This window comes from Peromyscus leucopus, chromosome 1 (assembly GCF_004664715.2).
Source record: "Peromyscus leucopus breed LL Stock chromosome 1, UCI_PerLeu_2.1, whole genome shotgun sequence".
In the NCBI taxonomy this organism is placed as follows: domain Eukaryota; kingdom Metazoa; phylum Chordata; class Mammalia; order Rodentia; family Cricetidae; genus Peromyscus; species Peromyscus leucopus.
The window spans coordinates 192,978,547-193,122,725 of record NC_051063.1 but is presented as its reverse complement, the minus strand read 5'-3'; the positions used below and the strand labels follow the sequence as shown (position 1 = coordinate 193,122,725).

General features: G+C 40.2%; 3 protein-coding genes across 5 annotated transcripts; 2 read left to right on the top strand and 1 right to left on the bottom strand.

Annotated features, from left to right (window-relative positions):
* Positions 1 to 23,369: 23,369 nt before the first annotated feature.
* Positions 23,370 to 32,514, bottom strand: Fpr1 (formyl peptide receptor 1). 3 transcript variants are annotated; one of them, XM_037202257.1, is made up of 3 exons: positions 32,199 to 32,514; positions 31,398 to 31,471; positions 23,370 to 24,639 (listed from the first exon to the last, which is right to left on the bottom strand). In XM_037202257.1, exon 3 carries the CDS (start codon positions 24,626 to 24,628, stop codon positions 23,537 to 23,539), a length of 1,092 nt encoding a protein of 363 aa, XP_037058152.1. In that variant the 5' UTR covers positions 24,629 to 24,639; positions 31,398 to 31,471; positions 32,199 to 32,514; the 3' UTR covers positions 23,370 to 23,536. The 3 variants fall into 3 exon arrangements, with proteins under 3 accessions (XP_037058152.1, XP_028715643.1, XP_028715642.1); XM_028859810.2 differs by having other exon boundaries at positions 31,363 to 31,471; positions 32,199 to 32,511; XM_028859809.2 differs by lacking the exon at positions 32,199 to 32,514 and having other exon boundaries at positions 31,398 to 31,683.
* A 3,003-nt stretch (positions 32,515 to 35,517) lies between these two features.
* Fpr2 (formyl peptide receptor 2) lies at positions 35,518 to 44,503 on the top strand. The gene is made up of 2 exons (XM_028859812.2): positions 35,518 to 35,689; positions 42,911 to 44,503. Exon 2 carries the CDS (start codon positions 42,922 to 42,924, stop codon positions 43,969 to 43,971), a length of 1,050 nt encoding a protein of 349 aa, XP_028715645.1. The 5' UTR covers positions 35,518 to 35,689; positions 42,911 to 42,921; the 3' UTR covers positions 43,972 to 44,503.
* A 35,063-nt stretch (positions 44,504 to 79,566) lies between these two features.
* On the top strand, positions 79,567 to 134,440 carry LOC114685183 (vomeronasal type-2 receptor 116-like). Its single transcript, XM_028859794.1, has 7 exons — positions 79,567 to 79,778; positions 99,775 to 100,069; positions 100,415 to 101,224; positions 102,351 to 102,578; positions 125,881 to 126,004; positions 127,047 to 127,049; positions 133,512 to 134,440. The coding sequence occupies exons 1-7, from the start codon at positions 79,567 to 79,569 to the stop codon at positions 134,438 to 134,440; spliced, it is 2,601 nt and encodes an 866-aa protein (XP_028715627.1).
* Positions 134,441 to 144,179: the final 9,739 nt, after the last annotated feature.

The window sequence follows — 144,179 nt, the reverse complement described above, 5'->3', positions numbered from 1 at the left end:
CTGCATGTCTAGGAATCAAATCCAGGTCCTCTATGAGAGCACCCAGTGTTCTTTTTTTTTTTGGTTTTTCGAGACAGGGTTTCTCTGTGTAGCTTTGTGCCTTTCCTGGAACTCGCTTTGTAGCCCAGGCTGGCCTTGGACTCAGAGATCCACCTGCCTCTGCCTCCCAGAGTGCTGGGATTAAAGGCATGCGCTACCACCGCCTGGCACACCCAGTGTTCTTAACCACTGAGCCGTCTCTCCAGGCCAACAAGACACACGAAAAAATAATAATTTTTTAAATTATAAAAAAAACCATCATTCTGGCTTCCTTCTCCTCCCTCTAAGGTTGCCATAGTCCACCTCAAATTAATGACCTCTTTTTCTTTAATTATCATTGTTAAATATGTGTGTATAACAAATTTATGTTTATAATATATTTTAATAAATATAATGAGCATTATATATCATATAACTATATAATGAGCATAATATCTTATTATATATATATATATATCTCCTGCTGGGTTCAATTGTGTGTTATTCCTAAGCAGCACAATGAAATCTAATGCTCTCCTGTTTGTCTTGCCCCAGATGTGAATCTTCCTTTGGCCCAGGATATCCATGCTGCATATGTGACCAGCCCCTTAGTAACTCAGCCATTTATTTATAGGATTAATTATTGCCATATATTGTACTTGAATTCCAATGTTCTTTTTTTTTTTTCTTCTTTTTTTTTTTTCGAACATTTCTCTTGTACTTTGCGTTTCTAGAACTGCTTGAGACCAGGCTGCCTGACTCACAGATCCCCTCCTCCTCCCGATGCTATAAGCTCCCCACCCCGCTTTTTTTTTTTGGTCCATGTTCTTATTTTACTTAAAACTTCGCTTTTGACCATTTCTCTTTTTGACTAAGATCACACAACAATGGCAACTCGGGTGTATTAAAAAGAAATCATTCAGTGCAAGGTTCTTAGTTTGTGTGTAGAACTGGGTGCTATGTATAGTTTCAGGCATTCAATAAGGGTCTTGAAAAATATGATCCTTGAGGCTGAGCGGTGGTGGCTCATGCCTTTAATCCCAGCACTCGGGAGGCAGAGGCAGGCGGATCTCTGTGAGTTTGAGGCCAGCCTGGACTACAGAGTGAGTTCCAGGAAAGGTGCAAAGCTACACAGAAACCCTGTATCAAAAAAACCAAAAAAAAAAAAAAAAAAAAAAAAAAAAAAAAAAGAAGAAAAGAAAGAAAGAAAAAGAAAAATATGGTCCTTGAATAACTGAGGGGGGATTTTGTTGGTGTTTTGAGGGAGGGTCTCTCGTAAATGAAAAAAAGAAATAAAAAGGAAAGGAACATGACTACCCCTAGGTATGGTGGAGGAGAAAGTTTGTTGTGGATAAAAGGGAGACAGACATAGTCAGAGGCAAGGACATCTGGGAGAGTCCAGAGTGGATATGACCCTGAGCCACATAAGAAGAGAGGGGAGGGGAAGGGAGAAGGGGGAGAGAGAGGAACAAGGTGCAGCAAAAGAGAGGCCCAAAAGAGAGTAGACAAATTGACCAGGTAACCAAAGCAGTTAGATTATATAGAGAAGGGCAGCTGGGGGAAGGGCAGACAGCCTCTGGGCTGCAAAGTTTAGTGGGGGGAGGAGGGGTATGCTAGCCAGGAGGGTCTGGCAACAGGTGGGTGCTGAGGGAAGCTGGGAGAGCCTGGCAGCCAGGTCCGCGTTGACATGTTAAATAGGCACCTCAGCCCATTGGCCTGGGTTTAAACCTAACGTCTCTGAGCCCAGGTTGGGTTCTAACTTTGAGTACAGCTGAGAATGACATTGAGTGACGGATCCTCATGCTTGCACTTCTCAAGTGCTAGGACTGCAGACATACGATACCGTGACTAGCTTGTGCAGTGCAGGGGACGGAATCCAGAGTTTTGTGCGTGCTAAGCAAGCACTCCAACTCAACTACAGCCCCAGGTTACTGTAAGAGATGTTTGAACTTCCGTCCTGGAGAATTAAAGAGGGTACATGACCACTGAAAAGTTAACTTGGAGCAATCTGCCTTTTCTTAACTGCGTCTGTTGAGCTAGGTGGTGGATGGTCACTCTATGAAGTGTTCTGACTTGGAAAGGAAACACTTTGAAGAAATCCAGATACTTGAGACAAAGGAGAGATGGAGGGCGGAATCACTCACAGGACCATGTGTTTGTACACTTGGTAACCAGCTAGTGGCGCTGTTTTAAAGGTTGAGGAGCTGTCATGGAGCGTGATAGTTTGGAGGTGGGGAGGGGATATCTCTGTTCTTCTTGACAACTGCTCAGTCAAGTGACATAGTTAGAGCAAAGGTTTGTTTTGCAAAGCTAAACAAAACAGCAAATAAACAAACTGTAGAGGGAGACTGAGCTGGACTACCTGCAGGCGGAGGAGCAGGCCAGTGGGTTCTGTGTTGCAGATTTTAAAGAAACTGTAAGGAATGTTTATGAGGTGTGTGACATATTCGTGGAATTAAGTAACCCTTTTCTCCTTCTCAAATTATGGTGGACTGGGTTTCCCTTTTAAGGTATTTCATCTCATGATCCTCTAGAACAGTCAAAAAAAAAAAAAAAAGCCAAAGAAACAAACCAGTAAAAACCAGAATTCTAGTGATATATATCACATCAGGTAATTTAAGTGTGTTTTGAGTGTGTAGACCCTTGGGTACTGTACATGTGTTAGAGAATTTCTAGGTGACTTAGTTTCTGATAGAGCAGAACACTCTAGCTGCTTCCAGGATTAACCACAAAGAAGTTCTGACCACAGGGAGACACACCAACCAAGATGCCCCTACACTTTTCCCTCAGTTAACCTCACGTCCTAGTTTGCTTAGAGTGTCAACTTTACACAGCCTACAGGTATTTGAGAGGGGAGCGTCTAGGTTAGATTAGCCTGTGGCCATGTCTGACAGCCTCTTGACGGATGATGTAGGAAGGCCCAGCCACGTCAAGGCACGTGACCTCAGGCTGTAGACTACAGCCAGCTCAGTAGGAGCCTGCAAATGAGGCAGCCAGGCAGCATTCTTTCATGGTTTCTTCTTTGAGTGTTAGAAACCAGGTCTCTCTTTCTGATCCACCCTCTTCTGATCCACCAAAATGCTAACAAACCATCTATTGAGCTCCTGCTGTCATGGGTTGAGTCATTCAACTCGCACACTTTTTTCACCATTATGGACCATAGACCCTGATTCTCTGTTTTCCCTTTCCCCCACAGCATTGATCAGCTTTCTATATAATGTATAGACTCAGTTGCTCGGCATCATCTTTGGTGTCATGAGGGCCTCTCTTGTTAGAATGTAAGCTCTCCATAGACAGTGGTCCTTATCCATTCGACACATATGTCTGCCCTTAGAGCCTAGGCCAGTTCCTGGGATCAGCAGGTGTTGAGTGATTGAGTTTAGTCAGGATGAAAAGTCAGAATGGGGGAGAGGGGAAAGAAAAGAGGAAGGGTAAAGTCTGTGCCTCTCTAAACTTCTAACCCTTAAGTAATCATTCTGTCTCCCTCACTTCCTTCAGTCCTTCCTTCCATCCTTTTTTTCTCTCTTCACTTTCTTTTTTTCTTTCTGCCCATTGCCCTTCCCATCTGACATTGACTCTGTGCAGCCCAGACTGGCCTTGAACTCACCCTGTAGCCCAGTTTACTCTCCAACTTGCCTCTTTGCGTGGCCTAGATTAAGGAAATACAGGGTGTGTGGGTTACCCTAATGCCTGTTCTCTCTGACTTTATTTTCTGTGTGTTTGTCTATTGATCTGCCTCTGTCTTTATCCTCATATATATTCTCTCTCTCTCTCTCTCTCTCTCTCTCTCTCTCTCTCTCTCTCTCTCTCTCTCTCTCTCTCTCTTTTTCCCCATGCCCCAACCCCGACCGCTTCCCTCTGCTCTCTCTCGTCTTTCATTGGCCTGCTGCTGCACCACCTCTCCTGGGCTGTACTCCTGTAGCAGAGTCAATTCCTCACACACTGGGATTTCCCTGGGAGGCCGAAGAGAAGGGAGAGACAGGATGGGGGAGGAGGGATGGCAGCAGAGAGGAAGGAAGAGGGAAAGGGACAGGAGGGGGAAGGGGCCCAGCAGCTGGCAGGCCACACTCCACAGCTCTGCGGCCACCACTCAATTGGGCAGGGTGTGTTACTCCCTTCTGGAGAAGTGGGACCCGAGGCAAGGAGTCCCCCGATGGGCACAGATCCCGGACATGCAAGCAGTCTGACTTCCAGGAATGGGGGGCGGGGAGGGCTTAGATCCTAAAGCTGCCAATGAGGCCTCACTGAGCCGTTCCTCCCCCACACTCAAGATTCCAGGAAACACCTAGACCTTCAAGCAAGATTCCTAGGAAAAAGCCCAATGGGAGGAGTTTGGCTGCATGCCTCTGGAAGGTAGCTGTCCTAGACAGAGGCTCCTGTGCCTAGACATTCATTCTCTAGGGATTTTCAGAGGAAAGAGAAAGAACAAGGGAAAGAAAGAGAACAGGGAATTTCATCAGAGCTCCCTGTTGCTGCTCAGACAAGCAAGAGAGGAGGGATCTTGGTTGCCATAGAAAAGAACAACAGAGGCCCAGGAAAACTAGTAACCCAGCCAGACAGGATGTGGGCTATTTGGGCCAGGTGACCAAGCAGGTGTTCCGAATTAGGTCTCTTTCTATGGTAGGAGACTGCGCCTGTACCTCTGTGTGTGAGGGAAGAAGGGACAAGGCCTGGACCCATGACCTGAGGGAGGAGGCTGGGACTGGACACTTGAGTCTGAGGGAGGAGAGATGGGGCCTGGATCTCTGGGTGTGAGGGAGGAGGACTAGAACTTGGACCTCCATGTCTGTGGGAGGAGGGTTAGGGTCTGGACTTCTGGCCTGAAGGAAGAGGGCCTTGATATTGGAAAGAAAAGAAACCCTGGTTCCTTTTTCTTGAAATTATTTTTACTCTTTGCTTGTAAAATTTTGTATATATACTGGGGATTTGAACATGCATGCCAGGGCGCACAGGTGACGGTCAGAGGATGGTCTACAGTAGTTAATTCTCTCCTTTCACCACATTGGCCCCAGGCATCCTAATAGGGGAGTTACCATTCCCTGGGCCTGTGATTCTAGGCTGTATAAGAAAGCTAGCTGAACATGAACCTCCCTGCTAGCAGCATCCTTTGTGGTTCCTGTCACACTATAGTGGTAAAGTGAGCTTCTTAGTTGTAGGTAATGCTGTGTGGTTAAGGTTGTAGCATGCTTGCCTTCAAGTTCTTACCATGAATTCCCTAAGTGATAGCCTGTGACCTGAATTTGTAAGCCAAACATACCCTTTTCCCCTCAAAATAGTTTTTGTCTGGGTGTCTTTCACAGCAACAGAAATGAAATTAGACTTACTGCCTGTCTGCAGGGCTCCCTCTTCCCAGTGGACTATCACCTTGTTGCTTAGGATTCCCACTGTGGTTTTAGAGAGACACAAACCCTGATTGTATCATAGTTGCTTGCATTTGTTATTTGAAAGGCTCATTCCCCAGAACCTCTCTCTCATCTTCTATAAAATGAGATTATTTCAAGTCATCCCTCACAGCATAACCCTTAAGCAAGCAAGAGACTCCCTACAGCAACAGAGGTTATGAAGTGATGTTATTTGTTTGCGGTCATTGCTTTTGCCTTGCTGTGACCACAATACCAGACAAAACAAACTCAAGGGAGGGAAGATTTACTTTGGCTCACAGTTTTCAAAGGTTTCAGTCTGTCACGGTGGGAAAAGCCGGTCAGAGCAGCTCAGTTCATGGCAGCCAAGTGGTAGAGTCTGACTGTATTATGGCAGACAAGGAAGGCATGGGGGGAGCAGGGTCGGTGAATAACCTGCAAAATCTTGCCCTGGTGACGTAGCTCCACTCGCTAGGCCTATGTAAGCTGTTTTCTGTGGCTGTGATGAAATACTCTGAAAAAGCAATTTAATGAAGGCAAGTTTTTTTTTTTTGTTGTTGTTTGTTTGTTATTATATCTTGGTTTATAGTTGCAAAGTACCATCCATCATGGAGGGAACTCACAGTAGCACAAGCTTGAAGCAGCTGGTCACATTGCAATACAGTAAGGAGGCAGAGGGTGATGAACCCTGTTCAATTGTGTAGCTCACAATAGCAAGATCTTCCCACCTCTATTGACCTAGCCCCTACAGGCATGGCCAGATGCTAACCTAATCTGAATAATCTCTCACAGGAATGTGTGGAGGTTTATCTCTTAAGTAATACATATTCTGTGAAGTTGGCAGTCAACACCATCACAAGCTTGTGGTGGTATCGTGTTCCCCAAAATATTGTGCACCCTAATAAACTTATCTGGGGTCAGAGACAGAACAGCCACTAGATACAAAGGCTAGAAAATGGTGGCACTCACACCTTTAACCCTAGCATTCCAGAGGTAGAAATCTCTCTGGATCTCTGTGAGTTCAAGGCCACATTGGAAACCGCCAGGCATGGTGACACGCACCTTTAATCCCAAGAAGTGAGCCTTTAATCCCAGGGAGTGATGGCAAAAACAGAGAGATATATAAGGCGTGAAGACCAGAAACAAGAAGCTTTTAGCTGGTTAAGCTTCAGGCTTTCGAGCAGCAGTTCAGCTGAGAGCCATTGGGATGTGGACACAGAAGCTTCCAATCTGAGGAAACAAGATCAGCTGAGAACTGGTGAGGTGAGGTAGCTGTGGCTTGTTCTGCTTCTCTGATCTGCCAGCATTCACCCTAATACCTGGCCCTGGATTTGATTTTATTAATAAGAAGTTTTAAGATTCATGCTATATCTGGCTCCCAACATTCGTGTTACAAATTCATGAAAAAGCTGCTTGCCTGTGGCCTTGTGGGCCCCAGCTCAGACCCAAGCTACAGTCAGCCAGTTGTGGTGATACACGCCGGTTGGATTTACTGAAGAAGGCAGAGGCAGGAGGATCCTGAGTTTGAGGCCAACCTAGGAGAAGCTTTGCCTGGGGCCTAGCCACAAACAGTGGTGGGACCATGGAGGCAGTGGCTGCTGCTCTGAGTTGCTGGCTTCTTCTCATCGTGTTGGTGACTGCTACCTGGGACAAAGGGTTTACTGCTGCTTGTTCAGAGAAGAATTACTAGGACCATTGTGTTGCCAGAAAGCGTCGGCAAAGGTCAGTTTGGAAAAGTTTGGCAAGACAAATGGTGGGGAGATATTGCTGGGAAGATTTTCTCTTCTAGGAAAGAACACTCATGTTTTTGAGAGACAGACATTGATCAGACTGTGATTGCTCCAAACCACAGAGGGGGCTGTGATACCTCAGTAAAACCCCCCCACTCTATCCCCTACAGACAAAGAAAAGCTTAAACCAGGATTCCTAAGTGTAGATAAGAACTTAGACCCCTTTTCCCCAGGTGGCTGTATCTGCTACAGGGACTTTGGAAAACACAGTCAGGATATTCGACCAAAAGACTAAAAAGGGAGGCGGGTTAAAATAAATTATATGGTCTATGCCTTTAAGAACTAGCCTCACAAAGAAAGGGGAGTGTTCCTTTCAACCTCCCTGCTGTGAGTGAGAGATTTGGAAGAGCCTCCCTGGAGGCTTGTAAACTTAGAAAACACCTTACTTTTGCATTCTGTACCTAAAGTCTCCAGTGGCAGCTTTGGAGACACCATCTAGGCACAACAAGACCCTCACTCTATTGTCTCAAAAAGGGGGCCTTAGACAAAGATATCTCAATATAGATAGACCCAGGCCAGTTTCAAGTCCCCAGAAATGATGGTGCCAGCCCCAGGAACAAAAGAATAGAGTCAGGATGTCTGATGGTAACCAATTAACCACGAGATGCCCCTATCCAGAGATAACATGACCAGACCCTGGAGAGGAGTTGTAAAACTCCTGACAGGGCAAACAGATAAGCTAGAATAAGATAAAGTCCAGGCCCAGGAAAAACTGGACCAATCAAGGATGGACCCGTACTAACCTAAATTTTATGGGTTTTGCCTATAAAAACTAACTTCCCCAAGAAAGAGTAACTCTTCTCTGCCTCACTTGAGATGGTTTGAGATGAGTTCCCTGTCATGACTTGTAACAGATAAACCTTGCTTTTGCATTCTGGTATGCTTGTCCTTGGTGGTCTCTCTGGGGGTTACGATCTGGGCACAACAGAGGCGCGCGCGCACGCACACACACACACACACACACACACACACACACACACACAAAGTCTTCAGGGAACCATGGCCACGCTTAACAGCGACTTTGAAATCTTCAAAAAGATGGGATCCCACAATGACAATTCCACATGGACTATGGTAAAACCATTAAGCTGATTAACACCACGGAAAGATCGACTTTGGACTACAAACTACTCAGGACAATTTTGAGATGGCTAGCTGAGATGATCCAGCCTGACAGACTACTTGAACAAGGACTTGAAACAAGCCCTGCACTTTCTCATTATGCAACAACTGGACAAATAATATAGGACTTGACAATTAATCAAAAAAAATTTTTTTTCAGGATTCCCTAAAGATGTCTTCACCCCCAGAAAGCAGGAAGTAATTTTAAGAAAACGACACCCACATTGCCAAGAGGTGGGATGGGAGGTTTTTGGTCGTTTAATAAGTTCTGGATATTGTCATTGTTTACAATGGTTGGTTACAAGTTGTTAATTGTTAATGATCAGGAAAAAGCTGAACATGGAGATTAGATTCAGAGGTTTTGTTTAAAAAAAAGAAAAAGAGAAAAGAGAATATAGATATGAAGTAGATCTACTCTGAGAAAAAAGGTTAAAAAAATAGGATAAATGGATAGATCACTGAATCTACACTAAAAAGAAAAAGAGGAAGACATAAAAATGACAAAAGGCAGATTACTGAATCTATTAGGAAAAGAAAAAATACTTTTAAAAGGAACTACTTGTTTTAAATAAGATAAGTAATGAAATTTTTTTGTCTGAGTTTATCAAATGTTACTGGACTGGACATTGTTAATATATATAATGGAGTTTTTTGTCTGAATCTGCCAAATGTTAATGGACTAGACATTGTTAATGTAATTCTTGACTGTATATATTGTATATACTTATTGGATAGTTTTTCTTGTATTAGTTATAAGCTTTTTTTAATTTTAGACAAAATAAGGAGAAATGTAGTGGTATTGTGTTCCCCAAAATATTGTGCACCCTAATAAACTTATCTGGGGTCACTGGATTTTGATTTTATTAATAAGAACTTTTAATATTCATGCTAAACAAGCCCCTATCTCCTAAATGTTGACAGCCTTCCAAATTAGCATCATTATCTAGGAGACAAGTGGAGACATTTCCGATGGGAACTATAGCATTAAGCTAAACCAGCAGCCATTGGGAGGCTGATGAATGTCCTGGGGTGGGAGCAGAGACAGAACTTTTCCTTCCTTTACTAAGTCAGCTCTTATCAGAAGAGTCAGCCCAGTGGAAATTGGCAAGAGCCTGTGTTCTGGGTCACACTGGATTCCAGGACTGGTTGCCTTGGGCCAGCCACCTTCACACCCCAACTCTTGTCTTTGTCCACCTTTGACCACAGGATCCATTCACTATGTTTATGTATGTGAACAGCCTCAGTTCCTGGACTGGTCATTCTCAGTTCTAGAGTGGGGGGTAAGGAGGCCGTTCTTCCCAGGGCTACTAGAGGAGATTGCTCTGTGGGAATCTTGGAATGTTTTAGGGACTAGGCAGAGTCTGCAGCATAGACAATGGATCCTTAAAGGGGTGCGTGGGAAGGGCCAAGCGGAAGATGCTAGGTCAGAGGCCTAGAGGCCTCATTTGTGGCAATGCTTTAGTTACCAGGGGTCCAAAGCCACAACAATGACATTTCCAGTGAGACAGAAAAAGGGAAATAGTGTTGCCACCATTTCTTCTCTATGGTTGAGATTTGAAAAATAACACAGAACCATCACTTTGGATTGCACACAGTGTCAGTGTAACAGAGTAGGTGGGGCTTTTATTCCAGCTTCCCTTGTCTGCCTAAAGACAGACTCTACCAGAAAGGAATACAATTATCCACAAACTCCTCTGTTATTTCATCAACCAAGGAAAATTAAACTATCATCAGAGAAGAGACTGAGGGATGAGCGCCACACCGAAGATTAGGTAAGTGTTCTTCCTCAACACTGTCTACACTTCAGGGATCCTCATGTCCTGTGAAAGTCATTTTCTCTTCCTCTAAATGGCCTACAGCCTTCACTTCCATTTTGCTATAAGGAAGGGCATATACAATTCTAAATCTTATAGGATACTCACTTTTCATTCTCAGGATGCCTCCTTGGGTATGCCTGGACCAAAGGTGCTTGTCTTTTTTTTCTGCTAATTTGTCTACTGTTTGGTTATTTCTAAAATTCAAATGTCAACTTGACCTTCTGACTCTAAACTATATCTGTCCCAGAAGATTCCCAATCAGCTAAAGACTGAAACTGCTCCAAACTCACCAGCCCTGGGTGCTTCTGATGGAATTTCCAAAAAGGTGGGCTACATCCTAGAGGACTCCAAAGCAGCTAGCCCCAGGTGGTCCAGCCATACCGACTGCTCCAATGTGGCCTGGGCTTCCCTGGCCCCAGATGGTTCCACAGAGCCTGGGCAGCAAATGAAACAGCCTGCGTTCCCTCTGTCTTTCTTCCTGGCCTTGTCCAGGATTCTCGCTTTCTTGGGTCCCCAACAAAGATGCTTTGGTGTCAGCAGGAAGTAAATCATGAAAACATCACATCACCCCTGATCTGTTATTATCAACAAGAAGGCTAGGATGCTAGGTCCCAAACCCAGGACAAATGGCCAACTGAGGTGCCTATATAACATATCAAAGTGAACCTGGCCTCTAGGTTCTCCCAGCATCCCTCAGTGCCTACTTGTTACAGTGTATGGTTGGCATACCTGCCCCCTACCCTAGACTTCTCCAGTCCAGAAGCAGGGCTACCCTTCCCTATATAATCCTGCCATTTTGGTTATCTGACCCTTTTTAAAAAGTCTACATTTTACCCTCCTTGGTCTCCTTGCTATCTCCTCTCCTCTTCCTCCTCTTCTCACATGGTATGGCTCAGGGTCATGTTCATTCTGGACTCTCTGAGATGTCCCTGCCTCTGGCTATGATCTCTCTTCTATCTACAATAAACCTCCTCCACCATACCTGGGAGCATTTATGTCTGCTTTTTTATTTCCTTTTTTATTCATCAGATAAGAAAGTTTTTCCCCCTCTCTGTTTCTCTCTTTTTCTCTCTCCCTCCCTCCCTCTCTCCCCTTTCCTTCCTTCCTTCCTTCCTTCCTTCCTTCCTTCCTTCCTTCCTTCCTTCCTTCCTTCCTTCCTTCCTTCTTTCTTCTCTGAGACAGGTATCTTATAGCCTGGTTGGCCTCAGACTCTCAGTATATCCGAAGACTTTTAGTTACTGATCCTCCTGCCTCTACTCCCCAGAGAGTTCTGGGATTACAAATGTGCACTACCTTGCCCAATTCATGAGGTGCTAGGGATCAAACTCAAGGCTTCACCCATGCTAACCAACCCCCTACCAACCGAGGCACAGTCCCAGCAGTTCTTGTTTTCTTATCTAACAGTTTTGCATATCACCCTATGAGATCCAAAGTAGCTATTAAAAAAAAAAAAGTACTTTTTTTTTTTTATGTTTGTGATTGTGTGTGTATGTGCACCTGAGTACAGTGCCTCCAGAAGCCAGAAGGGGTCATTGGATTCCCTGGACCTGGAATTACAGATGGTTGTGAGCCACCATGTGGATGCTGGGAACTGAATACAAGACCTTAGACCAGCCAGTGCTCTTGATTCTGCATCCCTAAATCATCTAAAGCTCTGTTACATTTGTTAAAATTCAGATCAAAGAACTTCTGTTTTATGTTTCTATGAGTGTGGAACCCCAGAACTCTTCATGTGCTATAAAACGTAGAGATCACATGACTAGGGAAAATGGGTCCTGAGGTAAAAATAGCATAATCCAGTCTATTCATTTATAAATGACATTGATCTGGGTCCAATTTCTCATTTAGCATCCTCCAGAAATATCCGAGGGAAGTGATATAATGCCCATTTTACAGAAAAAGAAACCAAGACCCTGTTATATTCAGTGTCATGGAGAAATCCAGAAGTTCTTGGAGGTAGGAGAGGGTGTAAAAGATCTTAGGGGTGCACAGGGAAAGGGGAGGAGAGAAAGGGTAATGGAATAAATGCTATGAGAGCATAAGTGGGGGCTATTTGAGTAGTAAGTATCAAACTAGAACACCATCTCCAATCTGAATATACATATGACATCAGAGAGTATATGACAATCTCTCTGAACCTCAATTTCTCTCCTGTGACTCTTGGAACAAAGATTACATCACAGAATGTACAACGACCTCGGTATGTAGTAAGCCAGTTGATGGCCTCCCAAAGCTAGCTTTAAGTTTCATTGCCCAGAATCTGAGGACACTGGTCCCATTTGCAGACAGAATGAATTTAAGGACTCTGAGATGAGCTCATCCTGTGTGTAGGGTGGGTCCTAAATGCCGACACTTGCCGAGAAAGCGACGGGAAGACAGGCTGAGCTGTGACGCATCTATGAGCTAAGCGTATTCATTTGTTATAGCTTCCATGGTAACGAAGGCTGGTGAGACAACAGAAAGTTGCTACTGAAACTTCCCAGTTGCTTCCCAGTTCTGGAAGTTATAAATTCAAGATTAAGGTGTTAGCCGAACTGGTTCCCCTGACTCTGTGAGAGAGAATCTGTTCCAAGCCCATAACTCAGTTGTTGCATGTTGACAGTCTTTCACAAGGTTCCTTGCTTCTTCAGCACACGCTGTTTTTCCTGTGTGTGTGTGTGTGTGTGTGTGTGTGTGTGTGTGTGTGTGTGTGTGTGTGTGTGTGTGTGTGTGTGTGTCAATGTCCAGATTTCCCTTTACATAAGGATTCCGGCCATACTGGAATACAGCTCTACCCTTCCCTGGTATGACGCAATCTTAACTTAAATAACTATATCTGTAATGGTCCAGTATGCAAACAGGTGACATTCGGAGGCCCTGTGGATTCAGGTTTCCACACGGCGAGGTGGTGGAAATGCCAAGAAGTTGCCTGCAGTGAGGGAAGGGGTGGGATTTCCCTACAGAGATTTCAAAGAAGAGCCAACTCTTGTGAAACCTCCGTTTCAGACTTCTGGTTTCAAAAGTGTGAGACAAGATATTTCTAATGTTTTAAGCCACTTGGTTTGTGGTGACTAAAATACTCTTTTTTTTTTTTTTTTTTTTTTTTGTACACACAAGCATGTGAACCAGTCTCTGACCTTTTCCCTGGAGCGTTCACAGACATCTTCCTCTTCTAAGGTTATCAAGGCCAAAATGGATCACAGGAAGTTTCTTTTCCCCCAAACCCCAAGTCCAAAGATTTCAGAATGATCCTCCGAATTGTAGATTGCCTTAACCAGCATTTCTCAACCTGTGGGTTGCCATTCCTTTGGGTCAATTTGTAATGGTGAAAATACGTCTGGCATATCAGATATTTGCATTATGATTCATAAGAGTAGGCAAATCACAGTTATGAGGTAACAATGAAGTAATTTTATGGTTAGGGGGTCACCATAAAACGAGGAACTGTATTAAAGGGTTGCAGCATTAGGAAGGTTGAAAATCACTGGCCTAAACAGATATGACAAGAAAGGAAGAGAATGAGACAAGCAGGATATGGGAAGTGTTAGGGCAGGGAGGCTGGGTCTCAGAATACAGAAGACAGAGTAGAACAGGTGGTCTCCATCAGGTGGAAGCTTACTTAATGTTGATGGTGGTTGTGATTTATGCTAAGGTCCTGGCTGCCCACTCAGTATTTATGAGCTGTATTTGAAAGATCTCCTGTGATAGTTATGATGGATAGCAGCCAGGCTGAAGAAAATGGAGGTCTGAAGAGAAAAGCAATTGGACTGAAGTCACATGAGTAGTGAGGAAGTGAGGGTTTAAACATGGCTCATATGGATTCCAAAAATGCATGTGCTATCTATATTGTGGCATGCTGGAAAATGATTAACAATTGGCCTCTACAGAGAAAAAAATGTGTGTATGTACAAATATGGATGCGTACAATGAAACTTGCTAATTTTAAAGGTTTACTTTTTTTTAATCAATTGCTGTTATGCATATGTCTGTATGTGCATATGGATGCAGGTATCTGTGGAGGCTAGAAATCTGTGTCAGATTGCCCTGGAGACAGAGTTACAGGTGGCTGTGAGATACCTGATGTAGGTGTAGGTCTTTTACAAGAGTAGGAAGTGTTCTTAACTCTGAGCAATCACTCAGCCCAAACCTACTAATTTTAGGCTATAGCAGTTTGTGAATGTAGACACAACATATGATTCTTATATTGTAAATTCATGCAACTATGACCTCTGGGGGCATTTCTTGAGGTGGGGGAGAGAGAGAGCAAGGAAGGGAAGGAAGGAGCGAGAGACAAGAGAGAAGGAGAGGGGGACAGGGAGAGGAAGAAAGAGGGAGGGAGAGAGGGAAGGAGAGAGTCTCTTAGAAAATTTATCAAATTTCTCTTCTCCCTGTCTCTTTCCCTCCCCTCCCATCCTCACCTCTCTTTTTTCTGTCTTCTTCGCATTTCTTTTTTATTTGAATTAGGGTCTCATGTAGCCCAAGCTGGCCTAGATCTCTCTAGGTAGCTGAAGATGATCTTGAACAGATTTTCCTGCTTTTATCTTCAGAGTGCTGGGATGACAGACATATACCACCATGCCTGCATTATTTGGTACTGGGGATGAAATTTGAGGATTTGTGAATGCTAAGTAAGCACTGTACCAACTTAGTATTATCTGTAGATTCAACACTAATTTTTCTAATGCTGTGGCCAACGATCCTGTCACAGCATCAAACCACAAATATCAACTCACATTGCCCAGGGCTGGAGAGAGGCTCAGCAATTAGGAGCACTCACTGCTCTTTTCGAAGACCTGGGTTCAATTTCCAGCGCCCCCATGGCTGCTTACAACCATTTGTGAGTCCAGTTCCAGGGAATCCAGTGCCACCCTCTGACTTCTATGGACACCGGGCATGCATATGGTGCACAGATGCACACGAAGAAAATACTCAGATACATAAAGTAAAATAAATCTTTGAGGAAGAGAAAGGAAAGTGACTCTCCATTCCTGAACAGCTGTCGCCTGCCAGTAGCCTCTCTGGCGTTGGTATGGCCCAGGAGCCCGTCTCCACTCCATGCTGGAATGTGTTATTGGCTTGTGAGTACACAGGGGCAACAGCCAGGCCATATCCAGAAGCCAGCATTTCACAGCACTCCTCCCATCTTCCAGTTCTAGCATTCTTTCAGCCCCGAATCTTCCACGATGTTCTCTGAGCCTGGGGGGTTTAATACAGCTACCTTGTGTTTATTTCACTTATCTCACTGAGTAATATATAAATAATAGGTGTAACATTTTGTATGCATATTTTACTTCAAAAGTTTTCCTGAGAATGCAAGGAGAAAGTGTGGGAGGCAGAGGAGAGATACATAAAATTGTTGAAACTGTAGCAACCTGCTCTGAACCATTACAGAACCTCACTGGGAGGGACTTCCTGAGTATGTGTAAGAAAGAGAAATTTGGGGTCTTTTCATTCTGATTTGAGGCTATGGTATGGAAGGTAGGAAGTGTTTGGCTGGAATCTCCAGCTCACACCTGCTTGATCTGGCCAGTCCTCCCTCTCCCACCCCCAGCCTCTCAGAAAAGCTGCAGGGAGTCCAGTTCTGAATTCCTAGCAGTGGCAGCTCCTCCCAGAGGCTGCCAGCTTCTCAAGACCACGCCCCTGCATACCATGATGGGGCACAAACCCAGCTTGTGGAGGACAAGCCATCACCCCATGCCTGCAGGGTGTTTAAGCTCCTTCCTTCAGAGCAGTCTCCCCCACCTCATCTCTGGGGGCTGGAGACTCACAAGGGAGTGCTCTGCTCAAATATACCTGGTCTTTTACTTTGAATTTGGCTTCATCTGGCTTCCTGCATTGGCCAAGAAACCTATTATCGGGGTACAGAAACCTCTCAGGAAGACCATCCATCGTCCATGGAAATAATAGGGTGATAGAGTAAATTTGTCAGATGTGACATCTCTACCCTAGGTGCAATCCACATGCCCCAGATACCTGGCACAGAGATGTTCTGTGTCCAGATGTTCCTGTGTCCTCACAGCAGGCATCTTTCCAGCCTCCCCTCTGTACCTCTGGATTTTCAGATGAAGGAGGGGGTCGAAAGGATGGGAAGTGATTTTAGATTTTTTTTTCATTTATTTGTTTATTTGTGTGTTGAGGCATGCTGTATCTCAGAGGACACAGTGCCGCAGAAGATAACTTGAATGAATTTGTTCTCTCTTTCCAGGAATTCTCAGGATGGAACTCAGGTTCCCAGGCTTGGTGACAATGCCTGCTGAAGCACCTTAGACCCCAGAAATGGTTTTTCAGTGCCCGTGATCCCTGTACCAGCTCATCCCATCTCACTTGCTCAGATACAGAATAATTCTAAAAGCCAGCTTTCATTTCCTACATACCAGGAAATACTCTCTTCCTCCTTCTCTGCTTATTTCTGTTTCTCCCTCCCCATCCTCTCTTCATCTTTGTCCTTTCTGTCCCTCCATTCTCTCTATTCCCAGTAAAAATAAGTAAGTAAATAAGAAACATACACACACACACATGTATATGTATATATATGTATACACACACATATATATGTATAAAAATTGAAGTATAGTGTACACAGAGAATGTACTTAGTAGAGAGGATTTCTTGATAAATGTCCTCAGAGTTAGCATGTCCGTGTCAACATGCCCATGTCAACCTGCCATGTAAGCAGCTCTGGGTGAGGGAGAAGAGCACCCCCTTCAGTCCCCATTACAAGTGTAAGCATTGCCTTAGCTATTCTTGATATGAGTTTCCTAGGGCCAGGCCTGCAGATACTTAGACAGCTGAGGCAGAAGGATGGGGAACTCTAGCCAGAGCAGGCTATAGAATGAGTTCAAGGCTATCCCGAACAACTGAGTGAGATCCTACCTGAAAATAAAAAATAAAAATAAAAAAGGGGCTGGAGCCAGGTGTGGTGGCACACACTGTTAATCTTAGCACCGGCTGCCAAACACAGAATGATCTCTGTGATTTCAGGACAGCCTGGTCTACATAGTGATCTCCAGGACAGCAGGAATACATAGACCCTGTCACCAAAGACTGATTAATTAACTAATTAATTAATTACAAAATGGGACTATAATGAGGGCTGCAAAATCTAGTTCAGTAGCAGAAAAATTCCTTATATATGTCCAGTGAGAGGCTGCGGCATGACTTGGTGGTAGAGGCCCTACTTAGAATCTCCCAGTCAGGGGCTAAGGTGGCCTAGTAGGAGAATCCCTGTCTAGAATCCACAGTGAGGGTCTGGGGGGGTGGCTCATGATAGAGAGTAGGGCATTTTGTTCACCATACACAGAGGTCCGCTTTTTATTCTCTGTACTGCTGTACTGACCCCCCACCCACAACACAAACAAAGAACTGAAACAAAAACAAGGAAAAAAAAAACCAAATAATCACAAAAGCTAAAAATAAAATAAAATAAAAAACCCAGAGGCTGCACAGCATGTATTATTTGCCTCCTTTATTGACATTTATTTTTGAGTATGTGTGTGTGTGTGTGTGTGTGTGTGTGTGTGTGTGTGTGTCTATGTGACCATGTGTGTATGGAGGTCAGAGAAGAGCTTTCAAGAGTCAGTTCTGTTATTTCACCAGGTGAGTTCCTGGAATTGAACTCAGGATGGAAGACTTGGCAGCAAGCACCCTTCCCTTCTGAACCATCCTGTAGACCCCTAGCTCCCTTATTTTTCAGCCATATGTAGGTGGAGCTACCTAGGGTGTCTATGTTTGCTCTTGGTGTCTTTCATCACTTTATGTCTGTGAGGTATATCCACAGTAGCTAATGCAGTAGCAATTTACTCCCCTATCCTGTAAAATAACGAATTCTGTCTGTGTATTACGCAAGTCTGTCTGGGAGGGATTGTTAGTACACTCTCTGTCCTAGGAGGTATCTATGGCTGTGATAAACACCACCACCATCGCTTTAAAACTTTTAGTTCACCACAAAGGGAAATAATTCAGGACGGAACTCAAGCCAGGAATCTGGAGGCAGAACCTGAGGCCGAGACCATGGAGGAGTGTTGCATACTAGCCTGCTTGCTTCGCATGGCTTGCTCAGCTTGCCATCACCTCTTCTTCTTTAAAAATTCTCTCATTTTGTTTTATGTATGTGAGTGTTTTGTCTGCATGTATGAACGTGTATCACATGTGTGTGCTTGACACCTGCAGAGGCCAGAAGGAGTCATGGATCTCCTGGAACTGGAGTTATAGATGTTTGTGAATCACCATGTGGGTGCTGGAAACATAACTCAGGACTCTGCAAGAGCTGTCAAGTGCTCTTAACCACTAAGCTCTCTCTCCAGCCTGACAGCTTGCCTGTTACACAATGCAACACTACTGGCCCAGGGATGGCACTGCGCGTGGTGGCCTGGGGCTGGGCCCTTCCACATCAATCACCAATTAAGGAAATACCCTACAGACATGCCTATAGGAGTCTGGTGCTACGGGCCGCAGGAATATATTATAAGAACTCAGCTGGTTAGGGCAAAGCCACTACCTGAAGGGATCAGGGAATTCCTTCAGAGGAAGCCAAATTCCAAGGAGCATTTGGTGTTATTTGGCTTGTCATAAATCAGCTTTCTTCTGTTATGAAAATCATGTGTGCCTTCATAGTTTTCCCAATTGATTTTTCCCTAAGAATTGCTAACAGTGTGGACTGATCACTCTTTGGACATATACATTCAAGGTGTTTGGAGAACAGCCTCAGGAAAGGCTTCCTTCCTCCCAGCCCATCCGTTTCTCCCCTTTCAGCACTGGAATCAGATATCTCCCTTAGCCACTTTCAAGGACTAACAGTAATAACAGTCCACATGCAAGTCTCCTGATTTAAGGTAAATTCCATAAGGAGACACTGCCTAGGTCAGGTGGACCTTAAATAATAGCTTTACACAATTTAGTTCAGACCCTCCTTTCTTACAGTTTACTAACTTTATAGACCCCCTAACTTATTATCTAACCACTTCTCAGAATGAGCTCGCAGATCCCCTTTTTGATATGCTAACCGGTCATCAGCACTCAGTTGACCTCCTCCTTCACCACTCCCATTTTGGATTGTAAAAGAAAGCCTGGTGGTCACTGCCTGAGGAAAATTCTTACCTGCCTTTATGACCCTGTAAGAATTCAAGCCTGGTGACCTTGCTCTGCCAGAAGATTGCTATTGCTTGGGTTTATAACTGGATTTCTGAGAGACTTGGGAGGACTGCAGAGAACTTAGAGGCGAAGAACTGAGAGGGTTAAGGAGGATTTTGACCAGAGAGAACTTGTGGATGAGATGGAAGATGAGGAAGAGCCAGATGGGGAAGTACTAGCAGGGTAAGAACAAGATGAAAAGGACCTAGATGAGGCAGAATTAAGATGAGAGAATTAAGATGGAACTTAGGGTGAACTGTAAGTAAATATAGAGAGAAATCAGGCAAGAAAGGAATGAGGCATGAGAACAGAACTGAAGCTGGGTAGATAGGATTTTATCCTAGAGAAATAAAACCAAGTGGACTAAAGAGCTTGGTGTGCTGAGATTCTGTTTCCCGAAAATCATCCTCGCTGTTTGTAGTTTTCTCTCCCGAGCCCCTGAGAAGTATAATATTAAGGCTGGTCCCTCTAATATTATATAAGAGTTTGGGGCTCCATTCTACCCTCAGCTCTTTTCTGGCCTTCCCAATTCCCTACTCTAGAAATATATATTTCTGACACAGACTATTTCCTCCTGATCTTACTCTGAGGTTCCCCTGGGTTCTGATCATCTGTGGAGTGTGTCTCAATCTTCAGGGATTTCTGAACAGAACTGAGGAAAAGAAGGGGGAAGTAGGCTTGGGGCTACTTGAGTAACAGGAAGTAGATTTCCTTCTGATTTTCAAATGGGAAAGGATGTGGTTTTACTGCGTCAGTACAACTAGTAGTTGAGACAGAACCACTTGGAACTAAGGTACTGCCCATTTCCCTCAGGCCTAAACTCCTCACACTCCCAATTTCACCATAACGCTAGCTCCCTTCTCAACTTATTCTTCACTTTGGTGGTTGTTTTGTTATCCTTTGGGTTGGGAACTGAAGGAAAAACCTATTTATTTATAGCACTTGTGAAAACAGATGTATTATGTCCTAAATAATTCTCCAGTTTTTTTTTTTTTTTTTTTTTTTTTTTTTTTTTTTTTTTTTGTGGATACCGTTTCAGAGTCCTACTGTTTGATTCAATTCTTATACTGTACTCTAGGTTAGTACAGCCCAGAGATGCTAATTACTCTGGATTAACAGCTCAGTAGCCTCTGGCTAGGGATATAGTTCCTTTAGTAGCCTGCTTCCCAGTAAGGGAAGCTCTGGATTCCATCCCCAGTACCATACAAACCAAGTGTGGTGACATGTTTATAATCCTAGCATACAAGCAGGATGACCTATTCATGGGCTGGGCGATAAGGCTCGTTGTGTAAAGTGCTTGCTATGGACGCATGAGGTCCTGACTTCAGATCTCCAGAACCCAATTAAAAGACAAGATAACAGAGCACATCCATGATGTCAGAGCTAGGGATGGCTGAGACAAGCAGAATTCCAGAGTGCACTGACCATCTGGTAAATGGAAAGTCTAGGAAGTCTATTGAGTTGGCAATCTTTGGATTCACTGAGAAACTCATTCTCAAAATAAGGCAGAGACAATAGAGGAAAGCACCCGACATTGACCTCTGGCTTCCTGATGCACATACAGACTCAGACACAGACACAGACATTTACACACACACACACACACACACACACACACACAGAGAGAGAGAGAGAGAGAGAGAGAGAGAGAGAGAGAGAGAGAGAGAAGTTAAAGGTTGTCCTTTACTTGAAATGCATGAGATCCTGTCTCAAACAAGGGGGGGGGGGCTTTCACAGAGTTACTTACACATCTGTCTGACTTGGCTGCAAATCAAGGATTTCCTCAGATGTTTTTTCTTTGAAAATTTTATTTTTCCCATTTTTTATGAGTTCTTTGGATTTCACACAATGTATTTTGATCTTATTAATCTCCTCACACAACCCCTCCCAGATCTACTCCCCTTCCCTTCCCTACTTAGGTTTATATCCTCTTCTTTCTTTCTTTTTTAAAATTTATTTAAGTTTATTTTTTGTGCATTGGTGTGGAGGTATCAGATCCCCAGAAACTGGAGTTACAGACAGTTGTGAGCTGGCATGTGGGTCTGGAAATTGAACCCGAGTCCTCTGGAAGACCAGTCAGTGCTCCTAACCACTGAGCCTTCTCTCCAGCACCCTCTTATTTCTTTTAACAAACCCATCTAATAAAGTTTGTGCCACCCACATACTCTGTGATGGGTGGCCTTCCAGTGGAGCAGGGTTGATTTCCCAGAGAAGATACCCTTAAAAAAAAGACACTTCTTCCACGTTTCCAATAGTTAATAACTCCTCAGCTAGGCATGGTATTTCATGCTCATCTCCTTTCCATTCCAGGATTTGGTTTGGCTTGAGTTTGCACAGGCATTGTTCACATTGTCATAACCCCTATGGATTTGAATATACAACTGTGCTGTTGTGCCCAGAAAACACATTTCCTTGTAGCCAGCTGCTACCTCTGGCTCTTACAATCTTTCTGTGCTATTTCATAATGACCCTGGGAGGGATTGTGTGTGATATACATTTTCCATTTAGGGTTGAGCATTCATTAGTCTCTTGTTTTCTACACTTTAACTGTGTTCATTATTATCTCCAGGAAACTGAACCTTCTCTGATGAGAGGTGAGAGATGTACTAATCTATGTATAGAATGACAGTCATTACTAGTTGGTTAGCACTATGTCCAGTTAGCAGAATAGCAGTAGAAGGTTCTCCACTAGGGACTATAACCTCTCTAGTCATAGGCTCATGGCGCCGATAATGGTGGCAGGTATGGGTTTTGATTTTTGGAATGGGCCTTAAATCCAACAAGAAAGTGGTTGGTTAATCTCATGATGCTTATGCCAATATTGTCCCAATGGATACGTCTTGCCAGGATGGTTGTTATTTTAGCTCTCAATGTGTTCACAAATGGGTAAGACTGGTGATTCCTTTTCTGGTAGCATGCATAGCAACTCCTAGCACTATATAACTATGCTATAGATCTCTACAGATCTGATAAAAAACAGCATGTCCCTGGCCTAAAAGCAAACTTATTAATCACTGAAATAGAATTGAGGATCTAGATATAAGTCCACACTCCCACAATAATAGTTGTAGTAGATAGCATCTTCGTCAAATGGTGCTGGCTAACCTTGACAGTTACTCTGTTCAAAATTCAGCTCCAAATGGATCAAGGACTGCAACATCAGACATGGTGCCCTGAATCTGATATAGGAAAAAGCAAGGAATACGCTTGAACTCATTGGCATAGGGAAAGACCTTAAATAGGACCTTAAAGAACAGGTGTTAAGATAAACAATTAAAAAATGGGACTCATTGACACTAAAAAACTTCCATACAGCAAAGAATACCATCACTCAAGTCCAGAAGCAGTCTACAGAATAGAAAAAAACTTTACCAGCTGGATATCTGACAGAGGGTTAGTATCTAAAATATACAAATAACTAAATAATAATAATAATAATAATAATAATAATAATAATAAAATGCTGCTGCTGCTAGACATCAAGAAAACAAACAACCCAATTAAAAAACAGGCAATAGAGAAGACACAGATTTTTCAAAGGATGAATTACTAATGGTTGCAAAACATTTAAATAAATGTTAAAAATCCTTAGCCAGTAGGAAACTGCATATTAAAACCATTTTGAGATTTCATTTTACTATAATCAAAGTGGTCAAGATTAAAAGAACCCAAATGACTACAAATCCTGGCACGTGCGCAGGTGTGTGTGTTGGGGGTGGGGTGGGGGTGGGTGGGGATGGGAGGGGAGTGGTGGATGGTAGGTGGCATTTATTCACTGCTGCTGGCAGTAAAACCTGGAGTGCCATTCTGTGTTCATTCACTTTGGAGCAGGTAACTCAAATACCAGATACTATACAAACCGGACTAATTTGGCTGTAGCTACACTGAGAGCCGTAAGTGAAAACACTGTCTTATAAAGGCAAACTATATGGCAAATATTTCAACACAAGGGATCAGGCAATTGCATAACTCAAGGGACAGGAGTCTTTCCCCTTCCTTCCTCCCTCATTTGCTAAAGGAAACATACACATATTGCCCACAGAAAGACACTTATGACAATTGTGAGTTTTCAGTCTGTGAGGAGATTAGAAGTGGACAGTATTAGTAACAGCACTACCTGTGATTTGTAACTATCTCAGACTAACAAGAAAATGTATGGTCTTTTTGTCTTTTCTCTTTATTGACCAGCTCAGATTGAGGTACAAAAGTCCAAAAGTCATCTCAAGTTTTTCAATTGAGTGCGTAGCTCGAAGGTCAGCAGGGAATGTCTATAGCACAGTGGAACTCAAAGCAGATGAAGCTTGAAGTTGGAGCCCTTTCTTCACATTGCCTGTACATTGTCTTCAGAAGGTAAAGAGGAATTGTTGCCCAAATTGGTGCCTGTGTCACTGGTCTGGGCTGAGTCCTCGGTCAGGGCCCTCTCTAGACTGGCAGGCAGGGAGTGGATTAGTCTCTCTCTGAAGTCCTGGCCCATGAAGACGTAGAGCATTGGATTGAGGCAGCTGTTGAAGAAAGCCAAGGAACTTGTGACATTCACTGCAATTTGGAGGTTTGGAGTCATACCACTCAAGCGTTCACGGATTCTGATTGTGGATATAAGGGCCACTACCTGAAATGGGCACCAGCAGAGGAAAAAGGCAGCCACGACAAAAGAGAGGACCCGCAGGGGACGGCTAGATTTGATCAGGCCTTGCCTGTGGATTTTAGTGGCTATGAGCCCATAGCAAATGGCAACAATGGACATGGGCATGCTGAACCCAATGATGAACCTGATGATTCCTCTGATGGTGAACATGGTGATGTTCACCCTCTGCTTCTCTACAGGATCTGTGGTCCATGGGGAGAAGTCAAAAGCGCAGCCTGTTTCCCCTGGCCTAGGTTTATCAGGGATTGTAGTGACACGAATGATAACTGGCAAGGTAAGTAGGAAAGCACACATCCAGGGTCCAATGATTACTTTCTTGGCCAGACTCACAGTTCTGTGATTCTGAGCCCAGACTGGATGCAGGACACAAATACATCGGTCTAGTGCTATGAGGGCGATCAGGAAGACACTTCCAAACAGGTTGATGTCTATTATGGTAAATATGAACTTGCACATGAACCAACCAAATGGCCATTGTCCTCCCATGGCCCTGGAGGTGATGAAAAATGGCAAAGTGGAGGTGAAGCAGAAGTCAGCAATGGCCAGGTTCAAGTAAGAGATGGTGGTGACTGTGCGTACCATGCGGAAGCCAGCCACCCAGATCACAAGCCCATTGCCCAGCACTCCAAGGACAAAGGTGACTGCAAACATCAAATATGAGAAGACATTCAGAGCAATGTAGCCAGCAGATGCTGACTGGGTCCTTGCAGACACATTCATGAGGTTCCCTGTAGACATGTTCATGAGGAGAGAGATATTGGTGTCCATCTTGTTCACTCCTAGAACATCAAGAGACAGGGATATTATTTATTTGTTTATTTATTTTAATTTTTCTTTTGTCCTTGAGACATGGTCTCATTACACATCCTTTTCCTAGCCTAGAATTTTCTCTAGAGACAAAAGTGGCTATAATATCACAGAAATCTTCATACACCTTTCTCTTGGGTTTAAGGGTCTACGCCATCATGTCTGGCTTCATTTTCCCATTTTTCATGAGTGCATGTTTTCTTTACATATATGAGTTCATGCCTGTGTGTCAATGCTTCTGCACATAGGTGCAATATGTGAAGCCAACCAAATGGCTTCACAAATGTCAGGCATCATTCTCTACCACTCTTCCATCTTATTCATCCAGACAGGGTATCTCAGTCAAATCCAGCATTCACAGCAATAATTAACCTCGTTGGTCAGATTACTCTGGGGATTGGCTCTACCTTCTGAGACTGGAATTACGGGTGAACCACTGTGCCCAACTGACATTTACATGGATTTCTGGGGACACAAACTCAGGTCTTCACACTTTCACCTAAGCACCTTAACCACTGAGTGGTCTCTTCAGGACCTGTTTTTGAAAATACCAAAAAAAGACAGTTTTCCTTGCTTTTATTGCTGTGCCCAATCTATTTCTGCCCCTAGCCTCTCACACCCAAGCTAGAGCAAGCTCCCCATTGCCTGACATGCTCACCCATGTTGTCAACCTCTGATCAGGTAGGGGAAGGTTGTGCCTCTGTTTCCACAATTGCTAATATGCAATCTGCCTGCAAGGCAACTCCTTAACTCCTAGAACCTTAACTGGCAAGTGGAAAAATACAAAACCCTAAACTGGGCAAACAGTATGTAAATAAAATTTGTGTTCAACATTTCAGTACAAGAACAAGTGAATAGGATGGGTCAACATTCCAGCAGGCAGACCTCACTGGACTGTTAAAAAGAGAAGGAAAGGACATGGTGGCAGAGGGGTGTGTGCTGGGTGATGCTATGGAGGCAAGAGTGTGTGGGTGATTGTATATGCAGCTGTTGAAAATTAAATAAAAGTTATGGTTAAAAACTTGTGTTCAAACAAAAGCTGTGCAAAAATTTTATGGCAGCATTTCTCACTAGAGCTAGAATATAAAGACAACCTATCCTAGTTAATTTTCCAACAGCAACTTGGGAAGACAAGGGTTTATTGAAGTTAATATGTTATACTCCATAATGAAGGGAAGTTGAGGTAGGAACTGGGAGGCAGGATGGAAGAGTGCTGAGCTTTGGCCAGATCTTGTTGGCTGCTCAGTATGCTTTCTTTTACAACACAGGAACACCTACCCAAGGGTGGTGTCACACACAGTAAACTGAGCCCTCCTACATCAATTTTAAGGTTTATTTATTTATTATGTATAAGTGTTCTGCTTGCATGTATGCCTGCGTGCCAGAAGAGGGCATCAGACCTCATTATAGATGGGAGTGAGCCACTATGTGGATGCTGGGAATTGAACTCAGGACCTTGGGAAGAACAGCCAGTGCTCTGAACCTCTGAGCCATCTCTCCAGCCCTCCTACATCAATTGTTAATCCAGAAAATGCCACACAGACTGGTCTCCAGGCCAATCTGATGAGGTGATTTCTCAGCAGGAAGAGGGGGACCATGACAGGAGGGTGGCTGAGTTTGAGGCCTGAGTTCCACATACAATGAGACTCTCAAAACTCAAAGCAAAATAGTGAAGAACTAATCCATGGCATGAGAGATACACTTGAAAGCTATCCACGATAGAAACCAGACCCAAAGTGTCATATGATGCATTGTCCAACTTATAACAAATATCCAAAATAGGTAAGTTTACAGGAAACAGCATATCTGTGGATACAGAGGCCTGATGGAGGAGGAGAGAAGAATTATTGCTCAAAGGGTATGGAATTTGTTTTCTTTTGAGTGATGCAATAATTCTAGAATTAGATAGGGGTATGGTTGCAAAATATTTTAAATGCACTTAATGACATTTAATTTTCAAGTGGTAAAATATAAGCTGGGTGTGGTGGAGGCGTAACCTTGTCACCTCAGCCCTTGGGAGACAGGGCAGAAAGATCTTGACTCTGTGGTTGGCATGGGCTCCATAGTAAGTTTAAGACCAGGCTGAAAGGCATGGCAAAACCTTGTCTCAGGAAACAAACATGGGACTGAGGAAATTGCTCAGTCAGTAAAGTGCTTGCCACAGAAACACGAGGACTCAAGTTTGGATGCCCAGCCTACATACAGAACTGGTAAGGTGGCATGTGCCTATATAAAAATCTCAGTGCTGGAGAAGCAGAAAGAGGAGTCAAACTAAGTGTGTGACCCCCAGGTCCAGTGAGAGACCATTGTCTCAAAAACTAAGGTTGGTGGCTTTTTCATGCAAGCAACAACACCAACAAAAAAAAATATCAGGTCGACTTTTTATTATGTGTATTTTACCACACACACAAAAATATGGTGTGTGGACATTAGGAAATTGGTAGAGGATAGCTCCAGTGGCCCAGAGACAGTCATGAACCTATCACTCTGCATAAGCACTTCATTACACACCTACCTTCTTTTTTTCTATAGGCTCAATACAGGCCCCTCTCTTCTGCTCAGGGAGGACATTTACATGAGTAATGACTCCAGGTGACATCTCTGAAATTGTCTTTTACATTATTTCTTTTATATTTGATATTATAGTATAATTCATCATTCCGCCCTTCCCTTTCCTCCCTCCAAACCATCTGTTCCATATGCTCCCTCACCCCTCCCTGCCCCCTTTCAAATGCAGTCTCTTTTTTCATTAATTGTTATAAACACACACACACACACACACACACACACACACACACAGTCCTAAATACAATCCACTTAGTCCATATGTTGTGACTTGTTTTTTATGTTTTCAAGGCAAACGATTTAGTATTGAATAACCAATTGAAATTATCTTTTAAAAATCAAATTTTAAATTATATATAATCATGTGTATACGTGTGTATTCCACTGAGCTGTCTCTCTAGCCTCTTCTTTGAGATTATCTCAGTGGAAGGAAAGAATGTTCTCTGGCTATGAGATCTCCTCAAGACACATGAGGGTGGGGAAGGCAAGAGAGAAATGAGGTTCCAATATGTGATGGGTATGAGATTTCACTGGATTAAGTATGCAAAGTATTCCTTATGTCAAAAATGGCTTTCCCAAATATTAACTGTAGACTTCCTTAAATGGAGGAGAGAGGCAAAATGAGTTAATAGCCTTGAATGTGAATAAATGATTGACAAGTAGCATGTACTGAATAATGACAGGTGTGTGCGTGTGTGCATGCGTGTGTGTGTGTGTGTGTGTGTGTGTGTGTGTGTGTGTGTGTGTACATGTGAACAGAAGTCAGAGGTCAGTGTTAGATGTCTTCCTTGATTACTTTTCACCTAATGTTTTTGAGACAAATCTCTCACTAAACTAGAACTACACTGGTTGTCCATGACCTCCACATGTCTGCCCCCTCTTTCCCCCCTCGCAGTGCTGAAGGTGAGGACCCACACTGCTGCACCTGGCTTTTGTGTGGGTGCTGGTGGTCTGAATACAGGTCCTTACTGGCCTAACTGATGGAGCCATCTCTTCAGGCAGAAGTTTTATTCTTTTTATAATTGACACTTGTGAAAATGAGGAACCATACCTGAAACATTAAATCAACTTCTTATAGTCACTCAGTTTCTCAGTCTGAAATTTCAGCAAAGGTCTTTTTCTGACCCTGCTCTGCCACACTACCTTTGTTGGAAGTGGGGCTGACTCACACAGTATCAACTCCAATATGAGATGGGAAAGAGCAACAGTGACCATCACATTTGAAAGTCTGTGAGGGAAGCAGCTTGTAATGCCTCATTAAAAATGTTTACAGTCCTTTATGTAATTGTTGAACAAATAGTGGATTAAAATTAATTCCTCCCTATCACTTCTCTTCCCCTCTCTCCTCTATTTCCCCTCTTCCTTCTCTTCCTCCTATTCCATATAAGTTCTTTTATATCCCTGATTGACCTGGAACTTTCTGTGCAGAACAGGCTGGCCTTGAACTTATAACAGTCCTCCTGCTTCTGCTTCCCAAATGGTGGGATTACGATGTGTGCTGTTGAGCCCAGATCGCTGTGATTTTCCATCTATTCTCCTCCTCTGTTTTGTTTTTACTTTTAAATTTTTTTTTTAAATTTTATGTGCCAATCATAGTTCCCCTCCCTCCCTTTCTCCTGATCCCTCCACACACCTCTCCCCCACCACACCCCCATCCACTCCTAAGAGAAGGGAAGGCCTCTCCCATGGGAAGTCAACAAAGCCTGGCTTATCAAGGCCCTTCCCCCTGTATCAAGGTTGAGCAAGGGATCCCTCCACAGGGAATTGCCTCAAAAAAGCCAGTTCATGCACCCGGGATAAATCCTAGTTCCACTGCCAGGGACCCTACAACTGCCCAAGCCACACAACTGTCATCCACATTCAGAAGGCCTAGTTCAGTGCCTTGCAGGTTCTCCTGCTGTCAGCACAGAGTCTGTGAGCTTCGAATAGCTCTGGTCAGTTGTCTCTGTGGGTTTCCCCATCATGATCTTGAACCCCCTTGCTCATATAATCCCTGCTCTCTCTCTTCCACTGGATCCCAGGGCTTGGCTGTGGATCTCCTCATCTGCTTCCATCAGTTATTGGATGAAGGTTCCATGATGACAATTAGGGTAGTCACAAATCTGATGACAGGAGAAGGCTTTTGAGATAAAGTCTCATGAATCCCAAACTTGCCAAGAATAGACTTTAACTTCTGGTCCTCCTTCCTCTACCTCCCAAATTCTGGGATTTCAGGTATCCACAACACTCGGTTTACATTATGCTGAGTTTAGAATCCAGGGCTTGTATGCTAGACACACACCCTTTCTGCTGAGCTACAACCCTAGCCCTGTGATTCTCTTTATTTCTTTAAAGCACCCACAGGACAGCCTAAAATCAGACATGTAGCTCACATTTTATTGAATCTCAGTGCTTTATATTTTCAGAAATGTTGGGGGAATTCCTGCAGAGTTGCAGCTGGTTTGATTCTGGGAGTGTTAACACCTAGTCTTAATCTGCCTTTTGTGGTTGCTACCCTTTGTTTTCTGGTACCTTCTATGTGAATCTTGTCTGAGAGTTTTCTAAAAGTGCACAGCCAATGCACACTTGGTTGAGGACAACCTGGAAAACCTCAGGTATTCCTTAACTGAGAATTTGCATTTGGCAATGTCCCTTTGGGAAGCTTAGATAAGAGGTTTTGAGATACAGAAATTAACTTGCTAAAGATGTAAATTGGAGAGCAATAGAAAAGCCCTTTGCTAAACTGCAGGAGTCCGTCCTGAGAGGCTGGTCCCCTGCAGCTGGAAAGGCTAATTTCATCCTTAAGGTGCTTCTGGTCATGATTGCACAGACCCTCCTGAACCCATACCCAACATACAACACAGAAACAATTTGGAACTATCTTCTCTTTCCCCACATTCCACCAACTACCAACCACCAAGCTATTCCGAGGGCTGTTTGTTCTCAAGAATCAGTGAGGCAATGATTAAAAGGTTTACAAAACGAACAAGGAAGATTTTGCAGTGACAGGTCAGAACATGCAAGACCAGGAGAACAATGAGATAAGGCCCCACCTGTGGATGGAGGAAGAAGAACGTGGTCTGGATTGAATAGGAATGTTGTTAGCCACCTTTTGGGGAAGACTTTAAACCTGCCAATCACTGTACCACATCACCAGCTTCTTCAGACCCTGATAAAGTTGAACTTGACTCAATGGGAAAACAACCAAAACTAGCAGTTCCAGAGGAGGTAGAGGTGAATTTTGCAACAGAATCCACGAAGCACGTGAGCCTGTCTGCTTGCAGGCTCATCACTGCCCTCAACCTTGCCCTTTTCCTTGCATTTCCTATGACTTATAAGAACATTTTTTCTTCCTTCTTTTTTTTTCTTTTGTTTAATGCTTTGAGCCCTTTCTCCATCCACCCAAACACAGCCCATGCCTTTCTTCATGCTTCACACAGCCACTGCCCTCCACACTGCTGAGGCACTTTCTCTGGCCTCACATCTATGACCGGAAGACAAGTATCCCAGCCTAAGACTTTCCCTCTACTCATCCCTCAAATCCTTGACAACCTAACTCTTTCCAGGAGTGCTATACCTCACTAGTGCACATTCAACACTTTTCCTTGATTCCTCCCAATGAATGAGCATATCAATATGCTCCAGAACACTGCATCTTTAATACAAGTTATTATCCAGTTTCATACCACCCTTTAGTTCTCAACTAAAAAGCCTTTGATTTTCTTTTGTGGCAAAACATCCTGAGTGACATGTATTGCTGTACTCATCTCTTTATCTTATATTTCTCCACAATTGAGCTTATTCTTTCTTTCTTCTTTCTTTCTTTCTTCCTTCCTTTCCTTCCTTCCTTTCTTTCTCTCTCTCTCTCTCTCTCTCTCTCTCTCTCTCTCTCTCTCTCTCTCTCCTTCTTTCTTTCTTCCTTTCTTAAATCTTTTAAAATAGGCTCTCATGAAGTTCAGGCTGACATTGAACTTACTATAAGTAGCCAAGGATAACTTTAGATTTCTGCTTCTCTTGCTTCAACAACTCAAATGTTGAGATTGCAAGAATGGGCCACTGTGTCTGGTTTATGTGGTATTAGTACCCAGGCTTTGTGCTTGCTAGGAAGCACACTTCCTACGAAACTGCATACCCAGCCCTCTATTACTCACCAAGTTGTGCAGACTCCCAGGCAAAGTTTTCTCACCTGCACTTTCCAACAGCTGTGGGCCTTCTTCCAGACAGCTCTAAGTCTGATCTCCTGGAGAGAACTGGATGTCTCTAATGGTCTCAATAGGAAATATACAAAGGGACAGGGGAGGGGTAACAGAGCAGAAATGAATTAGGAAACAGGAAACAGGAAACCAGGACTTCCTGTGACTTGCATTGACCCTGAGATTATACGCAAATCATATTTTTTGTTAATAGCATCTGGTGATTGGACTGGATCCTTATAGAAACTCAAGAGCTGAACCCGGCACACGCCTTTAATCAACAGCACTTGGGAGGCAGAGCCAGGTAGATCTCTGTGAGTTCAAGGCCAGCCTGGTCTACAGAGTGAGTTCCAGGACAGACTCCAAAGCTACACAGAGAAACTCTGTCTCAAAAAATCCAAAAGCCAAACAACAACAACGTGCCCAAAACAAACAAACAAACAAACACCCTCCCACCAAAACAACAGCAAAAAACAAAACTAAAAAACCCCGCAAGAGCCTGAAAACTTTTCTGTGCTTCATCGTTGGTGGGATATATGTGTAGGTCTAAGAGATGAGGGAATCTGGGTGTTCAGGAACCTTCTCAGCATAAAGAAAGGGGAGGAGGCTGTGGTTAGGAGAACCTATGGGAAGCAGTGAAAGGCAGAGATGGAAGGAGAGAAATAGAAACCAGAGACCCAGAGAAAGGAAGATAAATGTGAATAATTCGGATAGTCAGAAAGGATCAAACATTCTACACTTAGCCACAATCGCCAAGATCAATTGCATAATAGCCCACACTTCTGCCAACTCACCTTTGTGGTCATTCACAACAGGCACCTTTTAGAAAGTTTCCAAGGAAGGAAGGTGACTTTTCCTGGAAGGGCATCAAAAGATGTCTATTCACCCCAGACCGGATACCAGGGTTAAAGAAAAGCAATGAACACGCCAAGTCCAATTTGACAAACCAGTGAGCTCATTGGGGATACTTACAGAAGTATACGTGCGTGAGGGTTTGCTTAAAGGAACCAGGCTGACTCAGAGGCTGTCGCATCTCCAAAAAGCCCAGCTCAGCCTGCGTGACAGTGAAGAAAGTCGCAAACCTGGAGCTCTCTGCAGAACTTGCAGCAGCTCATCAGATTGGAGAATCTCCCACAGTAGGCTGGTTAGTCTGAGAACCTCCTCCAGGCAACTTTGCCTCCTCTCTTCTCCTAAGCATTTGCTTATTGCTTCCTTAACCTTGTAGAGGGCCCTATATATTGTGTAAGTTTCTGTTTTCCCTGACAGGTGTTGTTCTTAGGGGAAAACTTCCCAGAATCTTAAGGATCCTCTCTCCACGATGGAATGTCTCAGTAGGAAAAATATTGCTCCACAATATGATGGAGCATACAAGTGAAGTTATACAAACTCACAAGGAACTGAGTGGTAAAGAACATTATTTTACATAGTGAAGGTCCCAGATCCCAAGAGAAAACAAGAAAGGGATAGGTAGAGAGTAACTGCTGAACAGAATGTGAGGTCATTTGAAGTCTGATTGCCCTGCTCAAAGATGGTTTGATGGGAATCCCCGACCGACTCCTCCACAGCTCACCACACCTCTTCCTTAAGCACAGGATGGCTTTTTCTTTGCTGTCTAAAGGCCTATGATTACCACACAGCACCTGTGGAAATGCAGAGGCATGCGTGTGTAGGGTAGAGTTTAGAGAGGGAAGTAAAGCAGGAAAGTCCCAGGGTGAACTTCTGCTTTGTATGGGCCTCATTTGCACAATCTAGGCAAATCCAAAGGAAATGGCACTGGGCTGTGCTGGGGTGGAGGAATTCCTGCTTGAGATGCCAAATTATTCTGTCAGAAAATAGAGTGCAGGCAACTCCCTTTGGGAATTGTGAAGATTCTCAGTTAGAACCTGGGCTGGCTTAGTCACTACTTGGGGGACCAGACAAGCCACTTAACCAGTGCTGAGCATTTTTTTTTTATCAACGGTGAAAAAGGTAATATTTAATACCTGGTAGTCTTCAGGGTCCCTGTTCTGCTTTCTACATGAGTACACAGATAATTGCCAACAGTACATCATTTAAGAACACAACAAATAGTTTTCACATCACTTCACAGACCATATTTTCTTCTCCTTTTGTTGTTCTTCAGACAGAAAAAACCCACAAATAACTAATAAGAAAACTATTCCTGGCTTGCAGGCTGTACTAAACCTATTGTTGGTTGGACTGGAGAAGAGGGCTAAATGGTTAAGAGCACTTGATGCTCTGACAGACCACCACAACAACCAAACAGGTGGTGGCTGGATGTGACCATGATTTAGGAGGCTCAGTTACTTTACCTGTGAATTGAGCATCATAATAGTTACAAAAATAATTTTTATTTGAGTAGAATAGACAAGATAACTGATGCAGAGCACGTACCACAGATTCCAGTGTAATAAATATTATCTACATCTTAGTTGGAAAACATTCTTGTCTCCTGACAGTCTGTGTGGATGTTTGCATCACACCTCCCTCCACTCACTGTCTGCAGCTCAGACCTTGCTTTTGAACTGCACACACATTTTAGGATTACTTGTCCCTTCAGGCCCACCTCTAGAATTTTCTCTCATCAGCTTTTCACTTAATCCTGTCATAAACTGGGGTCTTCTTCAATCTCAAGTTAAATTCCGAATCCCCATTCCATTCAGAATGTGGCTGTTCGGAGTTCGGGCATTTAAAGGACTAATTAAAACTAAATGAGATCATAAGGGTGGGGCCCTAATCCAATATAAATGGTGACCTTTTGAGAGGAGAGAAACACCAGGGCTGGGTAAGTTTACAGAGATTTATATGAAAGGACACAGAGTGGAGAAGATGGCCATCTGCCAGCCAAAGAGAAGCCCTGGGACCGTCATCATAATCTGGACCACCAGCATCCATAACTGTGACAAAATCAGTTGCTATGCTTTAAGATACCCAGCGAGTGGTGCTTTGTATTGCCAGCCTTAGAAAAAAACTAACCCATTCTGCTTTAGTTCAGGGATTCCTGTCTCTGTGATGACCTCAAATCTGCTCAGTTCCCACAGTGTATGAAAGAACTGAATTGTTAGGCCATCCCGTTAGTGTCCACAGAAAACTAGAGAATTTCTTCAGAAAGAACCCCATACATGTGCTGTTAGAACTCTGGTAATAAACAGAGAGGCAAGATTCTGTTTGGTTATCATCTCAGACTTCATGTGTGTATGTGCCTGCACCCACAGAGGCAAGAGAAGATGTCTAATCTCCCTGGATCTGGAGTTGTATGCAGTTGTGAGCTGTTTAATTTGGGCACTGAGAAATGAAGTTGGGTACTCTGGAAGAGCAACAAATGCTCTTAGCCACTGAGGCATTTATTCAGCTACTCATCTTTGTGTTTTAAAAGCAGATTTATTTACTTATTTTTAAATGCATGAGTGTTTTGCACAAATGTATAACTTCACATAGTGTTTGTGTCTGGTACCTGCAGAGGCCAGAAGAGGACATTGTATCCCATAGACTTGGAGTGACAGATGGTGTGAGTCACCATGTAGATGATAGAAATCCAACTTGCATCCTTTTTAAGAGCATTCAGTCCTCTGAATTTCAGAGCCATCAATCAAATCCCCCCCCCTTTTTCTTTAAAAAAAAAAAAAAAAGAGGGCCTGGAGGGATGTTTCAATGGTTAAGAACAAGTACAGCTCCTGTAGAGGAACGGACTTTGGTTACCAAAGCTCATGTCAGGCTGTTCACAACTGTCTGTAACTTCAGATCAGGGGATCCAAAGAACTAGAACTCTGAATGTTCACAGATGCCTGAAACCTGAGATTGACAGCACTGACCTCATGTGTTTCACAGATCAATGGTGGAGAACATTTACGCTTCTATGTTTCTAAGAACTCCACTTTGACTAGAGAGATGACATAGCAGTTAGAGTACTGGCTGTTCTTCTAGAAGACCCAGGTTCAGTTCCCAGAACCCACATGATGGCTCAAAACTGCCTCTAATTCCAGTTCCAAGGGATCCAGTGCTCTCTCTGGCCTCTGAGGACATCAGGCCTGTGTGTGGTGGATGCATTAACACACATACAGGCAAAACCTCCACACACATAAAATAGAGTAAAACAAAATGACTCCAATGCGTCACATTTGCATATCTTCTGGAAATCTTAAGAAACCCTAGATTTCTGCCATCAGATTGGTTCCGGCTTTCTTGTTCCTCTCTGTGTTTTCTTAAGTCTCTGATGAGAGCCAAGTGTATCACTTACACCACACGAGCACAGGAGTCAGCTATAAGAAGGAGACCTCAGCTAATGGTAAGTTGTACTCCACCAACTGAAAACTTCCTTTTTGAATGCCTGTTATATGGATAGACACTTTCTAAAATTCTGTGCAGAGATGTGCAGTATCACATTTACTTTCAACAGATGACTCCTCAGTTCTTGATTTAGGATATGCTGAGACTAGAATACAGGTGGAGGTATGGGGAGATGACTCTGTCAGTAAGTGTGTGCCTTGCAAGCATGTAGGCCTGAGTGGCACCCACTTTTAAAGAGTTAAGTGGAGGCAAACTGATCCTTGGGCTATTATTACAAGCAGCCATTGAGCTATAAAGGCAACCAAGAATGTGTTATATGCACATCTTTTGTCATGTTAAAGCACAAGAAAAATGTTACTCAGGAAGGGAAGGGGGTCTAATTGGTACTGTGCCATGGGAGGTATCAGAATAAGAGCTAGAATGGCTCATTGGGTTTGGCTACCTGGGATCCACATCCTTGATGGGGGCAATTTTGTGCAGTGCCAAGGACCCAAGTCAATATGCAGTGGGTTAATGAGAAGCGGTAAGATAAGAATGTACAAAGAATATTTATAGTTCTAAGGTTGAGCTATAAAATCTTTTCACAGGAAGAAGTCTCTTCTGTGAAAAAGAACTTATCTCTTTCTCCTTCTCTCCTCCATTCTCAACTAAATGCAGTGTCCCTCATATGCTAGCCAGCTGCTGTCTTGCTGACCCTTGCACCTCACTGGGATCCTATGCAGGTGCTCCACAACTGAGTGACTCTGCCAGGCCCCTCATTACTGAGGGGTTCTAGGCAGGTGCTCTACCACTGAGCTACATCCCATTGTATTTCCCTTTTCAAAGTGTTTTTTTTTTTTTTAAATGTGATGGATATTTTTCATGAATGTGTGTCTGTATGTCATGTGCTTCCTTGGTGCATGAGAAGGCCAGAAGAGACCATTGGGTCCCCTGGAATTGAAGTTACAGATGGCTATAAGCCTATATGACAGTGTTGGGAACTGAACTCAGATCCACTGGAAGAGCAGGCAATTCTCTTAACGTCTGAGTAGTCTTTCCAGTCCCCTTCCTTCTACTTTTTATTGTAAAAATCCACGATCCTTGTAAATTGCTGAACTAGAACTTGTCTTGTAGCTGAGCCAGGCCTTGAATAGGCAATTCTTATTTCAGCCTTCAAAAATAGTTGGGATTACTGGTGTGAAAGACAAGGGTTGGCTGGGAATGATTTATTTTTGAAGGGAAGTGACATCAACATATTCATATGCTAATGAGAATCGTCTACTGGAAACTATATCCTGGTCCTTTTTCTTGGTTTGGAAGAAAAGAGAAGGAAAAACTCAGGATTCTAATTTCTGAGAAAGTGAGAGATGGATCCAGAGACAGTGTGTGTGGAGAGGCCATTTGAAATGAATGACAGCTCTTTCTCCTCAGGAACTCACACACATAGTAGCTTGGAGAATTGGCTGATGGTACAGTAAAAATTCCCCAGTTAATTGGTACCATTTTTTTTTTTTTTTTGTTGAGACAGGGTTTCTCTGCGTAGCTTTGCGCCTTTCCTGGAGCTCACTTGGTAGCCAGGCTGGCCTCAAACTCACAGAGATCCGCCTGCCTCTGCCTCCCGAGTGCTGGGATTAAAGGCGTGCGCCACCATCGCCCGGCTCCATTTTTTTTTTTTTTTAAAGAGCAGAGCCTGGGAATGGCAGAGGAAATGATATAGCTTCAGGAGAAATCAAAGGGACAGAATAATCAGTTAGGATGTATGTGTGTTTGTGTGTGTATGTGTTCATGTATGTGTGTGAGTGTACACAATGGAGGCCAGTGGTCAACACTAGGCATCTAACTCAGTTACTCTCTGTCTTTTTTATTTTTATTTTTTTGAGGCAGTCTCTCCTTGAGGCTGTAACTTACTAATGGGCTAGATAGTCTGTCCAGGAAGCTCCACAGATCTTCCTCTCTGTGCTCTTTCTCACAGCTGGAGTCACAGATGTATGCTACCATACCTGGTTTTTATGTGGATGCTGGAGATTTGAACACTGATCCTCATTGCATGGCAAATGCTTTATAATGAATCATCTCCCCAGCCCTGAGTACTCACTTTGTATACAGGAAATGAGCATAATAAATAGTAGAGATAATTAGAAAAAAAGTGCTGTTTCCACAAAGTCACTTCTGGTTCAGAGCCATGGTTTCGTCATTTCATACAGAGTGGTGATGTGTGTCCCAAGATAAGGATGTTACAGCAAGATGATTGGCATAGGTTAGTGTTTCACCACACAAGGACCATCCTAACCAGCACATATTTCTTCTGTCTCACAGGTCCTCCACTTTGCAATAAGAGGGTGATGGGCTCACCATTTAGCACCCCTGTCTTTCCATTGGTCCCTTCTTGTTCTGTTAACATTTTTATAGTAATGATTTAAAGATTACGGAGTGCATCATATACTGTAAGTGACTTGTAGGATACTTGGAAAGGGGGGAAACCTGAATACAGTGAGGAACTTTGGGTGGGACAGGTTTAAGAGCAGGGCTGGGCTCAAATGATGGCCCTAACTCTCTAACTAGGAGCTTAGATAATGAATGCTACTGGTCTAAATCTTAACTCATTTAATTGTTCAACAGTTATTCTCATTATAAAGCATATTATTTAATACTCACAACATCTCAGAATACACACAGTGCTTTACATTAATTTCTGTAATCTGCAAGAGCTAGGATGAGTTGTAAAATCTTAATGAACTTGTTTAAGTGTGGACAATGTCCAAGAACTAGTTACTATTGTCAGAACTATGCTCTTCTCTATGTAGCTTTTCTCTGTGTAGCTCTAGAATCCAATATATAGTCAAGGATGACCTCGAACTTCTGATCCTCATGCCTACACATTTAGGTTACTTAAAAATACATACTATCATACTCCGTTTTGGGCAGTGCTGGAGATCAATCCCAGAGACAAGTACTTGCTAGTCAAGTACTCTCCCAGCTGAGGCACATCCTCAGCCACAGAAACATGTTCTTCTCTGAATGTGAACTTCTACAATGCATAGCCCACAAATGAGCCCTAAACCACAGTACAGAGCATGGTGAAGACAGGGATGACATTTATTAAAGACTCACTTGGTCCAACCTGGAAAGTTTCTGTGTTTATTCCATTCTATCCTTACTTAAAAATTCATTCTCCACCATAAAGCCATTCCTGATCAGCAGATTAAGAAATGGCATCGACAGTATTAGGGATATGATTAGAAAACAGATTCATCAGCACTGAGGAGAAGGCTTAGTGGGTAAATGGCTCACAACATGAGGATCTGAGCTTGGATCCCAAGTACCCACATTAAAAAAGAATACAACAACAATACCAAACAAACAAAAACCAGGCACAACAACACCCATCTGTAACCCCAGGTCTAGGGAGACAGAGACAGGGGAAGATCTGGAGTTCACTAGACAGCAAGCCACTGAGTCAGTAAGTCTCGGGCTCAGTGAGAGACCATATCTCAGAAAATAAGGTGGAGAATTAGTTGATGGAGATAACAAACATTGGCCTGTGGTACTCACAAGTACAAGAACAGGCACATGGATGTACACAGATTCACCCATGTGGATCACACACACAAAATAAAAAAAGAAAGAAAATATATTTATCTGATTGTAGAGCCCAGGAAACTTTATACTACAGCAATGGTTTTCCACTTCAGGTAGTTTTTGTCTCTCAGATGTTTGTGCATCTTTAGACACTTTTTCGTTATTATAGCTGGACAAGGGTTGCTCCTGGAATCTAGTAGATGAGGTCAAAGAGCTGCTACACATCCTGTGATGTACAGAACTTCACCACACCCAACCACAATTAAGTAGTGGTAGATGTCAACAGTGCCAGGGTTGAGAAATCCTGAATTCTATTACACAATGTCCTGCACAGGATCTTGGTAAAAGTGACAGGTGAGGAAAAGAAAATAACGAAGTGTAAGGGAAACTGAGGAGGGAAATCACTCATATCATATGGGAGGATAGTCAGCTATTCTGGCAGGCCCTGTCAAATTAAGCACACTAGTGAGGCAAATTTGGGAGCTCTGGGATTAATTTAACTAGGGTTCCAATGCTTGTTGCTGTTAATGAAAACAGAGACAAAACCAAAAACCCTACCAAAATCCTTAGAGTGTGGCTTTGGCTTGATAAAAGAGGGATGTTGCTTTCTCTCAATATTATCATGAGAATTAAAGGTGAGAAACTTCTGGGTGTGTGTTGTGTAAGTTTTCCTGAGGAAACAAGACACACATGTCTCCTCACCCCAGAGAACCCATGACAGACCAAAGTAATGATTACATCAAAGTCCAACATGGTGGATCTACAATTTTTATTGGGTTTACCAAGAGGAGTATGGGTAAGGAGTTACAGGAGCAGAGATGACTCAGATGCAGTTGTATCACCAAAAAGCCCACCCTAATAAGGGTGGAGACTTGTGGAAACTGTATCCCTGCAACATCCTACATGACTTAGAGACCACTTGACAGGTCATGGAGTCTCTTCTAGGTAGCAATGCTGGTCAGAGTCTCCTAGCTCAGCTGAGTTTTACTGTTCCATAACCTTGGAGAGAAGCAATTCTGAATTTTCTAAGTTTCAACTCTCCAAGACATGTGAAGTTTGTTTACTTTCTGGAACGTAGGAAGTTCCCTTCTGCCTTCTGAAGGGAATGCTTGAGTTTCAAGGAAATTTCTTCACAGAAATCTGAAATTTTAGCATTCTGGAAGTTGAAGCAGAAGGGTTAGGAGTATGAGGTTAGCTTGGCTACATAGCCAGACCCTATCTCAACGAACCATGTATCTAAGTAAACAACCAATCAACCAAAGAAGACCTCAGTATTACTGTTCCTTTTCAAAGATGAATTGATAAGTCAAAAACCATATGATTGTGCAAAATTACCCTAGATTTTATGCAAATACATTTAAAGGCAGGATTCATAAATAATAGAGATGATTCTTTCTGCATTTTTATTTTATGGTGCTGCTGGGGATTGAACCTAAGGTTTCTTGCACACTAGAAAAGTGCTCTGCCATTGAGCTGCAGCCTGAGCTCCTCCCTGGAGCATTCTAAGCAGGTAGATACTCTACCATTGAGCCATGCTCCCATCCCCTCATAGGAGATTCTAGACAAGCACTCTATTACTGATACAACATCCTCAGGCCTATAAATAAATTTCAACAGATAACATGTATACATATTTTGTAGCCCACACATTATAGAATAAGAAAATATTCCAAGTTTCCTGAACCTGGGTGGGGGTGGACACAGAGACTTCTTGGTTGAATTGGCTACAGACATTATCTGACCATAAGGTCAGGCAATACAGAAAAAGAAAGTCTTGTTCTTAAGAAGCTAGAAAAGCAATCCCAGAGGCTCCCAAGGACTTACTCCCACTGTATTATCATCCAGAATTGTGTCCTATGTGCATGTTTCCAGCAATTCCTTATGAAGCAGTGAAGATTCAAAGTACTCTCTAGACCAATCAGGATTGGTCAAGTGTAGATGGAGGGACAACCTCCATGATCAAAACATGACTTGCTTAGCAGAGAGAAGCAAGTGATCAGATGCTGGGGAGGGAGCACTTAGCAATATCTGTCACATTTGGTACAGCAGAGGAAGGACTCAGAGGTCAGACCCAGCTAGACTAAAATATGTCCTGTACTATTTGTGTAGATGTCAGGTTTTACATTTTCTCTTAACATCATTCTAGTATTACAAAAACTAGAAATAATGAATCTTCAATAATTCTTTTATAAATAAATCTAAATTCTGTTGTAATTACACAAGGTATAGTCTTTAAGGAGAAGTCCACAAACTCCATCCAAATTCATTAGGTCTTACCCTATATCCCACATAATACTAAACTATGCAGTCATGCACATTCTTTGTATACAAAGGAGTGAGGAACTTCATGACAAGAAAGAACAATGGAAGGCACTGGTCTGAAGGTAGAGATGCTACCCACCCCTCACTAACTTCCTTCCTTTGCAGAATGACAAGGAAGAATACATTACCACACAGCAGTAGCACCCATTCAACCTCCTCTTAAACTGTGGGCTAAAGCCGATGCCTTAGGTGAACAGAATTAATAGGCAAACACTAGGATGAGGATCCTCACAGTGAAGAGAAACAGAAACTTGAAAACTGTATAAATCTGGGGTTGGAAGGAGGTAGTGAGCTTAGAAAGTGGAGATCTTGGCACCATTTGCCAAGTCCTGGTTAGAATCATATTTGAACTTGAAACCATGTAAGAAGCTAGATGTTAAGAAAACTGTGCTGTCATGGAAGCTGTTTCCAAAATGCCCCTTTGTGTTTAAACATTCTTTATCCTGCAGTTAAGGTATTTCTACTATATAAGAAACCAAGACACCAAGAAGCATCACCAGTTACTAAACTTACACATTAGCAATGGGTAGGAATGTGACTTCAGCTTTGTTATGATATCCTCTGGACTGTGTTTTTACCTTCCATCTTTGTAAAATTTTAAGAGTATCATAATAATCAGTACTCAAAAATGGCATCTGGTCTACCACAAGTTTGAACAATAACTGGTCATCCTATTTCTGTATATATACTGCCCATCTCATAAATCTTTGAAAAAAATCTCTTTGATATCCACAATGTAGAGTCCAATGGGCTGATACTCATTCTTTCATTTAGCTCACTCTAATATCTCTCTTCTGTCTATCTGTCTGCCTTTTTCTGCCTCTCTCAATCTCTGTCTCTGTCTCTCTTTGTGTGTGTCTGTCTGTCTTTCTGTTTGTGTCTTTTTCTCTCTCTCTGGAGTGTTCAGGTATTTGCTTTGTTAAACAAACTTTTTTTAATTAAAATTTTGGCATCTCTCAGGTGAATTATTTCTTTTGTGAACACAAGAACTAAGGGAAAGCCTTCACCAAGGAGTTGTCTACTGAGTCCATTGCTTTGATGAGAGTGATAACTCCTATCACCCATGTTCTGCTGTTTGTTCACTCTCAGTTCAGTGTCGCTGCTGGAACATGGGGGCTTATTATTGTTTTTGTAATCAGTCTGAAAAGCAAAAAATAGTTTTAGGAATGTGAAAAATATGGAGAACTATGCTCCCTCAGAAAGGCATCCATTAGTGTGCCAGTTTCATAATATTACTGGTAGAATGGATCTCCTATGGTGGCAGGTGGTGTGAATTCTGAATAGAGGTGGTGTAAGATGGAGCCACATCTGAAAAATGACTGTTTTTGAAATTTTTCAGGTGCAGACAAAATGGAAGCCAACTACTCCATCCCTCTGAATGCATCAGAAGTGGTGGTCTATGATTCTATCACCTCCAGAGTTCTCTGGATCCTCTCAATGGTGGTCCTCTCCATCACTTTTTTCCTAGGGGTGCTGGGCAATGGGCTTGTGATCTGGGTAGCTGGATTCCGGATGGCACACACTGTCACAACTATCTGTTATCTGAACCTGGCTTTGGCTGACTTCTCTTTCACGGCTACTCTACCATTCCTCATCACCTCAATGGCCATGAAAGAAAAATGGCCGTTTGGCTGGTTCTTGTGTAAATTAATTCATATTGTGGTGGACATAAACCTATTTGGAAGTGTCTTCTTGATTGCTCTCATTGCTTTGGACCGCTGTATTTGTGTCTTGCATCCAGTCTGGGCTCAGAACCACCGCACTGTGAGCCTGGCTAGGAAGGTTATCGTTGGACCCTGGATTCTTGCTCTCATCCTCACAATGCCTATTTTCCTCTTCTTGACTACAGTTAGAGATCCAAGAGGGAATGTGTACTGTACATTCAGCTTTAAGTCCTGGGGTGACACTGATGTGGACCGATTGAACACAGCTATCACTATGCTAACAGCTAGAGGGATCATCAGGTTCGTTATTGGCTTCAGCATGCCCATGTCCATCGTTGCCATCTGCTACGGACTCATCGCTGCCAAGATCCGCAGAAGAGACCTTGTTAATTCCAACCGTCCCTTACGTGTCCTTACTGCAGTTGTGGCTTCCTTCTTTATCTGTTGGTTTCCCTTTCAACTGGTGGCCCTTTTAGGCACAGTCTGGCTCAAAGAGATGATTTTAGGTGGTGGTTATAAAATTCTTGACATGTTGGTTCACCCAACAAGCTCATTGGCCTTCTTCAATAGCTGCCTCAACCCGATGGTCTATGTTTTCATGGGCCAGGACTTTAGAAAACGACTGATTCATTCCCTGCCTTCCAGTCTGGAGAGAGCCCTGAGTGAAGAACCTGCCCAGATCAGTGGTACAGGCACCAATTCACTTCCTGCAGACATTGAAATAAAAGCAATATGAGGAGAAGGCTGGAGGATGCTTTTTGTCTCATGCTAGTCCCATTTCACTTTTATCTTACCTTAAATTGTCATATAGAGCATTATTAATCTGGAAAAATACTTCTCTGTCCCCTGAATTGGGGAAAAGAAATAAAAACCAAAGCTAACATTGCTGTCCTTTTGGGGCTTTTTCAACAAAGCTTATAGCCTGGAGTAAGACTAAGATGGCCAAACATTACTGTTTGGGTAGGAACTCCACCTCAACCCGTGGCACCCTGGCATCCCTATACGCAAAGAGTCTGGAATGTTTGGAAGGAGTCGGGTGGAAGATCCACTTGGCTTCCCTCCCCATCTCATTCCCTGGACCCACCCTTTCAGAGCCCGCCAAACACAGCTCCTCCCCAGAGAGGTTCAGGACAACTCCCACAGGGGATATATAAGCAGCATCTCAGAAAACATACTCGTGATTCTTCTGGTCTCACATCCCCATCTCCTCTTGTGGGGCCAGGGAATCTCCGGGAGCACTTTACTCATTAAACCTGAGCTTTTCCTGATTTGGTCTGATTCGGTTTGTTGCGATGATGGCGGAGAGGCCTTCAGGAGGCCTAAAACTTATCAATTACAAGAGCAAAAAATAATAATGCATACTTGCAAGGATTAGATAAGATAGTAGATATTGAAGTCAAAATTATACTATTTCAGGGGTTAAGAGAAATTTCTGCTCTAGCTGAGGACCTGGGTTTAGTTCCAAGCATTCACATCACTCTACTTACAGCTGCTAGTAAAGACATCTCTAGGGACTTCAACAGCACTGGCTTCTGTAAGCACTTATACTCATATGTACATACCCTTACACACACACACACACACACACACACACACACACACACACACACACAAAAATTAAAAATAAAATAAATCCTTCAAATTTTTTTTTTATCATTAACAGGTAAAATTTTACTGGGCTTTGTGGTGCATGCCTATAATAATATTTTATAATATAGTATCATTTTATAATATAAATTCATTTGGGAGGCAGAGGCAGGAGAGAAAATTTCAAGACCTGTCCCCAAAACAAAATTATGTGGTTTTCAGGAAAACAGATGCACCTGGAGAAAGGCACATTAAATGCATTAAATCAGGCACAGAAAGACAGGTATTATATGTCATCTCTCACTTGTGGTTCTTAGATTTTATACAGAAACATAAAAATTATACTTGTGGTGTGTGTGTGTGTGTGTGTGTATGTGTATGTGTGTATGTGTGTGTATGTGTGTGTGTGTGTGTGTGTGTGTGTGTGTGTGTGTGTGTGTTTGAGTAAGCCTGTCTAGGGAGACAAAGGAGAGTAACAGGAGTGAGGATAAGTGAGAAAAGCAGGGGAATATAGGAAACAAACAATGTACACATGTACAAAAGCTTGAAATCCAAAACAAATGAAACAATAACATAGACAAGATAAAGGAACAAAGAAAGAAGAGGTGGAAAAATATTCAAACATGTCTCCAAGTCTTTGGTTTATCTAGATACAGTGCACATCACTTAGAAGATTGCCATGGTCGTCTTGGGCAAGCAACTGCCATCTTGGAGAGTTTAGCCACTCCCCCTCACATAAGATAATCACAGTTAGGTTTGTCAGCAAGTTTACATCCTGCTTAGAGGGGCAGAGTAGGAGATATAATTTTCATCTGAGTATCCAGCTATCCCTAAACACCTGGCAACTCTTCATGTGGCCTAGAGAAGGTGCTAGAATATGCAGAGGCTGGAGAAGACTTGAATATGGTCTCTGTATATTTTGTGGTGGGAAACCCTCGGCTCTGCTGGGTAAGGCTTTTTAGGTGAGGTTGGCTGAGCAAAGAGTTCCTGCAAGAAACCCATCAGCTATGATCTGTGAGGAAGTTCAATACACGCATTGTTTCTCTAATGTTATCTTTGGCTGACTCACGACCTTTTGAGAAGGGTAGACCTGAAGAGAGTTTGAGACTTTAAGAGAAGAGGCAGAAATTGCTTATGTTTCCCCAGGGAAGGAGTTTTAGCAACAAAGGCTGAGAGGTGGGACTCTCCACTATTCCTTAACTCATAAAAAGTACTGTGTGTCAGGGTAGTGGGAATGCTATAATAAAGAACTCAAAAATTTCAAAAAAATAAAGGAGTTTAAATTGTTCTCTTGGTAATGAAGAAGGGTCAATGAGAAAGAAAATTAAAGAATTTTTGAATTTTTACTATAATCATTGCCTATACTTTTTATATTATTTATTTATTTATTTATTTATTTATTTATTTATTTACTGATTAAATTCATTGGACAATCTCATATGTCCCTTCTCCACATTTTCTTTTCTTCCTGATATTATAATACTATTATATCATTTCCCCTTCCGTTTCCTTTTTCCAAACTCTCCCACACACTTCTTGCACTTTTTCAAATTTGTGGCCTCTAATTTATTTCCCCATTATTTGTTGTTACATACATATAGGCTCTATTCTTTTATTTGCTATTTTGAATACAGCAGAAATAAGCATGGATGAGTAAGTATCTATCTATACTAGGCTATGGAGACCTTTGGATACATGACCATGAGTAGAATAGCTATGTATAAGTGTTTTTAAGAGAAAGATAAGTTAAACTCGAGTCCTTTTTTCTTTATCTCATCTGGATTCAGGGCACTTTAGTAACAGGGACCCATTCATACAGAAGCAGAAGTTCGCCAAACTTGAATCTAGTAGAATGAGGAGAATCAAAGACACGACAAAAGCCCCTGACGTAGGTTGCTTCGGGGTCTTTCAATTTGTCTCACAGGCAGATGCAAAGCAACTTACGGGACACCGTGCGCCATCTTGTGGCTTTCCAGACACAACGCAAGGAAGCAAGTCAACCTTGCTGCTCAGCTCTGTGACCTTAGAACCGCTTCTTTTCCTCTGAGCGCCCCCTGCTGGATTTTTGAGTGCAGCTGGACAAAGAACTATGATTGGTAAAGCCAGGAACCTCCTTTAGTTTCAGAATGTGCGGTTTCAGCTCTGATTGGGGAATACGGGCATGGCTTCTCATCTCACACAGCCCCAAGACTCCCGTGATGCTGTATTAAAGAAAGCCTGCCTGATGATTCATCGTCTTGGCCTGCTGCTTTGCTCTCCCACACCACTAGCTCTCCTGTCTCTCCCGCAGCAGCTCCACATTCCATCCTAGTGATGGTTTCTCAGAAGCTGACCTACAACAAATGCTGCAGGGAAAACTCAATCACTGGGAAGGCTTCTCTTCTTTCTAAATGCTTTTCAACCATGGGTGAGGATACAGAAACACTGGGGCATCTGATTCATAAATTCTGGTTCAGGGAGCGGGCGGTGTAGCTCAGATGATAGAGTCCTCACTCAGCATTCATGACATCCTGGGTTCAATTCCTACCACGGCATAAAAGCAATCTGTAATCCCAGCAGTCGGGAGATAGAGGCAGGAGGATCAGGAGTTCAAATCTCAGCTCTCTGGAGAGTTTCATGTCATCCTCAGTTCACGGAGACTCAGTATCAACAACCACCACCACCACCACAACAACAACAAACCACAAATATGAAGTCAGGTGCAGAAATCCAAAGTATGCCCCTATTCACATACAGACTGGCTCCACTGATGATGACTTTATGGATATTCTTGGTTGAATCAGTCCTATCTTCAATAAAGAATATAATTCATACCCTAGAGCATGTGGGATTCTGTGCAAGGGACTCGTGCAGTGGTCACTGGAAGGAGGACATGTGCAGAAGTTCAGTTACCAACATAAGCTTTTGGAGAGAGCCTGCAGTGTGGATGCTGGGAACAGAACCCAGATCCTCTGCAAAAGCATCAAGTGCTCTTAACCACTTCAGCTCCCAAAATAGTTACTTTTGACCAGTGTGTTAGCTATCAAATGATATTTGCAAACTTAGAGCAAATATTGAAAGATATAGTCAAAGAATTAACTAATTAATGCTGATCACATTGGGTCAGTTCCATCATAGAAGGCCGGGACCTTGTTGTTATTGGCTGAGACCTATATACTGTGTGTTATTTTGCTTTTTTAATTAATTTTTTATTTAATTTGATTAACTTTTTTTCATTTTTTAAAATTTAATTTGATTAACATTTTTTCATTCATTTTACAGAATGACCACAATTTCCCCTTCCTCCTCTTCTCCCATCTCATCCCCACAACTCCCATCTACTCCCCTTTCTATCCACTCCTCCTCCATCTCCATTCAGAAAGGCTCCCCATGGGCTTGAACAAAGCATGGCACATCAAGTTGAGGTAGGACTGAGCTCCTTCCCCTGCATCAAGGCTGGGCAAGGTAATCCAGGAAGAGGAAGAGGTTCCTCAAAACCAGCTAAGTGTCAGGGACAGGTCCTGATCTCATTGCTAGGAGCCTTACAAACAGACCAAGCAAGTCACAAACATGCAGAGGGCCTAGGTCGGTCTCATGCAGGCTCCCAAACTGTTGTTCTATAGTCTATGAGATCCCATGAGCTCAGGTCTCTGTGGGTTCCTGTTGTGACGTTGACCCCCCTGCCTCATACAATTCCTCCTCACTTTCTTCAGGAGGACTCTTGGAGCTCTGCCCAGTGCTTGACTGAGGCTCTCTGCATCTGCTCCTATAAGTTACTGGACAAAGGCTTTCTGTTGATAAAGGATAGTAATCAATCTGATTACAGTAGGTGGCCAGTTCAGGCACTCTCTTTACTATTGCTAGGAGCCTTAGCTGGGGTCTTCCTTGTGGATTCCTGGGAGTTTCCCTGGCACTAGGTTTTTCCCAAACTCCAAAATGGTCTCCACTATCAAAATGTCTCTTTCATTAATCTCCCTCTCCATCCCAACTCCAACCTACCTCCCACACCCATCTCACCCAACCCACTCCCTCAAATTTCCATCCCCCCATCCTCCCCACCCCGTCCCCAGTTTACAATAGAAAACAAACAAACAACAAAAAAAGAAATCTTCTTCAATAACTGCCACAGAATCTGCTGTGCATCAGCCTGTGAGAAACAGTCTCTGAGATGAGACATGGAGCTGGGGGAGAGGCAGGAGAGCTGAGGGTTTAATAAGCACTGCAGCAGGCTATGTTGATGAATCACCAGACCGACTTTCTTTAATTTATAAGCAGGCAGCCCTGAGGGTGGATGAGATGAGAAGTCATCCCCAGAGTCTCTAGTCAGAGCTGGAAAGCATATTCTGAAATGGAGGAAAGTTCCTGGCTTTCCCATATTCACAGTTCATTGTCCAGGTACACTTAGGAATTCTCTGTGTGTGGATCACACACAGCAGTTTTGGGGTGTCTCAGTTCATGGAGTGGAGACACTTCTGTTTGTTCACTTTGTGTCTGGACAGCCACAAGATGGCACACAATATCCAGTATGCTCTTTGCATCTGCCTGTGAGACAAATTAAAGACCTCAAAGCCAGCCCTGAGGGGGGCACTTGTCTGTGTCTTTCAACCCTCATTCCCTACTAGACTCAAGTTTGGAGAACTTTAACAGAATGGTTTCCCTTTATTAAAGCACGTCGAATCCAGATGAAATGTAGGAAAAGGGACTAGAATTTAACTTATCTTTTACAAACAATTATACACAGTTAGTCCACTGGTAGGCATCTACACACAGGACTCTACAGCCTTGTACAGATACCTGCTCATCCATGTGTATTGCTACTGTATTCACAATATTAAGTAGATGAATTCAAATTTGAACTCCACTAAATTGATGAATGGATAGCAAAGATGTGGTAGGTACACATAATGGAATTGTATCTGGGCATAAAGAAAACTGAGATTATGAAATTTGCAGGAAAATGGATAGAATTGGAAAACATATTAAGAGAGATAACACTGCCTCAGAAACAGAAGCACCTCATGTTCTCTCTCAAATCTGTATCTTGCTTCCCAATTATTATTTAGGTTGATTTGTGGGGAGAAGGCAACTAGGAAGGTGGCCAAGAGAAGAAGAAAAGAAGCTCTAGGGAGAAGAACACATGTCATGTTGTATTGAAAGGGGAGATGATAGGGCCATATGTTTAAGTGGGAATGGGAAGCAAGGAGAAGAGGGAGAGAAGAGTCAATCAAAACTGTTTATGAGAATAGTACAAGGTAACTTGTATTTTGTTAGATAATAAAAATATTTAAATATGGATGATAATTCACTTGCACAAAATAGTGAAAGATGTACATGAAAATTTAATATATTTTGAACAAAAGCCCCAACCTTGCCCCCATGAAAGTAGAAAAATAGATGTCTGTCTGTCTTCCAGAAGTCAGTGGCACATCCTTTTTCTTTCTAATATTATCCCTCTTTCCTCAAGAGCTGCTTCAAAAATAAAGTCTCCTAAAAGATAGCAGCTTCCCAAGTGCTGATGGGAGATTTACCTTGCATCTCATTGCTGAATATGTACTGGTATAAGGTGGAAGGATGCTGGAGGATGTGTTACTGTAGCTGTACATTTTGCCAACCAGTTATGCTAGTAAAGAAAAGGAACAAAGTTTGGGCAAGGCAGGTGCAGTCTGCTTTCCCTTATGGCCACTCAGCATCCCTCTACACTATTCTGTAAAACGTCATTACATTTGCTTGTTGTTTGTTTCCTCATCCATCCATTTATTTACTTTTATTTATTTATTCACCCATCCATTTATTTATTTACTTTTATTTTTTATTTAAGGTTTACTTATTTATTTAAAGTATTTTTATTTTACATACTGTTATTTTATTTTTTTATTTTACACACTGTTCCCCCTGCCTCCCCTTGTCCCACTTCCCTCCATCTCTCCTCATCCCACACCACCCACTCCTCATAGGGGGTAAAACCTCCCTTTAGTATTCAACATAGGCTGGCCTACCAAGTTGGGGTAGGCCCAAGTCCTTCCACCCTGCATCAAGGCTGAGTAAGGCATGCTACCATAGGAAATGGGCACTAAAAAAAGTCAGTTCATGTACTCAAGATGAATTCTGGTCCAATTGCCAGAAGACTCATAAACAGATCAAGCAACACATCTGTCATCCTCATTTGAGGGACCTAGTGTGGTCCCATGAAGTCTCTCCAGCTGCCAGTCTAGAGTCTGTGGGCTCTCACTAGCTTGGGTCAACTGTCTCTGTGATTTTTTTCCTGTCATAATCTTGTCCCTTCTTGCTCTTATAGTCCTTCCTCCCTCTCTTTAACTGAACTCCAGGAGCTTGGACAAGTGCTTGGCTGTGGGTCTCTGTACTTGCTTCCATCAGTTGCTGGATCTATGTTCTATGATGACAATTAGGGTAGTCACTAATCTGATTATAGGGGAAGGTAAGTTTAGGTACCCTCTCCATCATTGCTAGGAGTCTTAGCTGGTGTCATCCTTGTGAATTCCTGGGGATTTCCCTAGCACCTGGTTTCTCCCTAACCCCCTAATGGTTCCCTCTACCAAGCTATCTCTTTCATTGATTTTCCTCTCTGTCCCTCCTTCCATTCAGACATCTCAGTCCCTCCTGTTCCCATTCTCCATCCCTTCCCTTGTACCCTCCTCCCACTTTACCCAGGAGATCTTAACTATTTTCCCTTCCTTGGCCCTTCCATGTGTGTCCCTATAGGGTCGTCTTTTTTCCTAGCTTCTCTGGGGTTGTAGATTGTAGCCTGGTTATCCTTTGCTTTGCATCCAATATTCATTTAATAGTGAATAGATATCACGTTTGTCTTTCTGGGTCTGGGTTACCTCACTCAGGATGATTCTGTCTAGTTCCATGCGTTTGCCTACAAATTTCATGATGTCATTATTATTTTTTTAAATGTTTTTTTTTTTTTTTTTTTTTTTTTTTTACCACTGAGTAATATTGATTGTGTAAATGTACCGCATTTTCTTTATCTATTCTTTGGTTAAGGGACATGTAGGTTGTTTCCAGGTTCTGTCTATTATGGATAATGTGGCTATGAACACAGTTGAGCAAATGACCTTGTAGTGTGATTGAACATCTTTTGGGTATATGCCCAAGAGTGGTATTACTGGGTCTTGAGGTAGGTTGATTCCCAATTTTTTGATAAACCACCATATTGATTTCCAAAAAGACTAAATCTAAAGTTTTAGAAAGACACATAGTTGAGTGAGGGACTTGTTGAGGTCAAGGAACAAGAACAAAACAGCCCAATTATTATTAGCTGATGTGTCTTTCTTGCTAGGATTCCTTGGTGACCAAAGGTGATGATTAATTCCTTGTACCTATTTCTGCCCTCAGCTGCTTGATATAAAAAACTGTTGCTAAGTGAGTATACACCCTGACAATTTGAAGTAGAGATCACTGATTGTTTTTCATGTATAAATGTTTAGGTTTATGATTCTTTTATTATTATTATTATTATTATTATTATTATATTTTATAATTAATTTAATTTTACATATCAGCCATGGATTCCCTGTCCTCCTTCCTCCCACTCTTCAGGCTTCCCCCCAATTCATCCCCCATTCCCACCCCCTACAAGGCAAGGTCTCTCCTGGGAATTCAGCTCAGCCTGGTAGATTCAGTTGAGGCAGGTCCAGTCCCCTCCTCCCTAACCAAGGCTGTCCCAGCATAGGCCACAGGCTCCAAAAAGCCAGCTCATGCACTAAGGACAAGTCCCAGTCCCACTGCCTGGGGGCCTCCTAAGTAGTTCAAGCTAATCAACTGTCCTACTTATCCATAGGGCCTGATCCAGTTCCATGGGGGCGCCTCAGCTATTGGTTCACAGTTCATGTGTTTCCACTAGTTTGGCTATTTGTCGGTAGCTAGAGTTTTCCTGCCTGGCCCACAGTCAGGACAAATCTCTCTCACCCGCCAGTCCCACAGCCGCTCAGACCCAACCAAGTAAACACAGAGACTCATATTGCTTACAAACTATATGGCCGTGGCAGGCTTCTTGCTAACTGTTCTTATATCTTAAATTAACCCACTTCTATAAATCTATACCTTGCCACATGGCTCGTGGCTTACTGGCATCTTCACATGCAGCTTGTCATGGTGGCGGCTGGTAGTGCCTCTGACTCAGTCTTCCACTCTCCAGAATTCTTTTCCTCCTTGTTCCGCCTATACTTCCTCCTGCCTGACTACCGGCCAAACAGTGTTTCATTTACTAACCAATCAGAGCAACACATTTGCCATACAGAACATTACACAGCATTTGTTCCTGTGCTTTTTCCAGTCATGGTCTCAGTATTCTTGCTCATATAATCCTTCCTATCTCTCACCGATTGGACTTCTGGAGCTCCACCTGGGGCTTGGCCGTGGATCTCTGCATCTGCATCCATCAGTCACTGGATGAGATTTCTATCAAGACAGTTAGGGTGTTCAGCAATCAGATCACCAGAGTAGGTCAGCTTGGGCTTTCTCTCGACCATTGCCAGCTGTCTATTGTGGAGGTATCTTTGTAGATTTCTGGGACCTCTCTAGCACTTTGCTTCTTCCTGTTCCCATGAAGTTTTCATTTATCATGGTATCTCTTTCCTTGTTCTCCCACCCTGTTCCTGATCCCAGCTGGGACCTCCCACTCCCCTAAGCTCTCTTTCCCCGGACCCTTGCCCTCCATTACCTCCTGCTCACATCCAGTTTGTTAGTGTAGATCTCATCCATTTCTCTGTCATTGGGCAATCCCTGTGTCTTTCTTAGGGTCCTCTTTAGTAGGTAGCTTCCCTGGAGTTGTGAGTTACAGTCTGGTTATCCTTTGCTTTATATATACTATCCACTTATGAGTGAGTCCACACCATGTTTGTCTTTCTGAGTCTGGGTTACCACACTCAGGATGATTTTTCTAGTTCCATCCATTTGCCTGCAAACCTCATGATGTCATTGTTTTTCTCTGCTGAGTAGTACTCCATTGTGTATATGTACCACATTTTATTTATCCATTCTTCAGTTGAAGGGCATCTAGGTTGTCTCCAGGTTCTGGCTATTACAAATAATTCTGCTATGAACATAGTTGAACATGTGTCCTTGTGGTATGATTGAGCATTCCTTGGGTATATGCCCAAGAGTGGTATAGCTGGGACTTGAGGGAGGTTGATTCCCTATGTTCTAAGAAATCACCATATTAATTTCCAAAGTGGTTGTACAAGTTTACATTCCCACCAATAGTGGAGAAGTATTCCCCTTGCTTCACATCCTCTCCAGCATAAGCTGTCTTCAGTGTTTTTGATCTTAGCCATTCTGACGGGTGTAAGATGGTATCTCAGAGTCATTTTGACTTGCATTTCCCTGATGATTAAGGATGTTGAGCAATTCCTTAAATGTCTTTCAGCCATTTGAGCTTCTTCCGTTGAGAATTCTCTGTTTAGCTCTATAGCCCATTTTTTAAATGGACTGTTGGTTATTTTGATGTCTAATTTCTTGAGTTCTTTATATATTCTGGATATGAGCCCTCTGTCAGATGCGGGGTTGGTGAAGATATTTTTCCATTCTGTAGGCTGTTGTTTTTGTCTTGTTGACCATGTCCTTTGCCCTACAAAAGCTTCTTAATTTCAAGAGGTCCCATTTATTAATTGTTGCTCTCAGTGTCTGTGCTACTGGTGTTATATTTAGGAAGTGATCACCAGTGCCAATGCATTCAAGACTACTTCCTACTTTTTCTTCTATCAGGTTCAGAGTAAGTGGATTTATGTTGAGGTCTTTGATCCACTTGGACTTAAGTTTTGTTCACGGTGATAGATATGGATCTATTTGCAGTCTTCTACATGTTGACATCCAGTTATGCCAGTACCATTTGTTAAAGATGCTGTCTTTTTTCCATTGTACAGTTTTGGCTTCTTTGTCAAAAAGCATATGTTTATAGGTGTGTGGATTCATGTTAGGGTCTTCAGTTCGGTTCCTTTGGTCCACATGTTGGATTTTATGCCAGTACCAAACTGTTTTTATTACTGTAGCTCTATAGTAGAGCTTGAAGTCAGGGATCGTGATGCCTCCAGATGTTTTATTGTACAGGATTCTTTTGGCTACTCTTGGTTTTTTGTTTTTCCCTATGAAGTTGAGGATTGTTCTTTCAAGGTCTGTGAATAATTGTGTTGGGATTTTGATGGGGATTGCATTGAATCTGTAGATTGCTTTTGGTAAGATTGCCATTTTTACTGTATTAACCCTACCTATCCATGATCCTGGGAGAATTTTCCATTTTCTGACATCTTCTTCAATTTCTTTTTTTCAGGGACTTAGAGTTCTTTTTATACAGGTCCTTCACTTGCTTAGTTAGAGTTACCCCTAAAAGGAGGAAATAGAATAGATTTTATGGGTGGATTGAAACATGAGAAGGGATGAGACTAGGAGTGCCCCAGCCAGTAGGGCTTCAACGGGAACTCGACCACTCGACAGAATGATAGGGACAGGAGACACAAAGGAATACACCAAGACAAGATTCTGATCAAGGTGCAACTTTGTTTTGTATTCCCCCAAATACTGTGCATGCTAAGAAACTTATCTTGAGTCAGAGACAGAGCAGCCACAATATTAAACATAAAGGATAGGCAGTGGTAGCACACACCTTTAATCCTAGCATTCCAGAGGCAGAAATCCATCTGGGATCTCTATGAGTTCAAGGCCACATTGGAAAGAGCCAGGCATGGTGACACACCAGGGAGTGAGCCTTTAACCCCAGGGAGTGGTGGTAGAAAGCAGAAAGGTATATAAGGCATGAGGACCAGAAACTAGAGGTATTTGGCTGGTTAAGCATTTGGCTGGTTAAGCATTCAGGATTTAGAGCAGCAATTCAGCTGAGACCCATTCTGGATGAGGACTCAGAGGCCTCCAGTCTGAGGAAACAAGACCAGCTGAGAAGTTGTCCAGGTGAGATTAGCTGTGGCTTGCTCTGCTTCTCTGACCTTCCAGCATTCAGCCCAGTACCTGGCTCCAGGTTTGATTTTTTTAATAAGAACTTTTAAGATTCATGCTACATCTCTATCCCTATTATTCTTAGGTTTGATCTTTTCATGGTGTCCCAGATTTCTTGGACATTTTGTGTTATGACTTTTTTTTTTTTGTGCTGGTATTTTCTTTGACTGATGAATCTAATTCCTCTATTGTATTCTCTACACCAGAGATTTTGTCTTCCATCTCTTGTATTCTGTTGGTTATATTTGCATCTGTGTTTCCTGTTCATTTACTCAGACTTTCTATTTTCAGCATTCTCTCTGTGTCTTATTCATTGTTTCCGTTTCCCTTTTCATGTCTTGAACTGTTTCCCTTACATGTTTCATTGCTTTTTCATGGTTTTATTTAAGGGATTATTGATTTCTTCCATTTTTTTAGTCTTTCCTCTATTTCTTTATAGCTTTCTTCCCATTTTTTTTTGTTTGACTTTTTCTCAATTTCTTTATTGATTTCCTCCACTTTTTTGTTCATCTTTTCCTCAATTTCATTTTTATTTTTTCTTTAAAGGCCTCTAGCATCTTCATGATGCTATTCTTAAAGTTGCTTTCTTCTGTTTTTTCTACCTTGTGATGTTCAGATCTTGCTCTTGGAGGAGGGCTGTGTTCTGGTGCTGCTGTATTGCTCTTTATGTTGTTGTATGTACTTCTGCCTTGTTGTCTGCCCATCTCCTCATCTAATAGATATGAGGTACCTGTGTCTGAGTGAGTTGCTGTTGGTCCACTCTGTGTTTGTTGTGTCTGTGTCTCAGAGAGCCCTTCTGGGTCTAATCTTAGTTCTTGGTCTAATTGGAGCAGGTAGCTTCTGTGTCTCAGGGAGCTGCTCTTGGGTCAACCCAAGCTAGTTGATTCTGTGACTTACAGGTTTGTTCTTGGTCTTATCAGGGCTCTTGGTCCAGTCAGAGCTGACAGATTCCATGTTTTGGGAGCTTCTTTTGGTCCAATGAGAGGTGGCAGATTCTACTTCTCAGAAAACCACTCTTGGTCTAATGAAGGCTGGCAGATACCCTGTCTCCTGAGATTACTCTTGGTCCAATGACAGTCTTTGTCCAATGAGAGCTCTCTCTCTCTCTAGGCCCAATGAGAGCTCTCTCTCTGGGCCAGATGAGAACTGGGGATTGATTTCCAAGCCTCAGGAAGTTGTGGGGGTCTCAGTCTGATGGGGGTGGGGCAGGGCATGTAGATTGCAGAGTCTGCTGGGGAGTCTTGGAGAAGGGGAATCTTCCCGCAGGAGACCTGTCAGCTGGCCCACAACTGTGGCCGAGTTGTGTGTGTGTGGGTGTTCCCTGGGAAAGGCTGGGGCCCAGGGATAGGTCCTAGGGGCAAGCCTCCCTGGGTATATACAGAGTCACTCACCTCTGGGCCGGATGGGAGCTGGGGGTTGGTTTCCAAGCCTCAGGAAGTGGTGGGTGTCTCAGGTGGATGGGTATGGGGGCAGGGCATGTAGATTGAAGGATCCACTTGGAGGTCTTGGAGAAGGGGAACCTTCCTGCAGGAGCCCTGCCAGCTGGCCAGCAACTAGGACCTAGCTGGCCGGCAACTGGGGCATGATTCTTTTAAGATTCCTTATAAAATTACCTTTTGAGAGGAGAAATAAAGTGATTGATCCTTTCTTTGTAACCACAGAATGCAGCCTGCCAGCAAAAGAATTGGCTGAGAAAAGTGCCTTGCTTGCTTATACTTTCTTAATCTGTAACAAGTTGCTTGGGTATGTATGTGAGGTTTTTTTTTTTCTTGAGTATCTTAGGGTTTTTCATTGCTGTGAAGAGATGCCATGACCATGACATTTCTTTTTTTTTTATTAAGAAAATTTTAGTTCATTTTACATGCCAACCACATATCTCCCTCAAATCCCTCCTCCCGCTCACCCCTCTGCCTTTCCTCCATCCCATCCTTCATCCCTTCCTATAAAAAGGTAAGGCCTGCCATAAGGAGTCAGAAAAGCCTGGTACATTCAGTTGAGGCAGGTCCAAGCCCCTCCTCCCTGCATCAAGGCTGTGCAAGGGATCCCACCATAGGTAATGGGCTTCAAAAAGCCAGTTCATGCACCAAGGATGGATCCTATTCCCACTGCCAGGGGCCCCTTAAACAAACCAAGATACACAGCTGTCTTGCTTATGCAGAGGGCCTAAGTCAGTCCCATGTAGACTCTGCAGGTGTTGGTCTAAAGTTCATGAGTTTCCACTAGCTTGGTTTGGTTGTACCTGTAAGTTTCACTATAATTATCTTGATGCCCCTTGCTCATAGAATACCTCTTCCCTCTCTTTGACTGGACTTCTGGAGCTCAGCCTGGTATTTGGTTGTAGATTTCTGCATCTGTTTCCATCAGTTACTGGATGAAGGCTCTATGATGACAGTTAGGATATTCACCAATCTAATTACTGGGGTAGGCCAGTTCAGGCACTTTCTCTACTATTGTTAGTAGTCTAATGTAGGGTCATCCTTGTGGATTCCTGGGAACTTTGCTAGCACCAGGATTCTCCTTATCCCCATGCTATCTCCCTCTATTAAGATATCTCTTTCATTGCTCTCCCACTCTGTCCCTTTTCCAGCTTTATCATCCCATTCCCTTATGTTCTCATTTCCCATCCCCTGTTATCTATTGCCTTCCCTCACCACCAGTTTACTCAGGAGATCTCATTTATTTCTCCTTCCCAGGACAATGCATGTGTCCCTCTTAGGGAGGGGAAAATGTACTCAGACTATATTGTACGAGAAAAGAATCTATGTTTAATAGAAGTGAAACAAAGTTCTAAAAAGAATAAATTATATGAAAATATATTTTTAGTAAAAGAAAACAAACTGAGTTATGATAGAGATAAAAGAAATATGTGCTGGGGAAATCTAGCCCAACTCTCTAGATCACCTGCTATTTAAAAAAAAAAAAAACTTATACTGGGGATAATCATAAAGAGGGTGTGAGGGTGTGAATTCCAAACCTTAAATGAATCCTACATGCAACTCAGCATGGTAAACACAAAGAAATGCTTCTCAAAAACACTGTATGCTAACATCTACGGTGAAATGAAGCAGACTGTTAATTTGTGGATAACGTAGATCTCTTAAGGGAAGAATGTCTGCAATGGATCAACAATGTAAGTCAAGGATGATTCCAATGTCTAGAGTATGTCCTTTCAAGAGGAAATAAAACTAACAATAGTACTTAAATTTCTAATTAAGAAACAAAAGTTTATCTCTTACTTCTTTCCAGACCTTTTCCATTTGCTTCAGTATGGCAGAATTCTGTGGAGAGGTTGGAGCTCTGTAAGCCTATATTTACCTGTCTCATTGGAAATCTCATTGTCTGCACAGGGGGTGCAATCAAAACAGCAGAAAGCCTTGCTTTCCTGAGCAGCTTTCCTGAGTTCAGGCCCTGGCTCTCACATAGACTGCACATAAACTGAGGAATCTGAGAAAGCTATTAGCAAATGCTCAGACTTTGTGAAAAATCCAAGTAAAAAGAGTACTTCTGAGCATCATCAAACAGTTAGTTTGCAAATTCTTGCACTACAATGGAAGATAATGTGTTTGGTATTAGTAATTTGGGCAGATCTTGGTACCAAGATCTCTCTCCCTCTTTCTCTGTATAATGTCTGAATGTGGGTCTCTGTATTTGTTTCCTTCTGCTAGAGCAGTAAAGGAGAAAAACTTTCTGATGAAATTTTTTTTCTTGCCCCACCCTATGCAGATAACAGCTTCCTACTCCCCCCACCCTGCAGGAACTATATAAACCCTCCTGGAGAAAAATAAAGTTGCACCTTGATCAGAATCTTGTCTTGGTGTATTCCTTTGTGTCTCCTGTCCCTATCATTCTGTTGAGTGGTCGAGTTCCCGTTGAAGCCCTACTGGCTGGGGCACTCCTAGTCTCATCCCTTCTCATGTTTCAATCCACCCATAAAATTTATTCTATTGCTTCCTTTCAGGGAGATCCTTGTCATCCTCTCCCAGTCTCTTCCTCTATAAACACTGGGGGAAGGCCTGATGAATATGCATCTGTTGGTGTGACATGGCTGCCTCTCATTGGCTCAGGTCATCTCCAGATCATGCCTCAGCTGCTGTTGCTAATGCCCTTAGGCAGACCCAGGTAGGCTCTCAGAAAGTATCTTTTTATTGGTTTGGGCTAGCTGGCCATCAAACCTGTTAAGGATGAGTCATCCCACATATCTATCCCTTTGTATTATTTTATAGGAAGTGCTCAGTGGGAGCTAGGGTGCATTGCCCTAACCTTGTTGACCCCACCTCAGGAGAGCTCAGTCAATGAAATGTGCCTGCCTTTGGTTGGCTTACCAAACAAGCTCTTATCTGTCATTGACTACCAGTCCTTGAAGAGCATCAATCCTGGAGAGCTGTCTGGGTGGTGGGCTTTAGGCAGTAGCCTTTTGTGTCTCAGTGAGCCATGTATGCATTATATCTCTAGGAGGACTTTGATCTAAGTGTCTGAGAGCCAATAAAACCTGTAGAGCTGCTTTTGTGGCTGCCTTCTGTTGGCGAACCTGTTGCAGAAGATATTTGAACAAGAAAAGGATTAGTAAAAAATTCAATCTCAAGGACATGAATGGGACCCTAGTCATATTTATATGAAATGTGCCAATCAAAGTCTTTCTGATGATGCAATAGTGACCTTGTAGGGAGTGAGGCAATTGCTTGATATCCAGTAGAGCCAAGCTTAGGCAGTGAAGTAAACCACCAAAATCAGAAAGCTGGTGAAGATGTAATTTATTGAGGAAGCCATGTTCCAGCCTCAGCAAACAGCAGAACTTGGCATCTTTGGCTATGTGGCCAGTGTCAAAGGTAGAAGAAAGGGGTTATGTAATCTTACCCAATGATTAAGGAAAGCAGCTGAAGCCAGGTATGTTTCAGGGTTGTCCCTAAATGTAGGCCAAGATAGTCGATTGCTAACAGGGAGTAGAAACAGTCCAAGAGAGACAAGTGTGTTGCTGTCAACAGAGCTGAAAGGAGTCAGAGATCTGAAAAACATTTTGAAATAAGTCATGGAAATGCAGTCTTTTCAGTCTTGTTTTGGTTCAGTATTTCCTCACTATGCTCCCCTACATTTTGGAACAGTAATATATATCCTGTGCTATTATATGTTGGAAGTGTGTGATCTGCTCTTTGCTTTTGATTTTACAGGGAATTAAAGTTAAGAGATTTCAAGAATCTAAGAAGAGACTTCTAATTTTGGACTTTTAAACAAGTTTGAGACTGTTATAGTCTATGGGAATATTCTCTGGATTTATTTATTTTACATCCTGACCATAGTTTCCATCCCCTCCTCTCCTCCCAGTCCCTCCCCCAACAACTCCTTTCTGTCTCACCCACATTCACTCCTCCTCTGTTTCTATTCAGAAAAGGGCAGACCTCCCATGAATATTGACAAAACATGTCATATTAAGTTATAGTAAGACTTTCTTATGATGTCCCTGACCCCTCTGGCCCCTAAACTCGTTCCTCCCTCTCTTCAGAAGGGTCAGGGACATCATAAGAAAACGCACAGAATCAACTAACATAGGTTCATAAGGAACTCACAGACACTGAACTGTCGTCCAGGGAGACTGCATGGGATTGACTAGGCCATCTTCACATACGGGAACTTTTTGAAAGTTTCCACTGGACTAGGTTTCCACATCATCCCACAAATGTCCCCAAATTCCATCCATCTCTCCCAACCTCCTCTCCCTCTATCCCATCTCTACCTCCTCCTGATATCTCTGACTGCTGTTTCCATGTGTCCCCAGTCTACTTATAAAATCTGTTCTATTTCTTTTTTCCCACGTAGATCCATTCCTTCCTACTAAATGGTGCCTTTTACCTAACTAAGTGGTTCTTAATCTGTGAGTCATGACTCCTTTAGGGTAGAAAGGCTCTTTCACAGGGGAGAACTAAGACCATTGGAAAACAGATATTTACTTTATGATTCATAACGGTAGCAAAATTATAGTTATGAAGTAGCAACAAAATAATTTTATGGTTGGGGGTCACCACAATATGAGTAATTGCATTAAAGGGTCACAGCATTAGGAATGTTGAGAACCACTAACCTAACCTCTTAGAATCTATGAATTGTTATCATTTATTTAAGGTCTAATATCCACTTGTAGGTGATACATATCACATTTGTCTTTGTGCATCTGTATTACCTCACTCAGGATGATTTTTTTTCTAGTTCCATCCATTTGCCTGAAAATTTCATGTCATTTTTGTAACAGCCGAGTACTGCTTCAGTGTGTACATGTACCACATTTCTTTATCCATTCTTCTGTTGATGGGCATCTAGCTTGTTTCTAGTTTCTGGCGATTATGAATATTTCTGCAATGAACATATTTAAGCAAGTGTTTTTGTGGTATATATTCTTTCAGTATATGATTAAGAGTTGCATAGCTGGGTCTTGGTAGATGGATTCTCAACTTGCTTAGTAAGTGTTATATTGATTTCTTTAGTGGTTACACAAGTTTGCACTCCCACCAATAATGGACAAGTGTTCTCCTGGCTCTATATCCTCAGCAGCAGGAGCTGTCATTTGTGAAATTGATCTTAGCCATTCTGACAAGTGTAAGATGGAATCTCAAAGGAGTCTGATTTGCATTTGATTTCCCCAATGGCTAAGACTGTCAAACATTCCTTTAAGTTTTTCTCAGCCATTTGAAATGCCTCTACTGAAAATACTCTGGTTAAATATGTATTCTATTTTTCAGTTGGATTCTTTGGTTTTTTGATATCTAGGTTCTTGAGTTCTTTATATATTCTGGAAATTACTGCTCCATTAGATGTGAAATTGGTAAAAATAATTTTTCATTCTGTAGGCTGCTTGCTGTGTTGTATAAATGACTGTTTCTTTGTCTTACAGAAATTTTGCAGTTTAATGAGTTTCCATTCATTAATTTTTGATTCTAGTGCCCGCACAATCAGTATTCTGTTCAGAAAATCTTTGTGCTAATGCATTCAAGGATATTTCTCACTTTCTCTTCTATTAGGTTCTGTGTCTCTTCTTTTTATGTTAAGTTCTTTGATCTATTTGCAGTTGAGTTTTCTGCAAGGTGATAAGAATGGAACTATTTGCATTCTTCTCCATGCAGAAATCCAGTTTGACCATCACCATTTAATAAAGATGCCTTCTTTTTTCCATTGTGTATTTTTGGCTTCTTTATAAAATATATTAGGTGTTCATAGGTGTTTGGATTTATGTCTGGGTCTTAAATTCGATACCCTTGATTAACATATCTGTTTTATGCCAATATCATGTGGTTTTTATTACTAAAGTTTTGTAGTACAATTTATAATCAGAAATGGTGATACCCTCAGCAGTTATTTTATTGTTCAAGAAAGCTTTAGATAACATGAGTTCTTTTTTATTTTTTCCATATGAAATTAAGAATTGTCCTTTCAAGGTCTGTGTGTGAAGAATTGTATAGAATTTTTTTTTAATAAAAGATTTATTTATGTATTATGTATACAGTGTTCTGCTTCTGCTTGCATATATCTCTTCAGGCCAGAAGAGGGTGCCAGATCTCATTACAGATGGTTGTGAGCCACCATGTGGTTGCTGGGAATTAAACTCATGACCTCTGGAAGAACAGCCAGTGCTCTTAACCTCTGAGCCATCTTTCCAGCCCCTGTATTGGAATTTTGATGGGGACTGCATTGAATCTGTAGATTGATTTTGGTAGGATGGCCATTTTTATTAGGTCAATCCTACCTGATCCATGAGCATGAGAGATCTTTCCATCTTCTGATATCTTCTCCAATTTCTTTCATCAAAGACTTAAAGTTTTTAAGTTTCACATGATTGGTTAGAGTTACACCAAGATATTTTATATTATTTGAGGTTATTGTGAAAGGTGTTGTTTCCATGATTTCTTCCTCAGCCCATTTGTAATTTGTTTATAGGAGGGCTACTGATTTTTTTTTTTTTTAGTTATTCTTGTATCCAGCCACTTCATTGAAAGTGTTTATAACAGTGGTAAATAGTACATAATGACAAATTATGCATTAATTTAAAATTTTCTAATTTGGTGGAGGACAGGATTTTAAAGTATGTACCTATGATTCTCTGGATTTTCTCAGTGTCTATTGTTATATCTCCCTTCTCATTTCTGATTTTGTTAATTTGGATATTCTCTCCATTTTTTCATTAATTTGGATAAAGATTTGTTGATTTTATTGAGTTTTTCAAAGAAACAACTCTTTGTTTCATTGATTCTTCATAATGTTCTCCTTATTTCCGTTTTATTGTTTTTAGCCATGAGTTATTATTTCTTGCCATCTACACCTCTTGTGAGTGATTACCTTTTTTGTTCTAGAGCTTTCAGTGGTGCTGTTAAGTGCTTAGCATAAGATCTCTTCAATTTTTTATGTATGCACCAAGAGTTGTGAACTTTTCTTTTAGCGCCACTTTCATTGTGTCCCATAATTTTGGTATGCTGTGTATTTATTTTCACTGAGTTTATAGTGCAAATTCTAATAGGTCTTAATAATGAAAACCCAGAGGCAGATATAGGGGTATATGCTGAAAGAGAGACAAACAGACAAAGAGAGACAAAGGAGCAAGCCACAGCCACCACCTCTTACCTCGCCAACTCCTCAGCCTGAAAGAAAGCTGAGCGCCTGTTTCCTCCCACCTTATATTGCTCTCTCCACCAAGCCATATCACTTCCTATCTTCACCTCCCTAGTACTGGGATTAAAGACATGAGATCCCAAGTGCTGGGATCACAGGTGTGTGCCACCACTGCCTCACTCTGTTTCTCTTTTAGACTGTATCAATCTTGTGTAGCTCAGGGTGACAATGAACTTCTGATCTTCCTGCTTCCTTCTTCCAAGTGCTGGGATTAAAGGTATGTGCCACCACTGCCTGGCCACATTGGCTAACTAGTGGCTTAGCTCCATACTGTGATCTTCAGGCAAGCTTTATTTGTCAGATCACAAACAAAATAATACCACAGAATTCTAGAAAGTCTTTCATTTCTTTTTTTTTCTCCCTTGACCCATTTTTTTTTCATTCAGTAGATAATTGTAATAGTTGTTCAGGTTCCCTGAGTTTAAAGCTTTCTCTTGTTCTTGTTGTTATTACTATCCTGCTCTACTCAGTGTTAGCCTGATAAGATGCAGGGGTAATTTCAGTTTTCTTACATCTCTTGAGACTTGGTTTGTGTCTGAGTATGTGGCCAATTATGGAGAAAGTTTTATAAGGTGCTGAGAGGAAGGTATATTTTTTTGTATTTGGGCAAAATGTTCTGTAAATACATTAGGTCATTTTGGTTTAAAATGTCCGCTGGCTCCAGTATTTCCTTGTTTGATTTTTGTCAGGATGACCTGTCCATTGATGAAAGTGGAATACTGAGGTCTCAGACTATCAGTACTTGAGGGTCAATATGTGCTTTATGTTGTAGTAATATTCCTTTTACAAACTTGTATGTTCTTGTGTTTGGGGCATAGATGTTAAGAATTGAAGGGTTATCTTGGTGGATTTTTCTTTTGATGAGTAAGTAGTATCCTTCTCCATCTCTTTTGGATTTGAAGTCTGTTTTGTTAGATAATATGTCATGGTGTGTGGTGGCATGGGTGTGTGGGTTCATGCAGATCTATGGAAAGAAGTCTCATAAGCACCTTAAGAATGAATTTAGCCTTTGGCAGCTGCAGGGAGGTCTAGCCTCTAAGGACTGAAGCACTTTCCCTTACCCAGGGCATTTTTATTTTCTATTTACAGTTTAGCCAGTCAATTTCTGTACCTTCAAAGAAAATTGAAAGGAGCTCTCCAAGATAAAATGCCAGGTGCAAATTCCTTGATTCCTCAGGTACCATGGTTTTCTGGGTTTCTAGAACTAAATTTTGCATAGGACTTTTATCCTTGGGAGACTCTCAGACAAGATTCACATAGGGTGATGTGAGAAACAAAATGGATAAGAGAAACAAAAGGTGTCAGTTAAACAAAGGATGGATTAAGGCTAGGTGCTTTTCTCTGGAGCCAGGCCAAGAGTAGCTCAGCAGGAATGCAGCCACAATAATAAAATGGCTACAACAGCTTGCTTTGTAGGTCTGTATGCTTGGAATATGTTTTTCCAATGCTTTACCCTGAGGTAATGTCTATACTTTTATTGAGATGTGTTTCTTGGATGCAGCAGAAGGACAATTCCTCTTTTCACATTCACTCTTTCTTTATCTTTCTATTAGGCAATTGGGTCCATTGATATTGAGAGATGTCAATAACCAATGATTGTTGATTTCTTTTATTTTGTTACTGTTGTTGCTGCTGCTGCTGGTGGTGTTTGTGTCTGTGAATGTGTGTATGAATTTGTTTACCTTCTTTTGGTTTTGCTGTGAGTTTTTTTTTCTAATTTTCTGTGTTTTCATGGGTGTAGTTAACTCCTTTGGTTGAAGATTCCCTTCTCACACCTACTGTATGGCTAGATTTATAGGTAAATATTGTTTAAATTTTACTGTCATGGAATATCTTGCTTTTTCCATGTAAGTTGATTGAAGATTTTGTTGAGTATTGTATTCTGCTCAGGCATCAGTGATCTCTTAGAGTCTGAAGTACATCTGTTCAGCTCCCCTGGACAAAAACTCTCTACTGAGATGACAGGTATAATAGGAGTATGTTTGCCTTTATATTTAACTTGGTATTTTACTCTTGTAGCTTTTAATATTTTTTTTTGTCCTCTATATTTAGTGTTTTTATTATTATGTTGTGGATGGACTTCCTCTACTGGTTCAAACTATTTGACATTTTCTAAGTTCTTGTATCTAGTCCAGGGGGGCATTTAAGATATTTTAATAACAGATTTTTTTTCTCTTTTTTATGAATATGAGACATGTCTGCTTCTGGCAGCGCTAATTTTCTTCAGAGAAGATATAGGTATTGAAGAATCTCCACATGGAATTAACTTTCATTGCGGCAAAAGTTAGCCACTGGGCAAGAAAGTGCCCTTGCATTGACTGCTGACAGTATGCTGTCCAAAATGGAAAAGCAAGACACAAAACAAAGGACTGCCAATCCTTGCCAAGACAAATGTGGTTGCAGCTTGGTATCAGGCATCCTTTGAGGCCTGGGCAATATGGTACCATTGCCGAAATGGTTTTGTAATCTGGAAAAGGTACGCTGCCCCTTCCTTCAAATGCAGCTGAGCAGGCAGTGGGCCAATGTCTCCTGGTGTGCAGTGGAACAGCAGCTGGAACAGTTATTTGTGGAGGAGTAACTAGGCTGATGGAGTCTGGCCTCCCAATGGTAGACTGGCATTTAATAAATGAGATGAGGCCACCTTCAAGCTGAGAAGAATGGGAAGCTGAATTCCAAAAATACCAGCAATTTACAGAATTTAAAATCATGAATCATGACAGGACAATGGTGGAATTCAAGTTTATCTGGTACATGGAATTCTTGCATCAAATGTGGGCTTGAGCTGTAGGCCTTGCATACATCCTGCTTCATAAATGAGTCTGTCAGATATGCTAAGCCTGTAGGCCAAAGATGATGTATCAACATTGCTGAGAAACTTCAGGTGACTGTCCAGGCAGCTGACTGTTTTTGTCATAACTCACACTTTTTGGAAATTGTTTTCACTTCCTGTTTTACTAGTTAATATTATTTCCTTTTTGGGTCTCTGAGGGAGTTTAAGATTAGATTGTTACATTTACAGTTTTTCTTGTTTACAATTCAGAAAGGAAACTCACTAAAGAGGGGTGCAGGACCGGGCCAGGCCTTGCAGCACTGCTCCTTGGGAGGAGCTACTTCACCTTCTCATCAGTTTCAGCAAGGATCTGGATCTTTTGTCCAAGTTCCTCCGAACTCCCCTAAGGCCTCCATGTTCAACTGTTAGAGCTTGGTTTGGCAGCTCCCTGCCTGAAGTTGCTTATTGGCTGTTGTTAGCCTTGGTCCTGAGGCTGTGAGCAGAGAGCAGTTGAGGTGGGAGTTAAGTACACATTTATTTTTACTGTGACTTGTTCAGGACCACATTTTACAAAATGCCTTGTTTCCTTTACTATTGTTTTGGAAAGGAAAGTTTATTAAAATTGTTTTAGTTTGAGAATATAGTTTTATTAATTACAGTTTTATTTTGGAAAACTCTTGAGTTTTAATTCAAATGTCTGCCAATACCTTCCAAAGTAAGGTGATATTCAGAGACAGTTGTTGAGATCAATGGCTTACGGACATTTCTGAGGAATTCACATTTGAAGATTCCTTAGTAAAGAATGTCTTTGACTTAAATCTAACCAAAAACTGCAACATTATTCTTTGTACATTTTCATTATATAGTATTAACAAGCTTAGTTGCAAACAAACGAAATCCTTTAGCTATTAAAAGAAATTGAAAGACATCATAAGATAGTTTTCTGTTGGTAATACAAGATAGGATAGAAAGTGAATTATGTACATTTTGGACTCACCAAAATAGGATAGATAATGAAGTATTTTCACTGAATTTGTCAAATGCAAATGGACTAGACATTGTTGATCTATTATTGCTTGTATATATTATATATAGTTATTGTACTTATTTTATATAGTTTTCTTATATTAGTTATAACATTTTTTTTAGATAAAAAGAGGGGAAATTTGGTGATATTCTATCTGTGTCCCCCAACAAAGTTTATCTGAGGATCAGCCCCTATATTAGACATAGAAGTCAGGCAATGGTAGCACACATCTTTAATCCTATCACTCAGGAAGCAAGGGATCTGTCTGGGTCTCTGTGAGTTCAAGGCCACACTGACTTGGTGGCACATGACTTAAATTCCAACACTAGTTAACCATAAAGGTCTGAAGGTCTGTACACACAGATAGGAAGTGACAGAGCTGGGCAGGAAGAGGAAGTGATATAGTTGGGCAGAGAGAGAAAATGAGTTAGAACAGAAAGGAATACAGGCATGTATATACAGGAAGTAGGTCTCTTTGGAGATTGAAAGTCAGTCAGGTAAGGTTGGCTTGTTGCTTGTCCTATTCCTTTGCTCTCTCAGCTTCACCCTCAATTTCTGGCTCCGTGATTTTTATTTTATAAGACTGTTTAGCAATTCATGTAACGCCTAAGCTGTGACAACTTTGTTGCAAGCAATCAGAATTTTATACCCTTTTCAGAAACAGACTGTAATGGCAGTTACCAGGAAGAACACAATTGTAGTTGCCAGCATACAGTGATATTTACAAGCTATATAGGGTACACAAGATGAATGTCTAAGACCAATTTTTCTGGCAAGCTTCTATATGCTTCTCTGACTTTTAGGTAATGCAGAGATACATAGGTGGCCTGAAGAACCACCTATGCTCCACTGCCTGAAGAAGTGCTTCAGTTTCTCAGGAACCGAAGGGCATATAGTGCTCCAGGAGCCATGGACTCTAAACTGAAAAACCTATGACACATATCTTTCAAGTCAGCTAGACCAAGCCAGCTCCATGATTCCCTATAGATCCCCCTTTTTATTTTTTATTTTCAGAGTATACAAGTAAATCTTCAAAGCAGACATGGGTAGCAAATCTATTTTAAGGCTCAAATGCTTCCCAGAATAACCAACAAAAAATTCCCAGAGACATGCCTCTAGACTACAATTTACAAATCCAATTACAGTTATACCAAAAACAATGACCAAAAGTCTTTGCTAGGTTTTTCACAGCAATGAAGGATGGTAATTTATCTAACTTTGAATGCTGAATAGTTAGTATTTATTTCATCATGCAAATGTCTGAACATTATTGCTTAAATTAACATGTGACCATCTTTGCCTAGGGAACTATATGAACAGCAGTAACAGATACCTTCAACAGAGACAGCATAGCAAGGAAAAGCAGTTCTGCAGCGACAACCTTCCCCTTAGGTTTCATCAACCCTTTCCCCTTAGGTTTTCATCTCAGTCATTGGTGATAGAGAAACACTGTTTTTCACGGTGTGATGGTTCCATTGCCCCATTTCCTTTCTTTGCTTTAGGGGTAGCTTCTGTAAACATTTTCAATCTTCTTCATTCCTCTTCCATAGGTCAAAGTCAGTCTTTCAGGTATCCACATAGTTTTTTTTTTTAGCACTCTGAGGAAAAACACAGAGATAGCCTTAGCTCCAGTGGGTTATTAGACCCAGGCCATTCCAATGACCTGACATAGCATGTCTTCAAAGGACTATGCCCCTGGGTTGCTTTTGGAGGAGCCACACAATAGTCTAAAGCAGTATGGCTGTCTTTGCCCAATTTTTAAAAAATTGAATTATAAAACATAGAAGATAAAATATTATGAGGATTAACCATAATACCCTTATCCCCCTCCTTTATTTTTAAATAATGTTTAAGTTGTCCATTACCTCTTTCCAGAAAAGATTTGTTCTGAGGGTTATATGAAATGCCTGTTATGTGAATTACAGCATATTGTTTGCCAAATTCCTGAAAAGGCTCAGCAGTATATGCATGAACATTGTCAGTTTTTAATGTTTTACAGGGAACTAAACCAGCAAAAGCTCTGAATAAAAAGCTGATCATATCCCTAAGTGTTTCTCATGATCAGAGAAGAGAAAAAGTGAAAAAATAAGTCTGTACAATCTCTTGAACATATTTTAACTTCCCCAAACTGGAGACATGGGTAACATCTATGTGATTTGGTAGTAATACTCCAGGACTTACGCATAAGAGGCTAGAGACTTGATATTAACTCTTACACATGAAGGGTATTCTTTAACTCTAAAGTGAGCCTGTTCTTTAGTTAGTGAAAAACATTTTTTTTCAATGAAAATTTTCAATGCTTTGATGAAAGCTTTAACATGGTTCTCATGTTTCATTTAGGTTGTTAGTTCCTAGGAAAAGAGACAGTGTTAACATTTCCCTCAGACAAATGGCCTGGAAGATTAGAATGTGACCTAGTATATGCAAAACAAACTGGATTTTCCTATGTCTCTAATTCTCATTGAATTCATTGTAATAAATCTGATGAAGTGATCCACCTGTTTCTAGATGCTGTACTGCCAGAACTGCATATTTTGTGTCAGAATATCAGTTTAGAGGCTTAGGGTAATTCCACTTGTTTTACAGAAGCATCTGAGTGAGTCTAGACCAGTGAAGCATTTCTAGAAACTAGGTTACTCTTACCATCTTTAGTGATATGTACAAATACTTATACAGAGGGTATCAGAGAAAGCTTGGTAGTTTTAGGAAATTAATCCACTATCATTACTCTTATTTTTTTCTTGTTGCATGACTGCCAATAATTGAGGCACTGTATGCCCTTAGAGGGCTGCAGTCAAAGATAACTCTTGAATATATGAAGGCCCAATATTAGTTAAGAAGTGGATGTAATCATTAGCATCTCCTTTCTTTCCAAAGGGACAGATAACAGTCTGGCATGAAGCATTAGCATTCTCATATGCCAGCTGCTTGACAATAGTCATTTCTGCCTCTCTATCAACTGGCAGGTAACTGATGTCCTGCAAAAGAAGAGAAACAAAATCTTGATGTGTCTCATCAGGCCTGTACCTAATTTTAGAATGTTCCTTTGTTGTTCTTCAAGAATCTGGGAATTTCCAACATGTTTGTAGTGCAAAAGCTTTTATTTGTCCAGAAGCCTCAGGAGGATATTTTATCTGCTGTTGAGCATCACTGTACATGCCTCCTCATGTGAACACTTCAAAAGTTGTGGATGCGGGCTGGAGAGATGGCTCAGAGGTTAAGAGCACCGACTGCTCTTCCAGAGGTCCTGAGTTCAATTCCCAGCAACCACATGGTGGCTCACAACCATCTGTAATGAGATCTGGCACCCCTCTTCTGTATGCATAATAAATAAATCTTAAAAAAAGTTATGGATGCATTATTTTGCTTATATCTATTAGCTTGCTCCTGACATCTTTCTGAATAATCAGCCTTCTACAGTAAATATTTACCCCCAGTAAGACCAGCTTGTATGAAGGTTTTCCAATTAGAGTTCAAAAGCATCTCCAGAGATAGAATCAAGGAGATACAATATAAAGAGGCAGTTGTCTCATATTGAGCACAAGCCTTCCTAAGATCCTTAAGAGTCTTAAATGAAATGAGTATGTAATTTTTAACTTGCTGCCACAGGTTATGAGGGTTGGCCATTTCACAAACCAGGAAAAGGGAAAAATACTTCCATGTCTTCTCCCATTGTCTGGGCTCAGTACAGAGCCTCTTGCATTAGAGATCAGTACTGTGACTTAAAAGGAGTTGATTCTTTTATCCAGGGGTGAGAAATCTCCTTAATAGCCTTAGTAAGAGATAAAGGGAAGCAGCAAAAAAGTGTTCCCATGTTATCAGGAACTGTACTTGGTGGATAGGGGTTAAGAGTGGAAGAAATTGGAGCATGAAGTGCAGAGGCAAGATTAGCACAAGGAGGAAGATAGTCAACTTCATCACAGAGACACTAGATAATATATATTCAGGTTCTAATTTTTCTCCTGTTCCCAGTATTAATTCTGCTTTGTCCTGATCACTTTCACTTTTAATTTTAACTGTGTATCTTTTGTAGTGATAATTATAGTTGGTCTTAATACAAACTCAGAGTCAGATATCGAGTAAATGCTGAAAGATCAGAGAAGTAAAGGAGCCATACACTAGAGAGACTTCTTACTTCCCCCAAATCCTCAGACAAAAGAGCCAAGCTCCTGTTTCCACCCTGCCTTATCACGTCCTCTCTCTGCCTAGCCATATTACTTCCTATTTTTTCCTCCCAAGTACTGGGATCAAAGGCATGAGATACCAAGTGCTAGGATTAAAGGTGTGTGTCTCCACTGCCTGGCCTCTAGTGGCTAGCTCTGCACTCAGGTCTCTAGGCAAACTTTATTTTTAGAGCACAAACAAAATATCACTACACTTTTTTTTTTTTATCCATTATGGATTTTATTTCCTTTCAAAGCTAAAAAGCATCACTAGGAAATTTTTTTCTGGTCCCATTGTATCTAATTCTCTCCGAATTATTCTTCCTAACCAGGACCAAGTTCTGGGACTGAGATATCACTCTTCAGAGAAAAAAGGATGAAGTCCATCATTTCATCAATCTGTGGGGTTCTGCTTTAACTCCTTCCACCAGCAATAAAGTTCACAAATGTTGTGAATAAAATGCAAACAAATGTTGCCCCTCCTACTCTGTCTATCCTGTATCTGTTATGAATTATTGCATGGGGGGACCCCTGAGAGTATCCCATGCATGTAGGGAAACATGTTGGGTAGACGCAGTTGCAGGCTACACAGATGCCATGTGGGCATGATGTTGGCATCAGCAGCAGACAGTAATTTGCAACCCAGATGCTGTATCCATGTGGAGAGTTTATTATAATAGAGACATGAAGAGAAAGATAGAAAAGAAAGAGACAGAAAGACAGAGAAGAGAGAGAGAGAAGTTGAGTGTGCACACCTTGTGGGACGAAAAAGTGGAAGAGAAAGAGAAGAAGGGTAGGATTCATGATTCTTAAGTCAGCTAGAGCAGGCCAACTCCATGATTTCCTGCAGCTAGCATCTGGCAGAATTTGTTCAATGTTTATCTTACATAACTTAACTCTGTTTTAAATTTAATCACTTAGTATATATATATAAAATTTTACAATTAAGTATGCAATTATGAAGTATGTATATAATTATATCATGGTTTAAGAATACAAGTAAATTTACATAACCATGAAACAGATATGTTTATTTATATAAAACTAAAATTTGGGTAAATATTTGATACTTCAGGGTGTAGAGTATCCTTAATGTGGTGGTTAGAATAAAAATCCTCCCACAGGCATACAGGGAGTGGCACTATTTGGAAGTGTGGTCTTGTTTGAGTAGGTGTGGCCTTGGAGAAAATGTGTCACTGATGGGGGTGGAGTTTGTGGTTTCAGAAACTTAAACCTGGTCTATTGGTTCATTGTCTCTTCATATTCCCTGCGTATCCAGAAGTAGAAATCTCAGCTACCTTTTCAACACCATGTCTGCCTGCAAGCCACCATGCTTCCTCCATGATAATGATGGACTAAGCCCCTGAACTATAAGCCAGTCCCAATTAAATGTTTTTCTTTATAAGATTTGCTGTGTCTCTTTACAGCAATAGAAACCCTAAGACCAAAGTGTTATTTATTCATTTATTTATTTTACATTCTGATCACAATTTTTCTCTCCCTCCTCTCCTTTTATTCCTGCCCACTCCTACCTCCCCTCTTCTCCTCCACCATCCACTCCTCTGTTTCTGTTCTGGGTATCAACAAAGCGTGACAAATCAGGTGGCAGTAAGACTCATCTCCTCCCCTGGAATTAAAGCTGGGCAAGGCAATCCAGTGTAAGGAATAGGTTCCCAAGAGCCAGCCAAAACATTAGAGACAGCCCTCACTCCCATTGTTAGGAGTCCCACAAGTAGACCAAGCTACACAACTGTCACACATATGTAGAGGACTTAAGATAGTTCCCTGCAGGCTCCCTGGTTGTTACATCAGACTCTGTGGCTCATATGAATGAGCCAGGATAGTTCTTTCTGTGGGTCTTCTTGTGATGACTTTGATCCCTCTAGCTCCTACAATCCTTCTTCCCTCTCTTCAGCAGGATCCCCCAAACTTGGCTTAATATTTGGTTGTGGATCTCATCTGCTTCCCTCAGTTACTGGATGAAGGTTCTCTTATGACAATTGGTGTAGTCATCAATCTGATCACAGGAGATATCCATTATTGCTAGGAGTCTTAGCTGGGGTCATCCTTGTAGATTCATGGGAGTTTTCCTTGCATCAGGTTTCTACTTGAATCTTAAATGTAATCTTTTAAAGTACTCTACTCAACCATCAACCTCCAATTTAATCCCTCAGGTTTACCTCCCCAATCACCCCAAGTCCACCCAGGAGATCTCTTCTATTTTCCCTTCCAAGGGAGATCTAGGCATCCCCCTTAGGGGCCTCCTTGTTACATCGCCTCTCTGGGTCTGTGGATTGTAGCATGGTTATCCTTTACTTTATAGTTAATATCTAATTATGAGAGAGAACATACCATGTTTTTCTATCTGGGTCTGAGTTATCTCACTCAGGATGATTTTTTCTAGTTCCATCCATTTGCCTTCAAATTTCTTGATCTCATGATTTTTAACAGCTGAGTAATTATGGTCAATGTCAGGATCACTGTAATGCAGTGAGACTCTGGAGATGACCACACAAATCGTGCCCCCAAACATGGTGCAGGTTCTCTTCCTGGTGGTAGGCAGTATTGGGGAGTTCTAAGAAGAAAGGAGCAGAGATCGGGAGGTATAAGTCAATACTTGTGTCAATTACTGGTGTTCTATTCAGGAATTTTGTCTCCTGTTCCAACATGATCAAGGCTCTTACCCTCTTTCTTTTCTAGAAGGTTCAGTGGATTTATGTTGAGTTATTTGATCTACTGGGACTTGAGTTTTAAGCATGGGTAATAGATGTAGATGTAATGGTTTTATTAAATAAGAAACACAGAGCCAAATGCAGAGTTAAAAGCCCAAGAGGTCAGAGCAGTAGCTAAGAGCTGAGACTAAAACTGCCTTCTTACCCCTCGCTGCCTCTGCTGTCCTTCCCCTGAGAAAGAGACCTACTTCCTGCATGTCTGTCTTTTTATTGACTTTCCGTTCTGCCTTCTCATTGGTTGTAAACCCAACCACATGACCTCCTCGTCACTGCCTGTCTATACAGACCTCTAGGTCTCTATGGTTGGTATTGAGATTAAAGGCGTGTGTCTCCATGCTGGTGGTATCCTTGAACACACAGAGATCTACCTGTCATGTGATCGAGATTAAGGGTGTGTGCTACCACTGCCAGACTTCTGCTATGGCTTGCCACTAGCTCTGACCCACAAGCACTTTTCTTTATTAACATACAAATAAAATCACATTTCAGCACAAATAAAATATCACCATAAATAGATATGGATTTATTTGCATTTTTCTACATGTGGACTTCCAGTTAAAACAGCACCATTTATTAAGGAAGCTTTCTTTTTTCCATTGCATAATTTTGGCTTCTTTGTAAAAAAAATTGAATGTCCATAGGTCTGTGGATTTATGTCTGTGACTTTGATTCAATCCCATTGATCAATGTGTCTGTTTTTATGCCAGTATCATGCTGTTTTTATTACTTGAGTTCTGTAGTAGAAATTGATATCGGGGATGGTACCCCACTTATATTTCATGTTCATGGCATCCACATCTCCTGTCTCCATGTCTCCACTTTCTCTGATTTGCTCTGTAGCAGATTTGAATAACATTTGAGGATTTCTTGGCCAACTGGATTATCTCACTTACTATCCTTGAAGTTTAGTCTCTACTCTCTTCTACCCTACATGACACTGATAGAAATAATGATGGCTATCACTTCTCAGGGGTAAAATATTTGGTAAATGGAAAGGATCATTATGAAACCTTCAAGGCTGATAGAAGTGATTTGGTAGTTCACAGAACTGTTATGTGTGACATTTACACAGGAATTAATATTATTTCAGACCCTTCACTGATTGCTTTAAAATATGTGTTTACAGTTACAATACTTTAATGAGAGATTAAAGTCTCTGTCTTCAGAACACCATCACACATCACGCAGAGCAACGCTTCTGCTATACACTCCACTGCACAACAAGCCAGCCATGCGACTCTAATGATCACGGTAACTCCTTTTTTAGAGTTTGGTGAATGATATTAAAAGTAAAACATTTCTTCTTTGGTAATAATTTGGATGGGTTTTGCAAAGACATCTGTGAGTCTGTGTAAGAAAGAGAAGAAAGAAAGCTGAGGTTGGGTTGTTTCAGGAAAGGAGCTAAATTCTGTACCATTCAGGAGTGAGTTTTACTAGGACAAAGAGCCATGAGAGTCATGATCACATCTTGAGAGGGAGCATTAGAAAACAATATATCTTGTCAGAAACAACAGGAATGGAGCTTGAAAAATAACATGGAGACTTCCTTTTTAAAGCCTTGAGAAGAACTTGAGAGAGTATTCAGCGTTAAGCGTACCTCTTTCTCTTCCAGAGGGTCAAAATTGAGTCGCAGCACTCACAAGAGATATCACAACCATATGTATTTCAGGTTTCATGAGATTCCTCATCTCTGTGGATCCTCTTCAGCTCCTGCTCACATGTGGCGAGACACACATGCAGACAAAGCATCCATACAAATAAAATAAATAAATTGAAAAAATATATTAAAAACCAGTTGAGTAATTTAATTAATAGACAGCTTAAAGTGAAAATAAGAAAAAATTGTCATACTGGACAGGATGACAAAGGTAGAGTACTTGCAGGGGAGAAATCTCTGAATTTCATTGCTTTTTTCTTATAAAATTTATGTCTTATTTTTATTAATTTTTTGTGGCTTTCATGATGATCTCATATGTGTGTGTGTTTACAAATTTTAATTAAAATATAATTTTATCTGTGCCCTCATTTAGAGTAAAACATGGGAAAAGTTGCAGGGAGGAAAGAGCCATTCATATTCTTTTGAGGGATAATGCACACAATTCTACACCACAATCTCATCTCTAGATTTTCCATTTTGACATGGACTGTGGAGTAACCATGTATTGAGTACATTCTTGAAATTGGAATTGCAAATCCACTGGCAGATTTTCCACTACATAGAACTGCAGAGGAGCACAGTCTAACATTTTATGCATTAGACTCTTAGAATGACAAATGTATTTGTCAACCAGACCTATGATCCAATATTTCTGATGAAGACAGAAAAGGTTAATTTTGAAAGATTTGTTAAACAGTTTTGAGAATCTCTTCATATGCATTTCCTTATAAATTTTATATTCTTGTTAGGTCTGCATTGCAGTATAGTTTGAGTGTTTGTCCTAAATGTGAAGCTTTCTTTCTTTCTTTCTTTCTTTCTTTCTTTCTTTCTTTCTTTCTTTCTTTCTTTCTTTCTTTCTTTTTTTTTTTTTTTAAGACAGAGTTTCTCTGTGTAGCTTTGAGGCTTGTCCTAGAATTCACTCTGCATACCAGGCTACTCTTGAAGTCTGCCTGTCTCTGTCTCAGGAGTTCTGTGATTAAAGACATGTGCCACCACTGCCCTGCCATAAATGCAAAACTTTTAAGTGTACCTTTTTTTTTTTTTAATCAAGAATTGAAAGACATGAAGGAAAGCACAGAGCTGACTTGGTCTTTCCCTTACTGATTAGATGATGAAAGGGAGATCAGTGTTGTATGGTTGCACACGAACAGTCAGTACTAGAACCTGTCTGACAATTTAATCTCATTTGCCTAAACACTTACGATTCTTCCAACTTATCCTAAAACACTCGTGAGTGACAGTTGCTGTGTCCTATTTTTCTCTTGTACAATTTTGCCTGAATCTGCATATATTATATTTTTCAAGATCACTCATTTCACACATTGAAAAAGAGGTGTGCCAGAAAACACTAAGAGAAAATTATTTAATAATGTGTCCTGCCACATCACTAGGACACTCCCCCAAAACACACATGTTTAAGTCTAATGGGTATCCTGTGTTAAAAAGTCTTGTTTGATGAGTTTGTAAAAGTTCTCACTCTACAGACTCAGCACCAAGTGTCTAGGAATAAAATTGCTTACTGTGTGATCCAGAATGGTCCTGAACTGTGTGCTACTAAGTACTAAGCAACTTTTCATGGCACACAATCTCATCATGATCCTGTCTATTGTACATATACTCATTATATGCTGTCAATTGGAAACAAAAAATCCAACAAGATACAGTTTGACCACTTAGCATTTCTTAATATAGTGTTTCTTATTGTTGCTACAGTTGGACTTTCTTTTACTCCACTCTTCTTTCCTTTCTTAGAGTAATTTCTTTATTGAGTGGACCACCATACATTGCCACAGTGTAATGCACAATAGTTTCACTGCCTTAACCTTCTTCTGTGGACTACAAAGTAGAGCCTTGCTCAAGATAGTTCCATTCAATATATTGGGTGGTAGAATGCATTTAGATGCTTTTCAGCTATTATCATTGATGGAGGAAAGAGGAATTTCTCACACAACTCATGTTCTAAGAAAATGGTAAATAGTAGTTGAACCCAGAGTTCTAGATGCATGGATAGGTTATGAGAACGTGGCCTTCATTGGACAATTTCCAAGAATGAAAGAAAACAGGTATGGTGCACAAGCTCAGAGCACAGATTATGAACAAGAAACTTGATTTCTGCTAAGAAAGTAAGGGGTTTATTTGAAATTGAGGAATACAAGAAACAGGGTAATTCTTATTCCCAAAGGGAAAAAGAAACTGAATATGTTGAATGTGGACATCATATTGGTCTGCAGATGCACATGTATCATAGAATGAAATTCTGAGACTCAAACAGACAATAGTCAAGGAAGAATGACATAGGTTGCCTTTGGTCCTGGAAAGCCTGATGACCCACTTATTTTTGACTGTATAAGCCAAGCATGGACCTTTTCTGGCCCTTTTCCCTAGAAGGCATGCTCTGATGTAACCTGTTGGCATTAGTCTGTGCTGTTTACATTTGACAAATTCCTTCACATTTGCAATCAAATTGGCCCAAGAGGATGACATCACTGAGCTTTTGCTGTCTGTTATGTTGGCTGAAATCATGATGCCTGTGGCTATAGCCTAAGATCCACAAACATCTTACAGCTTGTTTTTCAAATGAACACAGAGCCACAGATGCAGAGCCAAAGGGAAGAGAAAGTTTCAAACCTCCCAATGGAAGTGGAACGATCTTGAGTTGATAATTGTGACAGCCTCACTCATCAACATAGTTAGAAGCACACATGTCCACAAATGTACTAGCTGAGTACAAATATGCTGAACACTGAGGTCTGCATCTAGCAGACTGATAGCTGTGTAGACACACGTGTTAGTAGAATGTTCTCCTCAATTTTTATTTCCTGTCTTCTGCAGATTCCTTATCTTTTGTGGGCCTATAATAGCTCTGAGTGCTATTGGAGAATCACAGAAGAATTTCATCATGAAGGAGATGTGGTAATTGGTGCATTTTTCCCTCTTCATATGATTTATACAGGCAACAAACTTCCTCATGCCACTGAGCCATATTTTTACACAGACTTGCACCTACAGTAAGTGCCATTATTTTTTTTTTTATTAATTTCTAGAGTTAAAAATTCCCATATCCTATGGTATGTTTGCATTCAAACTCCCCTACTCATTATATTTTTCATCATGACTATCCTACTTCAATTCTGATATACTTATATAATTACATATTACTGTTGTTTTCTTTTCCTCTCTTAAAGAGGAAGTGAGAATTTTTTAAAATTAATCTTTTCTTTCCCACATGGCAATTGTAATCTTTAGGCTTACTTTGTCATGCATATTGTGCCTCATGCTTTATGTTTTAGGTCCTTAGAGGAAGATAATTCAATCAAAGTTTGACCAGTACTTCAGGGTATTTGAATTGGAATAGTGCTTCTGTAAAACAAGGTGATGCCACCAAAGGCAGTGGCTTCTCAATGCCTGATGTGATGCTGTAAAGACAAATTTTGTGTTTTCTATGCAGCTAATACCAAATCTCAAGTGTTAGAATTTGGGAATACTCCTCTTCTGCAAAAACACTTCACCTGTGTCTGAGTTTGCATCTAAATGTTTGTCTGATATTCTTTCATTCTCAGGCAGGCTTTCATTTTATCTGCTTGCTCCATGTGTTCTAATATGTCCTTCCTCATTGTTATAAATTTAGTCATAGGACATATTGCATTGGCTGGGCTGTGGTGGTGCACACCTTCAATCCCAGCACTCAGGAGGCAGAGGCAAGCGGATCTCTGTGAGTTTGAGGCCAGCCTGGGCTACAGAGTGAGTTACAAGAAAGGTGCAAAACCTACGTAGAGAAACACTGTCTTGAAAAACCAAAAAGAAAAAAAAAGACATATTGCATTGATGGTCAACACGTTAGGCTATTTGTTAACTTGTCTTAAATATGCAAAATGAAGGGTAGTGCCATCCAAGTTTGGTCATATTCCTTGGTCTAGTTAACAAGTAATAATCATGCATGTTGTTATTTTTAAAACAATGCATTCTTTATTCCATGGGTATGTTTCCACAGTAGTAGGGTTCCATTCCATTGGATGTGAAATAAAGGCATCCACAATTAATTGTGAACATAGCATCGAAACATAGAAACACATAATCAAAGCCATGCTGAGAATCAGTGGATGAAAAATTACAATAAGAAATAAGTGGTAGGATGGATTGTGGTCAGTGTGACACTACTGGGTATTTGCTAAGTATAGGATGCTAAGTCATTAGATCATAGAAAGTTTAGGAGAGAAAGTGTTCAGATGCGAACCATCACAGGATGTTATAATCGACATAGCAAAAGTCCGGAATTGGTGTCTTCTGCTTTGTAGTTTGCCAAAGCTGCCCATGGCTCCTCTTTTTGTCTACTCTCTAATCTCACCAGTTCTGTCACCAATATGCATCAGTATCAATTGCTTTCTTGATTGTGCAGCATGGAGCATATGACTGCAAAAGGAATAATATCAGTTATGTGAGTTTTGTGTGGTTGTCTTGTTCATCACATATAAGAATATAGTAGTGTGTCAAATGAATTAACTTCTTATGAAATCAGAGATATAATCAAACTGTGTTTATGGAAGAAAAACTTTTCTTACAAAAGATTAACATGTGTTTTTGATTACATACTTGCTAAATGTATGTTTTATACAAAATGAGACTCATGAAGGCATATACACTACAAAGTTAAAACACTTCTGTCATGCTTGTAATTAAATGCATTATTTAGGTGTGTCAAAATTCATATACTTTAAAAGAGATATTGTTTTCCCCTCCTTCCCACTCTTCCTCCCCACTCTTTCCTTTTGCTTTTTGTCATATTTTCTCACACACATAAGTATGTTCTTTCATCAGTTGTTTCTGTCGTATTTTTCTACATGCATAAGTATGTTCATCATGATCGTCATAACTTCAAAAAGATATAAACTGAAGCTTTTTGTTTGTTTTCCCTTGATTTCTTTAAAGGAATTTTTCATTTCTTCTTTAAAGTCCTCTATCATCTTCTTGAAGTCATTTTTAAGGCCATTTTCTTCTGCTTCTTCTATGTTGGGATGCTCAGTCTTGCTAATGTAGAACCACTATGGCCATATAGCTCTTTAAGGTGTTGAATTTATTCTTGCACTGGCGTCTTTCCATCTCTTCCTTCAGTCAGTGCAAACAGTGTCTGTCTTAGGGGGCCACTCTTGGATCATTTAACACTTTCAGTCTTATTGGAGCTCTTTGTCCAATCAGAGCTCTTGGTCCAATCAGAGCTCTTGACTCAATCTGAGCTGGCAGAGTCTGTGTCTCATGGAGCATCTGAGGTGTCAGAGGTTGGGTGGGTTAAGGGGGTGGCATGGGGCTTGTGGTCACAGATTCTGGTGGGAGGTGGTGGTTGTTGGGCCTGCCTGCAAGAGTCCTGTTTACTGGTCTACAACTGGGGCTGCAAAGGGTGGGGTATAAAGTCACTGTGTTTCTGGGCTTAAAGCCTAGAGACTGGGGTGATCTGCTAGGAGAACAAAGACTCACTTCTTGGTCTAATTGGAGCTGGTTGAGTCTGTGCCTCAGGGAGCAGTTTCAGTCTTGGAGATGTGTGGATTTGGGGGGTGGAGTAGTCCTTGTAGGTTATAGTGTCTGGTGGAGGATGGTGGTAGTCAGATCTGCCTGCAGGACTCCTTCCTGCTGGCCTGTAACTGGGGCTGCAACAGTTAGAGGTATGGTGACATTGGTTGTTCCCTAAAGTTTAGAGGCTAAAGTTTAAAAGCTGGGGTGATTGGCTAGGACAAAGACTTACCTCTTTGTACAATCAGAGCTGGTGGGTCTTCTATCCTCATAATTCTCCCATAAGGGAATGTCCTGGTGTTTTACTCTTTTTCTAATATACTGTACTATTCTGATTTTTCTAATGGAATGTTGAAATCTTACCCCTAACGGTCTCAGTCTCTGAAACTGAATTGTAGGCATTTCATCCTTTGGATCAGGAGTGTCTAACAAAACTCTAACTTCCTGTTCTTGGTGTAATTAGGAGGGCACAATGGGATTCCTGGTTTGGAGGTGGTGGTGATTTTTTCCAAAGAGTTATTTTGTTTAGAGAGCTACCATTGTACAAATTTTCATTATTTATCAAAGTCCACAAAAAAATTTCTGAAAGGGAAAGTAATTAGTAATGATAACCAATAAAATAAAAGTTAAAAGGACTGTAGAAGTGTGGTCTGCAATGATGAAATACTGGAACTTTGTCAATCAGCAATATTTTCCGTGTGGTCCATGCCAATGATCATGTTTTTTTTTTTTTTTTTTTTTTTTTTTTTTTTTTTTTTTTTTTCTGTCTGTTTATATGGTGCATTATCTTTATCAGGAAATGTTTGTTGAACCATCCCTGCCTCTCTGGGATAAAGCCTACTTGATCGTGGTGAATGATCTTTGTGAAATATTCCTGGATTCTTTGCAAATATTTTATTGAGAATATGTGCATCAATGTTCATAAGATAAATTGTTGTATAAGTCTCTTTTTTGTTGGGTCCTTTTATTGTTAATCCCACTGATTGAAAATAAGACCACTACCACTGTTAAAAGCCAAATTTGAAACAATATTTAATTAAATCCTGGCCAGGTGCATGGGTTCTGGCCAAGTCTATATGCAGGTAGGTGGAAATTGGTCCAGATTTATGTATGGCAAGGGCTTAAGAAGGAAAACGCATAATTCATTTTATTTCTCATCATGTCTAATCATGGACAACCATATATACTGACATATTTCCTGCCTTCATACCTCCCACTCGTATGTCATTAAGCACATCCAGTGTAGTTGGGTAAAACAAACTTATTTAGGGAGTGAAAACATGCGACTATTATCTCTCATAAACAATAGCCGCCAGCATTTCAGGAATTATTTTTCTTGCATAAGGGGTTTGCAGATCAGAGGCATTTTTGTTCCATAGATCTCTAAGGTATAGTAGTTAAAACTTAAAATGTAACTTTGGCTCTCACATTTCCCCCTCAAGTTGTGTCCTGAGTCAAATCCTTGATTTTGTGATAGGTACCTGTCTATATTGTGATCTAATAACTATCAGCTTAATGGTACTCAGACAGGAATTATCATTTAGTTAAAATATCAATAATGCAAGAGCAAATGGCAATTAACAGAAGCAGAATGGCAAAAGAGCTTTGTGATGGCTGAAAGAGAATAGGAACCAGTTATTTACTTCATCTCAGGTCCTCTTTTTTGCAATGATTTTTTTTTAGTACAGCCATATTATTTCTAATGATTTCTGAATAGTTTGTATAATAACAGCAATTTTCTCTTAAACCTATAGACTAACCCCTCTGTCTTAAATAGAGCAGGTTAAGTGTCCTTATAGATCTATTTAAGCTAGTGGATCAACATGTTGCTATATCTGCATCTACTTCATTTTAACAGGTACATTTTCTGGTATGCCAATGGACACTATAGTTAGCTATTTTGTCCCTTATGCAAGGGAGTTTCCTTTTGATCTAACATTCCAGCCTGCTGTGGAACAAAGGGTGATTTTCTCTCTTCTGTAACTACTGCCTGCTAAAACTAGGACATTGTGGTCAGGGCCCAAGAAGGCTAAAAAGTTACTCAAAGGCAAAAGGGGAAATCAGCCAATGGGGCATTAATCAGAAACATCTGGTTCTCTGACACAGCTGGAAACAGGCAGCATTCACATTGGCTAGACTGGTCTACATCAGCTTTCAGCACATCCAGGGCTTGCAGTCATTTGGAACAAGTTGCAGCCAGCAGCTGGTGCTTAGACGTTGTAACCAGAGGTTTCTGTCCCACCAGCAACTCCCAAATACCCAGCAACTGCTTCCCAAATTATCACACAGAGGCATATATTAATTACAAGTGCTTGCTGAATGGCTCAAGCTTATTACTAGGTAGCTCTTACATTTAAATTAACCTATATTTCTTATCTATGTCTTGCCACACAGTTCATAGCTTGTCACCTCAATTTTTATATGCCTTGCTTCCTTGGCAGCTGGCTGGCATCTGCTGACTCCACCTTTCTCCTTCCCAGAATTCTCCTACTCTGGCTCTTTTGCTCAGTTTCTTCTTGCCCTGCTATTGGCAAATCAGTTTTATTATTAACAATGAGCATAACCCACAGCATTTCCCTATTTTTGTCCAATTAAAAAGGAAGGTTTTAACCTCAATATAGTAAAATTATATACAACAAAACAGTTATGATCAAGTCCTGACTGGAATATTCTGTGAGGCTGGCTCATCTCAGCCAGCAGCCTTGAAGCTGTTCTGGATGCAGAACTCAGAGAAAACTGCAACAGAGGCACTCTGAAACATTGGATCACTTGGGCCATCTGTTCCCATCAGAGATTTTCAGAAGGTCTTACTCTATCAGACCTGATTTTCTTTAACACAGAATGAATACAGATCCTTTCATTTCCTGTGGAAATAAAAGCAGACCTTCTTTCTCAAAGTAACATATCTTTTTACTTATTTTTTTTTGAGACAGGTTTTCTCTGTGTAGCTTTGGAGCATGTCCTGGAATTTTCTCTGTAGACTAGGTTAGCCTCAAATTCACAGAGATCTGCCTGCCTCTGCCTCCTGAGTGCTGAGATTAAAGGCATGCATCACCACTAGCTAGCCAAACACATTCTATTTTTTCTTTCATTTTTTGAGACAAGGTTTCTCTTGAAATATGAGGCCTTGGCTGTCCTGAAACTCACTCTGTAGACCAGGCTGGCCTCAGACTCACAGAGATCTGCCCACTTTTGCCTCCTGAGTGCTGGAATTAAAAACATGCACCACCACCTCCCTAACTTAAATTTTAAAGTCAATATATTTTCAAAATATATAGGTTGGTCTAATCTAGAATCTTTTATAATCAAATGTCTCTCAGCAGTTATTATTTGTTCATTAGTCATCAAAAAAATTAAAGGCAACACAATAATGTACACTATCCAGACTTTCTGCATAATTTCCATCTTTAAGTAGTTTATTATATATTTTATTATTACTCTATTTCTCTTTTTAAGGAGTTTGTCCTTTTTCTTTCAACCCAACATGTATTTTTAAACAGACTGTACCCTGTTTCCCTGTTTAGAGTTTTTTTTTTTTTTTTGGTTCGAATCTCTTCTTACTGTGTATTTTTTTACCCTTTTGGTTAGCATGAGCAAAACCATAAACTGCCATGTAGCATGCTGTCAGTTTGTGATGATACTTTAAGCCTGCAGGCAGAGGCTGAGAGAAGCCTCTCTGTACTGCAGTCTGCATGAGTGACTGCAGAAACCCACCATACTGCTTAGCTCATGGTGGCTATCAGTCAGCTCCATCCCATAGGCAGCTCTTGGGAGACATGTCACTGGGGAGAGATGCTTCTGACATGAGGCTCTGAGACTAGAAAACTGAGTGTGGCTCCATTTCTGTGTGTTCAGAATGTTTTTTAAGCTTCTCAGTTTTTATGTCGATCAGTGCTCCCATTGGGTGACGTGTATATTTGGAAACTTTTCTCTGTCCTGTCCATACAGCATCCACTTCCAAATAATCATTAAAAGGCTTATATTAATTATAAATGATTGGCCAATGACTCAGGCTTATTACTAGCTAGCTCTGACATTTAAATTAACCTTTATTTCCTATCTATATTTTGCCACAAAGCTCATGATTTGTTACCTAATTTCTTACATGTCTTGCTTCCTTGGTGGCTGGCTGGTGTCTTTTGACTCCACCTCCCCTTTTTCAGAATTCTATTAGTCTGGTTCTTGCACTCAATCTCTTCCTGCCCAGCTGTCATCCAAACAGCTTAATTATTAACAATGAGTATAACCCATAGCAAGTTATATTTGTCATACAAGTGGAAATCTGCTGAAACAGATATAGACCAAGGACAAAAAAATTAAAATTTAGGAAATTAAAGATAAGTATTACACTTGGAATTTTCTGGCCTATTAATCCTAGTAGTTGGGGAAGGGGAGGCATCCCAAGACCAGAAGAGAGAGAAAGAGGGGAATATTCCATCCTCAGGAAGAGAGAAGTGGGGAAAGTTAGGTTGTATTTATCTGGAATTGTTTTGAACTATGAAAGGTGGATCCAAGTTATGACTCACTAGGTTCTCTGAAGCTTACATGATTTTTCTTAGTTTACAAAAGACATAAAAGTTTCAGATATGTTAGCATTAGCAATCTGTATTGAAATGCATAATGTAGAAAAAGGTGGTATATTTGTACTGAAGTCCACTATAGGCAGACAGATCTCTCCTGCCCACCAGTTTTCAGCTAACCACTGAGAGGTTTAATATTACTTATAAATGATCAGTTGGCAGCTCAGGCTTTTACTAACTAGTTCTTACATTTAACTTAACTCATAATTCTTATCTAGGTTTAGCCACATGGCTTGGTACATTTTCTCTGTATGACATTCTCATCTTGCTTCCTCTGAGACTAGCTGGTGACTCCTAAGTCTGCCTTTCTCCTTCCCAGCATTCTCAGTTTGGCCACCCCACTTATACTTCCTGCCTGGCTATTGGCTAATCAGCATTTTATTAAACCAATTCGAATGACAAATCTTTACAATGTACAAGAGGATTATTCCACAGTAATCCACAATGTGGAAAAAGTAGGTAACTGGTGTCTATAAAACAGCTGGAGTAGACTCCCACATTTGAGTTCTAGAAAAGCTATAGATTTGGGATAAAAAACACAGACAGTTTTGCTTTGTCCGGAGAGCCATATATATATTGAGAAAAATGTCTTTAGCCCAGTGAGAAGCACCTTTAAGTTTATATTTAGAAGACAACCAAAAGAAATCTAAAATCTTGAATTTGTGACTAAACAGTATGTAGCCAGTGCTCTTTCAGTTTATCAAAACTCCATTGCTCAATGTTAAAACTCTGAACTTTTAAAATCTTAGTCTAACAAAAGCAAAGAAGGAGAAAGAAATCTGAAACTTTGGCATTTTCACATGCTTTAAATCATGTACTTATACCTTTACATCTTGTATTTACATCTCAAATCACTTTCTGTAACCCTCAGAATTTATTTAAACTTTCACATCCTCAGACCTTCATATATCTTAGACCTTTAGAACTAGCATAGACTTTCATATCCTCAAACCATTATATACCTTAGAACATTTTCTTAGACCATCAAACCTTGCATAGACTTGAACATTTTTTTCTTTTCATATAATCATTTATCAGAGACACAAGTAGTTATTACTTAGAACAGTCATTGCAAATCATGTTCCTTTAGTGGAAAGTTCCATCTAAAACCTGTTTATCTTTTAATATGAAGCCTGTTCGTCTTTTCTCTTCAGGAGAACTAGTAGCTCTAGAGAAAAGCAAGGCTTGATTTTCTCATGTGAAATGAACTAACAAGGTGGCTGAAGCCTTGGGGAAGAATGTGCTTGCCTGCTGCTGCTAAGATGACAAAGCTATAGTTAGTCTAGCTGGCAATATCATCAGAGACCTGAGAAGGATAAGTTATTGCAGAAAGTATAATCTGAATTGTACTTGTATCAATTAAAATGGCAGAGACTATTGCATTAAATAAATGGCCATCTCAGGCTACTCTGGTCTCCAAGACATTGGAAGCAGAGGTAGTAGATCAGCATCAGTCTTTGGCTGAGGTCTAGAAGGTGAGAGGCTTTCCTGTGGAAGAAAAACATGGAGGATACTGATTAATTTGTCCAGGCAAAGTGGGATGATCAACTCTTTCTTTTTTGAGACAGGTTTCCTCTGTGTAGTTTTGGTGCCTGTCTTGGACCTTGCTCCATAGACCAGGTTGGCCTTGAACTCACAGAGATCTGCCTGGTTCTGCCTTGCAAGTCCTGAGATTAAAGCATGCACCACTGATGTCTGGCGGAACAATCAACTCTTTAGTGTCCTGTTTGTCCACAGTTTGGCTGGGCCATTGCAACAAGTGCTGCATTCGTGCAGTCTTGCCCAGTGCTAAGCATTGCCACAATCCAGGCGGAGACATTGTGGTGCTATGTGATCTTCTTTAAAGACCTCTGGGTCACTCCTAGGATCTGGGAGTCTCTGTCATAATAAGCTATTTTCCCATCAAACCATCCTAATTTTCATCAGGGAACCTTCATCCAGTAACTGATGGAAGCATATGTAGAGATCCACAGCCAAGCACTGGACTGGGCTCTGGGAGTCCAGCTGAAGAAAGGGAGGATGGATTTTATGAGTAAGGGGAACAAGATCATGATGGGGAAAGCCACATCTGACCTGAGCTAGTAAGAGCTCACAGACTCTGAACTAACAGCTAGGGACCTTGCATGGACCAACCTAGGTCCCCTCAATGTGGCTGACAGTTGTTTAGCTTGGTCTGTTTGTGGGGCCCTAGCGTTGGGATCAGAACTCTCCCTTGCACTTAAACTGGCTATTTGAAACCTATTCCCTATGCTGGAATACATTGCCCAGCCTTGATTCAGGGGGAGGAGCTTTTCCTGGCTCAACTTGATATGCCATAATTTATTGACTCCTGTTGGAGGCCTGTGCCTTTCTGAATGAAGGAATTGATGGGGTGAGGTACACAGGAGGTGTGGGGAGGAAATAGGAAGAGACTGAGAGAGGTGAAACTAGTTTGTATGCAAAATAAATGATAAAATTTAATAAAAAACATTTTAAATGCCATATTTATCAGATCTCTGACAAGTTTGAGGACCATTATCTATTAAATATATCTGAGCTAAACTAAACCAGGCTTAACCTTGAAAACGTACCTAACATGACTATAAGTTTGATTATTATAGGTGACTAACTACTAATCTGTATTTATTAATTATACATTACATTTTAAAATTAGCTGCATAGGTATAACACCTTAAACACGAGTAGAATCACATATACAGTATAACAAAACTAACACTAAATTTCTATCAACATACAAAATTCCATACCAATGTGAAATATTTGAGACTAAGAGTTGTTTTCTTAGTTTAAAAGTAGATTCAATAATCCAAGCATTCATATATCTCCCCCTCACACACTTTTTGTGGAAAATATCCCTCAATTTAACCTCCTTTGCTTAGTTTCTTCCCTGACCATGACCAATACAACTTGCAACCAACTCTCCTAAACAATGACAAACATCCACTGAAATATCAAAACCATTCACCTCACCCCTTGGGAATGTGGATTTCGTGCCTTCTGTTGTCTTGTGGTGACAGCAACTCTAGGTGACCCTTAGAAATTTGGAATAATGATCAAGTCCTGAGAGAGCTAGTCATAACCAAACTATTATGAGGACTATGTAGCCTGCAAGGTACATACCAAATATAGCCATATTTTTCTTAATTATCTTTAACAGTTTACAATAACTTATTAGCTTTCATAAGACTAGTACTTGCTAGAACAGGGCTTGTGAGCAGAAAATGAGGGACCTTAGATCTAGCATTGCCTTGAAAACTTAAACTTAATAAGCACCACAGCCATATGTTAGTGAAAGGACCATAAGTTTCTTTTGCCAGAAATAAGGAGAATGAACTCCCATTTTAGAAAGCAGGAAATTTCTTCAAACCCCTGAGGGAATGGGGGCTTTTGTCTAAATGCCTGACCTTGAAAAAATAATTTTATAGCTTTATTTATATTAAGTTTGAGCTTTAAAAGCTACAATTTCTGAATTGAAGCTCCTTTTAATATCAAAATAAAACTCTTAACTCATAGACAGAGTCCATAGAGAGTGAGAAATTTCCTTTATAGTACACCATTACAGAATATAACTTTATTTTATATTCAGTTTATCAAAATAGATTAAGCTTAACAAAGTTAGAAAAGACAAGGGGGCTAGGCATACATTCTTAAGCATGAATACACTTTTGGTAAGGAGAGAGTTCTCTGAGCCAGTGGTTCAGATTTCCCATTGCTTTGACCAATCAACACAGTTCCCCATGTTGTGGTGACTCCCCAACTACAAAATCCTTCCTGTTGCTATTTCACAATTTTAGTTTTGCTGGTGTTTTCTCAATGCAAACAACCAACATGCAGGTGGTTCCAGAGTACTACTTGTAAAAATGTCTTTCAATGCCCCCCAATCCCATGGTTGAGATTCATTGGTTGAGAAGCTGCTCCAAATCCTTTGCCAGATTGTTTAGGTCATTGTCTTGCTACATCATAAGATGGAATATCCTAGTTTCTGGTGTTAAGCATTTTGTGCTAATAGCTGTGGCCTTTTTTTTTTACCATTATATTTATTTTTAAGGTCAAATATTTTTTTTGTTAAACTCCAAAACTTCTTCTTAAAAATGTTTAAAAATCTCTCAATTGTGTGTTCCCCCAACATAAATAATAAAATACTTTTTTTTTTTTTACATCAAGAGGGAGAAAACAGGGCATAACCACAATCTTCATAAGGCCAAACCATAGTCCAGTAATGCAAACATCCAAAGCTCAATATCTGAGATTCACTCAAAATCCTTTGGGCTTTCTCAATGGTCTTGAATTACCTCATTGGCCTCACGCTCAGCAGCATGTGCATAGCCTGCCATCCAGATCTTAGCAGCTCTATTTCATTGTGGCTGGTGCTTCTGGTTAATATCACATGGCATCAGTGTTGTGGGAATTCTCTCCTTTCATCCAATGGCTTTGGCGTAGAAAGCCCTTGCACGTGTGGTCTTGCCTGCATATATGGGTCTAGCAAAGGGAGAGCCATAAAACCAACTCTAGAACCAGCTTTCAAATAAAATAGAATAGCATAAAACAATTTTAATATTATCTACACCAAAAAGACATTCAAACTCCTATTAACCTGAATCTAGTGACCAGAGAGCCCAGAGACAAATTCTGAGTCCCAACCATAAATGCAGCCATGGCAGCAGTGGTGACTGGTTGCTGTCAGCAACATAGACAACCCATTTCTATCTCGGCTCAATGCTGGCAACAAAAACTTACAGACATACCAGAAAACACAGACAAAACTTTCCAATAACACAGGGAGACACAACTCTTCAGAGAAACAGACAGCTAAAACTTTCCAACAAGACAAACAATGCAACAAAACTTACAGGCACACCAAAAAACAGAGAGACAAAACTTTCAAACAAGACAAACAAAACTTTCCAGCCAGAACCAGATGGCCAGGTGACATCTAGCTATATGCCCTGGATGGGAGAATATTGGGGTCCCATTGAATCCCTTCCATGATCCAGATATGGTTCCTACAAAACAGAACATGACTGTGACTCACCAGGATGCTTCCATAGGCACTTGCTGCAAATGTCTCAGCATGTCAGTTCAAATTGATAGTCTGCAAACTGAAGGCAGCCTCGGAGCCTCAGAATGTCTCAAAGGTATGTGCCTTCTGAAGCAGCCCCTCAACCCTGGAGTTCTGTAGTGAATGTCCAGCTTCAAAATTTGGGTGGATGGTCTGAATCTTGCTGAGGGCCTCCAGAAAATGCTAACCCCACTGATCAAGAATAAGACCACTACTTACAACAAATTAGATGCAGACTTTCAATTAATACTGCCAGGTGGTTGGGCTCTGGCCAGGTCCATAATCAGATTCCTGAAAAAATGGCCCAGAATCAAGTATGGCAAAGGCTTCAGAAGGTAAACTCATAATTCATTGCATTTCTTGTCAAGCCCAGTTAGGGGTAAGCACATCTTCTGACTGTTTTTTGCTTATGTACCTCCCCATCCACATGTGATCAAGCACATCCAGTGTTGATGGGTCAAACAAACTTGTTTAGGGGAGTAAAAAACACATGGCTTGTTATTTCCCATAAACAACAGCCTCCAGTATTTCAGAGACTATCTGTCCTTAGGTGAGGGGCTTGCAAATTAGAGGCATTTATCTTTAATGGTGCTCTAGTCATGGCTCTCACAGTATGGCTTGGGTATTAGAGTAACTATAGCCTCATAAAATGAAGTGGGAAATATCCCCTATTTTACGGGACAAATTGAGGAGTATTCCCATTAACTCTTCTGTTAAAGTCTTGTAGAATTTTTTGCTAAAACCATTGTCCCTGAGGTTTTCTTTTTCTGGGAAAATTTTAATGACTACTTCAATTTCAGTAGTGTTCATAAGTTTGTTTAAATTGCTTATCTGTTTTACACTTAACTTTATTAAGTGGTATGTTTTAAGAAAATTATCCATTTCTTTTAGGGTTTCTAACTTGTTGGGTTACAGGTTTTTAAAGTATGGCTTAATGTTTCTGTGGATTTTTTGGTGACTGTTGTTTTGCCTTCCATTTCATTTCTAATTTTTAAAATTTGGATATTTTCTTTCCTCCTTTTATATAATTCAGTTCATCATTTTTTGGCACTTGGATATGCTTTCTTACCTCCCCATTTTCAGTGTGTTTCACAGAAAAGTTGTAATCCACAGAGGTATATTTCATCACAGACAGAAAGACAAGAGCAGTCTTTGTTATTCACCCTTCTCTCTGCTGTAAGGCTGTTTGTTCAGGTTCTCCCTGCGTTGAATGTTGAAGGCTATCATTGTCAACACACTGGGGAACCTTTTTAAAATCATTCTTTCAAACTGTCATGTACAGAGATAATTGTGTTCATCCTACTCCTGCATTTTTCTTTAGAAACAATTCAGACATTTGTGCATTGAGTTTTTCTGAAATCCATGGATAAAAAAATATTAACTCAATTTTTCAATGTTTCAATTGTGTGTACTATAACTGAGTAATTAATTAATGATATCTCCTTCAATTCCAGTGGAAATTGTATGATGCAAGATATATGTAAAAATCACCACAGGAATTTCTAAAATGTCTAACTTCTCATAGTTACATGTCTATACCAGTATCATCCTACTGAAAAAATTATATATAATCAGTCGTTAAAATGATCTTTTCTGAGCAGATACAACCCCAAATTTTCACCTTTTACTATTTTAGCACAACCAAAATTCTAAGTAATTATACATGTCCAAAAATGACCTAGGTACTTGTACTGATTTGAATGTAATTGGCCCCCATAATCCCATAGGGAGTGGCACTACTAGGAGGCATTGCTTTGTTTGAGTAGATGTAGTCTTGTTGGAGGTAGTGTATCATTGTGGGGCTTAGAGGTCTTTTATAGCCAAGCTACACCCAGTGCCATATTCACTCTCTGTTGCCTGTGGATCAAGATGTAGAACTTTTACTCCTTTTCTAGCACCATGTTGGCCTTCATGCTGCCATATCCCACCATGGTGATAATGGATTAAACCTCTGAAACTCTAAGTCTCCACCTAAGTTAAATATTTTACTTTATAAGTGTTGTCCCGGTCATTGTGTTTCTTTACAGCAATGGAAACATGAACTAAGACAGTACTTCAAACTTATTAATCAAAATGAATTTTGAAATTGTATGTGGTACAAAACTTAAGTTACTTTGCCATGATTACATTGCAGCATCCATGTCCTTGAAGGCGCCCTTAGCTTCCTTGCTTCTCTGTTCACCATTTTGCATCTTGACCCAGAAAGTGAAACTTCGTCTTTTTCTCTTTTCTGAGTTTTTCTTTCAGATAGTGCCCAGAGCCTGAATGTTCTTCTTGTGTGATACTTTGATTTCTTTTATTCTTTTTCTATGTCCACATATCCTGCTATCATAATACTTGACCACCATGAGTTTTACCTCTTCTGCTTAGACCAAAGGGGGTATCTTTTTTTTCTCTTCTGCATTGTCCTCTCTAGATAGTTACTCAGAGCTGTAGATGGCCTGATGTTGGCTCTTAGCTTTTTAAACATTAATAAAATTGTGTTCAAGAAAACTCTGGAAAGGAAGTTTTCATTATCATTTACTAACTATACAGGATTATGATACAGTATGTGTTGTCAAAATCATGTTTCCAATGTATAATTATCAAGTCTTTATGCTTAAAATTTCTGGATCCTGGTGGTGCATGCCTTTAATCCCAGCACTCAGGAGGCAGAGCCAGGTGGATCTCTGTGAATTCAAGGCCAGCATGGTCTACAGAGTGAGTTCCAGGACAGGCACCCCCACCCCAAAAGTTTCTGGATCATTATTTTGGCTTTGTGTTAGAAGGTTTTGAGATTCTCTGCTGACGTTGTAGTGAAATATGTGATAGTGATTACAATCTACAATCCCATCTCAACTTTAAATCACTAGAAAACACATGAACAAACATCTTTCCTAATTTGGGGAAGTAACTGAGTGGAAGGTGTCTAATCAGGCTGGATTTTATGAAGTAAAGTAGTCTGGCTTTCCTCTAAGCTCCAGGGATCTTCTTGTCTCTGTATCACCATCATATGGATTTTAAAGTGTGTACCTTCTTGTCTGGGTGTTACTGGATGCTGTGGATTAAATCCAGGTCCCCAAGTGTGCATGGCAAACAGTTTATTAAAGTTTTCTTAGTGCATTCTAAACTTTTGAGTGAAAAGATAGATAAAAAATGTTTCCATTGATACTCTTGTAAATTTCTATTTCAGCCTTCATACTTTTTAATGCTTATCCTCAAAACAAAGTTATCATGATTCAATTCCTTTTAATATTATGGAGTTCTTAGTTTTTGGTTTGGTTTTGGATGGTGTTAGATACAATGTTCTCTTTCAAAGCTTGAGGTTCAATTGTATTAGGATTTACAAGAAGCACACCTCTAAGGTAGGCAAGCTGTGACTTACAGCAGCTACACTAAGGAGGATAACCTTGAAGAAAAGTGCTAGAATGGAGGTCAGACACAGGACAGACAAGCAGACACAGTGGGTAGGGACAATTAAGAAAAAAATAAGGAAGCCAAAACTATCAGATAGAAAAACTGTTGATGCATGGAAAATATATGTAACTAAATGGCCAGGATTCTGCAGCAAACCACATGCTCAGAGGAGCCATCTCTCTGTTCTTTTCATGTATTGTTTTGTCTGTTTTGTTTTTTGAGATATGGTTTCTCTGTGTAACAGTGTTGGCTTTCTTGGAACTTGTTCTGTAGACCAGGTTGGCCTGAAACTCACCGAGATCCACCTGCCTCTGCCTCCCAAGTACTGGCAATAAAGGTATTAGTCTACCACTGCCTGGCCTTTCCATGTATGTATGAAGAAAAATCAAACTTCCTTATATTTCCCTGCACCACAGAGCAATTGCTTTTATATGAAATCATAAAATGTGCATTTTATTTGTATCAAAACAAAGAACAATTTAAAAACACAACATCAATGAAATATGCCCTTTTGAACATTGCACTTTGACCTTAAAATGAAATGGTATTTCTCCATGAGAGGAATTTGTGGCCTTTCAGAGTGTAAGCTATTTTCTTCCTATTGAGAGCCACTGGTAGCAAAAGTCCATGGAGTATACAGCAGTGACAACTAGAGTTCAGAAGACCAACCTATCAGAACTAAGGGTTCTGTTAGTAGAAACCATCATGCAAGGCACTGTGGAATTATCACCTTTTGAATGAATTGGCTGTCTCTTGTAAACTTCTTGTGCAATAAGAGCTATGAGTCTCCCCATTTACCATGCATTCCCATGTTATGTGTATGTATAATCTCATCGTTGCATCTCAATCTTATGGGCACACATAATTGTGATTAGTCTTGAATATGGTTTCTTATTTAACTGTACAATTTTTATGAATAGAATCATACTAAAATATGTTTCATACTAGATCTATTGTTCCATGTGGACCATAGACACTTGGAGGTCTTACTCTCCATCCTTAGCCACTGACAAGGTAAATATTGGCCAGACAAAAGTGTCTTCATAGAACTTTTACAGAGTGGAATTGCAGGTGCCTGGCCTTGTTAGATCAAAACTCTTCAGAAGAATTATAGTGAACCAGAAGTGATAGTGCAGGGGTCTGGCCTTGGTATATCTTAGTCCTTCAAGAGATCAATAGCACCTATGCTGCCCTAAGCTTTCTCTGCCAGCACTTCCCCATGTGATTCAAATAACAACCAACATTTTGCCTTTATTTCTTCACAAGTCTTTAATGCAAGATTTTAGGCTTAGTAGACTAATTATGTATATGTTCTGAGATTCAGGTGATTAACAGAAAAAGGCTGTTAACTAACCAAGTCTGGATATTATTAATCTCATAAAATTAAACACACATTCTTAGCCTTTTCCTTAAATCTTTCATTGGTTTAATTGCTTTCCTTGTAACCTTTGTAGCTATCCCTTGAAGAGATAGCCAGAACCTTTTACAACTTATAGCTGTTGTCAATCACCAATTAAGCTGACCAAGTCTTTGCCAAGTGTGATTTTTTATCAGAATACTTGTCCCTGAGAGTTTACTTTGTAGTTTTTGCTAAAAAGTTGTTAATGAATGGCTATATATACATATAGGCTTGGGGGAACAAAGAAGAGAAGGAGATGGAAAAGACCTAGATAGATAAGAGAGAACAGCAAGAAGAGAATTGATTGAGAAGGACTAAGATGAGGATGGAGATAAAAGAACTAGATAGACATGAGAGAACAGCAGAAGGGACTGAGAGCAGGAAGGACTGAGAGGAGCTAAGTATGAGAAAAAAAGAAACTGTGTAGATAGAATTGACTTAGAAGAATAAAGTAAATGGACTAAAGAACTCAGTGTGCTTAGATTAATTTGATATCTCACAGATTAGAATCCTCAGTTGGTTGTTAGACTCTTCCATGGACCCTGGGGGCAAACAATATAGGCTGGACATATTATTGTTTGCATTATGTTCCATATAAATTATGGCTATAAGGAGGAGGAAATGTCTGTGGTTAAAATGTTTCAGGTGCAAAAGTGATGATCTGGATCAAGATCACCAGATGTCATTTAATTACATGCCTGCAATCCAGTAATCAAATGGAAGAGGGGAGATAAAGATACAAGACTTAGTTGCAGTCTCCTGGTCAGATAACTGAGCCTACATACTGGAACACTAAAGGAACCTTGTATAAAAACATATTGAAAGATGGGACTTTCCTTTCATCTTGTTCTCTCCCTTGTGCTCATGCCCATAACATCTATGCACTTGCATACAACACACACACACACACACACACACACACACACACACACACAACACACACACACACACACAAAGGCACACAACACATACAAGCACACATGATACACACAAATATCTTATATAGTCAGAAAGATTGAAAAAATAGTTTAGAAAAGACAACTGTTGAAGGGATGATTTGAATATACTTGGTGCTATTCTATAAGATATTATCTTAGAAAACTAGATGGCTGAAACAAGACTACTTGCTTTGGGGCTAGACACATGATGATGTGGTATAAAACACTTTCTGTCTTCAGAACACTGGATCTCAATTGTTTGTTTCCATAACTCAGCTCACAACTATCTGTACATCCATTTCTAGGAGCCCAGCACCCTCTTCTGTCTTTCACTAACATAGCATATACGTGGTGCACAGCACTCATGCAGGCAAAACAATTTGACATAATAAATAAGCCGTAAATCTTAAAGAAAAGAAATACAGGCTTTTCATAATTGAAGAAGTTGGAAGAATAATATCCAACCATCAGGAGATTTGATAACTGTAAGGGTCGGTTTCCTGATTTAGAGTAGAATTATATTAGTTCCATTAAAACATGAATCACAGATAAAGTAAGGTCCTGGGGATATCAAACAAACATGGCCTATCAGGTTGCAACAGGACTAGGCATGTCACTCTTAATAAGACTGGACAAGGCAACCCACTTAGTGGAAAAATGTGGTGATATATTTTGTACCCCAATAAAGCTTACCTAGGAATCAGAGGACAGAGCCAGTCACTAAATTAGACATAGAGGTTAGGCAGTGGTGGCTCACACCTTTAATCCCATCACTCAGGAGACAGAGATCCATATGAATCTCTGTGAGTTCGAGGCCACACTGGGTTACATGAGAGAAAAGAGAACCAGGCAGTGGTGACACACACCTTTAATCCCAGGAGGTAATATGGCAGGTCAAAGAAAGGTATACAAGGCATGAGGAACTTGCTCTTTAGACTGGGTTCCGTAGAGGTAAGAACTAGTGGTTGGCTGTTCTGCTTTTCTGATCTTTCAGCGTTCACCCTGATATCTGGCTCTGGTTTTTTTTTTTTTTAAACTAATAAGACCTCTAAGATTTAAATAACAGAAAAGGGCCTCTAAAGTAGGCAAAAGAGTCAGAGTCAGCCCCTGCTCCCACTTTTAGGAGTCTGAGAAGACTAACCTATGAAACCAAAATATATACAAAGAGGACCTAGTCAGAGGCATGCAGGATCCATGACTGTAAGGCCAGTTTAGTTGATTTTAGGCTTTCTTATGGTGTCCTTGAGCCCTTTGGCTCCTTCAACCCTTCTTCCTCTTCTGCAGGATTCCTCAAGCTCTGCTTCATGTTTGGCTGTGGGTCTCTGCATTTGTTTCCACCAGTTGCTGGATGAAGCCTCTCTGGTGACAACTGTTCTAGTTGTAGCAGGATATCTTTGGCATCCTTGGATAGAATTTTTTTTTTGACAGTCGTGTTTGGTTTTATACTAGGTATTCTGGACAATCCAGCCTTTAGTTCGTGGCACTCCAGGCAGTGTATGTACCTTCTTAGGGTGTGGGCCTTAAGCTGGACCAGTTATTGGTTGGTCACTCCCACAATTTCTGTGCCATCTTTACCACAACACATCTATACTGTAGACAGGATAAATTGTAGTTTGAAGATTTTGTGGCTTGGTTGATGTCTTAATTCCTCCACTGAAAGTTTTGTCTGGTTATTGGACCTACCAGCTCAGTCTTTGTATCTCCTCTAACTAGGAGTTTTAGCTAGGGTCACCCTCATAGATTCCTGGGAGTTTCCACTGCACTAGCTTTCTACTTTGCCCCTCAAATGCCTCGCAATTCCAGGTGTCTCTCCAAGTACTCTCTCCATCCATCTTCCCCTCAACTAATCCCTCCTATTTATATTCCCACCAACACCCAGGCCACCTATGGTATCTATTCTATTTCCCCTTCCCAAAGAGATTCATGGATACCCCCTCAGCACTCCTTGTTATTTAGCCTCTCTGGATTTGTGATTTGTTGCCTAATTATCCTTTATTTCACAGCTAATATCCATATATAAGTGACTACATCCTAGAAACACAGACATTTAAACTAGAAAAATAATTGCATTAAATCTGCACATGTGTGATATATGTATTCCTCCTGTGTATTTTTATGCTATCTATGCAGGTATAATTTTAAGAACTACCAGTTTATTCTGGCCCTGGTTTTTGCCATTGAGGAGATCAACAGGAACCCCCATCTTTTACCCAACACATCTCTAGGATTTGATTTTCGTAATGTACAATATGTTGAAAGGGGCATACTTGTGAATGCCATCTATTGGATAACAGGTCATAAACACTACCACATTCCTAATTACAACTGTAGAAAGAAGAGCAAACCAGCTGCTGTACTTACAGGAACAACATTGGCAGCATCTGCACAAGTTGGGACTCTGTTGCAACTCTACAAAACACCACAGGTGAGGGAGGGTGTTGTGTGGAACAGGGATCTTGGTATGCCTTGTGGACATTTCAGGAATCTCAAAGGTAAAGGAGAAACACTTACAGTACTCAGCTACCAAGGAACCCAGGGATATATCCATATTTTTATTGCCCAGAATAGAAGGGAAAGTGTGGTCCAGACAAGGAGGTTTATCAAAGCTGGTTGACTTGTCAGTAATTTTCTAGAAACCTTACTCGGAGATACGCCACTAAAGCAGAATGCATCCATCTTCACACTGATCATCCCCATCTGTTACCTCAGGACTGAGATAGTGTTTATTCCAGCCTTTTCCCTATTGTGTTCAATTCTGTTTTCTCTTCAGCTTACTTTTGGACCTTTTGATCCTATCTTGGGTGACCGAAGACAGTTTTCCTCTCTCTACCAGATGGCCCCAAAGATCACATCTATATCACTTGCTGTTCTTGCTTTGATGCTTCATTTCAAGTGGTCCTGGGTTGGTCTGATTCTCCCAGATGACCATAAAGGGATTCATATTGTGTCAGAATTGAGAAGAGAATTGGAGAGTAATAGAGTCTGCATAGCTTTTGTGGAAATGATTCTAGGCACCTGGAGTTCATTTTCCAATAAATTCTGGAAAAATCTGGGGAAGATCCAAAATTCATCAGCAAATGTGATAATCATTTATGGAGATACTTATTCTCTACAAGGTTTAATGAGAAACATTGGACAACTGTTAATGACAGGGAAAGTGTGGGTCTTGAATGCTCAATGGGATTATACCAACTATGCTGATTATTTTCTTTTGGACTCATTCCATGGCAGTCTTATTTTTTCACACCACCTTGAAGAGAGTTCTGAGTTTACAAATTTTATCAGAACAGTTAATCCTTACAAATACCCAGAAGACAATTACCTCCCTAAACTATGGTTTTTGTTCTTCAAATGCTCATTTTCTGAGATTGATTGCCATCTTTTGGAGAACTGCCATCCCAATGCTTCCTTGGAATTATTGCCTAGACACATTTTTGACATTGTAATGAGTGAAGAGAGCTACAATATATACAATGCTGTGTATACTGTGGCCCACAGTCTCCATGAGATGAGTCTTCAGCAAGTACAAATGCAACCGTATACAAATGGGAAAAAACAAATGGCATTCTTCTCCTGGCAGGTAACATCACTTCCATTGTGTTTGAGATTTTCAGATACAATATCAATAACCATAGGGAAGTTTGCCTGCCTACATGTGAATGCTGACTGATAAAATAGTGTTCCTGATGAACTTAGTGCAAGTTGCAAGGAGGTAATGAGTTTAGTCAATATTAAGTTTGTATCACAAAGAGCCTGGCCATCTTCTCATGGCAAGAGATTCAGTGAGAAAGAATGAGAATTCCCTCAAGCTGTTCTCAGAATGAAGTAGAGAAAATGATAGATTCTTAGTGGTTTAGTTCCAATGATATCTACCACCATGATTTTGTATCTAATGACCACATTTACTTAATCATTAGATATACATATCCTCAATTTCCACACTGGAGTTATGAATACATTTTGGAAGTAAATGGGTGTGACTAGTTTTGAAGTAAGTAATAATCGCCTCAATAAACACATATGGATCACTTTCCTGAGCTTGATTCAGCACTATCTCTTGAATCTGACTGACCTATGATGCAGATTAGTATCAGACTCACCCAGGTGTTCATTGACTCAACCTCACTAACACCTACATTGGTATTTATCTTAGTTAGAGTTTCTATTGTTATAAAGAGACATTATGGCCATGACAACTCCAATAAAGGTAACTATTTAATTGAGGCTGGCTTGCAATTTCAGAGACTTAGTCCATTATCATCATGGTGAGAAACATGGTGGTGTTGTTAAACATAGTGTTGGAGAAGGAGCTGAGATTTCTACATCTTGATCCTCAGGCGGCAGCAAGAGATTGCCAGACTAGGCCTGGTTTGAGCAAATGAGACCTCAAAGCTCACTTCCACAGTAACACTTGATCCTACAAGGCCAGACCTACTTAAAGACCACACCTCCTAATAGTGCCATTCCCTATGAGCCAACCATTCAAACACATGAGGATATAGGGCCCATTTCTATTCAAACCACCACAGTACCATATGTGATTAAAGCAAAGATTTTAAACCATGAAAGACATTTAATAAAACATGTTTGTCTACCCCTAGGTCCAATTTACCATTGGTTCACGCATCTCTTTCAGTTTAACTTCAACATAGGTTCATGCATCTCTTTCAATTTAACTTTAACATAGGTTGCTGCATCTCTTCCAGCTGCACCCTTTCTTGAGGAATATTCATACAAACAATCATATGCGACGACAGAAGGATTCAGATGGGAAAGAGAAATTAAGTTCAGACTATGATATTCTCAATTTTTGGAATTTTCCAAAGGGCCTTGGAGTAAAGGTGAAAGTAGGAACCTTTTCTTCTAATGCTCCCCTGGGACAACAGTTATCTTTAACTGAGCAGATGATAAGATGGCCTATAAGGTTTACTAAGGTGGGTTGTACATTATCTTAATTCTTTGAACTTACCTTACTAAGAATATTACTTTTCTGGAGGTAAATACTCTTAGATGGTAGCTCATATGTATCAATACACAAAGGAAAGGAAAATAAGGAATGCCACAGAACCACTACTAATATACAGAATTTTCTTACTTTTTAATTCTGTTCAATTGATCCATTAATTTTTATTCTTTTTTCTTTTATGAGAAACATATTTTTTCTTATATACGTTATCTTGATTTTGATTTCCTCTTATACTTCTCTCAGTTCCTTCACACCTGCCAAACCATCTGGATTCACCCACTTTCAGTCTGTTATTAGAAAGAAATAGGATTATAAGATACAATAATGAAATAAAATAAAAAATTATAAAACAAAAAAACTAACAGATTGTAATAGGACAAAACAAACAAAGAGAAGAGACCAAGAAAATGCAAAAAAAAAAAAAAACCCAGAAATAAACACAGACCACATTCTCTCAGACTCTCAGGCATCCTGTAAAACCATTAAATTAAGAACCATTATATGTTTGGGCAAAGGACTTTAGAGTAAAAAAGGAAAAATAAAAAAAAGTCAAAAATTAAAAATAGAAAAAAAAGATTAAAAGAAGGGACAAGCCCTGACATGATATTATGTGACAAGGAACCTCCAAAAAATGCTTGATTTCATTTTCTATTGTTCATATACTGCTGGGAATGCATTCAACAATTAAGAGTGGGTTTTTCCCCCAGTGAAATTCCGGTAGAGAAAGCTAAGTTTTCATTTGCAGGTGGTTATCAATATCATATAGTTTTTGGGTTAGGGATGGGGTTATGTGTCCACTTCACTTTTCAGCTCTAGGATGTCATCTGGTACAGAAATATTTTCAAGGCCTGAGCATGCTACCCAAAGCACTGTGATTCCAGATGTGTTTTGATCATCTTGATGCAGTGGGCCTTGTTTCCTTGGTGTCCCCCTACTCCTTTAGCTCTTACACTCTTTTCACATTCTCATCCACATGATTATCTGAGTCCTAATGGGAGGAATTTGATGGAGACATTCTATCCAGACTTGAGTGTTGCAAGGTCTCTCTCTAAATACTTTCAGGTTGTAGTTCTCTGTATTTGTTTCTGTTGTGGCCAGATTGTGACCCCCAGAGAGACCACCAAGGACGAGCACACCAGAATGCAAAAGCAAGGTTTATCTTTGTTACAAGTTGTGTGACAGGGAACTCATCTCTAGCATTCACTGGCCTCAGTGCAGTGAGGCAGGGAGGAGTTACTCTTTCTTGGGGAAGTTAGTTTTTATAGGCAAGACCCATAAAAATTCTTAGAGGGGAGGGGGTTAGTACGGGTCCATCCTTGATTGGTCCAGTTTTTCCCGGGCCTGGACTTTGTCTTATTTTAGCTTATCTGTTTGCCCTGTCAGGAGTTTTGCAACTCATCTTTGGGGTTTGGTCATGTTATCTCCGGAGAGGGGCATCTCGTGGTTAATCGGTTACCACCAGACATCCTGACTTTGTTCTTTTGAAAACACCTGACTTCACCCTCTCCAGGAAGGGGGAACTGACTCACTTTTAAGATATCTCGTCCCTGAGCTCTTTTGTGTTTCTGGGGGAACTGTGTCTGGGTCTTTCAGTTTCTATCAGCTTCAGGAAGAAACTTCTCAAGATAATTGAGTAAAGCACTAGTTTGTGATATTGCAGAAGGACATTAGCTATCATTTAATGGCTAGGTTATTTTAGAACAGTAGTATTTGATTTTACCTTAGGGCATTATCCAACCTAGTCTTAGATTCTTAGCTGGTAAAGAAGTATTGGGTATGACTTCCATCTCAGGGTGTGGGAATTAAGTCAAGTCAGATACTGGTTGGTTACTCTCACAGTTTTATGGCACCATTGTAATAGCAGACTGTGTAGACACGACAACATTATAAATCAAGTGCTGGTGGCTGGTTTGATGCTTACTTTTCTCCTTCAGTAGCATACTGAGTACCTTTATATACCAAAGACTAGCACCCAGGGATGAAGGCTGTAATGTAGGCACTCCTTACTTTTTCCAAATTTGAAGAGTTGTGGAGGTGTTGTCTGGAGCAAAAGAGCCTTGCTGTCAGTTTATGGAGAACAATGAGTAGTCTTGGCAAAAGTCTATTTTTTTTTTTGGGGGGGGTGTTTCTCATTGGAACCCTTTGGTCAATACCTCAATTTGAAATAACCCAATCCCAGTATTGGTAGCTTCATTTGTGGACAAGAGATATCCAGTGGGGGTTCTTTCTCCTACATTCTTTGAAGATTTTATTTAGATCCTCTTCATATATGTATATATTTTAGAAAGTTTCTGTTGTGTTAGGTTTCCACACTACCCTTCACTTAATTTTACCTGTTTGTTCCTGTCTTCCCTTTCTTATTTCCCTGTTCCCTCACCATTCTTACTTGATTACTGTTCTAGCCTCTTTCATCACTACAGAACTATCTATTCTGTTTCCCTTCCCTAAGTCCATCTATTCTCCCTAGTCCCTTACTCTATACTTAAGCTTTGTGGTACTATGGATTGTATCTTGGATATATTGACTTAACAGCTAATATTTATATATAAGTGAATATAGACAATATTTTTCTGGGCCTAGTCCTTCATTCAGGATGATTTCACTAGTGCCATTCATTTATTTATGATTTTCATGATTTTATTTTATTTTATTTTATTTTTTTTGGTTTTTCGAGACAGGGTTTCTCTGTGTAGCTTTGCGCCTTTCCTGGAGCTCACTTGGTAGCCCAGGCTGGCCTCGAACTCACAGAGATCCACCTGGCTCTGCCTCCTGAGTGCTGGGATTAAAGGCGTGCGCCACCAATGCCCGGCTAATGATTTTATTTTTTAAATGGGTAAGTTATATTTCATAGTGTAATTGCACCATATTTCTTTAAAAATTCAACTATTGAGAGACATTCTGGTTGTTTCTAAATTCTGATTATTATGAATAGAGATTCAGTGAACATGGCTGAGCAAGTGCTTTGTGGTGGGATGAAACATCCTGTAGGTTTTGCCCGAGGGTTGTATAGCTGTATCTTGAGGTAGATCACTTTCCGTCTCACCTAGGAACTGCCTTGCTGATTTCTTTAGTAGTTGTACAAGTTTGAAGTCCCTCTATCAATGGATGAGTGATATTATTTTTCCATATCCTTGACTGCATGATCCATTGTGACTAGTATAAGATGAAATCTTAGAATAGTTTTAATTTGCATATTCTTGATGTCTAAGGATGTTGAACATTTCTTTAAACCTTTTTCAGCCATTTGAGTTTCCTGTACTGAAAATTCTGTTTAGATCTGTACTTGTTTTTAAAAATTGAGTTATTAGTTTTGTAGCTATCCTGTCTTTTGAGTTATTTATATTTTGGATATTAGCCCTTTATCTGATATGTAGGCCACAAAAATATTTTTCCATTCTGTATACTGCTGTTTTGTCTCAATGATGATGTCCTTTGCTGTGCAGAAGTTTTTCAGGTTTATTAATCATTGGCTTTAATGCCTGCGATAATGGTGTTTGGTTCAGAAAGTCTTTTCCTGTGCCAATGAGTTCCAGACCATTTTCTTCCTTTTATTATTTCAGTTTTATGTATCTGGCATTATGTTGAGGTCTTAGATCCATTTGGAGTTCAGTTTTTTTTTTTTTTTTGGCAAGGGGATAAGTATAGATTTCTTTGTATCTTTTTATGCAGCCATCCAGTTTGTCCACAACCATTTGTTGTAGATGCTGTTTTGTTTGTTTATATGAGGATTCCTCATAAAAAATCAGGTGTCCATAGGTGTGTGAATTTAAGTCTGGGTCTTAAGTTCAAATCCATTGATCAACGTGTCTCTTTTGTGTTAATACCATGCTATTATTATTACTGTTGCTGTGTAGTGCAATTTGTCATTGGTTATGGTGATGCTTCAGCAGTTCTTTTATTATTCAGAATTGTTTTAGGTATATTGCATTTTTTTTTATTTCCATGTGAAGCTGAAAATTGTCCTTTCAAGATCTTTGAAGAATTGTGTTGGGATTTTGATGATAATTGCTTGAAACTGTAGATTGCTTTTGACATGATGGCCATTTTTACTCTATTAATCCTAGTGATTCATGAGCATAGGATATCTTTCCAACTTCTGATATTTTCAATGCCTTAAAGTTTTTAATCATGTAAGCCTTTCCATTGCTTGAATAGATTTACTCCAAGATATTTTATTTATTTGAGGCTATTGTGAAAGGTACTGGTTCCTGGTTTCTTTCTCAGTCTCTGTCATTTTTATATACAGGGCTACTGATTTTTGGTAGTAAAGTTTGTATCAAGTTATTTTGTTAAAGCATTTATCAGCTACAGAAAAACATGCCAGTGGAATTTTCCCCTGAAAAATTTCCCCCTTTCAGTATACTATCATATCATATGCAAATACAGATTATTTGACCTCTTCCTTTCTTATTTTTGTATCTTCTTGGTAAACTTCCTGTGTTTTATTGCTCTAGCTAAGACTACAAGTACTATATCGAATAGGTATGGAAAGTGTGGACAACCTTTTCTTTTTCTTGATTTTAGTGGAGTTGCTACATAGTTCTCTCCATTTAAGTTAATGTTGGCTACAGGCTTGCTGTAGACTGCAATTATTATGTTGAGGAAGCTTCCTTGTACTCCTAATCTTGCCAAGACTTTTATCATGCAGAGTTGCATTTTGTGAAAGAACTTTTCTGCATCTAATGAGATGATCATACAGTTTTTTTTCTTTCAGTCTCCTTATATGATGGATTACATTTATTGGTTTATTCATGTTGTATCATTTACATATATATGCTTTTCTATGATGAAGCCTTTTTGGCCATGGTAGCAAGTCTTTTTGATATGTTCTTGGATTCTTTTTTCAAATATTTTATTGAAAATTCATGCATAAGCATTTATAAGGGAAATTGGTTTGTAATTCCCTTTCTTTGTTGGATCCATATATGACTTGAATAGTGGGGTAAATTTAGCTTCCTAAATTGAATTGGGCAAAGTTCCCTCTGTTTCTATTTTTTTGGAATAATTTGCACAGTATTGGCATTAACTCTTCTGTAAAAGTTTTGTAGAACTCTAGAGTAAAACTATCTGGTTCTGGGCTTTTTCATGTTGGGATACTTTTGATGACTGCTTCAGTTTTACTACTATTTATAGGACTATGTAAATGACTTATCTCCTTTTGATTTTGCTGTGATAAGTTGGGAGTATCAAAAATCATTAACTCCTTTCTGATTTCCAATATAGTGGAGTGGAGGTTTTTAAAGTATGTCTTTATGTTTATTTGTATTTCCTCAGTGTCTGTTGTAATGTCTCCCTTTTGATTTTTAATATTGTTAACTTGGATAGTCACTCTCTGCCTGTGAGTTAATATGTAAACGTATTGCAATATTTGGCAATTTTAATAATATGTTCTAAGAAACAGCACTTTGTTTCATTGATTTTTTAAAAATATGTTTTCTATGTTTTGATTTCAGCAATGGGTATTATTATTATTATTATTATTATTATTATTATTATTATTTTGCCATTTACTCTTTTTGGATGTGGTTTCTTCTTTTTGTTTTAGAGCTTTCAAGTATGCTGTTAAGTTACCAGTATGAGATCTCTCAATTTTTTTCTGTAGATACTTAGTGCTTTGCCCTTGCATCTTAGAATTGCTTCATTGTGTCCTATGAGACTGGGTGTATTGTATGTTTGTTTTTATTCAGTTCTGTAAGTTGTTTATTTCTTTCTTGACCTATTATTCATTCCATTGTAAGTTTTTCAGTTTCCAGAAGTTCTTAAGCTTTCTGTTATTTTTTATTATTATTAAGAGATTTTCTATTCATTTATATACTAACCACAGACTCTACTCTCCTCCCTCCTCCCACCCCCAGCCTTTCCCCTCAACCATCTCCCCATTCCCACCTCCTCCACAGCAAGGTCTCCATAGGGAGTCAGCAGAGCCTGGTACATTCAGTTGAAGCAGGTCCAAGCCCTCCTTCCTTCATCAAGGCTGCTCAAAGTGTCCCACCATAGGCACTGGGCTCCAAAAAGCCAGCTCATGCACTAAGAACAGGTCCCAATCCCACTGCCTGGGGACCCACTAAACAGTTCAAGCTAAACATCTGTCTTGCCTATCCAGAGGGCCTAGTCCAGTACCATTGGGGCTCCTTAGCTATTGGTCCACAGTTCATGCATTTCCACTAGTTTGGCTGGCCATCTCTGTACATTTTCCCATTATGATCTCCATGTCTCTTACTCATAGAATCCCTCCTGTCTCTCCTGGACTCCTGGAGCTTGGTCTGGCCCCTGGCCATGGACCTCTGCATCGCTTTCATCAGTCACTGGATAAGGGCTCTATGATGACAGTTAGTGTATTCAGGCATCTGATCACCTGAGTAGGCCAGTTCAGGCACCCTCTTGACTATTGCCAGTAGTCTAAGTGGGGTCATCCTTGTGGATTCCTGGAAAATTCGCTAGTACTCTGCTTCTTTCTATTTCATTTATCATCGAATCTGTCTTTCCTTGCTCTCCCACTCTGTCCCTGTTCCAGCTCAACCCTCCCATTCCCTTATGTTCTCATCCCCATCCCTTGTTCTCCATTAGCACCCCTCTACCCCCAGTTTGCTCATATAGATCTCATCCATTTCTCCACCACTGGAAAATCCTTGCATACTTCCTAGGGTCCTCCTTACTAGCTAGCCTCCCTGAAGCTGTGGGTTGCAGTCTGGTTATCCCTTGTTTTACATATAGAATCCACTTATTAGTGAGTACATGCCATGTTTGTCCTTCTGAGTCTGGGTTACCTCACTCAGGATGATATTTTCTAGTTCCATCCATTTGCCTGCAAATTTCATCATGTCATTGTTTTTCTCTGATTAGTACTCCATTGTGTATATGTACCACATTTTCTTAATCCATTCTTTAGTTGAGGGGCATCTAGGTTCTTGCCATTACAAATAATGCTGCTATGAACATAGTTGAGCATGTGTCCTTGTGGTATGATTGAGCATTCCTTTGGTATATGCCCAAGAGTGGTATAGCTGGATCTTGAGGAAGATTGATTTCCACATTTCTGAGAAACCACCATGCTAATTTCCACAGTGGCTGTATAACTTTGCACTCCCACCAACAGTGGAGGAGTGTTCCCCTTGCTCAATATCCTCTCCATCTAAGCTGCCTTCAGTGTTTTTGATCTTAGTCATTCTGATAGGTGTTAGATGGTATCTCAGAATTGTTTTGATTTGCATTTCCCTGATGACTAAGGATGTTAAGCAATTCCTTAAGTGTCTTTTGGCCATTTGAGTTGAGAATTCTTCTGTTGAGAATTCTCTGTTTAGCTCTGTAGCCCATGTTTTAATTGGACTATTAGGTATTTTGAATGTCTAGTTTCTTAAATTCTTTATATATTTTAGAGATCAGCCCTCTGTCTGATGTGAGGTTGATGAAGATCTTTTCCTCTTCTGTAGGCTGTCATTTTGTCTTATTGACCATGTTCTTTGCCCTACAAAAGCATCTCAGTTTCAGATGGTCCCATTTACTAATAGTTGCTCTCAGTGTCTGTGCTACTGGTGTTATATCTAGAAAGTGGTCTCCTGTGCCAATGTGTTCAAGACTACTTCCTACTTTCTTTTCTTTCAAGTTCAGTGTGACTGGATTTATGTTGAGGTCTTTGATCCACATGGATTTGAGTTTTTTGCGTGATGACAGATACATATCTATTTGCAGTTTTCTACATGATGACATTCAATTATGCCAGCACTATTTGCTTTGGATGCTTTCTTTTTTCCGTTGTTCAGTTTTGACTTCTTTGTCAAAAGTCATGTGTTCCTATGTGTGCAGATTAATGTCCGAATCTTCAATTTGATTCCATCAGTCCACATGTTGGTTTTTATGCCAGTACCAGACTATTTTTATTACTATAGCTCTATAGTAGAGCTTGAGGTCAGTGATTGTGATGCCTCCAGAGGATGCTTTATTGTACAGGATTCTTTTAGCTATCCTAGGTTTTTTGTTTTTCCATGTGAATTTGAGTACTGTTCTTTCCAAGTGTGTGAAGAACTGTGTTGGGATTTTGATGGGGATTTCATTGAATCTCTAGATTGCTTTTGGTAAGATTGCTATTTTTTACTATGTTAATCCTACCTATCCATGAGTATGGGACATCTTTCCATTTTCTGATATCTTCTTCAATTTCTTTCTTTAGAGGCTTAAACTTCTTCACTTGCTTAGTTAGAGTTACTTCAAGGTATTTTATATTATTTATGGCTATTGTAAAGGGTGATGTTTCTTTGATTTCTCTCTCAGCCCATTTATCATTTGTATATAGGAGGGCTACTGATTTTTTTGAGTTAATTTTGTATTCTGTCACATTATTGAAGGAGTTTATCAGCTGTAGGAGTTCCCTGGTATAATTTTTGAGGTTACTAATGTATACTATCACATCATCTGCAAATATTGAAAATTTGACTTCTTCCTATCCAATTTCTATTCTTTTTTTTTTGCCCTTTTGTTGTGTCATTGCTCTAGCTATAACTTCAAGTACCATATTGAATAAATATGGGGAGAGTGGACAGCCTTGTCTTGTTCCTGACTTTAGTGGAATCACTTTGAGTTTCTCTCCATTTAATTTGATGTTGACTGTTGGTTTGCTGTAAATTGTTGGATTTTGTGAAAGGATTTTTCAGCATCTAATGAGGTGATCATTGTTTTTTTTTTTTTTTAGTTTGTTTATATTTGTATTACATTGACCAATTTTTGTATGTTGAACCATCCTTGCATCCCTAGGATGAAGCCTACTTGGTCATGGTGGATAATTTTTTGATGGGCTTTTAGATTCAATTTGCCAATATTTTATTGAGTACTTTTGCATCAATGTTCATAAGGAAGATTAGTCTGTAATTCTCTTCCTTTGTTGCATCTTTGTGTGGTTTGTTTTTCAGGGTAACTGTAGCCTTATAAAAATAGTTTAGTAATGTTCCTTCTATTGCTATTGTGTGGAAAAATTTGAAGAGCATTGGAGTTAGGTATTCTTTGAAAATCTTCTAGAATTCTGCACTGAAACATCTAGTCCTGTGCTTTTTTTGCTTGGGAGACTTTTAATGACTGTTTCTGTTTCCTTAGGCATTATTGGTCTACTTAAATAGTTTATCTGGTCTTGATTAACTTTGTTATGTGGTACCTATCCAGAAATTTGTTCATTTCTTTCAGATTTTCCAATGTTGTTGAGTACATGTTTTTGAAGTCTGGATTTCCTCATTGTCTGTTGTTATGTCTCCCTTTTCATTACTGATTATGATAATTTGGATGCTCTCTCTCTGCCTTTTGGTTAATTTGGATAAAGGCTTGTCTATCTTGTTGATTTTTTAAAAAGAACTCTTTGTTCTGTGGCATGGTCCTGTGTTGTTGTTTCTTTGGGGGGAGGGGGTCACGTAGGCACAGAGTCAAACCACACAGACTTCGGGAGAATGTCAAAACCATAAGCTCAGTTTATTCAGGAAGAGGAAAGCCTTGTATACCCTCCACCCCACCCTGGGGGAAGGTCTGATGAATACACATCTGCAGGTGTCACATGGCTGCCTTTCATTGGTCCAGGTCATCTCCAGATCATGTTTCAGCTGCTGTTGCTAAGGCCCTTAGGCAGACCCAGGTTGGCTCTCAGAAAGTATCTTTTTTTACGGGTTTGGGTTGGCTGGCCATCAAGCCTGTTAGAGATGAGTCATCCTACATTGTTTCATTGATTCTTTTCATTGTTCCATTTGTTTCCATTTCATTGATTTCAGCCCTCAATTTGATTTTTTCCTGATGTCCATTTCTCCTGGGTGAGTTTGATTCTTTTTCTTCTAGAGCATTCAGGTGTTCTGTTAAGTCACTAGTGTGAGATTTCTCCAACTTCTTTATGTGGACATTTAGTGCTATGAATTTTTCTCTTAGCACTGCTTTCATAGTGTCCCATAAGTTTGGGTATGTTTTACTCTCCTTTTCATTGAATTCTAAGAAATCTTTAATTTCTTTATTTCTTCCCTGACCCATTAGTGATTCATTTGGGCATTATTCAGTTTCAATGAGTTTGTAGGCTTTCTGTAATTTGTGTTGTTGTTGAAATATGACTTTAAGCCATGATGGTCTGATAAAATACAGCAGTTTATTCCAATTTTTTTGTATCTGTTGAGATTTGCTTTGTGACTGAGCATGTGGTCAATTTTAGAGGGGGTTCCATGGGGTGCTGAGAAGAAGGTATATTCTTTTGTGTTAGGGTGGAATGTTCTGTAGATATCTATTAGGTCCATTTGAGTCATAACATCTGTTAAGTTCCTTATTTCTCTGTTAAGTTTCATTCTGACAGATTTATCCAGTGGTGATAGTGGGGTGTTGAAATCTCCCTCTATTACTGTGTGGAGTTTGATATGCAATTTAAGCTTTAGTAATGTTTCTTTTACAAATGTGCGTGCCCTTGTATTTGGAGCATAAATGTTCAGAATTGAGACTTTATCTTGGTGGATTTTCCCTGTGATAAGTATGTAATGTCCTTCCCAATCTCTTTCTATTGATTTTAGTTTAAAGTCTATTTTATTAGATATTAGGATAGCTACATCAGCTTGTTTCTTACATCCATTTGATAGGAAAGTCTTTTACCAGCGTTTTACTCTGAGATAGTGTCTGTCTTTGAAGTTGAGATGTGTTTCTTGTATGCAGCAGAAGGATGGATCCTGTTTTAGTATCCATTCTGTTAGCCTGTGCCTTTTTATAGGTGAATTGAGACCACTGATATTAATGACTGGTGATTGTTAATTCCTATTATTTTTTGTTGATAGTGTTGTGTGTTTCTCTTCTTTGGTATTTGTTGGTGTGAGATTATCTATTTCCTGTGTTTTCATGGGTGTGTCTAAATTCCTTAGGTTGGATTTTTTCTTCTAGTGCTTTTTATAAGGCTGGGTTTGTGGATAGGTATTATTTAGACCTGTTTTATCATGGAATATTTTGTTTACTCTATCTATGGTGATTGAGAGCTTTGTTGGACATAATAATCTGGCTTGGCATCCATAGTCTCTTAGTGTCTGCCTAACATCTGTCCTGGACCTTCTGGTTTTCAGAGTCTCCATTGAGAAGTCAGGTGTTATTCTGATGGTTCTGCCTTTATATGTTATTTGGCCTTTTTCCTCCACAGCTCTTAATATTTTCTCTTTATTCTGTATGTTTAGTGGTTTGATTATTATGTGGTGAGGGGACTTTTTTTGGATCCAGTCTATTTGGTGTTCTGTAAGCTTCTTTTATCTTCATAGGCATTTCCGTCTTTAGGTTTGTAAAGTTTCTTTTCTATGATTTTGTTGACTATATTTTCTGTGCCATTGAGCTAGAGTTTTCCTCCTTCTTCTATCCCTATTATTCTTAGGTCTGGTATTTTCATGGTGTCCCAAATTTCCTGGACAATTTTTGGGTCATGGTTTTATTGACTTTAGTGTTTTCTTTGACTGACAAATCTATTTCCTGTATTGTATCTTCAATGGCAGAGATTCTTTTTTCCATCTCTTGCATTCCGTTGATTATGCTTGCATCTGCAGTTCCTGTTTGTTTACTTAGATTTTCCAGTTCTAGCATTCCCTCAGTTTGTGTCTTCTTTATTGCCTCTATTTCAGTTTTCAAATCTTGGACAATTTCTTTCATGTGCTTAATTGATTTTTCTTGGCTTTCTTTAAGGAATTTATTGATATCTTTCAATTTTTTTGGTTTGTCTTTTCTTTGATTTCTTTAAGGGAATTTTTCATTTCCTCTTTAAAGGCCTCTATCATCTTCTTAAACTCATTTTTAAGGTCAATTTCTTCTGCTTCTTCTGCATTAGGATGTTCATGTCTTGCTGATGTAGAACCACTAGGTTCTGATGATGCTGTATTGGTCTTTATGTTGTGTGTATTTTTGCACTGGTGTCTAGCCATCTCTTCCTCCACTCAGTTCAAGTGTGTCTGTCTGAGGGAGCTTCACTTACTCTGATTGATACTCTTGGTCTAATGGGAGCTCTAGGTCTAATCTGGGCTCTTGCTCCAATCAGTGCTGATGGATTCTGTGTCTCAAGGAGCAGCCCTTAGTTCAATGGACACTTTTGGTCTCTGTTTCAGGGAGTAGCTATTCCCAATAGTGCACTGTGGGCTCATGACTCTGGTGATCACTGTTCCCAATCGGTGCAGGGTAGGATTATGACTCCAGTGGTCACTGGTGTCACAGATAATGGTTTTCTGGTGAGGGGGTGGGAGAATAGACAGCTGTCCTGTCCCTGGGGCCATGAAATGTTCCAGTAGTGCTTAGGGGCTATGGATCTGATCTGCCCAGTCTGGAGATGGGCCCATACCAGTTCCCAATCAGTGCAGGGTGGGCTTATGACTCTGGTGGTCACTGGTGTCACAGGAGGTTGTTTTCTTGGTGAGGGGAGTGGGGGAAGAGGCAGCTCCCTGATCCCTGGAGCTCTAATGGCTGTGGGGAGTGGCACAAAATGTACCCCCAGGCCTTAGGGTCTAGGGCCTCCAGTCTGCCAAGTCTGGAGATGGGGTTTTACTTGTTCTCAATTGGTGCAGGGTGGGCTTATGACTGCAGTGTTCACTGTTCCTAATTGGTGTAGGTTGGGTCTATGACTCTGGTGTTCATTGGTGTTGCAGGTGATTTGTTTTTGTTTTGTTTTGTTATGTTTTTTGGTGAGGCAGTGAGGGAAGAGGCCACTTTCTGTTATGTTTTTATTGTTCTAATGTTGTTCACATACAACTTTAATCTGTGTTGGTCAAAAAGGATGCAGAGTTTTATTTCAGTTTTCTTGTGTCTGTTGAGACTTTCTTTGTGTTGGAATGATTGTTCATATTTGGAAAAACTTCCATGAGTTGCTGAGAAGTTATATTCTTTTTTGTTTGGGTGAAATGTTATGAAAACATCTGCTAGTTACATTTAGTTCATCATAGAGGAGAGCTCCAGAATTTCTGTTAGGTTTTGCCTAGGTCATTTGTCTATTGGTGATAGAGGGTTATTGAAGTCTCCTACTCTCAGTGTGTGAAGGTAAGTATGTGATTTAAGCTGTTAAAATGTTTCTTTTATGAATTTGAGTGCCCTTGTATCTGGGACATAGATGTTAAGAATTGTAGTGTCCTCTCAGTGGTTCTCCCTTTCATGAGTAATCCATGTCTGGGACATAGATGTTAAGAATTGTAGCATCCTCTCAGTGGTTCTCCATTTCATGAGTAATCCATATCCTCCTATATCTTGTTTGACCTGTTTTGGTTTGAAGTCTATTTTGTCAGATATTAAAATGGGCATACCAGGTTACATTTTAGTTCCATTATCTTAGAATATCTTTTCTCATCATTCCCCGCCCCCCAGGTGATGTCTATTCTTGATGTTAAGTTGTGATTCTTAGGTGCAGCTGAGGGATGGATCCTGTTTTTGTATCTATTCTTTCTTTCAATCTGTGTCTAATTATTAGGGAATTGGGACCATTGATGCTAAGAGTTGTAATGAACAGAGTTTGTTGATTCCTGTTAGTTTTGCTTTGTATTGGGATGTGCTTGTGTGTGTGTGTGTGTGTGTGTGTGTGTGTGTGTGTGTGTGTGCATGTGTGTTTGTGTGCATGTTTCTGTTTTGATTTTCTGATTTTTATGTTTTCTTGGGACTAAATTCTTTAGGTTGTAGTTTTGCTTCTAGTACCTTCTCTAGGTTTGGATTTATAAGTAAATATTTCTTAACTTTGGTTTTTATCATGGAATGTTACATTTCTTGCATCTATTGTGATTGAAATACTTGCTGGATATATATTCTGGGTTGGCATATATGATGTCTTTGTAGAACACCTTTCCAGGACTTTCTGGTTTTTAGTTTTTCCATTGAGGAGTCAGGTGAAATTCTAGTAGGCCTGACATTTTATGTTACTTAGTCTTTTGCTCTTGCAGTATTTAATATTCTTTCTATATTCTTTATGTTAAATGTTTTGATTATTTTATGCAAGTGAACTTTATTTTCTGGTCCAGTCTATTTGATTTTCTCTATGCTCCTTGTATCTTCATTGATCTCTTTCATTAGATTAGGGATTTTTTTCTATGATTTTGTTGAAAATAATTTCTCTGCCATTTGCCTGGGCTTTTACTTATTCCTCTATCTATAATATGCTTAAATTTGGTCTTTCCATAGTGTCCTAGATTTTCTGGATATTTTGTACTGGGAGATTTTTAGATTCAACATTTTCTTCAATGTATGCATTTTTTCTATTATGTCCTTAATCCCAGAGATTCTTTCTTTCATATATTGAATTCTGTTGCTGAGGCTTGCCTTTGAGGTTTCTGTTTGGGTTCCTAATTTTTTTCTTTTCAGATTTGCCTTTGTGTGGGTTTTCTTTATTGATTCTATTTCCACTTTGAGGTCTTGAAATGTTTTCTTCATTATCTTCCAATCTCTTTTATTTTTTGTGTCTTTATATGTTTCTTTATGGGATTTATTAATTTTTTAAATTATTTTACAACACCATTCAGTTCAACATAATAGCCACAGATTCCCCTGTTCTCCCCCTCTCACCCCCCCTCCCCCCAGCCCACCCCCCATTCCCACCTCCTCCAGATCAAGGTCTCTTCCGATGACCAGGGTCGACCTGGTAGACTCAGTCCAGGTAGGTCCATTCCCCCCCTCCCAGACCGAGCCAAGTGTCCCTGCATAAGTCCCAGGATTCAAACAGTCAACTCATGCAACGAGCCCAGGACCCAGCACCAATGCACAGCTGCCTCCCAAACAGATCAGGCCAAATGACTGTCTCACGCATTCAGGGGGCCTGATCCAGTTGGGGGCCCCTCAGCCTTTGGTTCATAGATCCTGTGCTTCCATTCATTTGGTTATTTGTCCCGGTGCTTTATCCAACCTTGGCTTCAACAATTCTCGTTCATATAAACCCTCTTTCTCACTAATTAGACTCCCAGTGCTCCACCAGGGCCCCAGCCGTGGATGTCTGCATTCAGATTCCTCAGTCCTTGGATGGGGTTTATGGCACAACTATCAGGGTGTCTGGCCATCCCATCACCAGAGTAGGTCAGTTCCTGCCATTCGAGACCATTGCCAGCAGTCTTTTGCGGAGGTATCTTTGTGGATCTCCATGGGCCTCCCTAGCTCTCTGCTTCCTCCCCTTCTCACCTTCTCATGTGGTCTTCATTTACCATGGTCTCCTATTCCTTGTTCTCCCTCTCTTTTCTTGATCCAGCTAGGATCTCCCACTCTCTTTCCCTCGACCGTCGCCCTTCATTGTTCCCACTCATGGCCAGGCTGTTCATGTAGATCTCGTCCATTTCTCCGTGTCTTTTTTTGGGGTCCCGTTTTCCAGGTAGCCTCACTGGTGATGTGAGTAGCAGTCCAGTCATCCTTGTTCCACATCTAGCATCTTCCTATGAGTGAGTACATACCATATTTGTCTTTCTGAGTCTGGGTTACCTCACTCAGGATGATTTTTTCTAGATCCATCCATTTGCCTGCAAACCTCATGATGTCATTGTTTTTCTCTGCTGAGTAGTATTCCATTGTGTATATGTGCCACAATTTATTTATCCATTCTTCAGTTGAAGGGCATCTAGGTTGTTTCCAGGTTTTGGCTATTATAAACAATGCTGATATGAACATAGCTGAGCAAGTGCTCTTGTGGTATGATTGAGCATTCCTTGGGTATATGCTCAGGAGTGGTATAGCTGGATCTTGGGAGATTGATTCCCAATTTTCTAAGAAAGCACCATATTGATTTCCAAAGTGGTTGTACAAGCTTGCATTCCACCAGCAGTGGAGGAGAGTTCCCCTAGTTCCACATCCTCTCCAGCAAAAAGTGTCTTCAGTGTTTTTGATCTTAGCCACTCTGACAGGTGTAAGGTGGTATCTCAGAGTTGTTTTGATTTGCATTTCCCTGATGATTAGGGATGTTGAGCAATTCCTTAAATGTCTTTCAGCCATTTGGGTTTCCTCTGTTGAGAATTCTCTGTTTAATTCTGAAGCCCATTTCTCAATTGGACTGTTGGTCGTTTTGATGTCTAATTTCTTGAGTTCCTTATATATTCTGGATATCAGTCCTCTGTCACATGTGGGGTTGGTGAAGATCTTTTCCCATTCTGTAGGCTGTCGCTTTGCCTTGTTGACCGTATCCTTTGCTCTACAAAAGCTTCTCAGTTTCAAGAGGTCCCATTGATTGATTGTTTGTCTCAGTGTCTGCGCTACTGGTGTTATATTTAGGAAGTGATCTCCTATGCCAATGCTTTCAAGACTATTTCCTACTTTCTCTTCTAGCATGTTCAGAGTAGCTGGATTTATGTTGAGGTCTTTGATCCACTTGGACTTAAGTTTTGTGCATGGTGACAGATATGGATCTATTTGCAGCCTTCTACACGTTGATATCCAGTTATGCCAGCACCATTTGTTGAAGATGCTTTCTTTTTTCCATTGTACACTTTTGGCTTCTTTGTCAAAAATTATATGTCCATAGGTGTGTGGGTTAATGTCAGGGTCTTCAATTTGATTCCATTGGTCCACATGTCGGTTTTATGCCAATACCAAGCTGTTTTTATTACTGTAGCTCTATAGTAGAGCTCGAAGTCAGGGATTGTGATGCCTCCAGAAGTTGTTTTATTGTACAGGTTTCTTTTAGCTATCCTGGGTTTTTTGTTTTTCCATATGAAGTTGAGTATTATTCTTTCCAGGTCTTTGAAGAATTGTGTTGGTATTTTGATGGGGATTGCATTGAATCTGTAAATTGCTTTTGGTAAGATTGCCATTTTTACTATGTTAACCCTGCCTATCCATGAGCATGGGAGATCTTTCCATCTTCTGACATCTTCTTCAATTTCTTTTTTCAGGAACTTAAAGTTCTTGTCATATAGGTCCTTCACTTGCTTGGTTAGTGTTACCCCAAGGTATTTTATGTCATTTTTGGCTATTGTAAAGGGTGATGTATCTCTAATTGCCTTCTCAGCTTCTTTGTCCATTGTATAGAGGAGGGCTACTGATTTTTTTGAGTTGATCTTGTATCCTGCTATGTTGCTGAAGGTGTTTATAAGCTTTATCAATTCCTGGGTGGAATCTTTGGGTCACTCAAGTATACTATCATGTCATCTGCAAATAGGGAGAGCTTGACTTCTTCCTTTCCAATTTGAATCCCCTTAATCTCCTTATGTTGTCTTATTGCTCTGGCTAGAACTTCAAGTACTATATTGAATAAGTATGGGGAGAGTGGACAGCCTTATCTCGTTCCTGATTTTAGTGGAATTGCTTTGAGTTTCTCTCCATTTAATTTGATGATGGCTGTTGGTTTGCTATATATTGCCTTTATTATGTTTTGGTATGTTCCCTGTATTCCTGATCGCTCCAAGACTTTTATCATGAAGGGGTGTTGGATTTTGTCAAATGCCTTTTCTGCATCTAGTGAGATAATCATGTGTTTTTTTTCTTTGAGTTTGTTTATATGGTGTATTACATTGATGGACTTTCGTATGTTGAACCACCCTTGCATCCCTGGGATGAAGCCTACTTGATCATGGTGGATAATTGTTCTGATGTGTTCTTGGAGTCTGTTTGCCAGTATTTTATTGAGTATTTTTGCATCAATGTTCATGAGGGAGATCGGTCTGTAGTTCTCTTTCTTTGTTGTATCCTTGTTTGGTTTAGGAATCAGGGTAATTGTAGCCTCATAGAAGGAGTTTGGTAATGTTCCTTCTGTTTCTATTATATGGAACAATTTAAAGAGTATTGGTATTAACTCTTCTTTGAAGATCTGGTAGAATTCTGCGCTGAAACCATCTGGTCCTGGGCTTTTTTTGGATGGGAGACCTTTAGTGACTGTTTCTATTTCCTTAGGGGTTATTGGATTATTTAAATAGTTTATCTGGTCTTGATTTAACTTAGGTATGTGGTATCTATCCAGAAAAATGTCCATTTCTTTTAGGTTTTCCAGTTTTGTGGAGTAGAGGTTTTTGAAATATGACCTTATAATTCTCTGGATTTCCTCAATGTCTGTTGTTATGTCCCCCTTTTCATTTCTGATTTTGTTGATTTGGATTCTCTCTCTCTGTCTTTTGGTTAGTTTGGATAAGGGCTTGTCTATCTTGTTGATTTTCTCAAAGAACCAACTCTTTGTTTCATTAATTTTTTGTATTATTCTCTTAGTTTCTAATTTATTAATTTCACTTCTCACTTTGATAATTTCCTGGAGTCTATTCTTCCTGGGAGACTTTGCTTCTTCTTGTTCTAGAGCTTTCAGATGTGCTGTTAATTCACTAGTGTGGGATTTCTCCAACTTCTTTATGTGGGCATTTAGTGCTATGAATTTCCCTCTTAACACTGCTTTCATAGTGTCCCATAAGTTTGGGTATGTGGTGTCTTCATTTTCATTGATCTCTAGGAAGTCTTTAATTTCTTTCTTTATTTCTTCCTTAACCCATTGGTGATTCAGTTGAGCATTATTCAGTTTCCATGAGATTGTAGGTTTTCTGTAGTTTTTGTTGTTGTTGAAATCTAGCTTTAAACCTTGGTGGTCTGATAGAACACTGGAGGTTATTCTGATTGTTTTGTATCTGTTGAGATTTGCTTTGTGGCCAAGTATGTGGTCGATTTTAGAGAAAGTTCCATGGGGTGCTGAGAAGAAGGTATATTCTTTCTTGTTAGAATGGAATGTTCTGTAGATATCTATTAGGTCCAATTGGGTCATGACATCAGTTAAGTCCTTTATTTCTCTGTTAAGTTTTGATTTGGGAGATCTGTCCAGTGGTGAAAGTGGGGTGTTGAGATCTCCCACTATTAATGTGTGGGGTTTTATATGTGGTTTAAGCTTTAGTAATGTTTCTTTTACATATGTGGGTGCCCTTGTGTTTGGGGCATATATGTTCAGAATTGAAACTTCATCTTGGTCGATCTTTCCTGTGATGAGGATGTAATGTCCTTCTTGATCTCTTTTGATTGATTTTAGTTTGAAGTCTATTTTGTTGGATATCAGGATGGCTACCCCTGCTTGTTTCTCAAGACCATTTGATTGGAAAGTCTTTTCCCAGCCTTTTATTCTTAGGTAGTGTCTGTCTTTGAATTTGAGATGTGTTTCTTGTATGCAGCAGAAAGATGGGTCCTGCTTTCGTATCCATTCTGTAAGTCTATGTCTTTTTATAGGTGAATTAAGTCTGTTGATATTAAGGGATATTAATGACCAGTGATTGTTCATCCCTGTTATTTTTGGTGGTAGTATGTGTGTACTTCTCTTCTTTGGGGTTTACTGTTGTGGCTTTATCTATTGCCTGTATTTTCGAGTGTGTATCTGACTTCCCTCAGTTGGAATTTTACTTCTAGTGCTTTCTGTAGGGCTGGGTTTGTGGATAGGTATTGTTTAAATCTGGCTTTGTCTTCGAATGTCTTGTTCCTTCCGTCTATGATGATTGAAAGTTTTCTGGGTATATTAGTCTGGGCTGACATCCATGGTCTCTTAGTGTCTGCATTACATCTGTCCAGGTCCTTCTGGCTTTCAAAGTCTCCATTGAGAAGTCGGGTGTTATTCTGATGGGTTTACCTTTATAGGTCACTTGGCCTTTTTCCTTGGCTGCTCTTAATATTCTTTCTTTATTCTGTACATTTAGTTGTTTAATTATTATGTGTGGAGGGGACTTTTTTTGGGGGTCTAGTCTGTTTGGTGTTCTATAGGCTTCTTGTATCTTCATAGGCATTTCCTTCTTTAAGTTGGGAAAGTTTTCTTCTATAATTTTGTTGAATATATTTTCTGTGCCTTTGAGTTGGTATTCTTCACCTTCTTCTATCCCTATAATTCGTAGGTTTGGTCTTTTCATGGTGTCCCAAATTTCTTGGACATTTTGGTTCATGACTTTGTTGGCTTTAGTGTTTCCTTCGACTGATGAAACTATTTCTTCTACTGTGTCTTCAATACCAGAAATCCTCTCTTCCATCTCTTGCATTCTGTTGGTTATACTTGCATCTGAAGTTCCCGATCTTTTACTCAGGTTTTCTATTTCCAGCATTCCCTCTGTTTGTGTCTTCTTTATTTTTTCAGTTTCCTTTTCAGTTCTTGGACTGTTTCCTTTGTTTGTTTCATTACTTTTCAGATTTCTTTCAGTGCTTTATTGTTTTCTTGCAGGACTTTATTGTTTTCTTCCAGGAGTTTTTTGTTTTCTTGGAGGGCTTTATTGTTTTCTTGGAGGACTTTATTGTTTTCTTCTAATTTGTTTGCCCTTTCCTCTAGTTGTTTACACTGTTCTTCCAATTTTCTTGTCTTTTCCTCTACACAAGCCTCTACCTTCTTCATGAAGTTACTCATAAGGCTACTTTCTTCTGCTTCTTCCAATTTTTCGTGTTCAGGTCTAGATGTTGGAGGGGGGCTAGGTTCTAGTGATGCTGTATTGCTCTTCATTTTGTTGTATGTACTTCTGCCTTGACATCTGCCCATCTCCTCGTGGTTCCTTCTTGGTCTTATCAGTGTACTTGTTTCAGAAAGAGCTGACAGATTCAGGAAGTTTCTCTCTCTTGTCCAAAAGAGAGTTCTCTTGTCCAACTCTCTGGTCCAGAAGGGAAGTTGGAGGCAGGATGGGAGCTGGGGCCGGTCTCTAAGTCTCAGGAAGTGGCTGGGGTCTCGGGAAGATGGGCGTGGATGCAGGGCACGGAGATTGCAGGGGCTGCCGGGGGGCTTGGAGGAGGGGATCCCTCCTGGTGGGGCTAGAAGGGGACCCGCCCGGTGGCTAGAGCCTGTGGCCAAGTTGGGCAGGTCTTCCCGGAGTGGCTGGTGCCCAGGGATGGGGTCCGGGTTGGACCAGGATACTCACCTCTGGTCCAGAAGGGAAGTCTGGGGGATTTATTAATTTTTTTAAAGACCTCTATCATATCAATAAAGAATATTTAAAGTCTTTGTCTTGTGCTTCACCCATGTTGAAATGCTCAGGGCCTATTGTGGTAAAGGTGCATGGCTCTAGTAGAGACATATTGTCCTGACTATTATTGAGTGTATTTTTATACTGAAAAATAGGCATCTGTGTTTGGGATGCTTGTAATTCTAGGTGCTGATATCTTACCTTGTCTTTATTGGCTAGGTGATTCTTGATTTTTGATTGCCTTCTCTGGTTCTTATCAGGATGTAATGGCAGCTTTGCATTTCCTGCTAAATATTTGCTTTGGAATCCTGCTAGATGTGCCTACTGAGGCTTCCAGGTAAAATGAGTTCCTTAGTATTGGTAGCTGATGTTTACAGTGAGGACGGACAAAGAAGGTAAGCAGTTGGAGGATAGCAGGTTATTCCATAAGGATCTGCTTATTCCTGGCGAATCAGGGCAGAGTATGGAGAGGATACATCAGACTGTGCTATAAAGCTGGAGAAGACACAGGGTGGGGATGTTATGCTAATAGCAGAGGAGGGAGAGAGAAGATGTGAAGCTTGCCTATTTGGTTCTGTGGCCTACTTACTTCTCAGAAAGGCTTTTTTTTGTGGATTTCCAGGAAATGCCTGTTTAAGAAGGGGGCTGGCATGACAGGATAGGTGGAAAGGAATGTTGGAGCAGCTAATGTGTATTCTGCAGTGGACATGGGGGAAAAGAGGAGGTGTAGGCCCCAGAAGGTTTCTGCTGCAGATTTTGGAGTGTGATTGGGAGATTTTATTTAAAGGATAGAAGGGAGAGGTGAAAACCCACAGTTAGACTACTGCTTTTCTGCCTGACTGGAGGGAAATTTTCCAGGGAATGCCTGATGGAGTTGGAGATTAGACTATAGCAATGACACTGAGGGAATAAAATTGAAGAGGAAGGTCTGTATGATACATTTGAAGTGGATCCAAGGGAGAGTAGGCCACAGCAGATGGTCTGCTCCAGAACTGAGGGTGAGACTGGGTGATCGCATTTTGAAGACAGGTGGGAGACATGAAGACCTGCCATTTCAACACTGCTTTATTTGTCAGAGTAGTCTGGAAATATCCAGAGATTTACCATTAACTTTTCAATATGCTTCCAAATGTTCACTCTTATGCTAAGTTTTTGTCAACTTGACACAAGTTAGAGACACCTGGAAACAGGGAATCTCAACCACAGAAATGCCACACAAACCAACCTGGTTGAGACAGTTCCTCAGTTGAGATTATTCTAATAAGCACAGTCAGAGGTATCAGATGCTGACTTTAATAAAACATTATAAGTAAAAATGACTTTTAGAAAATATTTGTTTCATTTTATTTTTGTTTTAATTGTTCCAGGAGGATAACAATTTATCACTCTTGAGAGACATGGCAGAAACTTGTAGGTTTGGTGGTAGGAGCAGGGACCTGAGAGATCACATGTCCATCCACACATGAGAATCAGAGAGAGTAAACACGATGTGAATTATGCTTATAAACACTATCACCACAACCCTAGTGATGTCATTCTCACTCCAAAATGTCATATTCTAAAACTTTCATAGTCCCACCAAAGAGTGTCTCACACTCAGCCCTAAGTATTCAGATAACCAAATCTATGGGAGACGCTTTTCATTCAAGCAATATTTCTATTTTAGTAAGATTTGTATCATTGTCTTGATCAGTTAGCATTTTGCTATCAGATTATAACTAGGGAAAATAGTATGATCGTGTGTGTGTGTGTGTGTGTGTGTGTGTGTGTGTGTGTGTGAATTGTCTTCTACCACAACTAAACATACAACAAAAGAAAAAGAAGGGAAGAAAGGTTTCTTTTGGCTGATAGTGTGAGCAAGCAGTGTTTAATGGCTTGACTCTGAGGACAGGAAGTGGTGATGACATCCCATCCCCAGGCAGGTATCAGAGAGCAATGAATGCAGCTGCTCGCCACCTTTCTCTTTTCCCCTCTCTCTGAGACAACAGCTAATGAAATTCTGATAGCTACCTTAGCCCTTTCAACCTCCAGTAAATTCTTGTATAACAGTCCCACAGAAATGCCTAAATATTGTTTCCCTGATAAGTCTAAATTTTTTCTACATAGTAATCAAAATTCACAATTATGCTGGAAGTGAAAGCTACTAAACCAGTAATCCCTTCGTAGCAAGACAGGATGAATCTGGAAGGAACACTAGATTTTCTGGGATAGGTCCCCAGTGACCTAACGTCCTCATACTTGTCCTAATCTCTTCAAGTTTCAAAAAGCATTTCCAAACTCTGGAGCATTCTTATAGTCCAGAATAAGCCTGGAATGCATGGGCCAGTGAAGCTTAAGGTCTGTCTAAATCATTTTCTGCTTTGGTAGGTACTGTATTTGAAAACTAGTTGTTTAACATTAAAAATTCCATTTCGACTTTCCATAAAACTGTGTACATTTGATAACAGCTTTCATTTTTTTTTTTAGATTCCCCATTCTGTGTGCCATATGAGCTGTGGGCCTGGGTTCAGAAAAGTTGTCCTGGAAGACAGGGTTGTCTGCTGTTATGATTGCATTCCTTGTCCAGACAATGAAATTTCTAATGAGACAGGTAAATGTGTAGGTCTTACAAACAACTTGCTGAGCTCATACAAGATTCTGTAATAACAAAGCAATTGAGATGCTCTGGCGAGATTCAGAGAGAAAATATTTCTTTCCTTTATTTAGGAATTTGAACGCTACATTTCCATTATGTCTTGGAGTAATACACTCTAACCCTTGATATTCACAAATATTCTATTTTTTTCCTTCAATAAGTCTTTATTATGAACTACAGATTTCAACAATGAATTTTAAAGCCTCAGAGAGGGATGAAAAGTTAGGGTGGGGTTCAGCTTAATGGTGGAACACTTGTCTAGCAACTGTAAAGCTCTGAGTACAAGCCCCAGAATCAAAGGGGAATGCAGCAAGTGAAGAGGAATGTAAATTGATCAAAATAATTAGGAAAAAAAACTAATGAATCTAGGAAAGAACTCTTACCTAATGCAAATGAAAGATTACAAACTTTTTATGAGGTGCTGACTTTAGAAGTATAGCTTTAAAAAGATAAATGATTCAAATATGTTACACAGAGGCATATTCTGTCACTGTTTTTATATTCTTGCCCTGGCCTACTTGTGTTCATCTGTATGCTTAGCTGTGGTAAGAGCTTGAGTTCATTAATTGAAGCAAAATAATCAGTCTACAAGCCAAACAACTTTTTATTTTCTAAGTTCTAAAACATATTCTCTTAAATTGTTCTTCTTCACATTATGTTTTTATTATTTAAAATAATTTAAAATTTAAATATATTTTAATCATATTCTCCCGCTTCCCAAGTTTCCCCTGATTCTCTCATTTCTCCCCACCCAAAATTAAGTTCTTTCTCAAAGGAAAACAAAATCCCAACACAATAATACCCCCAAACCAAGAAAACAAAATAAAACAAGACATATCCCCAAACCCATCAAGTTGTAACCAAATAACAGTATAGCACACCAAAACCTGTGGAGTCCATTATGTGTTGGTCCATTACTTCTAAACATGAGATCTGCCCTGGAGTGGTTGATATACCAGTGTCACTGTATAGGAAAAAGTGATTTTACTTCTCTCAGCAGGTGTACATGACAGTTCAGGCATTAACCTTCACCCTAGTGTCTAAATTGGTATTAATTCATTATTTTATCCATTTTAATGTAACAAAATAAGATATAACAAGAAAAAAAAAAAAACAAAAATCGTTACATCAAAGTTGGACAAGACAAACCAACAGAGGGAAAAGAGATGAAGAGACGGCAAAAAAATCAGAAACCTGGCTGTGCCGGGGTGGTGCAGGCCTTTAATCCCAGCACTCGGAAGACAGAGCCAGGTGGATTTCTATGAGTTCAAGGCCAGCCTGGGCTGCCAAGTGAGTTCCAGAAAAGGCGCAAAGCTACACAGAGAAACCCTGTCTCAAAAAAAAAAAAAAAAAAAAAAAAATCAGAGACCTGCTCTTTGCACACTGAAGAATCCCTTAAAGACACTAAACTAGAAGCCATAATATATACACAGAGGATGTGGTACCGATACATGCAGGCCCTGTGCATGTTCCTTTAGTCCTTGTGAGCTCACCTGAGCATTAATCATGTTGATTTGGAAGGGCTCATTTTCTTGGTGTTCTCTGTCCCCTCTGGTTCTTATTCACTTTATGCGTTCTTTTTTTGTGTTATTTTATTACCACATTTTTTTCATGTCTTATATGACTATTATTTGGTTTTACCCTAGAACCCTAGGCTATCTAGTCTCAGGTCCTTGGTCACCCAAACAGTTTTGGGTTTTGGTTCTACCTCCTGGAGTGGGCCTTATTTCTAATCAGTCATTGGGTGATTATTCCTACAAGCTTGGTGCCACCATTGCTCTAACATATTTTGCAGGCACTACACCATTCAAGATAATTGTGTGTGGCTGGCTTGGTTTTGAGTTTCTCTATTGATAACTTGCAAAGTACCTTTCTGTACCAAAGATGCTGGAGCATAGGGGTGAAGGCTCTATATGCACCAGCTCGGCATCTCCATCTTCAGTGAGTTGTATGGGTGTTGTCTTCATCAATGGGACCTTGCTGCCAATTTGTGGAGAGTAACCTATTGTCTTGGCAGTAGCCTGATGCACCTGGGGATACCTATGGTGTCCCAGTGTCCAACAACTTAATTAGCTTTAACTTACACCTGGTACTGGAAACTTCATTTGGTGACAAGAGATGGACAGTTTGCACAATGTCTCCTTCATTATTTTGCAACTTCGTTTAGATCACCTTCATATATGTATGTATTTTAGAAAGTTTCTATTGTATTATAACATGACAATCCTCAAAAGACCCTCAGTTTTAGCTCCCTCTATTACCTCCCATACATCTTGCAAACATTGCTGTCACAAACTTCTTCCTATAACAGAGAGTTTCAGGTGTCCTTTCACGATGTAACTTTGCACAAATTATTTAACTTCTAGCTTTTTGCTGTTCAAATCTCATTTAAATCACATTTAGTTCTCATTTCATGTTTGAATGTCTTTTATGCTCATAATGATTCTCCTCAATACAGTATTTACTACAGGGCAGGTTACGGGAAAGCTTTCTTGATTTCTCCAGCTTATATATTTTTGCTGTCCTGAATAACTAAATGTTAGCTTATACATAGTGAGTGTCATTTTTTTCCTACCTCCCTGCTCCAGGAGCACAAAAGAAACATTATATTAGTGAATGATCTTCAGACAATGTGAACATCCTGCAGTACAAGGATGTGCAAAGACCTAAGGGTAGATTAGATTACAGATTCTCTATTAAGAAGAGTAAATCATACACATATTCATGTTGGCTTCTATTGTAAAGAAAAATTGCTGGTCATTATTTCAATAATTACATTGAATCTATAGCTGTATCAGTTCTGAAAATCTTGAAAATAACGCATGTATTAGTTCTTTGAGAATTAAAAACATGGTATTTTGATTATGTTCACCATTTCCTCAGCTCTTCATCCCCTTTTTAGTATTCCAACTATGTGTATATCAATAAATCAATCAGTGATACTTTTAACACTATATATATTTATCAGTATAATAGTAGTAGTTTTTCCTATGGGGTTAAAATCTATGTAATCATAGGTATCTGGTCCCAATATCATGCCAGGTGTAGGTTCCATCCAGTCGGGTTGGCCTTAAATTTAATCACAGAGTCATTAATAACTTCCATAACATTGGTGCCACTTATTAATCAATGAACCTATCTTCCCAGGACAGTCATTACTGTAGCTCCTATAACTACATTAGTCTCATAAATAATTTTCTCATCCAGTAATATGCTTTGTATTTCCCAGCACTATGAAAGCTAGCCAGTAGGAATGTACATTCTGGGCCAATAGATGATTGAGTTTTTGTGACACAAGTGTGTCCTTTCTTCAACAATCGTGGTTTTCTGTTAAGTTCTAGAGAACAACTAAGACTAAGGGCAATAGCTTGTAATGTTTTCATTCTATGGGACCTCTCTGGACAATGACTTGGAGGTATCCCATTCTTGGTATTGGTATTTCATTTTCTAGTACTAAGTAGGGTCTATTTGAGCATTTTCTCAGTTAACTACACTTAAAAATCTTTTTAATGTATATTTGTATACAAGGAGATAGGAGAATAATAGAAAATGAAAGAAAAAGAGGTATAAGGAATGGGAGGGCAGTATGGAATAGAAAGTATGAAAAGAAACAAACTTCCCTAGTAAGAAGGACTCACTGGTGAAATAGTAGTACCAATGTTATGGGAATAATTAATTACTCTATTAAAGCCCACCACAATGGATGGAACTTGCAACTGAACACATATTTGGACCAAGAACCTATGACTAAATTGAACATATCTTCCAAGGAAAACCTACTATTATTATTCTACTAAAAAAAATAGTATTAAAATGTCACTGAAAATAAAGAATTCTCAATAAATGGCATCTGTGACTAAATTATATATTTACTCATTGCATATTTTGTGTAAAACTTATCACCTTGACAACACTAATATTTTGAATAAAATTACGTTAGGAAAGGGAATTTATTTTATTTATTTATGTTAAAGGAATATTCATAGACATGATGATTCTATATAAGTTTGAACAATTAAAGTTTTACTGTGCAGATTTTCATACTCAAGAGAAGTCTGAAATAATATGATGCTTAAGAAGCATTTGTCATTTAGTAATACCAACACTAAACTTTTATATTTTGGTTAAGTAAGTTCTGCAATGCTTTTTTAATGGACAGAATGCACCCTACTTGCTCTTTTATCCATTCTTTCTTACCTAGCTTTAACATATATGAATGCCTCTTCTCCTTACCTGTTCTTTTACTGATTCATGACTCTATCTCTTTCTACCTCTCCCTTCTACCCCTACCTCTCTCTCTCTTTCTGTGACCCACCTGGTTTAATCACAGCCATTTGTATGAACCTTGAGTTGAGACTATCCTCTGGAGGCTGGATTGCTGGGTTTACCAAATGGGAATAGAATTGAAGACATTGACTCTCCCTTTCCCGGAATGTATTAATAGAAAATTTTAGCACTGAAGGATAGAATGCCCTGAGTTCCTCAATCCTTTCCTGGATGTTGATCAGTTTATATGTGTGAAGACACAGTGCACTCATTCACAACTCTTGAGAGTTCCTAATTGCAATGGCTATATATTTCATAGGAAAGGAAAGTTTGAATCGCTTATCTCCATCTTTCCACTCTTACAATGTGTCCCCCTCTTCTTCAGCGATCAATGATACTTTGAGAAGCTGGTACAAATGTCTTGTTTATAGATGACACTCACCCATCACTTATTAAATATTTGATAGCCATACATCTCTGCCTACACTGTAGCTCACCATGATAAGAGGTTTTATTAATCTCACTAAATGATATTAACACCACCTATTTTGGGTTGAATTAAAGAAGATTTATTATATGCACATGGTATAGCCCTTCTGGCAACTTCCTCTTCCTGAATGTGAGACTTAATTGGCATCCCCAGATATAGGAGAAGTCAGATTTTTATAGTCCCCAAATTTAATCGCTAGTGGTTTCCATACATTTGGGGTTTCCAGGGGAATTTTGGCTACATAAAAACTTGGTAGAACATCTCAATATTATTTGGCAGAACATCTTATCTTATGAGGGAGGAGATCAGGCTATAGGATATGGAACATGTATAATTCAAAAAATGTGTCAAGGCATAGTTAAACTCAAGTTTACAATAAACAGAAATAAACTTATTTTGACCTGTTTACAAAATGGCTACTGATCTTAAGGAGCAGACAGTTTGGTTTAGCAATGTCTCTGGTTAAGGCTGAGCGTCATAACTGTTTTTGGGTATAAACCAAAATATTTAGAGGGTGGTTCAATTTTATGTTAATTTAAATAACAGGATTAAGCTTATTCCCTAGGTCCTTCCTATGATCTTCTCCACCAAGAACATTTGTGTGTGTTTACAATTCCGTTTGTTGGATCTCCCTTTAGTACTTGTGTTTTTTGAACGTTTGGCATATAGTAGGTTAATTAAAAAATTCCATTTGTACATATTAGGAGTACTTTAAGATACACTGCAAGTCTTTCATAATTACTATGTAACAACTACATGTTACAAGAATGTGTAGGTGATAGAACAGACACACATGTAAGGTTGGTTAAACACTTTAGAATTAAAAATTTTACTGATTGAATCCTCTAAAAAATTTAGTGCTATATTATAAGACAAGTTATAATACTATATAAAGTACTTTTATAGATTCTGTATTATGTGCATTTAATAAGAAGGAAATGGAGTTCTACATGTGAAGCATTTAACATACTATAGAAAACCAACAGAAAAAGAAATACCTCAAAATAGAAGAGATGAAATAGCCCAAGAGTAAGAGGTTATCTTGAAAGAATATCTTAAGAGCATGATAATTAAAGTGTTTTAATAGAGCTTAAGGAAACAAGAAAGTGAGATGTACTAAAATAAATAAAATTCTACCAAAATCAGATTTGATGTCTTAAAAACATATACAAAATAAAATAGAGAAAGTATGAGAATGAGTTCAGCTTTTCAAAAATACCAATAATTTAAGCATAATGAAATTGTGGCATAAATAAATCAATGTAACTGGAGATTTCTCCAGTCCCGCCGGGGCCCACAGCCACTTAGACCCAAGTAAACACACAGAGACTTATATTACTTATAAACTCTATGGCTGTGGTAGGCTTCTTATTCTCTAGTTCTTATATCTTAAATTAAATCATTTCTATTAAACTATTTAAGTTTCCATGTGGCTTGTGGTTTACCAGTACTTTGCATCTTACTTCTCATGGCAGTGGTGGCTGGCAGCATCTCCTGACTCAGCCTTCCACTTTTCAGCATTCTCTTCTCTGCTTATCCTGCCTATACTATACTTCCTGCCAGGCTACTGGCCAATCAGTGTTGTATTTATCAATCAGAGCAACACATTCACAGCATACAGAAAGACATCCTCAGCATGTATATATTTTAATTTCAAGATTAAATAAAAACTTGCATTACAGAGCTTGAAAACAGTTTTGTGAATATCTAAAAACGTCATAGTATTTCTGCATCCACATGAAAATAGGTGCTATCCACCAATGTTCTGAAAACAGTTTCACTAGGGAGGATTTTCAAGTTTCAAGGATATGATAATACCCATTCCCCCTTGTTCCAACAAAGGGTTGAACAAAATTGGAGAGTGGCAGGAGCCATGAGACTGCATTGGGGAACAACTGAGGATAGCATGAGTGGCTGTCCTTAGGGCAAGGCCTCTGGAGACAGTGACCCACTTGGTAAGGACTTACATGCAGTGCACTGCATAATTCTGGGCATGGCTCCAGGAGTGTGTGTGCTATGTGCTCTCCTTGTTTTCACTATGCTAGCACACTGCTGCCCTAATGAGTCACAGTGTCATGAAGTTTAATATTACATATTTGCATAGCTGTTCTCTATGGAATTATTTTAATCATAAGAGGTTTAAAATAATGCCATCAAATAGATGGTATCAAGAGTTAATGGAAACATTCAAGGAACAGGGAATATAGCAGAATCACAGAAAGACACTATTGCCCACTTGGAACACTGTTCTATCTGTAGATGTGCCTAGTTAGAAAAGTTCCTTTGTAGCTTGCAAAACTGCTTATACTTCTGATCATGAAGATATAGATCCAAAATATCATGGCTATACATAGGTGGATTGGGACATAGAAGTGAAAACAGAGAGAGAAAAATCGGTAATTATTGTTAACGACTTTTAGGAACTTATGGAGTAAAAACAGTTTGTAAAACTGTTCAAGCAAGCCATTGAAATTGAATAGATAAAGATGGCTCAGGAAGTTCATAGTCACTTGTTTAAACATCAGCAAGTGGTTACAATTCCTCCTTGGCATTAAATGAAATCACTATAGAGTGCTTATTTCTTTGACTATAAGAATACAAAGGAAGATGAATTAGCTAGCAACCCAATGTGCAGTCACTGAGACATGCCTTTGTATAAAAAGAAATAAATTAGCAATGCCTCACAATATCTTCATCTCTGACCAGATGTAGATCAATGTGTGAAGTGTCCAGAAAGTCAATATGCAAACACAGAGAAGAAACACTGCCTACAGAAAACTGTGAGCTTTCTAACCCATGAAGACCCACTGGGAATGGCTCTCACCACCACAGCACTGTGTTTGTCTGCACTCACAGCTATGGTTCTTGGGGTATTTGTGAAGAACAGAGACACTCCCATTGTCAAAGCCAATAACAGAGCTCTCAGTTACACCTTGCTCATCACACTCACCATCTGTTTCCTCTGTTCCTTGCTCTTCATTGGCTGTCCCAATACAGCCACCTGCATCCTTCAGCAGACCATATTTGGAGTTGCATTCACTGTAGCTCTCTCCACTGTGTTAGCTAAAGCGATTACAGTGGTTATTGCCTTCAAGGTCACCTTTCCAGGGAGAATGGTGAGGTGGCTAATGATATCAAAAGCTCCAAACTTAATTATTCCCATCTGTACCCTGATTCAACTGGTTCTTTGTGGAATATGGATGGCAACCTCTCCTCCCTTCATTGACCAAGATGCTTATGCCGAACATGGACACATCATCATTTTATGCAACAAGGGTTCAGCAGTTGCCTTCCACTGTGTCCTCGGATACCTCTGCTCCTTGGCACTTGGGAGTTACTCCATGGCCTTCTTGTCTAGGAATCTGCCTGATACATTCAATGAAGCCAAGTTCCTGTCATTCAGCATGCAGGTGTTCTTCTGTGTCTGGGTCACCTTTCTACCTGTATACCACAGTACCGAGGGGAAGGTCATGGTGGCAATGGAAGTTTTCTCTATCTTGACTTCCAGTGCAGCTCTCCTTGGCTTGATCTTTGCCCCCAAGTGCTACATTATTTTGTTAAGGCCAGATAGAAACTCTCTAAATCTCATCAAGCACAAAACACATTCTGGAAGAAATAAGCATCTTAATCATTAGTTCAAATTAAACCACATTTTTATGTTAATAAGGTGAAGAAATGTATTAAATTTAGTTTTATATCAGCATATCCTGTAGTCTCTTCCTGAAATAGATAAGGGAAGCCTACTCATGTGAATATGGCTTCAAAGTTCCTATTATCCTGAGTTATTCTGGACTTAAATGAGATGCCAAGAGTACCAAGGGTACCAAGAGTACCAAGAGTACCAAGCTGTATTATTTGCTCTGTATGAAAACTAGGAGGCTATCTTTGCTACACAGCTACAATATGGGTTTGACCCCCTAGGTTACTATTTCTTCATCTAATCATAATACAGTTTTTTTTTACATAAACTATCAGTGTTTTTTTTCATATTTGAAATCCATGGTGTGCATGTGTATGTGTATATGCATGTGTCTATGTGTGTGTGTGTGCCTGTTTTCTGTGTGTATCTGTGTTAATATCTAAGTATGCAGCCTGACTGATCAGCAGGATTCCATAAAATAATTGCATAAACAAAGTAATCTCTATGCATCAAGGTTATGCAAATAACAGTGTGTTGTACCAGGTGCAATATATGTTGCAGTTTTGTATGCTCCTATGATATTGGCTGTTAATTTTCTGTGGTGGTGTGTTCTCCAAAATATTGTTCATGCTAATAAACTTAATCTGGGGTCAGAGAAGAGAACAGCCACATTATTAAACACAGAGGCTAGGCAATGGTAGCACACACCTTTAATCCTAGCATTCCAGAGGCAGAAATCCCTCTGGATCTCTGTGAGTTCAAGGCCACATTGGAAACAGCCAGGCATGGTGACTCATGCCTTAATCCCAGAAAGTGAGCCTTTAATCCCTGGTAGTGTTGACAGAAAGCAGAAAGATAGATAAGGCTTGAGGACCAGAAACTAGAAGCTTTTAGCTTTTTAGCTGGTTAAGCTTTCAGGCTTTCGAGCAGCAGTTCAGCTGAGACGCATTCTGGATGAGGACTCAGAGACTTCAAGTCTGAGGAAACAGAATCAGCTGAGGAACTGGCAAGGTGAGGTAGCTGTGGCTTGTTCTGCTCCTCTGATCTTTCAGCATTCACCCCAATAACTGGCCTCAGGTTTGATTTTATTAATAAGAAATTTTAAGATTAATGCTACAATTTTCTTTTCTTTTCTTTTTTTTTGTTTTTTTGAGACAGGGTTTCTCTGTGTAACTTTGTGCCTTTCCTGGAACTCACTTTGTAGACCAGGCTGGTCTTGAACTCACAGAGATCTGCCTGACTCTGCCTCCTGAGTGCTGGGATTAAACACATGTGCTACCACCACCTGGCGGCTGTTAATTTTCATGCTATTTATTTAATTTGTTTTTGCCTCTACATGTATTCTCACTTTCACTTGCATTCTATTTTTTTTCAACTTACAAAGTGGATCTTAGTAAAATCCCACATGTCCTTTCATCACTTGTGATAAAACTTCAAAAATCTGTATGTAGATTTTAATTTTATATTACTTTTCAATACACAATATATACATATATATATATATGAATGCTTTTCAGAAACCCTTAAGATATTTCAGTACATAATGTTTTCATTTGGTTTCTGTGTTTATATTGAAGAAAACCAGATTATAAAAATTAATGAGTCTAACCTAGAACCTCTGCATACATGTTATGGTGGTGTAGCTTGGCATTTTTGTGGGACTCCTAACAGTGGAATGGAGGTAGTCTCTGTCTCTTTTGCCTGCTTTGGGACCCTTTCCTCCTACTGGGGTACCTCATCAAGTCTTCATACTTCATCCAGTTTATGTACCCAGTGTTATTGTAACTTGTTATACCTTGTTTGGTTGACATGCCTTGGAGGCTTGCTCTTTTCTGAAGGTAAATGGACAAGGAGTAAATCTGGGGGAGAGGGGAGGTGGGGCAGAATGATTGGGAATAGATGGGGGAGGAGAAATAGTGGTTGGGATGTAATATATGAGTGAAGAAAGAAATATATAGAATTAAAAAAAAGAAAGGAAAAAAATTATGATTTTTAAAAGAAGTTAATAGTATACCAATCTATAGCACAATGTTGTGGTGATATTTTATTTGTGCTGAAATATGGTGATATTTTATTTGTATATTAATAAAGTTTGCCTGGAGATCAGAGGAAATAGTAAGCCATTTTAAGTAAAAACAAAAGTCAGACAGTGGTAGCACATACCCTTAATCCTATCACTTAGCAGGCTGGGTCTCTGTGTGTTCAAGGCCATACTAGGGAACAGAGCCAAGCATGGTGACACATGCCTTTAATCCCAGTACCAATCATAGAGATCTGGAGGTCTGTAGAGACAGGCAGTGACAAGGAAGTGAGGTAGCTTGGCTAAGAGCCAATGAGAAGGCAGAAAAACAAGGCAGATAAAGGCATGGGTAGACAGGAAGTAGCTCTCATTTGGAAGCTGCTACAGCTGGTAAGGTAAGGTTGGGTGGTGGCTCTTCCTATTTCCCTGATCTCTAAGGCTTTCACCCCTATATTTGGCTCCATGTTTTTTTTTTTTTATTTTAAGAATCTTTGCTTTTATTCAAGGTGAAATGGAAAGCTATTATGAGATTTAAGCAAAGAATGCCAGTATAAAGACAAAATTAGCACAAGATTAAGCTAGATAAGTGATGTATATTCTTTTTTTTACAATTATTTTTTTCTTTTATTTTACAATACTATTCAGTTCTACATAACAGCCACAGATTCCCTTGTTCTCCCCCTTCCTGCCTCCCTCCCCTTCCCCCCAGCTCACCCCCATTCCCACCACTTCCAGATCAAGGCCACCCCCGAGGACTGAGATCGACCTGATAGACTCAGTCCAGGCAGGTCCAGTCCCCTCCTCCCAGATTGAGCCAAGCGTCCCTGCATAAGTCCCAGGTTTCAAACAGCTATCTTATGCAGCGAGCCCAGGACCTGCTGGTACCACTGCCTAGATGCCTCCCAAACAGATCAAGCCAATCAACTGTCTCACCTATTCAGAGGGCCTGATCTAGTTGGGGGCCCCTCAGCCTTTGGTTCATAGTTCATGTGTTTCCATTTGTTTGGCTATTTGTCCTTGTGTTTTACCCAACCTTGGTTTCAACAATTCTCGCTCATATAAACCCTCCTCTTTCTCACTAATTAGACTCCCAGCGCTCCATCCGGGGCCTAGCCATGGATGTCTGCATCCAGATTCCTCAGTCCTTGGATGGGGTTTCTGGCACAACTATTAGGGTGTTTGGCCATCCCATCACCAGAGTAGGTCAGTCCTGGCTGTCTCTTGGCCATTGCCAGCAGTCTTTTGTGGGGGTATCTTTGTGAATTTCTGTGGGCCTCTTTAGCATTTGTTTCTTCCTTTTCTCATGTGGGTCTTCATTTACCATGGTCTCCTATTCCTTGTTCTCCCTCTCTGTTCTTGATCCATGTGGGATCTCCCGCTCTCTCTCCCTCGACCCTCGCTGTTCATTGCTCCCACTCATGTCCAGGCTGTTCATGTAGATCTCATCCATTTCTCCATCATTGGGTGATCCCCGTGTCTTTCTTGGGGTCCTGTTTTTCAGGTAGCCTCACTAGTGATGTGAGTAGCAGTCCATTCATCCTTGTTCCACATCTAGTATCCTCCTATGAGTGAGTACATTTATTTAATAAGACCATTTAGAAATTCTTCTACACAATTGTGTTACATGCTATTAGTACATAGGCACTTTTAGGACTATAATTTAATAGCCAATGTCAAATGTCAGTCAATCAGAACAACCATCTTAGAGTTAGCTACATGTAGTCCCTATTCAAATGTAATATAATGTGCCACATCTGGTTCTTTGAAGTCTAGCTGTCTAGACACATTTTAAATTTAACATATACAGTTACACACTTTCTCTAGTCACGTCTATCACTTCTCCATTTTTTAGATTGATATATATTCTTCCAATTAAAATCATACATTAATTAAAGCCATCAATTTTATACTATACATTTATTGATAATTTATCACCATTTTATAAAATATACAGGATCTATTAAGAAAAACTAAGTTCTTTCAGTTTTTTATTGTTATGTGAGAACAAATATTTATTAAATTGTAAGACTCTCACTAGTGTGTATCTTTTGTCCTAGTCACTGTCACTATTTATATCTCTATGCCTCAGCCTTTGAGCTTTCAAAAATGGTGTTATTAGCTCTATCATAGTATTTAAGATCAGATCAGCAAGAGGGAAGTCATGCCAAATACTGGAACCCTAGTCAAATACCCAGGGCTAATGAAGTCTTGGAACTTGGAGAAGAATCTACAAAAAAACCACAGCTTTACTGCATCAGCATAGTCCCTAAACATTCCAAGTTTTTTTGCTTATACTCACAGAGAAGTCTAATCATCATGAATCATCAAGGAAACTTCTGTTTGCAACAAATACAGACCAATACAGAAAGTCATGACCAATCAAAATGCAGTGTAGAGCTCAGTTCCAACTGATACATCTATACCCCATCTTCTCTTAGCCTCTCATGCCCTTGTACTCAGTACTCCCCAAATACCCACTCACTTAGGTTCCCAAATATCCTCATGCCACTCTCCTAGATACATTAAAAAACACAGCTCACTGCACTTCTGCAAACACAAACCCCTTCTTTTAATCTTCTCTGATCCACATTCCTCAAATTCCCATCTCAAGTTTACTTGAGAATTCCCTGCTGCACACTGACAAAAAGTACTGGGTATCAAATTTATACTTTGGTCTGCCATATGCTCTCCACTCTAGATTACTTAGATCCTTGTCTGTAAGAAGTCTGTGACCCTGTACCATATCTGTGGTCCCATTGCTGCTCTCAGATTCTCACATCTCTTTCTACCTTCTCAAGTTCCTCCAATTTCCACTCATACTCAATAGTTGGAGGAATCTCTCTTGCACAACTTCTTTCTTGACCTTTTTTTAAAAAGTAAATTTTGTTTTTATTAAAAGATTTTTTCTATTCATTTTACATACCAACCACAAATTCCCCTGTCCTCCCTCCTCCTGCCCCCAGCCTTCTGCCCTAACCACCCCATATTCCCACCTCCTCCAAGGCAATGTCTCCCTTGGGGAGTCAGTAGAGCCTGGCACATTCAGTTGAGGCAGGTCCGAGCCCCTCCTTTCTGCACCAAGGCTGTGCAAAGTGTCCCGCCATAGGCACTAGGTTCCAAAAAGCCAGCTCAGGCACTATTGACAGGTTTCGATCACACTGCCTGGGGACCCCCTATACAGTTCAAGTCAAACAAATGTCTCACCTATCCAGAGGGCCCAGTCCAGTACCTTGGGACCTCCTCAGCTATTGGTCCACAGTTCATGTGTTTCTACTAGTTTGGCTAATTGTCTCTGTACTTTTTCCAGTCATGGTCCCAATATCCTTTGCTCACAGAATTCCTCCTCTCCTCCATTAGCTGTGCTCTGGAGCTTTGACTGGGACCCCGCCATGGATCTTCGCATCTGTCTTCATCAGTCCCTGGATGAGGGCTACATGATGACAGTCAGGGTATTCAGCCATTCAATCACCAGAGTATGCCAGCTCAGCCACCCTCTCGAACACTATGGTGGGGTCATCCTGGATCCTGGGAAGCCCCCAGCACTCTCTTTTCCTTATTCCCATGGTGTCTTCATTTATCATGGTATCTCTTTCCTTGCTCTCCCACTCTATTCCCGTTCCAGCTCGAATCTCCTGCTCCCCTAAGCTCTCATCCCCTGTCCATTGCCCTTCATTACTCCCTTCACCCCCAGTTTACTCATGTAGATTTCATCCATTTCTCCATCACTGGGCAATCCATGTGTCCTTCCTAGGGTCCTCCTTACTAGCTAGCCTCCCTGGAGCTGTGAGTTGCAGTCTGGTTATACTTTGCTTTATATCTATTATCCACTAATGAGTGAGTACATGCCATGTTTGTTCTTCTGAGTCTGTTACCTCACTCAGGATGATTATTTTCTAGTTCCATCCATTTGCCTGCAAATTTCATCATGTCATTGTTTTTCTCTGCTCAGTAGTACTCCATTGTGTATATGTACCACATTTTCTTTAAAAAAATTTTTTTTGTTAAGAAATTTTATACTCACTCCACATACCACCCACAGATCCCCTCTCCTCCCAGCCCACATCCCTCTCTCCCAAGCCACCTCACATTTCCACACCCCCCAAATCAAGGTCTCCCATCGGAAGTCAGCAGAGTCTGGCACACTAAGCCTAGGCAGGTCCAAGCCCCTTCCCACTGCACCAAAGCTGTAAAAGGCATCACACCACAGGCGCCGGATTCCTAGAAGCCCACCCATGCCCCAAGGATAGATCCCAATCCCCCTGCCTGGGTGTCTCCCATCATGATCTCAACATCACTCGCCTGCGGATTCCCTCCTCTCATTAATTGGATTCCTGGAGCTCATCCTGATGCCTGGCCATGGGTCTTTGCATCTGCCTCCATCATTCACTGGACAAAGGCTGTATGAGGACAGCTAGGTTATTTGTTAGACTGGCCACCAGAGTAGACCAGTCCAGGCACCCTCTGGACCACTGCCAGCAGACCATGGTGGGGTCATCTCTGTGGATTCCTGAGAGCCTCCCCAGCACCCTGCCTCTTCCTATTCCCATGATGTCCTCATCTATCTTGCTATCTCTCTCTCACTCTATCCCTGTTCCAGCATGACCCTCCCATTTCCTTATGTTCTCATCCCTTACTCCTCACCATCTGCCACTGCCCCACACCCAATCCTCTCATGTAGATCTCATCCACTTCTCCTTCACAAGATCATCCATGTTGTCCTCCTATAGTCTTTCCCTGTTATCTAGCCTCTTTGAAGCTGTGGGTTGCAGTCTGGCCATTCCTTCCCTCACATCTAGTATCCATTTATGAGTGAGTACATACTATGTTTGTCCTTCTGAGTCTGGGTTACTTCACCCAGGATGATATTTTCTAGTTCCATCCATTTGCCTGCAAATTTCATGATATCATTGCTTTTTACTGCTGAGTAGTACTCCATTGTGTATATGTGCCACATTTTCTTTATCCATTCTTCAATTGAGGGGCATCTAGGTTGTTTCCAGGTTCTTGCTATTATGAATAATGCTGGTATGAGCATAGTTGAGCATGTATCCTTGTGGTAAGATTGAGCATTCCTTGGGTATATGCCCAAAAGTGTATAGCTGAATCTTGAGGAAGACTTATTTTCAGTTTTCTGAGAAAATGTCATACTGATTTATAGAGTAGCTGTATGAGTTTGCATTCCCACTAACAATGGAAGAGTGTTCCCCTTGCTCCACATCCTCTCCAACATAAGCTGCCTTCAGTGTTTTTGATCTTAGGCATTCTGACAGGTGTAAGATGGTATCTCAGAGTTGTTTTGATTTGCATTTCCCTAATGACTAAAGATGTTGAGCAACTCGTTAAATGCCTTTCAGCCATTTGAGATTCTTCTGTTGAGAATTCTCTGTTAAGCTCCATAGCCCATTTTAAAACTGGATTGTTCAGTATTTTGAAGTCTAGGTTTTTGAGTTCTTTATATATTTTGGAGATTAGCCCTTTGTCAGATGTGGGGTTGGTGATGATCTTTTCCCATTCTGTAGGCTGTCATTTTGTCTTGTTGACGATGTCTTTTGCCCTACAAAAGCTTCTCAGTTTCAGGAGGTCCCATTTATTAATTGTTTCTCTCAGTGTCTACTCTACTGGTGTTATGTTTAGGAAGTGATCACCAGTGCTAATGCATTCAAGACTACTTACTACTTTCTCTTCTATCAGGTTCAGAGTAAGTGGATTTATGTTGAGGTCTTTGATCCACTTGGATTTAAATTTTGTGCATGGTGACAGATATGGATCTATTTGCAGTTTTCTGCATTTTGATATCCAGTTATGCCAGTACTATTTGTTGAAGATGCTTTCTTTTTTTCCATTGTACAGTTTTGACTTCTTTGTCAAAAATCATATGTCCATATGTGTGTGGTTTAATGTGAGGGTCTTCAGTTTGATTCCATTGGTCCTCATGTTGGGTTTTATAACAGTACCAAGCTGTTTTTATTACTATAGCTCTATAGTAATAAAGAAGTCAGGGATCATGATGCCTCCAGAGATTGCTTTATTGTACAAGTTTCTTTTAGCTATCCTGGGTTTTTTGTTTTTCTATATGAATTTGAGTATTGTTCTTTCCAGGTCTGTGAAGAATTGTATTGGAATTTTGATAGGGATTGCACTGAATCTGTAGATTGCCTTTGGTAAGATTGCCATTTTTACTATGTTCATCTTACCTATATGTGAGCCTGGGAGATCTTTCCATTTTCTGCTATCTTCTTCAATTTCTTTCTTCAGAGACTTAAAGTTCTTTTCATACAAGTCTTTCACTGGCTTAGTTAGAGCTATCCCAAGGTATTTTATATTATTTGTGGCTATTGTAATGGGTGATGTTTCTCTGATTTCTTTCTCTGCCCTTTTATCATTTGTATATACGAGAGCTACTGATTTTTTGAGTTAATCTTGTATCCTGCCACATTACTGAAGTAGTTTATCAGTTGTAGGAATTCCCTGGAAGAATTTTTGGAGTCATTTATGTATACTATCATATCATCTGCAAATAGTGAAAGTTTGACATCTTCCTTTCCAATTTCTATCCCTTTGATCTCCTTTCATTGTCTTTTTGCTCTAGCTAGAACTTCAAATACTATGTTGAATAAATATGGGGAGAGTGGACAGCCTTGTCTTGTTCCTGATTTTAGTGTAATTGCTATAAGTTCTCTCCATTTAATTTGATGTTGGCTGTCAGATTGCTATAAATTGCTTTTGTTATGTTTAGGTATGTTCCTTGTATTCCCGATCACTCTAGGACCTTTATCTTGAAGGGGTGTTGGATTTTGTCAATGGCTTTTTCAGCCTCTAATGAGATGATCATGTGGTTTTATCTTCCAATTTGTTTATATGGTGTATTACATTGCCAGATTTTCATATGTTGAACCATGCTTATATCCCTGGGAAGAAGCCTACTTGGTCATGGTGGATAATTTTTTTTGATGTGTTTTTGGATTATGTTTGCTAGTATTTTAATGATTATTTTTGCATCAATGTTCATGAGAGAGGTTAATCTGTAATTCTCTTTCTTTGTTGCAATTTTGTGTGGTTTGGGTATCAGGGAAACTCTAGCCTCGTAAAAAAGTTTGGTAGTGTTCCTTCCATTTCTATTGTGTGGAACAATTTGAAGAGTATTGGAACTACCTCTTCTTTGAAATTCTGGTAGAATTCTGTGCTGAAACCATGGGTCCTGTGCCTTTTTTGTTTGGAAGACTTTAAATGACTGTTTCTCTTTCTTTAGGGGTTATTAGCCTATTTATATAGTTTATGTGGTCTTGATTTAACTTTGGGATGTTGTACCTATCCAGAAAATTGTCCATTTCTTTCAGATTTTCCAATTTTGTGGAGTACAGGTTTTTGAAGTACAGGGATTTTCTCATTGTCTGTTGTTATGTCTCCCTTTTCTTCCTTTCCTTCTTTCTTTCCTTCTTTCTTTTCTTTCTTTCTTTCTTTCTTTCTTTCTTTCTTTCTTTCTTTCTTTCTTTCTTTCTTTCTTTCTTTTTTTCTTTCGGTTTTTTGAGACAGGGTTTCTCTGTGTAGCTTTGTGCCTTTCCTGGAACTCACTCTGTAGCCCAGGCTGTCTCCTGAGTGCTGGGATTAAAGTTGTGTGTCACCACCACTTGGCATGTTTCCCTTTTGATTTCTTTTTTTTAATTATTTTATTTTACAATACTATTCAGTTCTACATAACAGCCACAGATTCCCT

Coding starts and splice junctions, on each gene's coding strand:
- LOC114685183 (XM_028859794.1), top strand. CDS start 79,567: ATGTTCTCCTCAATTTTTATTTCCTGTCTTCTGCAGATTCCTTATCTT. Junction 79,779..99,774: donor TACACAGACTTGCACCTACA/GTAAGTGCCATT, acceptor CTATCTATGCAG/GTATAATTTTAAGAACTACC. Junction 100,070..100,414: donor AACTCTACAAAACACCACAG/GTGAGGGAGGGT, acceptor TTTTCTCTTCAG/CTTACTTTTGGACCTTTTGA.
- Fpr1 (XM_037202257.1), bottom strand. CDS start 24,628: ATGGACACCAATATCTCTCTCCTCATGAACATGTCTACAGGGAACCTC.
- Fpr2 (XM_028859812.2), top strand. CDS start 42,922: ATGGAAGCCAACTACTCCATCCCTCTGAATGCATCAGAAGTGGTGGTC.